Below are 134,350 nucleotides of genomic sequence, written 5' to 3'. Positions count from 1 at the left end.
GAGATGAGGTAGTCATTCAAAAAATCATGTTATTGCACACAGAGTGAGTCCATGCAACTTATTATGTGACTTGTTAAGCACATTTTTACTCCTGAACTTATTTATGCTTGCCATAACAAAGGGGTTGAATACTTATTGAATCAAGACATATATAAGCTTTTCATTTTTAATTAATCTGTATAAATTAATACAACATTCATTCCACTTTGACAGTATGGGGTATTGTGTGTACGGTAGGCCAGTTGCAATTCTTTAAAATGTAATTAATACAAAATTTAGGCTGTAACACAACAAAATGTGGAAAAAGTCAAGGGGTGTGACTACTCTGAAAGCACTTTACGTGTGAGACACATCTGATATCCTGTACACCTCAATTTTCTTAATCCCGCCTCTACATTGATGTCACTCTCTATCTCTGTATATATATATATATATATTTTTTTTTTTCTCTCTGGCTCTCTCGCTCTCTCTCTGCCTGCTTACCTTTCTTTATCCCTCCATCCCATCCCTGTGTTAAATCCGAAGGCCCGGTAAAAACACCTCTCCACATCATTGCCTGCACCAACCAACCCAGGCCATTGACTGACAATCCTCTCTTAGAAGAAGCATTCAAAGCTTCTCCGGCATCCAGTGATTTTCTTCCAAGTTACTTTTCAACTGTTCATCGATCCCGATGCAACCAGCTCCCCTTGACGACTGGGCTTTAAACAAAAAGCTTGAAGTTCTCTGTGGCTATACCACCTCCTCCATCTTCTCCAACATAAACCTGGAGTTTCACCCTTTTATGTTCACAAAGCAGCCTACCTACATTAGAGTGCACTCATTGAAGAGGCATTGAGGTCAGACTGCTTTATTCTACCAATAGACACTCAATTAGCCTGACGTTTTGGCCCCGATGCAGTCAGCACCTTCCTTTGTTACCGCAGGCATCTAATGATTTCCCTCTCCCGTGCTGGAGCCTGTGTGTTAGTGTCTCCTACTGTTGTTTTCTGGCTCAACTCTATGTCACTGGTGTGGTGAGTCTGTCGGTCTCAGGGCTAGCACTAGATGGCAGTGCTCCTACCCTTACTGCCCACACAACCCTCACTGCATAAGCCCTCTAATTTATCTGAATTCCAAATCGAGAACTAGATTTTGTACCCGCAAGGCAGTTGCGTAGATGTTAGACAGGGTTACAGTAGGTGGTAGAGGATCAATTCGGAATTCATTGTATGTTGTCTAGTAGCGTTTCTCATAACCAAAAATTAGCTGACCCTGTGTCAGTGCTTAGGTACAACTCCTTCCCACTCATTGCCACTCATGGGCAATTGTGTGCTACGAGCTAGCATATGCCATACCATGGTGGCATGGAACTGGGCTGAGCTGAACTAGGGGGACTAGGGGAACAGGGGTGGGTAGCTGAGCTAGGGGGGCTCTGGTGATGCCCATCAGGGCTCTGATGACAGCTTGGCGCCACAGATTTAAACCTTCTCATTCCGAGCCCAGCTCCTCAGCTCCCTGGCAGTTATTCACCAAAGACAAGAAGGTGGCTCACAGGAGGCTGACAGCCTCTTCCTCAGACTCTTTTTTCTATTGCTAAATCTCTTCTTCAGATGGAAAAGTAGAATTATTGGCAAGTCTGCAACAAGGATGTGGAGGAGAAAGACTGAGGTTTTTGGGAAGAAGCCTGATTGCATTGTTAGAGATTAAAAAAGGTGAAAGATTAATAAAGAGGGAAAGAGAGAGGGGTACACTACCGGTCAAAGGTTTTAGAACACATACTCATTCAAGGGTTTTTCTTTATTTTTACTATTTTCTACATTGTAGAATAATAGTAAAGACATCAAAACTATGAAATAACACATGTGGAATCATGTAGTAACCAAAAAAGTGTTAAATAAATCACAATATATTTTATATTTGAGATTCTTCAAAGTAGCGACCCTTTGCCTTGATGACAGCTTTGCACACTCTTGGCATTCTCTCAACCAGCTTCACCTGGAATGCTTTTACAACAGTCTTGAAGGAGTTCCCACATACAATGAGCACAGGTCATCTGATGCAACACTCCATCACTCTCCTTCTTGGTCAAATAGCCCTTACACAGCCTGTAGGTGTGTTCGGTCATTGTCCTGTTGAAAAACAAATGATAGTCCCGCTAAGCCCAAACCAGATGGGATGCTGTATTGCTGCAGAATGCTGTGGAAGCCATGCTGGTTAAGTGTGCCTTGAATTCTAAAGAAATCACAGACAGTGTCACCAGCAAAGCACCCCCACACCATAACATCTCTTCCTCCATGCTTTACGGTGGGAAATACACATGCGGAGATCATCCGCTCACCCTCACCACGAAAGACACGGCGGTTGGAACCAAAAATCTCAAATTTGGACTCCAGACCAAAGGACATATTTCCACTGGTCTAATGTCCATTGCTTGTGTTTCTTGGCCCAAGCAAGTCTCTTCTTCTTGTTGGTGTCCTTTAGTAGTGGTTTCTTTGAAGTAATTCGACCATGGAGGCCTGATTCACGCAGTCTCCTCTGAACAGTTGATGTTGAGATGTGTCTGTTACTTGAACTCTGTGAAGCATTTATTTGGGCTGTAATTTCTGAGGCTGGTAACTCTAATGAACGTATCCTATGCAGCAAAGGTAACTCTGGGTCTTCTATTCCTATGGCGGTCCTCATGAGGTGCCAGTTTCATCATAGCGCTTGATGGTTTTTGTGACTGCACTTGAAGGAACTTTCAGTTCTTGAAATTTTTCAAATTGACTGACCTTTGTGTCTTAAAGTAATGATAGACTGTTGTTTCGCTTTTCTTATTTGAGCTGTTCTCACGCTATATACACTCTAAAAATGAACAATAGGTTAGACAGCATCTTCTACTGGAGAGTTGATCTACAGTCATTTTGATCTCCAATCCAGCCCTGCTTAGTTTTTATCTCTGTCTCTGACTACTACCAATGTGCTATTGTGAGAATAATTATTGAGAGACCTCTTAATAACTAAATATATTATTCACTGTTGCTATTGAAGTCATTCCAAAGGATAGTTTTAACAGAGCAAATGAAATGTAACCATACTTTATGAGTCATCAATGATACTATTTAGGCTTATATAGTACTTGCGAAGTCATCAACAAATATTTTTTCAATTCAACCCAGGGTTCAACAAAGAATAGACAATACATATAGGCGTAGGGTTTCATGCTTTGGTTTCATTTCATAGGTACTCTTCAAGTTAATCACTGGTTGTAATGCAGCCTGGAATCGAACCAGGGTCTGCAGTGACGCCTCTAGCACTGAGATGCAGTGCGTTTCACTGCTGCGCCACTCAGGAGAAAATTTGAGAGATTAGATTTCGTTATATTGTTAAACTTAGTGCACCAGTGGCTCAGATGAAACTTTCTAAGCATTAGATATCTTTTAAATGTTGATATTTGGTTGCGTTGTCAACCAAACACAATTCAATAATATTTTTGCAATAAAGTAAATAGCCTAAAGTTAAGGCTATTGTACAAACTAATGTAGCAGTAGTTATTCAACATTAATATTAGTAACACATCCATGGCCAAATGTTGAGGTTAGCCTTTCGTAACTATGAATGTATTCTGATGTAATCATCGAAAATGTGCATGTTCAAGATAGCATGCAAAGGTCACATGTCTGTGGAGATATTTACAATTGCTATAATAATCTGCACAGGAACTTGAACAGCATTGATCACTTGCAGTATATACTTTTAATGTAATCTCATCTGCAATGCTGATCATTTGGTTGTGCTGTTAGATGAACAACAGTGATAACACATTAAGTTGTATACATATAAAATATCTGATATTGTTTTTCCATTGGAATTTGGTTGTGCTTTTAAATGGTTGAAAGCATAGCGATAATAAACAAAAATGTATATGAAAAGAAGACGGAATGTGACTGACCTGCACAGATAGGAAAGTGTCCAGATGACTGTGTGGTGACTGACCAGTAGGCTAGGTGTGGATGTTCTGAAAGATGAATTCTGATCAATCATCTGAACACTTTAAGAGCCCCCATCGACACCAGATTGGCTATCAGCGGGACAATTAGTCAATATCGCTAAATTGATGTTGGTCATCTGCTATTGTCTGCTTGATTTAAAGCAGTGTGTAGGAAGATTTAACAGAAAAAGCAAGGATATTTTGAACGTGATTCATTTTTCCAAACTGCCCCCTGTAGGGTAACATGGGGTAAGACACCCCCCCCCCCCCCCCCCCCCCCCCCCAAAGATCAACATCTAATTTGTCACGGCCCCTCTGCAGTGCAGGGGTGGTTCCTCCTGCATGCAGAGGAGGGTCGTTAGTGATTGGAGCTGGCGTGATTGGAGCCACCTGGGCTCAGGGTATTAAACTGCTTCACTAATCACTCTTCTCTCTCTCTCTCCCTGCTCCTCCAGGTATGATCCTGTTTTGTTTGTTTGTTCCTTTGTAGGTTTACTTAGTTTCCACTCAGTCATGTTCACACATACAGATTCATGCATCCATGCACTTAACATACACCCTACATTATGACATTTCCACACCTCATTCCTTTTTCTTTGTTTAAAGTTAATAGTTTTTTGGTTTATAATAAAAAACCTTTTGATTGGCCTATACCTGTTGTTCATTGTCCCCTCATTTTTGCCACAGGCTATGAGCCAGCCTGTGACAAATTGCTGAAAAAAAAGCATTGTAGGTGGATGATGGCATACTTAGTGTAACAAACTATAAAGGAAAATACATGGCTACATTTGACAGATTTTTTAGTTATTTAATCAAATGTATTTTTTGGGAAAATATTGCCCCCAACATACTAACCTAGCATATTACTACTCCAAAAGCATCAACATTTTCCTCTCTAAACAAGTGGATTATTTATTTTAAGGCTTCCCTACATGTATATAAAAACAAAATGATGTATCTAACTTTATTGGATTATATCTACCACTTTTTCTAAATGACAAAAAAATATGATCAATTTACCTCAATTGTTCTGGTGGAATTACTTCAAAAGTGTTGATGAAACAGAGGAAATTTGTAGTTGATCAAAACTAGCGTCTCGCACCCTAGTACCCTTATTTTTCTTTCTTTCAATTGAATCTCATGACGGAAGCATGGAGGTTTTTATTCTAGGCATGAAGATATTTCAACATCATGTCTAGACAATATCTGTCTACACTGATATCTCGTCCTTGGTTGCCAAATGTATAGGTTTTCACATAATATTTAAATTGAGGAGGTGCACCATAATCATTATTTTAGCGATCCACGGTAGACGTCCAATGATGTCACGCATATGGTAATATGGTCAAACATTTGCTAGCTAGCTAACCAACAACTGTAACAATGTAGGTGAGAGACAGCAAGCGCTCATTGTGCAACTTTATATTTTCAATAAACATTGGAGAGAAAATCTAGTTTACATGTTGTCAACAATCTAAGGCAACCCTATCTATTTTGCCCATTGTTGCGCACACGTCGGTTTCATTGCTAAACAACCACCCCGTGTATTGAAGTTGAAATTTTAAATGGTTAAGGTAAGCGTTAAGGTAAACATTAAGGTAAGCCTTAAGGTAAGCCTTAAGGTAAGGGTTATGGTGTGGGGGGAGATTCTTATGACATTACCAGCAGTAAGATTTGAGTTTGATTTCCAAAAAGACAAGGACTGTAGCTTTCAAATGATTTGTCACTTTCTATTTTCTTTCAACTATATTTTTTGGTGGGGCACCCCCAAAACTCGCCAGGCCTGGTACCGGGTCCAAATCAACCACTCAGAGTTTAAAAGGCTAACCATGTTGTAAATTTGTAAGTCGCTCTGGATAAGAGCGTCTGCTAAATGACGTAAATGTAAATTAGGTCCGTGTTGTTCTCCCTCTCTGAATTACTGTATACCAAGTTTTCTTTTATAGTCCAACTGGGATTTTTTTTGCGGCGCAGTATAGTGTCCATTTTATCAGGTTGTTTTTGCTAGCTAGATAGCTTCATTCAGTTTAAGGGATGCGCGCGCCAAATGATGTAGACCCCCAAATGTGCAGAGCTCACCCACACAACATTTTTAGGCTATACGCATTCACAAAATATTTAATCCGGTCATTGAAACAAATGTCAGCTAGGAAAAGCAGTGAGGCCTATGCTGACTCTGTCCATTAACAGTCATTGGAGTCAGGAACGACATCAACAAATTGAATGGATGGGGACATTGAGGAGAAAGGCATGCATACCCTGCCACTTTTCCTGAGGTTCTGATGCAGTTTGTTGAGCAAATGTTGAGACCTTGAGCATAAAAACAACCAGAATCATTTAGAAAAAACATTAGATAAGAAAAAAAATATTTGTATGTAATTGTATTTTTACTAGGCTTTTCATAACTGCTTATTTTATTAGATTATCACAGGGTAAGCACTGCGTACCCTGACTGCACATCGCTGCATCTCATAGCCTCCAAAGTACAGTCACCAGATTGTGAGGACAGACACTGGGAGACGAGATGCAAGTACAGAGAGTGAAGATTTAATGGATAAACGGACATATAACAAAACAAGACCAGCGTCTGGACAGGGGGAACAAAACGACATTAAGACATTAATGCAGACACGGGGAAGAAACTCAGGAAGTGACAGATATAGGGGAGACAATCAATAAGGTAATAGAGTCCAGGTGAGTACCATGAAGCACTGATGTGCGTAACGATGGTGACAGGTGTGCGTAATGATGGGCCGTCTGGCACCCTCGAGCGCTAGAGAGGGGGAGCTGGAGCAGGCGTGACACAGATTTTTTTCTTCATAAATTTAAATGAGCAGATTGAGCTTTTAAAGAAAAAACTAATACAGCAGCAAATCCTCCACCAGACAGACTGACATAAAAATTCTAAAGTAAAATTGGTGGAACATTGTGTGTCATTCCAGGACCCTCTATTGAAAGATTTTTTGATTCTACTACCATGTCCATCCACTCCCCCAGACACCATCTAGGGATGAGGAAATCTGTTTTTCTGCCTGTCAATCTGGGGGGCTAGTACCCTTCCCTTTCTGTCATATCTGCCCCTGAACCAATCATTTTCTCCATTCAGACCGTGTTGCTGGCAGTAAAGAGCGAGCTGCAGAGCAGGCGGGAAACTACATGGAGTGAATAACGGCCCACATTGCATCCTATTCAGCTGCAGACGGATTAGGTCATAATTTTCCATATATATATATATATATATATATATATATATATATACACGGCCCATCATTACGCACACCTGTCACCATCGTTACGCACATCAGTGCTTCATGGTACTCACCTGGACTCTATTACCTTATTGATTGTCTCCCCTATATCTGTCACTTCCTGAGTTTCTTCCCCGTGTCTGCATTAATGTCTTAATGTCGTTTTGTTCCCCCTGTCCAGACGCTGGTCTTGTTTTGTTATATGTCCGTTTATCCATTAAATCTTCACTCTCTGTACTTGCTTCTCGTCTCCCAGTGTCTGTCCTCACAATCTGGTGACTGTACTTTGGAGGCTATGAGATGCAGCGATGTGCAGTCAGGGTACGCAGTGCTTAGGGAATAGGGTGCCATTTAGGGAATAGGGTGCCATTTAGGACATTTAAACTGCAGACTGGAGCCACAGGGACCTGCGGGCTGAAAAACAAGGAAGTGGGAGAGGGAAAAGGGTGATTTCTCTGTATTTGGGACTGAAGGACACAGACGTTATGGTCATTGGGATAAAGCGCAATACACAAATGCATCTTCATGACCGGCTAGCCACTTCAGCATATTGCTTGGGGAAAATTGGATTAGTCTAGTTTTGTTTAGTGATGTATGTTTGTGTAAGCACTGATGTTGTGTGATGCAGTACTCAGACTCAGACCCAGACAGAGCTTTGTTCCAATTGAACGTCCCATTTCAAACATTCCCATTTGGTAAGCAGTGGCACAGCCAGCCCTGGTTCCGATTCTCTTTAACTCTCATACCCACTGTGTGTGCATGCTCACTGTAGCCATTTCTGGGTTTTGGTTGAGTTACAGTTAAATCTGAAGTCCATAAAGAATCAAGAGAGCTGCCAGGGAAAGAGGAGCAGAACTGAGCTGATTTGTTCTCTCTGAATGCTGCAGCAGCAGAAATAGCATATACTACATTAATCAGAAAGGGTTGATTCAGTGATATGGTTTCCAACTCTCTGAGATTGAGAACTCTTTTTTTTCTCTGGCCTTCTGTTGTAGCCACATTCAACCAGCCTGATCTTGCGAGTTCACACTGTTTTACTTGGCTTGCAAGATCAGACTGGTTGAGCAAGGCTACTTATATGGTTGTGCTGGCATTCATAGCCCCGTTTGGCTCAGTTGGTAGAGTATGGAACTTGCAATGCCAGGGTTGTGGGTTGATTCCCATGGTGGACCTGTATGGAAATGTATGCACTCATACTGTAAGTTGCTCTGGATATGATTGTCTGTTAAAATGTAATTCATATTCTCTTCCTGGGACTTTGTGCTTATCTCCAATTGTTCCTCTCATCTCCCCTATGCCTCCACGGGTGGACCATGCTGAAGATTTTTGGACGACGCGCCAGCTCCTGTTTGAAGTTCCGTTCCATTATTTGGGAAGCTTCCGCCTTGGATGAGGAAGGGGGGAGAAAATAGGGGTAGAGGTTGGGGGTATAGACTTGGATGTGTGGAAAAGGAGCTGAGCAAAACGTTTCTTTTAAAAAAGAAAAGAAAAATCCTGGTGACAGATCAAGAGTGCTACACTCTTGATCTGATGCCTCTAAACAAACTAAGGCCTTGCAGGAGTTCTCAAACACTATGAAGATATTCAAGGCAATACTGTAAGTAGAAGAGAGCTCCGCATAGTGTGCATTTGCAGAGACATAGAGGTGTGTGTTTGCTTTTGATCGTCTGAGTGGGGTAATTTAATGGATAGAGGTGTAGGCCCTGCCACAAACCTACGTGCTCTCTGTCACCTGGGGCTGCATGGTGAATTGCCCCAAAACGCAAAGGACAATGATTTAAGGGCCAGTACACCCTTCCCCCCTCTGAGGGGCCAAAATGTATCTCTCTATTACGGTATCCAGATAATTGACTACTTAAATGTGTGTTAGAATAACACTGTTGCATCCATGCCTGGTATCTACAGTGGGTTCGGAAAGCATTCAGACCCTTTGACTTTTTCCACATTTTGTTACGTTACATCCGTATTCTAAAACAGATAAACATTTTAAAAATCCTCATCAATCTATACAGAATACAACATAATGACAAAGCGAAAACAGGTTTTTAGACATTTTTGCAAATGTATCAAATAAAAAAAAATCAGAAATACCTTATTTACATAAGTATTCAAACCCTTTGCTATGACACTCAAAATTGAGCTCAGGTGCAAGGACATTCTTGAGATGTTTCTACAACTTTATTGGAGTACACCTATGGTAAATTCAATTGATTGGACATGATTTGGAAAAGCACACGCCTGTCTATTTAAGGTCCCACAGTTGACAGTGCATGTCAGAGCAAAAACCAAGACATGAGGTCGAAGGAATTATCCGTAGAGCTCCGAGACAGGATTGAGTCGAGGCACAAATGAGAAACAAGATTTTCTGGTCTGATGAAACCAAGATTGAACTCTTTAGCTTGAATGCCAAGTGCCACGTCTGGAGGAAACCTGGCACCATCCCTACGATGAAGCATGGTGGTGGCAGCATCATGTTGTGGGGATGTTTTTCAGCTGCAGGGACTGGGAGACTAGTCAGGATCGATACATTATGGCACAATACATTATTTACCATTCATTTCTTTTGCACACAAAATTATCTGAAACACAACCAAAACAAAGAGCAAAGGTATCCCAGGTTTTTAAAGTCACAAGCTTGATGTAATCATTGCGTGCTAGGAATATGGGACTAAATACTAAAACTTTGACTACATTAAAACACATATTAAGTGAATTTGTCCCAATACTTTTGGTCCCTTAAAATATGGGGACTATGTTCAAAAACGACTGTAATTTCTAAATGGTTCACCCTGTCGTGACATTGCTACAATTAATGTGATGATGGCTATTCATCGAAGGATTACATACCACATTCAATTATTATGCGATTAAATTAATCATATAACAATCAATTAAGTAGTAATCTGGGGCACCATGGGAAAAGTTTATTTAACGAGTTACTGTTTCCCGATTGAACTCAATATCAGAATATCTCAATATACTATCCGTTATCCATCAATCATTTGCTCCTATTTCAGTCTCATTCTGAACGTCATAATATCCTATAAATCTGCACATACCCTAGTCTCCATGATGAATCTAAATTATTTATTTACTAAGTAATGAAATAATCACACAGAAATACATTAACACACACACAGGATAGATTATGCGTTGATTACTAACAATTCAATGAAAAGTCCCTAGTGGACTAACCCGATATGACGGCTTGGTACACAATGAAAAGTGGTGGGGAAAGAAAGAGCGGGAGAGATAAAGGAATTCAACTATCGTACATACAGTTGAATAATGTGCTCATCGTAAATGAGGATATTTAGCACCCTAACAACCGCTCATTCAGATTTAGAAATGCAAATTACATATTTACGCTTGTATGTCTCTGTCGCCTCTCTCTGGTGAAATCGCTCGATCAGTCTGTGGAGAGTAGTTCATCAGAAAGTCTCTGGTTGTGTAAGTCTCTGGTTGTCCACCAGAGGTCACCATGTCCTTAGTAGTCGCAGCTTCTTGGTCTCGGAGTGTCTGTTAGCAGGGGCGGTTCTGTTAGCAGGGGCGGTTCTGAGGGGGGGCCAGTGCCCCTGTGACAACAATTTTGGACCCCCATGTGGCCCCCCTAAATGTGGAGTATGAAATAATTTTTTGGACTGTAGTCTGGGAGCTCCGGACTGTAGGACGACTCTGGGAGCTCCGGACTGTAGGACGACTCTGGGAGCTCCGGACAGTGGGCTGTCTCTCTTGGTTCAGGACAGTGGGTCGTCTCTCTTGGTTCCGGACAGTGGGCCGTCTCTCTTGGTTCCGGACAGTGGGCCGTCTCTCTTGTTTCCGGAGAGTGGGCCGTCTCTCTTGGTTCCGGAGAGTGGGCCGTCTCTCTTGGTTCTGGACAGTCTGGACGAGGCACTGTTGCCGGACACTCTGGAAGAGGCACTGTTACCGGACACTCTGGACGAGGCACTGTCGTCGGAAGCTCGGGACTGGGCTGACGCAATGGAAGCCTGATGCGTGGGGCCTGTAGTGGAGGTACCAGACTGGGGACACGCACCTCAGGGCTAGTGCAGGGAACAGGAACAGGACGTACTGGACTGGGCTGATGCACTGGAAGCCTAGTGCGTGGGGTTGGTACTGGAGGTATCAGACTAGGGACACGCACCTCAAGGCTAGTGCGAGGAGCGGGAACAGGACATACTGGACTGGGCTGATGCACTGGAAGCCTGGTGCGTGGTGCTGGCTTGGAATGTGCCAGACTGGAGACACGCACCTCACGGCTAGTGCGGGGACCGTGAAGACGCACTGCCGGTCTCGAGCGCAGCACTGGCTCCACACTTAATGGCTGGATGCCCACTTCCCCCTGGCAAATGCGGGGCGCTGGCATTGCGCACACCGGCCTGAAAATACTTGGCCTCGCCACAGTACGCATTACCCCGAAGCACGGGACCTGTCCAGTCATAGGTTGCCTCAAAAAAGAACGGGGATTTGGCTTGGGGCTTAATGCTTGCCCAGCCAAACTGCCCGTGTGCCCTCCCAAAAAAAAATCTTGGGGTTGCCTCTCAGGTTTGAACGCCAACCGTGTACCCCTGTAACATTCCTGGTCCTCTTTCACCTTCCTCCATGGGCCCACTCCGGCTTTAATTTCCTCCCAGGTCCACAACTCCCAATAGTCCACCTGTTGCTCCTTCCTACGCTGCTTGGTCCGTGGTTGGTGGGAGATTCTGTCACGGTCGTCGTAATGGATGGACCAAGGCGCAGCAGGTACGTGAATGCTCATTTTTATTAATCCAAAACAAACACGGAAAAAAGATAAACGGACGACAAACCAGTCTTGTAGGCAACACACAGCAATACAAGAAACAATCTCCCACAAACCCCCAAAACAAACATACTCCTAATTATAGGACCTTCAATCAGAGGCAACGATAGACAGCTGCCTCCAACTGAAGGCCCCAACACCAATTAGCAAAACATAGAAATACAAACGACTAGACAGAACATAGAAATAATCTAACATAGAACAATAACCAAAAACCCGGGAATACATAAATCTAACACCCCTCTACATACACAACCACCCCGAACCATATAAAACAAATACCCCCTGCCACGTTCTGACCAAACTCAAATAACAAATAACCCCTTTACTGGCCAGGACGTGACAGGGTGTCATTGGACTGATTGTGAACACTCTAAGAGACTCTGGGTTGAGGTCAGTGATAAAGTAGTCTACAGTACTACTGCCAAGAGATGAGCTATATGTGTACCTACCATAGGAGTCCCCTCAAAGCCTACTATTGACTATGTATATACATACCCAGCGTCCGACAGAGCAGCATGAGTTGTGATCCGTTTTTGTTGTCGTAGTTGTGTCGAGGGGGGCATATGAGGGAGGGAATGCTATCAGGTAGATGTTTGTCCCCCTGTGTGCTGAGGGTGTCAGGTCCAGTTCTGGCATTTGGGTCACCACAGACTAGTACATGTCCTTGGGCCTGGAAATTGTTGATCTCCCCCTCTAGGATGGAGAAGCTGTCACCATTAATTAAAGTATGGGGATTCTATTGGGGGGATATAGGTAGCACACATGAGGAAATGTTTCTCTGTTGATATAATTTCCTTATTAATTTCTAGCCAGATGTAAAATGTTCCTGTTTTGACTAATTTAATAGAGTGGGTTAGGTCTGCTCTATATCAAATTAGCATACCCCCTGAGTCTCTTCCCTGTTTCACACCTGGTAGTTTGGTGGATGGGACTACCAGCTCTCTGTAACCTAGAGGGCAACCAGTGGGTCCGTCTTTTTTCTATCATGTTTCTTGTAGGATGACTATGTCTGTATTTCCAAATTCTTTGATGAAGTCTGGGTTCCTGCTCTTTAGGCCAAAGGCAGATGACCTCAGACCTTGTATATTCCAGGATGAGATAGTAAAGCTAGTCTAGTGTTGTTTATGTGTGATTTAGGCCTGGACCATTACAGTAAGTGTGAGCAGTAGGTGTGAGCAGAGCATGTTGAGCATCTGATACATCTCTCTCTCTCTCTCTCTCTCTCTCTCTCTCTCTCGTGTTTGCGTGCGCAATGAAGACATTATGCACCTGCTATAATCGGTTTCCTATTGAACATACTTCTTTCCCGAAATAAATATTATAGTTTGATTACATTTTAGGGTATCTGAGGAGTCAATAAAAACATATTTTGACTCGTTGAAACAAAGTTTAGGGGTAGATTTTCGGATTCCTTTCTCTGCAAGTTGAACGAGTGGATTACTCAAACCAATGGCGCCAACTAAACTGACTTTTTGGGATATAAAGAAGGATTTTATCTAACAAAATGACACTACATGTTATAGCTGGGACCCTTTGGATGACAAATAAGAGGAAGATTTTCAAAAAGTAAGTGAATATTTAATCGTTATATGTGAATGTTTGAAACCTGTGCCGGTGCCGGTATTTTGATGTGGTGCGCCATCCTCAAACAATCGCATGGCATGTTTTCGCTGTAATAGCTACTGTAAATCAGACAGTGCAGTTAGATTAACAAGAATTTAAGATTTCAGACGATATAAGACACTTATATGTACCTAAATGTTTAAAATCCATCATATTAATGATTATTTATTTGAATTGCGCACCCTCCAGTTTCACCGGAAGTTGCGGGACACCGATCCTCAAGAAGTTTTTAAGATTGTGATTTTGGGCATTGTAAGAAAGGCAAAAGAACCACCCACTGGGCAAAAACTGGTTGAATCAACATTGTTTTCACATCATTTCATAAAAATCTATGTGATGAAGTTGAATCAATGTGGATAACTGATATATAAAACTAGACGTTGACATATGTGCCCAGTAGGTAGACACAGACTCCAAATACCTAAATAGACCTCAGGATTCGAGGCCAGAGAAATGTTTTCCTGATGGAGCTTATTTACCCTTAATCTCTGCAGAGTTGTTGGGCATGTTGTGGAAATTCTTACACAGGGACACTCAAAGTCAATCTTATATGAATCATTCTTTATTGACCGCAAGCTGGAGAGGTCACAATCAAACTTATATGCATGAAGTACCGGTCTGAAGTGAGCTCTAACGGGGCAGTCCCGTTAGTTCCCTTATATACTGAAAAGTTACATTTGCATGATTTAGCTTATTCATAATTAATGTTTGCTTCATTCATGTGACAACCAATACTGGGTCATGCATGTGACAGACCAATACCTCATGAGGCTTCTTCTCTCTAAGACCTTGAAATCGAGATATCCCTTTCTCTAAACAAGGTTCTGGGCATACTGCCAAATTGCAGATACTGATAGTGACGATTCGTTCAATCAGTCACTTGCATGAACACAGAAATTGGTTTATAGAAAAGCACAAACAGAACACAAAAATTGGTATCAAAAGGCATCTTAAAAAGGAGTACTCGGCAAGACTCCTTCCAGAATTTGCATTGTTTCTATCAGTCTGACTTCAAAGTTCTGGAAACCAGGGCAAGATGGCTCTGTCATCTTTCCCCTTCCATCAGTGAACTGCAGTTTGTTTACACACACCTTTAGAGGGGAGCCATGACACATCAGAACATCTGAGTCTGCAGGCTGTGAGGCCCAGAAATGCAACAGTGAGGAGATATCAATGGGGACACTATCCCTTTTGAAAAGTTCAGCAAAACTCGAAGTTCAGCAAGACATGTGATGTGAGTTTAAATCAAGCCACAACTATACTGAAATTCACTCTTTGCCCGCTTTGGTCGTCATTGAGACAATTCAACACTTTTCCATTGTCTTGCTTTCACTGTCAATATAAAAATGTCAATATAAAAATGATCTTCACGTAAAATTGACTTTCCAGAACTTTTCCAAAGTGTCACAGCCTCTTACACATTATTGGTGAGTCAAGCCCTCACTATGTACTTGTACTGTACACTGAGTGTATAAAACATTAGGAACACCTGCTCTTTCCATGACATAGACTGACTAGGTGAATCCAGGTGAAAGCTATGATTGATGTCAACTGTTAAATACATTTCAATCAGTATAGATGAAGGGGAGGAGACAATTTAGACATGGATTGTATATGTGTGCCATTCAGAGGGTGCACAGTAAAAAAGGGTGTAAAAATTAGTGTTGACTTATTTTAACCCAGGATGAGTATTTCAACATTATGAGGAGTCAATGAGCTCTAGTGTCGGAATTAAATCAGAGTGTAAAATTATGCAGTCACTGCAGTGTAAATTCAACTCAATTCAGTGGAATAAAAAAACATATGTGTGAATTTTAACACCATTTTGAGTCAAATTAACTCTGAAAATGTGACACCACCTGAGAGTAACTTTCACATTATGTAGACTGGGACCAAATGTTATCTGAAACAGTGTTGAATTCAACTCTATAGGAGTTATATGAACACTTTTATTTTTACTGTGTGAATGGGCAAGACAAAATATTGAAGTGCCCTTTGAATGGGGTATGGTAGTAGGTGCCAGGAGTGCCGGTTTGAGTGTGTCATGAACTGCAACAGTGCTAGGTTTTTCACGATCAACAGTTTCCCATGTGTAACAAGAATGGTCCACCACCCAAAGGATATCCAGCCAACTTGACCCAACTGTGGCAAGCATTGGAGTCAGCATGAGCCAGCATCTCTGTGGAACACTTTCGACACCTTGTAGAGTCCATACCCAGACAAATTGAGGCTGTTCTGAGGGTGAAAAGGTGTGCAACTCAATATTAGGAAGATGTTCCTAATGTTTTGTAAACTCGGTATATATGGAAATAGCTGAAAATCCACATTTCCCCTGTCTGAAATCAATTTAACCCAGCTGTCTTGAGATCTTGAGATCTGGCAGTTCCCTGAGTGGATTTTACATACTGAACGCTTAGTGACGCTACTGGATCGATCTGTATCTACGCCTTCCACCGGTGCCTCCCCTACCAGTCTCCCCTCCACTCATGTCTCCTATGACTGTACTCCGCTGGGGAAATATGGTTCTCTGAGAAGTCTGGAACAGCAGATATGAGAATCCCACAAGTTTCTCTCACAGAGAAGTGTAGTAATGGCAAGGACTAGCTGACCCACCACGGTTTAATGACAGCTTCTGAAGGGAGGTGTGCATATAACAGTATGCACAATACACAGAGGGGCAACTTCTTAGAATGAGTGTGTGTGTGCATGTATGTGTCTGTGTGCACATTCATTTGTGTGTGTGAGCACAAGTGTGTGTTTGTGAGAGTGTGTGTGTGCATGCTTGTGTGTGTGTTTGTGTATGCACAGAAAAAAAAAAGTATGAAATTGTATGAAATTGTATGCATTCACTACTGTAAGTCGCTCTGGATAAGAGCGTCTGCTAAATGACGTAAATGTAAATGTAAAATGTAAATGTATTCGTTTGCCTCCATTTGGGTGTGTCTGTGCATGCATTCTTGCATGTCCATCTGTACTACACCATCCTCTTTTCTCCTACCTTGGCGCTTGCTTTCATGCTTCTTCTTGGCATAGAACTTGTCCACTACTTTTAAACTATTTGCATACCCCTAATCTCCTGCCAGTGGTGAAAATAAAAAGTTGAAGGCCACATTAAGGTGGATAATCCTGAATGAATCGTGAGTAACGAGTGAGAAAGTTAAAGACGCGCAAATACCTTTTTTTGGGGGGGGGGGTGGTCATATTTGTGAGAAAAAAAATTAGTGCCCATTTTAAACGGCCTACTACTCAAACTCAGAAGCTAGGATATGCATATAATTAACACTTGTGGATAGAAAACACCCTAAAGTTTCTAAAACTGTTTGAATGGTGTCTGTGAGTATAACAGAACTCATATGGCAGTCAAAACCCCGAGACAGATCGAAACAGGAAGTGGAATTCTGAATTGCGGACTCAACTTCATCACGTTGCCTATTAATCACACCGTGAGCTATGGTTCATTGAGCACTTCCTATTGCTTCCACTAGATGTCCCCAGTCTTTACAAAGTGATTTGAGCCTTTACTGTGAAAACTGACAGAATGACACGCTGTGGAACGTGTTCACACGGAGAGGGCCATCACCATTATGACGCCGGCGCCCCTAGCTACCCTCCCCTTTCGAAACGTTTTGAAACACAGTGCAATCGTCCCCCTCGAATCTTATTGGAGCTCTAGTTGAAAAACGCCCTAAAGATTTATGTTATACAACGTTTGACATGTTTGAACGAACCTAAATAAGAAAAAAATGCATTTTCTTGAAAGAGTAGCCCCTCGCACGTCGGAACTTTTGGTGCAGCCTTCAGAACGCGCTAACAACAACAAGCTAATGGAACATAAAAGATGAACTTTTTCGAACAAAAATACATTTGTTGTGGACCTGGGATTCCTGGAAGTGCCTAAGGATGAAGATAATCAAAGGTAAGGGATTATTGACAATAGTATACAAGACTAGATTTGATATGCGATTGTTCCAAGATGGCGCTGACCAGTATTGCTAGCCTATTGTTCTGAGTATCGCATCCCCTTTTATCGCAAAGTGTGATTACCCAGTAAAGTTATTTCTAAATCTGGCATTACAGGTGCTTTCAAGAGATATTCATCTATAAATCTTAGAATGACAATATTACATTTTAAAAATGTTTTCGAATAGTAATTTAGTAAATTGTAGCGCTGTTTCATTGGATGCATTTGAGGGAAAATAGTTAGTCAACGTTACGCACCGATGTAAAATGCTGTTTTTATATATAAATATGAACTTTATCAAACAAAAGAATGCATGTATTGTGTAACATGATGTCCTAGGTGTGTCATCTGATGAAGATTGTCAAAGGTTAGTGCTGCATTTAGCTGTTTTTTGGTTATTTGTGATGTATGTGGTTGGTCGGAAAATGGCTATGTGGCTACTTTTACGATATACTCCTCTAACATAATCTAATGTTTTGCTTTTGCTGTAAAGCCTTTTTGAAATCGGACAACGTGGTTCGATTCGATTCTGTGACTTAATGCTACATTAGCATGTAAAGTGACCTAGAAATGTATGTGGAAGCCCAGGAAGCTGTTAGAAGCTGGTGGTTCTGGCAGCTCATCTCTGAATGAAGTCTCCCTGAGTCATACACCTGCTGCTACAACGGCACTCATCTAGTTAGGTAGCACCTATTGATCACAATAGAGTTATAGACTGTATAATTTAACTTCATTAGATTATCCTACAGACTGCAGGGAACTTTTAATTCGATTCAACAATTTGTCAGTAGTTTTTGGTTTCTTGGGGTACTGCAATAAATAGGGAGACATATTCATTGTCTGAGCTTGTCCTGCTCATAATGAGACACACAGTGACATAATCCGATGTAGCAAAGTGTCAGAGCTGATCTTTAAAGTGACTAACCCACTCATGTATGAATTTACTGCAATTACACATTTTGCATAGTAATGACAAGGGCAACCACTACTACTACTAATTGCTATAAATGGTCTAATTTTGTATTCCCAACGTATTCAAGCCTGAAGCTTGCATTTTTTTATTATATTCTCCCTCTCTCTCCCACACACAAAACAACCCTCTTAAACAAAGGAAAGTGAAAGCCCTCTGATTTCAAAGACGCCCTATGCATTCATCCCAGCAGGGAGAGGCTGTCTGAGGTGTATTCAGGGGAAGAGTGGGCGCCAGTCTGGTTTATCTAATACCCGTGAAGGGTACCCAGGTGCCCTTGTTTGTGAGCGGAATCACTGGCTAAGGGCAGGCTGGAGGCGATACCAGCAGGTGGACCAGACAGACAGATGAGAGTGGTGTTCATTCGCTTGCTCATTTGTTTCTTCGGCACCCTCTCAGTCCTGCACCCTTGGTATTTTTCCGGGGCTCACAGCGAGGCGCCCACCAATAATAAGCACCCTGATGAATCTTCATTTGTCTGTCTACTGTTGTTCATTTTCTACACTGGGTGTCCACTTTGTCCTCTAAAGCTTCTTCTTAGTAGATTTCTTAGAAATACCTTGAGCTTTTGATTGAGTCTATCACTGTAAACTCCAAAGCATTTTTAACTCAAATACTTCTGGTAGTTTAACTCAAAGTCAATGAAAAGGCATTATTACTTAAAATGTTTGTGTGGTAATGACTCAAAACTAAAGGAAAAGTCACATCAACTCTTTTTTTAAGTTATGATAGAAAATAACAAGCAAAACCTTTTACCCAAAATGCAGGTAGGTTTTTTGGAATTGTTTTTAATATCTCTGTTTTTGCATGTACATTGAGAGATTGATTGATAAATCTTATGCTACACAAAGATAATAAACATACATTTTCCTAAACTAATCCAATCACTTAGTTAGATTTTTTGCACCCGTTACGGAAATGGTTGTTTCCGTTTAAAACGCTTAGGTAGTCTCCTCATGCTGTTCCTAACCCTGACTGAGGTGTGATGATAAGGTCGACGAAATCAGGGAGAGAGTTGATTTCCAAAGAGATATCCGGGATTGTAACATACTCCGTTTCACTAAAACATGACTAGCTGGAGACACGCTGTCGGAGTACGTACAGCCAACGGGATTGTCAGTGCATCGCGCCGACAGGAATAAACATCTCTCAGGTAAGAAGAAGGGCAGGGGTGTATGTTTCATGATTAAACAACTCATGGTGTAAATGTAACAACATACAAGAACTCAAGTCCTTTTGTTCACCTGACCTAGAATTCCTCACAATGAAATGCCAACCATAATATCTCCCAAGAGAACTGTCCTCGGTTAACGTCACAGCCGTGTATATCCCCCCGCAAGCGTATACCAAGACAGCCATCAAGGAACTTCCCTGGACTTTATGCAAACTGGAAACCATATATCTGAAACTAACTGCAGCTCTTTGTTGAGTGTTGCAATCATTTCAGTCACTGTAGTAGCTGAAGTGTATAGTGCTGAGTCATCTGCATACATAGAAACTCTGGCTTTACTCAAAGTCAGTGGCATGTCGTTAGTAAAAATTGAAAAAAGCAAGGGGCCTAAACAGCTGCCCTGGGGAATTCCTGATTCTAACTGGATTATATTTGATAGGCTTCCATTAAAGAACACCCTCTGTGTTCTGTTAGACAAGTAACTCTTTATCCACATTATATTAGGGGGTGTAAAGCCATAACACATACATTTTTCCACCAGCAGACTATGATCAGTAATGTCAAAAGCTGCACTGAAGTCTAACAAGACAGCCCCCACAATCATTGTATCATCAATTTCTCTCAGCCAATCATCAGTCATTTGTGTAAGTGCTGTGCTTATTGAGTGTCCTTCCCTATAAGCATGCTGAAATTCTGTTGTCAATTTGTTTACTGTAAAATAGCATTGTATCTGGTTCGTTATTTGAGCCAGTAAAGGGGGCTTTACTATTCTTGGGTAGCGGAATGACTTTAGCTTCCCTCCAGGCCTGAGATCACACACTCTCTAGCAGGCTTAAATTGAAGATGGAGCAAACAGGAGTGGCAATATCGTCTGCTATTATCCTCAGTAATTTTCCATCTAGATTGTCAGGCCCTGGTGGCTTGTCATTGTTGATAGACAACAATAATTCTTTCACCTCTTCCACACTGACTTTACGGAATTCAAAAGTACAATTCTTGTCTTTCATAATTTGGTCCGATATAGTTCGATGTTTAGTGTCAGTGTTTGTTGCTGGCATGTCATCCCTAAGTTTGCTTATCTTGCCAATGAAAAAGTCATTAAATTAGTTTGCAATATCAGTGGGCATTGTGATGAATGAGCCATCTAATTCAATAAATGAAGGAGCCGAGTTGGCTTTTTTTCCCAACATTTCATTTAAGGTGCCCCAAAACTTTTTACTATCATTCTTTATATAATTTATCTTTGTTTCATAGTGTAGATTATTTTTATTTTTATTTAAATTAGTCACATGATTTTTTAATTTGCAGTACGTTTGCCAATCAGTTGGACTGCCAGACTTAATTGCCATACCTTTTGCCTCATCCCTCTCAACCATTCCACTTTTTCAATTCCTCATCAATCCAAGGGGATTTACAGTGGGGGGGGGGAGTATTTGATCCCCTGCTGATTTTGTACGTTTGCCCACTGACAAAGAAAGGAGCAGTCTAATTTTAATGGTAGGTTTATTTGAACAGTGAGAGACAGAATAACAACAAAAATATCCAGAAAAACGCATGTCAGAAATGTATAAATTGATTTGCATTTTAAGGAGGGAAATAAGTATTTGACCCCCTCTCAATCAGAAAGATTTCTGGCTCCCAGGTGTCTTTTATACAGGTAACGAGCTGAGATTAGGAGCTTAGGAGCTGGAATGGGCTACAAGACCATCGCCAAGCAGCTTGGTGAGAAGGTGACAACATTTGGTGTGATTATTCGCAAATGAAAGAAACACAAAAGAACTGTCAATATCCCTCGGCCTGGGGCTCCATGCAAGATCTCACCTCGTGGAGTTGCAATGATCATGAGAACGGTGAGGAATCAGCCCAGAACTACACGGGGGGATCTTGTCAATGATCTCAAGGCATCTGGGACCATAGTCACCAAGAAAACAATTGGTAACACACTACGCCGTGAAGGACTGAAATCCTGCAGCGCCTGCAAGGTCCCCCTGCTCAAGAATACATATACATGCCCGTCTGAAGTTTTCCAATGAACATCTGAATGACTCAGAGGACAACTGGTGAAAGTGTTGTGGTCAGATGAGACTAAAATGGAGCTCTTTGACATCAACTCAACTCGCCGTGTTTGGAGGAGGAGGAATGCTGCCTATGACCCCAAGAACACCATCTCCACCGTCAAACATGGAGGTGGAAACATTATGCTTTGGGGGTGTTTTTCTGCTAAGGGGACAGGACAACTTCACCGCATCAAAGGGACGATGGACGGGGCCATGTACCGTCAAATCTTGGGTGAGAACCTCCTTCCCTCAGCCAGGGCATTGAAAATGGGTCGTGGATGGATATTCCAGCATGACAATGACCCAAAACACACAGCCAAGGCAACAAAGGAGTGGCTCAAGAAGAAGCACATTAAGGTCCTGGAGTGGCCTAGCCAGTCTCCAGACCTTAATCCCATAGAAAATCTGTGGAGGGAGCTGAAGGTTCGAGTTGCCAAACGTCAGCCTCGAAACCTTAATGACTTGGAGAAGATCTGCAAAGAGGAGTGGGACAAAATCCCTCCTGAGATGTGTGCAAACCTGGTGGCCAACTACAAGAAACGTCTGACCTCTGTGATTGCCAACAAGGGTTTTGCCACCAAGTACTAAGTCATGTTTTGCAGAGGGGTCAAATACTTATTTCCCTCATTAAAATGCAAATCATTTTATAACATTTTTGACATGCGTTTTTCTGGATTTTTTTGTTGTTATTCTGTCTCTCACAGTTCAAATAAACCTACCATTAAAATTATAGACTGATCATTTCTTTGTCAGTGGGCAAATGTACAAAATCAGCAGGGGATCAAATACTTTTTCCCCCCACTGTAACAGTTTTTTACATTTTTTTAATCGGTGCGTGCTTATTAGTAACTGGAATATGTAGTTTCATAAATGCGCCAAGTGCAGCGTCTGGTTGCTCCTCATTACACACCACAGACCAGCAAATATTCTTTACATCATCAACATATGAATCACCACAAAACTTCTTGTGTGACCTCTAAAACATTGTATTAGGCCCTGCCTTTGGAACTCTGGTTTTCCTAGATATGGCTATTATATTGTGATCACTACATCCTATGGATATGGATATTGCTTTAAAGCAAGTACAGTTGAAGTCAGAAGTTTACATACACTTAGTTTGGAGTCATGAAAACTTGTTTTTCAACCACTCCACAAATTTCTTGTTAACAAACTATAGTTTTGGCAAGTCGGTTAAGACATCTACTTTGTGCATGACACAAGTAATATTTCCAACAATTGTTTACAGACAGATTATTTCACTTATAATTCACTGTATCACAATTCCAGTGGGTCACATACACGAAGTTGACTGTGCCTTTAAACAGCTTGGAAAATTCCAGAAAATGATTTCATGGCTTTAGAAGCTTATGATAGGCTTATTGACATCATTTGAGTCAATTGGAGTTGTACGAATGCTGTTATTTTATCTAAAACATCAGGTGTACGCCGACCCCAGCTAAGTAACTCATGCAAAGATTTAAAGCGCAATTATGTGTTTTATCTCCAGTACTTTGCCATGATTGTCAGTTATGTAGCTGCTCTACTGATAATCTCAGTGCGTCCTTGCTGGGATGACACAAATCTACTGCCAGAGAATATCAACACCAAACACATTGGATCACCGTTCCACGGGAGCGGTCAGTACACAGCATACCATAATGTTCTGAATAATGGCCAAGTCTACCTCGCTCCCTATTCCACTGAACCGCTTAGGCGTAACAAACACAAGTCCAACATTTATCGGAAACTGTTAAACTACCTGTTCACTACCCTCCTGCTCTCTGGGAATGTGCAACTCAATCATGGGCCTAACATCACCGAGCCAGCGATACTCCCCGCAGTGGAAAGCAGTGGATGGCCTCGTCCACTGATCGTCGCCGCTGTGGAAGTGGGTGAGTGCTATGGTCCCATGGTTTCTCTCGACTCACCCGGCTCAACGATAGATTTTGACTCTTCAAGCATACCCAAGCCGTTATATGCGATCCCTGACTTTGCTTCTGGTACGCAATCTGTTTTAATTAGTTCTCCGCATCCAGTGCAAGAGGGAATGTGATTTTAGGGAATGTGATTTTGGAAAAGAGGTCATCTTAATAGGAGATTTTAATATTAATTATGAGGACAAGTCTTGTAGGAAAACCCTCAAATGGATCACTAATACCTTTGACCTTACACAGCTAGAACCTCTATGGGCTATGTGGGACGCAAGCGTCCCACCCCTGGTACACCCTATCAACAACAGGTGAAATATCAAGAGCGCCAAATTTGAAAACAATTAAATGTCATAATTCAAATTTCTCAAACATACAACTATCTTACACCCTTTGAAAGATAAACATCTCCTTAATCTAACCACGTTGTCCGATTTCAAAAAGGCTTTACGGCGAAAGCATAAAGTTAGATTATGTTAGGACAGTACATTGAAAATAGCTGTGTGTAATGTTTTGTCAATGCAAAGACACGCGTCACCAAAAGCAGAAAACCAGCTAAAATTATGCACTAACCTTTGACAATCTCCATCAGATGACACTCCTAGGACATTATGTTAGACAATACATGCATTTTTTGTTCTATCAAGTTCATATTTATATCCAAAAACAGCATTTTACTATGGCGTTGATGTTGAGGAAATCTTTTCCCTCCAATACCGCCAGTCAAATCAGCACAACAAATTAAATAATTACTATTCGAAAACATTGGTAAAATATTATATTGTCATTCAAAGAATTATAGATTTACATCTCTTGAACGCAACCGGATTGCCAGATTTAAAAATAACCTTACTGGGAAATCACACTTTGCAATAATCTGAGCACTGCGCCCAGAAAAATACGCTTTGCGATACAGACTAACCGCCATGTTGGAGAGATCTAAAATCGAAAATACTATGTAAATAATCCATTACCTTTGATTCTCTTCATCAGATGTCACTTCCAGGAATCCCAGGTCCATAACAAATGTAGTTTTGTTCGAAAAAGCTCATAATTTATGTCCAAAAAGCTCCGTGTTGTTAGCACATGATCTAAGCCTGCCGGACCTCTCTTCATAAAAGAGGGGAGAAAAAATATTTACGTTCATTCAAACATGTCAAACGTTGTATAGCATAAATCATTAGGGCCTTTTTCAACCAGAACATGAATAATATTCAAGGCGGACGATTGCATTCTCTTTTAAAACGTATTGGAACGAGAGTACCCAACATGAACTCGCGCGCCAGAGTCTTGTCGGCCACCACCGTTCCAAGGCTCTTGTTCGTACAGTATTCACAGTAGAAGACTCAAACAACTTTGTAAAGACTGGTGACATCTAGTGGAAGCCATAGGAAGTGCTCAACGATTAATAAGCCCCTGTGTGTTTCAATGGCATAGGCTTAAAGGTAATTCAACACATCAGGTATCCACTTCCTGTCAGAATTTGTCTCAGGGTTTTGACTGACATATGAGTTCTGTTATACTTACAGACACCATTCAAACAGTTTTAGAAAATTCAGAGTGTTTTCTATCCACACCTGAACAATAATATGCATATTCTAGCTTCTGAGTTGGTGTAGGAGGCAGTTAAAAATGGGCACATATTTTTTTCAAAATTCTCAATACTGCCCCCTATCCCCAACAGGTTTTAAAGGGCCAACCAGGGTGACTTGTTGCTCTAAAACACAGATTGATTTGGTGTTCAGTAATAAACCAGAGAGAGTGACTAAATCATTCAATATGGTTACTGGGCTATCTGATCATAATCTGACACTTATAGCCAGAAAGCTCTCTAAGAGCAGGTTTAACCTCTCTACTGTTAGAAAGCCGGATCAACTAAGAATACCTAAGAGTGAATTAAACTATTTTGAAAACGAATTAACTGGAATGATCTCTTGTCCTATACAGACGTGGAAGCTGATAGTCAGGTTTTTCTATTCACAATCCAGACTACAATAAATGGTTTCCTAAAGAAAATCAAATCCAAACCTGGCCAAAAGAGCACTCTTCCCTGGCTAAATGGAGAAATCTGGAAATTGATGAAAGAACGAGATTATGCTCTAAAAACAGCCCTAAAATCCAAATTAGAGCATGACAGACGTAGGTTTACCATGTTGAGAAAAAAGGCGATGAAAGAAATCAGACAGGCCAAGGCAAACTTTTTTATTAACATAATTGGTGAGGCAAAGGGAAATTCTAAATTAATCTGGGAGAATCTAAAAAAGTTAACAGGGAAAGACCATAGTAACATTGCAAAAAGACTAGAAATCTTGGTGAATAACAATCTAACACAGGATGCAGTCAAAATAGCAATAGCCTTCAATTCCTACTTTATTGACTCTGTCAGGGTACTAACATACATTTACACAGAACCCCTCCACTGGTTTCTTGGGCTCAGTGCTAGTGAATGACGCTCAACCTGTCTTCATCATAAGGGAGATTTCTGAGTCAAAGGTGAACAAGGTGATTAGCTCACTAAAGAACTCTAAATCCAAAGATGTGTTTGGGCTGGACTCTACCTTTCTTAAAAACTACAAAGAGTCACTCACTGGCCCCATTACTAAGGTCACCAACACATCTATTTGTCTGGGGGTGTTTCCAAGGGTATGGAAGTTGGCCATAATAACGGCCCTCTTTAAATCGGGCGACCCTGCTGACGTGAGTAACTACAGGCCCATTAGTATACTACCTGTGATGTCGAAAGTTGTTGAAAAGTGTGTAGCAGAACAACTGATTGCCCACCTCAATAACAGCCCCTTCACATTACACTCCATGCAGTTTGGCTTCAGAGCGAAACACTCCACAGAAACGGCCAACTGCTTTCTTCTGGAAAATGTGAAGTCCAAGATGGACAAAGGGGGCGTTGTTGGGGCTGTGTTTCTGGACCTAAGGAAGGCTTTTGATACTGTTAACCATGAGATTCTCATCACAAAATTGTCCAAGTTAAACTTTTCCCCCGATGCCTTGAGATGGATGAAATCATACCTTGAAGGCAGAACTCAGTGTTTCAGAGTGAGCAATGAGCTGTCGCCCACTCTTAGCTATGATGTGGGCGTGCCCCAAGGGTCAATACTGGGGCCCCTCCTGTTTAGCCTGTACATTAATGATCTGCCCTCTGCCTGTACTGGGTCTGAAGTTCAAATGTATGCAGATGATACAGTGATATATGTGCATGCAAAGAGCAAACAACAAGCTGCACAAGAACTCACTACTGTAATGGTCCAGGTTACAAAGTGGCTCAGTGATTCGTGTTTGCATCTCAATGTGAAAAAAAATGTTTGCATGTTCTTCACAAAGAGGGCAACAGATGCTACTGAACCAGATGTCTATGTGTCAGCGGAGAAGCTCCAGTTGGTATCTGATTTTAAGTACCTTGGCATCATACTTGATTCCAACCTCTCTTTTAAAAAGCATGCGAAAAAGGCAATTCAAATAACCAAATTCAACCTAGCTAATTTCCGATTTATACGAAATTGTTTGACTACAGAGGTAGCAAAACTGTACTTCAAATCTATGATACTCCCCCACTTAACATACTGCTTGACTAGTTGGGCCCAAGCTTGCTGTACAAGATTAAAACCTATTCAGTCTGTCTACAAACAGGCTCTCAAAGTGCTTGATAGGAAGCCCAATAGCCATCATCACTGTTACATCCACAGAAAGCATGAGCTCCTGAGTTGGGAAAATCTTGTGCAATACACCGACGCATGTCTTGTATTCAAGATCCTAAATGGCCTGGCTCCCCCTCCACTCTGTATTTTTGTTAAACAGAAAACCCAAACATATGGCAGCAGATCCAGAAGGTCTGCCATGAGAGGTGACTGTATAGTTCCCTTAAGGAAAAGCACCTTTAGTAAATCTGCTTTCTCTGTGAGAGCTTCCCATGTCTGGAATACACTGCCATCAGACACACATAACTGCACCACATATCACACTTTCACAAAATGCATGAAGACATGGCTAAAGGTCAATCAGATTTGTGAACATAATCCCTAGCTGTGTATTGCCGCTTTCCATGTTGTCTGTTTTCTGTAGCTTGTGAGGTGTGGAAACACTTTGTTGCTTTTATGGATTATGTCTTGTTGCTTTTTGTTCTATGTTGCTCTGTCTGTGTGCTACATCTTGCTTGTCCTATGTTGCTCTGTTTGTATGCTATGTCTTGCTTGTCCTATGTTGCTCTGCGTGTGCTCACTGCTCAATGATTGTCTAAATTGTAATTGTTTTTAATAACCTGCTCAGGGACTGCGGTTGAAAATTAGCCGGCTGGCTAAAACCGGCACTTTTACTGAAACGTTGATTAATGTGCACTGTCCCTGTAAAAAATAAAATAAACTCAAACCTGTGGATGCATTTCAAGGCCTACCTTCAAACTCAGTGCCTCCTTGCTTGACATCATGGGAAAATCAAAAGAAATCAGCCAAGACCTCAGAAAAAAATTGTAGATTTAAAGGCAATGCTACCAATACTAATTGAGTGTATATAAACTTCTGACCCACTGGGAATGTAATGAAAAAAATTATAGCTGAAATAAATCATTCTCTCTACTATTATTCTGACATTTCACATTCTTAAAATAAAATGGTGATCCTAACTGACCTAATACAGTGAATTTTTACTAGGATTAAATGTCAGGAATTGTGAAAAACTGACTTTAAATGTATTTGGCTAAGGTGTATGTAAACTTCCGATTTGAACTGTACATTATCAAGCTTTTCACACATATTATCCAGATACTGACTGTTGGCACTTGATGTTCTATAGCAGCTTCCCACACGAATGTGCTTTAGGTGAGGCAGATGAACCTGTAGCCATATTACTTCAACAGTATTTAACATTAGATCGTCTCTAAGCTTTACAGGAATGTGGTTCTGAATATAGACTGCAACACCGCCTCCGTTGGCATTTCTGTCTTTTCGGTAGATGTTATAACCATGTATTGCTACCACTGTATCATCAAAGGTATTATCTAAGTGAGTTTTAGAGATAGTCAGCATATGAATGTCATCTGTTACAAGCAAGTTATTGACTTCATGGACCTTGTTTCTTAGGCTACATATGTTAATATGGGCTATTTTTAGCACTTTTCTGGGATGCTTGATTGTTTTTAATGCTTTACTGGGAAGCTTATCAGAGGTAGACTTACTCATGTTATTTACATTGGCGATGATAGCGCAGGGTGAGCTGCATAAAGTGGTCTTCCTACTATTGCACACCGCCTCAGTGTTAACAGTGTAACTCTGGTTAATAGGCTCATGATTACTGCTTACAATAGCTGTAGGATAAACAGATGTATTCAGTGCAATTAGGGGTACATACATTAAATTACTTACATTACATGTTTGTCAATGACCCTAAGATCATGTACATTTGATGCAGCATTATAATGACTCATTGTCACAATGGTAGGGATTAACTGAGCTGGTCTTGGATCATTTACCAGTCATTGTGCCAACGCACCCATGAAATGCGTGGACAGAGTCCAGGAGCCAAGATGATTTGGATGGACACCGTCATTCCTGTAGAGTATCTTCTGTTTCCAGAAGCGGTCAAAGTTATCAATAAAAGTGACTCCAGCAGAGATACAGTAGTCTTTTAGCCAGATGTGTAATGCCAGCAGTCTGTATACCACCTGTTAGGTTCTAAATATCAGAGTAAGAAATCGACGGACACTATAAAAGCTTGAACCAGGTTTATTCACCCCAAAGGATTGAACAGCTGAACAGACAAAAGTTTCACCAGTGGTAGTAGTATATATATCCCACTTTGGGGTGGAATCTCCACCTTCACTCTAAACATTACATATCTGTTGCTAGGCAGGAAGTTAAGTGACGTGGGCAATAAACTGTTCCTTCTCGCTTAACGTGACCTGACCTGACCTCGGCCCCATTCCTCACTAATCCACAGCTCTCCACCCTTATCAGTGCCTGCCAAGATATGATTTAGTGTTAGTGTGTCCAAACTTTTGACTGGTACTGTATATATGGATATTGTGTAGTTCCAAGCATAAGGGGTTAAATACATGTAAAAATATAGATATTTTTTCCTGATCTTTCTTATATCTCTCAGATATTGGACGGAACAAACTTCTTTTAGATTGTTTTTGGCGGGGACTATATGTTGTTCAATGTAGTGAATCTGTTATTCAATGCCTTTGTATGGGCTAATAGCAGTAAAGTTAAATACACATGTTCATCAAATAATTGTTTAAAAAATATATATATATACTCAAATCAAATTGAATCAAATGTTATTTGTCACATGCGCTGAATACAACCTTACAAGCCCTTAACCAACAATGCAGTTTTAAGAAAATACCTACAAAAAAGTAAGAGATAAGAATAACAAATAATTAAAGAGCAGCAGTAAATAACAATAGCGGGGCTATATACAGGGGGTACTGGTACAGAGTCAATGTGCGGGGGCATTCGGTGTTGAGGTATTCGAGGTAATATGTACACGTAGGTAGAGTTATTAAAGTGACTATGCATAAATAATAACAGAGAGCAGCAGTAGCATAGAAGGAGGGTGGGGGGCAATGCAAATAGTCTGGGTAGCCATTAGATTAGCAGTTCAGGAGTTTTGGACCTAGACTTGGCGCTCCGGTACAGCTTGCCATACGATAGCAGAGAGAACAGTCTATGACTAGGGTGGTTGGAGTCTTTGACAATTTTTAGGGCCTTCCTCTGACACCGCCTGGTATAGAGGTCCTGGATGGCAGGAAGCTTGGCCCTGGTGATGTACTGGGCCGTACGCACTACCCTCTTTAGTGCCTTGCGGTCGGAGGCCGAGCAGTTGCCATACCAGGCAGCGATGCAACCCGTCAGGATGCTCTCGATGGTGTAGCTGTAAAACCTTTTGAGGATCTGAGCACACATGGCAAATCTTTTCAGTCTCCTGAGGGAAAATATGTTTTGTCGTAGCCTCTTCACGACTGTCTTGGTGTGCTTGGACCATGTTAGCTTGTTGGTGGATGCCAAGGAACTTGAAGCTCTCAACCTGCTCCATTACAGCCCTGTCGATGAGAATAGGGGCGTGCACCACATGGCCAGGTCTCTGACCTCCTCCCTATAGGCTGTCTCATCATTGTTGGTGATTAGGCCTACCACTGTTGTGTCATCAGAACACTTAATGATGGTGTTGGAGTCGTGCCTGGCCATGCAGTCATGAGTGAACAGGGAGTACAGGAGGGGACTGAGCACGTACCCCTGAGGGGCCCTGTGTTGAGGATCAGCGTGGCAGATGTGTTGTTACCTACCCTTACCACCTGGGGATGGCCCGTCAGGAAGTCCAGGATCCAGTTGCAGATGGAGGTGTTTAGTCCCAGGGTCCGTAGCTTAGTGATGAGCTTTGCGGGCACTATGGTGTTGAACGCTGAGCTGTATTCAATGAATAACATTTTCACATAGGTGTTCCTTTTGTCCAGGTGTGAAAGGGCAGTGTGGAGTGCAATAGAGATTGCATCATCTGTGGATCTGTTGTGCGGGAAACAAATTGGAGTGGGTCTAGGGCTTCTGGGATAATGGTGTTGATGTGAGCCATGACCAGCCTTTCAAAGCACTTCATGGCTACAGATGTGAGTGCTACGGGTGGGTAGTCATTTAGGCAGGTTACCTTAGTGTTCTTGGGCACAGTGACTATGGTGGTCTGCTTGAAACATGTTGGTATTACAGACTCAGACAGGGAGAGGTTGAAAATGTCAGTGAAGACACTTGCCAGTTGGTCAGCGCATGCTCGCAGAACACGTCCTGGTAATGTTTCAGTGTTGCTTGCCTCGAAGCGAGCATAGAAGTGATTTAGCTTGTCTGGTAGGCTCGTGTCACTGGGCAGCTCTCGGCTGTGCTTCCTTTTGTAGTCTGTAGTAGTTTGCACCTGCCACATCCGACGAGTGTCTGAGCCGGTGTAGTATGATCCAATCTTAGTCCTGTATTGATGCTTTGCCTGTTTGATGGTTCGTCGGATGGCATAGCGGGAGTTCTTATAAGCTTCTGGGTTAGAGTCCTGCTCCTTGAAAGCGGCAGCTCTACCCTTTAGCTCAGTGCAAATGCTGCCTGTAATCCATGGCTTCTGGTTGGGGTATGTACATATACACTGCTCAAAAAAATAAACGGAACACTTAAACAACACAATGTAACTCCAAGTCAATTACACTTCTGTGAAATCAAACTGTCCACTTAGGAAGCAACACTGATTGACAATAAATTTCACATGCTGTTGTGCAAATGGAATAGACAACAGGTGGAAATTATAGGCAATTAGCAAGACACCCCCAATAAAGGAGTGGTTCTGCAGGTGGGGACCACAGACCACTTCTCAGTTTCTATGCTTCCTGGCTGATGTTTTGGTCACTTTTGAATGCTGGCGGTGCTTTCACTCTAGTGGTAGCATGAGACGGAGTCTACAACCCACACAAGTGGCTCAGGTAGTGCAGCTCATCCAGGATGGCACATCAATGCGAGCTGTGGCCAGAAGGTTTGCTGTGTCTGTCAGCGTAGTGTCCAGAGCATGGAGGTGCTACCAGGAGACAGGCCAGTACATCAGAAGACGTGGAGGAGGCCGTAGGAGGGCAACAACCCAGCAGCAGGACCGCTACCTCCGCCTTTGTGCAAGGAGGAGCAGGAGAAGCACTGCCAGAGCCCTGAAAAATGACCAGCAGGCCACAAATGTGCATGTGTCTGCTCAAACGGTCAGAAACAGACTCCATGAGGGTGGTATGAGGGCCCGACGTCCACAGGTGGGGGTTGTGCTTACAGCCCAACACCGTGCAGGACGTTTGGCATTTGCCAGAGAACACCAAGATTGGCAAATTCGCCACTGGCGCCCTGTGCTCTTCACAGATGAAAGCAGGTTCACACTGAGCACATGTGACAGACGTGACAGAGTCTGGAGACGCCGTAGAGAACGTTCTGCTGCCTGCAACATCCTCCAGCATGACCGGTTTGGCGGTGGGTCAGTCATGGTGTGGGGTGGCATTTCTTTGGGGGGCCGCACAGCCCTCCATGTGCTCGCCAGAGGTAGCCTGACTGCCATTAGGTACCGAGATGAGATCCTCAGACCCCTTGTGAGACCATATGCTGGTGCGGTTTGCCCTGGGTTCCTCCTAATGCAAGACAATGCTAGACCTCATGTGGCTGGAGTGTGTCAGCAGTTCCTGCAAGAGGAAGGCATTGATGCTATGGACTGGCCCGCCCGTTCCCCAGACCTGAATCCAATTGAGTACATCTGGGACATCATGTCTCGCTCCATCCACCAATGCCACGTTGCACCACAGACTGTCCAGGAGTTGGCGGATGCTTTAGTCCAGGTCTGGGAGGAGATCCCTCAGGAGACCATCCGCCACCTCATCAGGAGCATGCCCAGGCATTATAGGGAGGTCATACAGGCACGTGGAGGCCACACACACTACTGAGCCTCATTTTGACTTGTTTTAAGGACATTACATCAAAGTTGGATCAGCCTGTAGTGTGGTTTTCCACTTTAATTTTGCGTGTGACTCCAAATCCAGACCTCCATGGGTTGATAAACTGGATTTCCATTGATTATTTTTGTGTGATTTTGTTGTCAGCACATTCAACTATGTAAAGAAAAAAGTATTTAATAAGATTATTTCTTCCATTCAGATCTAGGATGTGTTGTTTAAGTGTTCCCTTTATTTTTTTGAGCAGTATATTTGGATGCGCATGTGAAATGAGCACATTTAAAAATAATAGCCTTGGTCTAGTACGCGGTCTAGTATAATTTCAATTGTATGAGAATATCTTCACATTATATTTTTATCCCAATACAAAGAAGCTGCAATGACTCAGCTAACAACTGTCTGTTGTTTTACCATAGCATGCAACATGGTAACAAATACACAAATACAGTACACAAAATTGTCCATCAAGCTGAAAATAACTCAGCTCCAAGTGAAAAAACTGTATTCATGCTCTGTTTATCATTTCTCATCCACAGGATCCCCACACCAGTAAGAGAGTGTGTGGGTTAGAGGTTGTTTTCACCCTTGTGGTTCTATAAAGTGCAGTGCTGTATGAGTCAGAGCTCTGTTTTCTCTCACAGTGAAAGGAGAGGGAATGGGCTACATACAACGGGCTACCCTACATACAACGGGCTACCCTGAGTGTGAGCTGAATAGCTGAAAGGAAAGGGTCTCCACTGCATCAGAATCATCACTAAAACAATCATACTTATGCTTTTATTAGAACCAATCAGGCAGAAACACACAATATGTCAGCATTTAAGATGTTGTATTTAATGGGAAAGCATCATATCGGTGCATGTCATTTACATTTCCTTAACATTTCTTTAAATAAAATGACAAAAAAAGGTTCAGTTAAAACTTGATAGGTGTTTCTCTTCACTTCTTGCTGTGGTTGTATTCACTCTGTTTCCATGCTCATATAGGAACGATTTGTATGTAGAAAAACATTTGTATATAGGAAAAGACAAGTTAATAAATTGTCAAAGAAACGCAAGGCTTTCGGATAGAGCAAGAGGAAATCAAGTCAAACTGTCTGCAGGGAAACTCCATCTCCTTGAGGCTTTGTCTGGTTGTGCTGCTTTGTGCAATGGGAAACAGAGGGACAGTCAGAGGCTAGAATATCTCTGCCTGTCAGGGGATATCACGCTGCTGCCTCTTCATTAAAATGAAATTGCACCCCCTGCCTGTGTCTCAAAGTGGAAATGGCTTCCCCTGTTCCCCTGTCCAACTCAGAGGAGATTAGGAAGGCCCCACAGCCTCCCCGTGCTACCACCATGAGTTTTACATCAAGAACTACTGACCCAACGTCTCTCTCTCTCTCTCTCTCTCAGTGCATGCTGGTAGTGTTTGGTAGTTGAGAGGTCGTGTGTAGTTGAGAGGCCATTTTCTTGTTTTTTTTTCTTGGTGTTTTCTTTCAATTTTTATTTTCTATGGTGGAGGGTTAAACACACTGTTAGTTTCGCGGTACCCTATGTGTTTTTTTTTCAAAGTTAGGGTGGAAGAGGACAGAGTAAGTTTCCTGGGGTTCAGAAGGTGTGGTGTGCGCGATGGCTTTGCAACCTAGCACGGAGGAGACGCTGTCATTACGGCGTGGATTCAGGTGTGTTCCTGAGACTGGAGTTAAGCTGGAAGAGGTTCTGCTCGTGGTCGGTGAACAGGTAGAAGCTGAATTTATACATTCTGCATCTATAATTAACAAAGCTGTGGTTGTGTTCATGAAAAGGGTGAATTTGGTGGGTAGGCTGATTGCTGGTGGAATATTTGAAATATTTGTGTTGGTGCTGATTTCTCCCCTGTCGAGTAAATTTGCCTCCGTTTATTACAGATGATCAAATCCGGAAAGAACTGAGTCATTTTGGTAAGTTTGCTAGCGGTTTTCGTGTACTGTCGGCAGGTTTTCAGGCAGATGCCGTTAAGCATGTTGTTTCATTCCGGAGGCAAGTGTTCATGTTTATGAATAACAATGAGCAACAGTTAAATGTGCATTTTAAAGTGAGGCATGGGGAGGGGCTCTACGTGGAGTTTGCCAGTTCAGATCGTCTACGGTGTTTTGAGTGTGGAGATTTGGGGCATAAGAGCTTTGCATGCCCACATAAAGACGATAGACTAGGTGAGGGTAGAAGCGCCAGGGGGGAAATAGAGGTCAACATGCAGGGGTCCATGAGACCCAGGCAGCAGAGGCTGGGCCTAGTCATGCTATGTATGGTGGTGTAGATGAGGCTGGGTCTTGTCAGGATACAGATGGTGGTATAGATGAGGCTGGGCCAAGTCAGGTTATGCTAGTGGATGAGGAGAGTATTGTGGGGAAGGGTAAGCAACGGGGGGGGTGGAGGAGGGTGTCAGGCGGAAGAGGAAAAAGGGGAGAAGAAAGGAGGTGGGAGGGGAGATGATGGTGTGGTCAAAGGCACCAAGGAATCTTTGCCTGGTGCTGGGTGGGAGGCCCCGACTAGGGGAAATGGGCAGGTGGTCAGGATGGGAGATGGAGATGAGAGGGAAGAAGGTGAGTCTGAGGAAGAGGATGATGAGGAAGCCTTTTTTTCAGAATCCTCCTCAATGGGTCCAGAGCTGACAGCCAGTCAAGCAGAGGGCTCAAAGTACACGGTGAGGGAAAGGTTCCTGAATGAGACTAAGGGGGAAAAAGTTCATCTTGAGGCTTTTTTTTGCAATCTGGGAAAGTGTAAGATCAGTATAACAGGCTATGAAAAATGAGGGGCATGGTGTCCTCTCACCCAGGAAATGGTTAAGGTTGAGGAAGTGGGTCACAACTGTGTGTAAAGGTCTACCTTCAGATGCTATTTAGATTAAACATTTTTTTCTGGCACTGGGGCATTTTTAACTTTTCTCCCACTTCTTATGGAGGCTCTTCGGGTACGCTCGCTTAATACAAATGGTGCCAGAAATGCATGAAAGAGGAGTGTATTGGGTGAATATGTAAAACAAAAAAAAGTACAGGTGTTATTTCTGCAGGAGACGCATAGTGATGTGGTGAATGAAGTCGATTGGGGGCTCTGGTGGAAAGGGGCAAGTGTGCTGAGCCATGGGACAAATTTATGTGCAGGGGTGGCATCTATTTGGGTGTCTTCGCATCTATTTGGGTGTCTTAGACAGGAACTCTCACAGGTAGCGCCTGGAGCTGTACAATGGATTTTATGAAAGACAGAAATGGGGGGGAACCTCATTCAGGCACAGGGTGGGTGTTAAGGGACATCATTACCTAGTGGATGTTTGGAGAACTAGACATCCCAACACAAGACAGCATACATGGGTGAGGGTTTTTGGGGCTAGGGTGAGTGCAGCCCACCTTTATACATTTTACATGTCCAGGAATCAGAGTAATAGGGTGTTGGACGCGACCATTCTCCCTGTGATCACAACATAACCATGGCTCGGCTGTCTATTTCACCAGGGCCTCGGCAGGCATCCTATTAGAAGTTTAATGTAAAGCTCTTACAAGCTGTCACTTTTTCCTCAGGTTTCCAGACTTTTTGGGAAAGGTGGGGCAGCAAAGAGAGGAGTATGAGTCTCTGAGTCAATGGTGGGATGTGGGGAAAGTCCAAATTCGACTTTTCTGTCAACAGTACACAGCTCTGTCGTCCTCAGAGGCTAGGAGAGTATTGGGGGAACTTGAGTGTAGTATTAGTGAGATGTAGGTAGAGATGGTGGGGCAAGGCAATGTAGGCCTCCAGGCTAATTTAGCTGAATTACGTAGGGACCTGGGCAGTTTTTTCCAGGTTAAAGCAATGGGAGCACTTGTAAGAGCTAGGTTCTCCATGCTCAAGGAGATGGATGCACCCAGCTCCTTCTTCTTTGGTTTGGAAAGACACAGCGGTGAAGCCAAGGGTCTGCATTATTTACGGCTGTCTGATGGGTGGGTGACCTCTGTGGTGGGGGAGATGCGTTGTATAGGGCAGAACTGTGTGATCCTATGTGTGCTCAGGTTTTGCTTGCAGAACTCCCTAATCTCTCTCTGGCACAGAGGGATGAAATGGACATTCTCCTGTTGTCCCATGAACTGGCAGAGGCCGTAACCCAGATGTCCCCCGGCCGTGCACAGGGGGTCGATGGACTCCCAGTGGAGTTTTATAAAAAATTCTGGGGAATAATTGGACTGGACTTCTTCTGCGTGTTGTGTGAGTGTGTCGGGGTAGGAGAGTTGCCGATAAGCTGCCGTCGGGCGGCTCTGACTCTCCTGCCCAAAAAAGGGGACTTGTGTAAACTTAAGAAGTGGAGGCCTGTGGCATTGCTCTGTGCAGACTATAAGATATTTGCCAAGGTCCTCGCTAACAGACTGAAGTCCCATCTGGACTCAATAGTACACAAGGACCAGACATATTGTGTACCGGGACGCTCTATCGCAGACAACTTGTTTTTATTCAGGGACATGTTGGACTTGTCGAGAGGATCTAATGTGAACTTTGGACTGGTTTCTTTAGATCAAGAAAAGGCTTTTGATAGAGTGGACCATGAGTATCTGTTTAATGTGATGTCTGTGTTTGGGTTTGGGGAAAGGATTTTGACCTATGTGATGATGTTGTATGCTGGGGTGTCATGTATGGTCAAGGTGGGAGGGGGGGCTCAGTAGACCAGTCTGGGTGAGGCGGGGTATTAGACAAGGATGCTCTCTATTGGGGCAGTTATATACACTAGCCATTGAGCCTTTTTTGGGCCTGCTACGCAGGAGACTGCAGGGAGTGTGCTGGACAGGCATTGGTGTGTTGACAGGCATAGCAGTGTCGGTGTATGCAGATGACGTTTCTGTGATGGTCAGGGATGGGCAGGATATGCAGGCACTAGAAAATAGTCTGAAGGTGTAAGAGTGAGCTTCGTCAGTTAAGGTGAACTGGGACAAAAGCAAAGCTTTGTTGTGTGGGACATGGAAGGATTGGGCCCCCCCAGTGGGGTTGTGAAGGGCGTGTACCTGGGCTCAGAGAGGTGGGTCAGGAAGAACTGGGAGGGGCTGTCTCAGGAAGAAGTGGGAGGGGCTGTCACAGGCAGTGGTGTCAAGACTGGCCAGGTGGAGGTGGCTCCTGTCCCAAGTGTCATATAGAGGGAGGGTGCTGATAATCAACAACCTGGTGGCATCTTCCCTGTGGCAATCACTGGCTGAGGGCGGCAGTGTTGTATATGTCCGTAAACGAAGGAGGACAAGGCCTGGTGGAACTGGAGAGCAGGATGGCTGCTTTCCGATTAAAGGTGGCACAGAGACTGCTGTACCATACTGATGTCGGCTGGGGGGAACCAGCATGCGCGCTGCTGAGGAGAGCTGGCGGATTAGGATTGGACCGGCAGCTATTCCTCGTGAGGCTGGACGGGCTAAGTATAGCATGTCTCTCTGATTTTTACTCTGCGGTGCTGAGGGCCTGGCAGCCGCTAAGGCCCACACAAGAAAGAGGTGTGGAGCCTGGGCTATGACATGAGCCTATCTTTCACAACCCAGCCATCCTTTTGAGATCTGTTCAGTCGGCCACCCTGCAGAGGCGACTGATGACAGCGGATTTAGTAAGGCTGGGTAACCTGCAACTGCTGGGAGAGGAGGGGTGGAAAACCCCGGAAGTCCTGGCACAACAAACACGACTAACATAACTTAGGCTGCTGGAGAGATTCCTGGATGGCACTGTCTGAGCCGGTAAGGGGGGGTGTTTGAGCGGCCAAAGGGGGAGGGGCCACCAATTTCCACCACTGCAGGTGACGGCAAAGACTGGGGACTGGCAAGGGGGTCTGGAGGACTTGTAAAGATTTTAACACTCCGAGCCTGGGGGAGTTTGAGGGGGTGGGAGGTAAAGGCCTCTACAACCTCTGTACTGAGGTAAAGAACATTAGGAGCCTAACAGGAGGGAGGAGAGTATTAGATTTTAGATGGAGGGGGCTCTACAAACTCCTAGTACCAAAGAGGTCAGGGGACATCCAGTGGAGGGTTCTACAACAGCTGGTTGGCACAAGTCGACCCGGGAGTCGGACGGGGGTGTCCTTTCTGTGTCATAAATCTGTGTATACCAGGTTTAAATGCCTTTAATGTCTATGTTGGAAAGTCTGTGTGAGAGGTTGGGGGTGGGTTTTACTGTCGGGATGTTTATAATGGGGTACAGGTATTCAAATACGGAGAAGGCCAAATGTGTGTTGTTGAATTTTCTGTTTGCTCAGGGAAAGTTGGCTATTTGGCTAACAAGGAGGAACAGGGTCAAAGGTGGGGGGGATAACAGACCATTTACTATTATTTAATGGGTTAGTCTCTGCGTGCCTTAGGGTGGAATTTGAGTTCTATAAAATTATAAAAAGTGTGGAGATGTTTCAGGAAATATGGTGTGTCGGGGGGCTGTCTGTACAGCTGGGGAAGATGGGTTGGATATACGGTTGTAGAGGTGGTGAGGTTTTTGGTTATTGTGATGGGTGTTGTTGTTGTATCGTGTGGTAGAGGGCAAGGTGAATATGCATTAACATTAACAGTTTAAGGATCTATATGGAAGCATACGGCTTATGGTTCCTTCGGGGTATAGAAATGAGTTAACGCGCATCTAAATATCCATTTGTCACCATGGGGAAAGGCAAGAACTTGGTGTTTGATCACCTTTCAGAACCATTTACACACTAAGGGCTCATTCAATCAGATCTGCATTAGCCAATATCCGCACAGCAGTTGTTTTGATGGTGTCAGAGGTACAACTGCATTAGAACTGTATAATCTACAAGTGGCTCCTAGAATTTATACCTAAAGCGGATATTGCCATTAGCTGCATGGAGTCGCGTTAATATAAACCCTATGCAGCCTTGTTTACAAGTTCTGTCACCTCGATTAGGATGACAGAAATTCTCATTATTTAGTTTAATGTTTTTTCAATTGGAGTGTAATTATTTCTGTATAGCCTACACTTTCTCGTTATGAACATATAATACTAGTACGGGGGAGAGTGTGGCTTTGTGACAATGGTCGCAAGAGCAGCTGCTCACCGATTTGACCGCTCCAACTCAGTTCCAGCAGTTGCTCACCGATTTGATGCTCTAATGCAATTCCACCTCCAAAACATTCGCTTTGCAGGTGTCTGCTATCACCGGTTATCACTTGATCTGATTGAATATAGGCCATACTGTATAATTTCAGCAGCCAGGTCACGCGTGATACAAGTCAGTATTCGACGTCCATCCATGTCTGAGGACGTCGGGAGATGATGTGGAAAACGGCCACGAGGGGCAACGGTGAGCGCTGTTGCCTTCAAGTGGGTTTCGGTTTCCAAGGGCATTGTGGATGGGGATAGCGAATGGGCATAAGCATCTGCCTCTGATTTCAGACATTCCAAGTTTGAATCCAGCAATATAAAGTTGTTTTTTATATTTTTATTTTAAGCCTATCCCAAACCTTAACCCTTACCTTAACCATTCAGAGTTAATGCCTAACCTTAAGAATTTGGAGTTCATGTCTGAACTCAACCCTAACCTTAAAAATTTGGCGTTAATGCCTAAATTTATCCTTAAACACTTTGAAATTTGATGTTTTGAACAACTTCCAAATTTGACATTTGAGAAACAAGGATGAACGTTTAATTCTGACGTGAGTCTGTGAGCATTAGTAGCATTTCAGAGTGTAGTGAGGTGAATGAGTGAGACACTCAAATGCACATGCACGCACATGTATAAGCACACAAACAGACACCATATGATTTGACAGCTGTTGTCATGGAACCACCCCAGAATCAACAATCACTGCTTGCCTTGGACACTCACTGACAGATGTTGCAGGATAGTGAACTTGGATTGAGTCAGCTTCTGCCATAGATGCAAGTATTATTCCAACACTGCATGTAGTTAACTAGACTGTTTCAGTTGCAATTACAGTACATAGTTCAAGCTATGTATATATTTAGCTAATTAGAGTTTGAATACGTTTTTTTTATTTTATCGCCAAGTTCTGTCTATTACTGTTTTATTGTGAATAATGCATCACTGGAACACATTGTTTAACCGATTGCTAATTAAAGTTTGGCTCAGGTTAGCTTGCATTATATTCCATCTTTTATTTTCTCATAGTAGTGTTGGTATCCCGTGGCCAAACTGTTTATAATAGTAGTATTGGTATACTGAGCCCTGACTGACTCATCTATTATCTGACTCCCTGGTTTCTTCCTGTTCATTAAGGAATTCTGATAGAGTCTGCTCTAGTCTGTTTCTGGTCTGTGAGCTCACTAACAGGCAGTAGAGGGATGAGAGAGACAAGAGGGAGAGCTGCTGGAGTTTCTGCCTAGCAGCTGTTCACTACCTCTGACTGGCTTCTATCCAAACTTCACCAGGCCTTGCTTTGACCAGCCCAGCATCAAAACAGCACAGCCCAGCTCAGACCAGCCAAGGCTTATGGTGCAGATGCCACATCCTGACTAGTAGACATTGAGGGGGGGAAAGGGGGCTGGCTATTGAGGCAGACAGCCAGCCATGTCTGGTGTCTCTGAAGTGGTGATGATGAAGAGAGTAAAGTATGAAAGTGGAAAGAGAAGGTGTGTGTGTGTGTGTGTGTGTGTGTGTGTGTGTGTGTGTGTGTGTGTGTGTGTGTGTGTGTGTGTGTGTGTGTGTGTGTGCACAGCTGTCTCTGTGTGTGTGTGTGTCATCCCCTTCAGAGCAGAAACTCACTTAGAGAGTCTTACAGCTCAACAGGTGTCATCCCCCACCCCCCTCCTCCCATCCATCGCCATGGCTGACACATCTCATTCATCCCAGTCAGTCACTAATTGCCCTTTCCTTCAGGTAAACAACCTAACCTGTCATTTGCTAATGTCTACTTATGGATGTGTTTGTCCAACAACACTGTATGTCACAAGCTCACAAATCAACACTGTCAACGAGAAAATGTCAGGAAATTCATTATCATGTATTTATAAGTGCTAGGATGCTAAAGCTATTTCACAAGATGCAGCAGAACTGTCAGTGTCAACATTTGACATTTCCCATCGTTGTGATAAGGGTATGACAGTATTTCACCCCCTAGAGATTAAACTTGATTTATTTATTTATTTCACCCCTTGTCCCAAGCAGACCAAGATGATAAATCTCATTTTAATGTTTTTCAGCTGTATGGCATACGCACACGAACGCACGTGCATATGCATATATGCATACACACCCACACACACTCCAATGCTCAACTTCAGTTTCAGCCCCTTTGATAATGGAAAACCCAAATTAAAATGATATCTGGGTAGAAATGGATTACATGAAAGACTGAATATCATTCAAACAGAGTTAATCACCTCTCTAAGGGTAATTTGCAACTGAATGGAACACAGACAACATGAAAGACCTTCATTAACCTTGAATATGCACCAGCAAAATGCACATCAGTTTATTACTTTCAATCCTCATTATAACATCAGGTATTACAATGATTTTGGTCAAAATCTGGATTATTTATACTGTGATTATGTATAAGGGGTAATTAAAAGATCAACATAGATGGTAAACTGGAGCCACTGACAAAATGTCTCAAAGACTCCAAATAATGAAGCATCTTTCACATAAGATGTCCCTGGCTCCATCTCAATTATTCTTTCCACAATTCCTTGCGTCCTCTTTCCACACCTCCTTCTCAAACCAGAGTAGAAGATCGAAAGTCACTTTCTTCTACCTTCTTCTTCAATGTGTTTTCTGAGAAGGAGGCAAGGAGAGAGGCTGCGAGGAATCAAGGAAAGAAGCATTGGGAAAGAGCCAATTTGTCAGCCCTGCCTGCTAAATGTGTGGCTTATGGAGATAGAGGTGCCCTAAAACACGCCTATCTCATATGAATTCCGCCTGCAGATATACAACAACACCTCAGCCTTGTCCCCAATCTCTTGCTTTAATTGCCATAAACAGTGAAGGTGCAAGAAACGCCACTCACTCCCTGTTTGTTTTGCCTATAGTCTACCTGTCACGTAAACACACACACCTACGCACACAAACACACACATACACATACCTATTTTGCGTTTGTGTGTGTGTTTGTCAGCCAGTAAGTCTGTGTACACCCACTGTACCACTTTCTGTCAGCAAATATTTGAATTGTGCATCTGAAAACGACTGTTTGGATTGTGTCTACAAGAGGCGTGGGTGTCCATATATGCATACATGGTGACTCATTCACAAATTAGTACCCTGAGTGGGCTACTGTATAATAAACTCTGTAATTAAACATATTTCTGGTACTAACTGATATTGTTGTCTACAGAAGTTGTGGCACAAATATGATAGAAAGAAAATTAACTATCAAAAAAAGATAATAGGCTATCTATTGATAAAATGGCTCTAGTCATCATATTTTCTTCCATCAGTCGACTCCAAATATCCACTCAAATCACGGGTAAACAGGAGTGCAGATCCCTCTCTCTCTCTGAGGAGTTCTGTGGAAAATCCCCATATCTGACTGCTGAGTCATTAAGATTCTGAACACCACCTCAGCTGAGAATTCACTCTCTCGCTCCCTTCTCGCTCTGTGTCTCTTTGTTGTTTGTAGGTCATTCTTTCTATCCCTTTCTCACTTTTTCTGCTCCCCCTCTTACTTCCCTTTCTCACTCACTTTCCTTCTGTCTCTTTCTTTCCCTCTCTTTCTCTGCACTTTACTGAGGCTCTGGTGGGAGTTACTGCAGTCGTAAAGCAGCAGCAGTCACACCTTAGGGATTATCAGCTCCTGTCTCTCTGTGATGTCCAGGCACATTCTTTTAAAAAATCTATCTAGAAACTAAAAGGGTTCTTCGGTTGTCGCAATAGGAGAACCCTATGAAGAACCCTTTAGGGTTACAAGTAGAACCCTTTTCGTTCCCGGTAGAACTATTTTGGGTTCCATGTAGACCCTTCCCACTGAGGGTTTTACATGGAAACCAAAAGGGTTCCACCTGGAACCAAAAAGGGTTCTACCTCAAACCTAAAAGTGTTCTATGGGGAGAGTCGAAGAACCCTTTTGGAACCCTTTTTTATAAGACTGCACGATAAGTAAGGTCATGATTGACCACGAGAATCCAAATAGGTCAGATCAGGTTTGCAATGAATGACTTCAATCAGACGCCCTTTCACCCTTAGAGGGAGGATGAAAGAACTCGTGGGGATTGAGACTCAAATCCTGTTGTAAATCAAGTGAGAAGATTCAGACCTGTGCTCTCCAAATTCACCAACAGACCTTTTCCCGCTGAAACTCTAACACGTTCAAAAGCAAATACTGGAACAATATTTATAATGTAGAATGTAAGGAATGGTCAGAGGTGATCTATAGAACACAATAGATCGATGTGATGTCAATGAAAATGTTAGAAAGGGAAACTGTAACTTGGAAAGTATACCCACTACATAGATGAAGTGTCCATACTATGGGTTGTGCATGTAATCTGAAAAAGTATGAAAGTGTTTTTGTCAAGAGAGGGATGTGATTTGAGAAGTTATATAATATAACTGTTTTCCATAACTTTGCACAGTGAGTAATCACCGCCCCAAAGTGAGGCCACCCCTTTCGAGCAAAAGGTATACAGGATGGGTTAAGAAATTAACACATTAGACCAGAAAAGTGTGTTTAAAATGGTTTGAAATTTGAATCTCAACACGAGGTGGAGACGATAAACTCACTTCCCGGGCAATCACTGGTACTGCTGATTATCTGTCCTAAGTAAAGTACCTTCAAAAGCGAATTTAAGTAGACCATCCTGTTACTCTGCTCAAACCATCATATTACGCTACTCTCATCACCCCACTGGGCTGGCTAGCCTATCTTCAAAGAAGTATCTTCAAGACCGAATGAAAGGAAAATCAACTCTGTAGTGCTGTTCAGGACTACACGACAAGTCACCAGCTACCGGACAACTACGAAGAAGGACAACAGAAGAAGAGTTGTTGGAACCATTTCAGACCATCAGCCCCTTACAAGCGTGCTGCGAAAAGGCCCAACCCCTTTTCCAAGGCTGCCCCGTTCACCAAGAGATCCCCGGCGAACCCAGGCATTTCAGGTAAATACATTCATGATTTCTTACTCAAAGTGGGCGGCGGTTCGTGTGCAAGGTATATGGTTATTGTAGATGAGAGTAGTTTCTGAATGTGGCAATGTTAAGTGTCTCTGTCCTTCTCTCTCTCTCCCTCTCCATATCTTCTCTAACAAGCATCCATGATGTTGTATTCCGCTAGGGACCTGTTTTCAGCATATTACGTCTCCAATCAATAACAGGTGCAGAGTGTGTGTGTGTTTATCTTATGTTTACATTTAATTAGCTTGTAAATAAATAATTAAACCAATCTGTGTAGTACTGAATTTTGCAGATGCAAGGAGGTTACAACTGTTCAGAATGGTGATATGATATGAGGTTGTGATTAGTAAAATGACTGTTTATAGATGTGATAGGTAAAGAACTTTTAGAGTTTAATTCAGGAGATGGTAAAGAACTGCTCTAGTGGTGCCCCAGATCTTAATGAGTTAATTGTTACATGATTAATTTAATCGGGTAACAATTAAACATAGTTAATTAGATAAATAAGTCTTCAGATTAATGTTAAAGTAAAGTCACGACTGTAATCTACCTGTAAAGGGTGAGCAATAAGCTCACAGTGAAAACACAACTGTCACGTCCTGACCAGTGAAAAGGGTCATTTGCCATAATAGAATGGTCAGGGCGTGGCAGGGGGGTTGTTTTGTGTGTTTTGGGGTTTTTTGGTTCAAGGGGAATTTGTTCTAGTTTTCATTTTCTATGCTTCGTTATCAATGTTTGGCCGAGTATGGTTTCCAATCAGAGGCAGGTGTCTTTCGTTGTCTCTGATTGGAAGCCATACTTAGGCAGCCTGTTTTCCTTTGGGTTTTGTGGGTGGTTATTTTCCGTTTAGTTGTTTTACCTGACGGAACTGTTGGTCGTTGTTATTTTGCTGTTTAAGTGTTCTCATAAAATAAATTAAGAATGAGCACTATCCACGCGGCGCCTTGGTCTAATCACTACGACGCTTGTGACAGAACCACCCCCCATAAGAAGACCAAGCAGCGTGGGAGGAGGTACGTGGAGTCTTGGACCTGGGAGGAAATCCTGGATGGGGCAGGACCGTGGACAAGGCCGGGAGAGTATCGCCGCCCGCCGAAGGAGATAGTTACTGGGAGGAACGGCTGGAACGGCAAGAGGAGGCTGAGAGGTAGCCCCATAAACAATTTGGGGGGGGGCATACAGGTAGTTTGGCTAGGTCAGGGGGAGCCCTGACCTAACTTCCCGGGCGTATAGGAGAGAGCCGTGGAGCAAACCGGAGCCAGTTAAAGAGTCAAGCGCTGAGTGCGACGCGAGATTCCGGGAAATGGTGCTGGCGGAAAGGGCACTGCGGAGGGGCGCGAAATGCATTACGGTGTGATGCGCACTATCTACAAAAACTCACACTCATTCTTATGTTTAATAAATGTATCGTATAGTATGTGTGTGGCAGGCTTACAATGATGGCAAAAAACAACATTTAAGAGTGCGCTGACCCTGGTGCTTGAGGGAGTACGCATCTGGAGGTTGAATGTTTGAAGGGGTACAGGACTATAAAAAGTTTTGGAACCACTGATCTAGTTGGTTAACAGACACAGATTAATATGTTATATAATATTTGGAGGTGTGTAGTGTAATATATCTACAGGCTGAAAAGTATTTACGAGACATTAATAGGTTGTCCCTTGGCATCCTCACCTGCTTAGCACTGTTAGTAATGTCTCTATGACTCTATAAGCCAGTTATCCACTAGAGATACCTTACAAACTGAGCCACTAAAGAGAGATAACGTTATTCTTATGAAGGCTGTTCGTTTCACTCAGGCTAACCTTTGTAGAGAAAACACAGGCTCTCAATTCATTTCTCCCAATCTAAAGAGCATGAGGCTGAGGCTAAGGGAGACCAACTGTGTGTGTGTGTGTGTGTGTGTGTGTGTGTGTGTGTGTGTGTGTGTGTGTGTGTGTGTGTGTGAGTGAGACAGAGAGAGAGAGAGAGAAAGAGATAGAAACAGCAGATTAGATTTCTAGGGAGACGCACATTTATACATCACCACAGCATCAGTAAATGGGCCAATCAGCTACCACCTAGATATTCCTTCTGTTGTTGAATCTTAATTAATAGGCGAACACACCCAAGGCCACATCTATCTGGTTAAAGTGGTGTAGCGGTCTACGTTACTGCATCTCAGTGCAAGAGGCATCACCACTGTCCCTGGTTAGAACCAGGCTGTATCACATCCGGCCGTGATTGGGTGTCCCATAGGGCGGCACACAATTGGCCCAGCGTCGTCCGGGTTTGGCTGGGGTAGGCCGTCATTGTAAATAAGAATTTGTTCTTAACTGACTTGTTTAGTTAAATAAATGTTAAATAAATACATTTAAAAAATGAAAAGTTACCCCTGTATAGTTCCAATTAGATCATCCATGCTATGTTGTATATAAAAAGTGCCCCTCCCATCTGATATTTTTTAGGGATGGAAATGAAGCTAGCCTGCGGCTAGTACTTTTAAGTCTGGGTCAGTAGAAAATATGCCCAACTAGCCCGCTGACTTGTGACATTTTGTATTTTCAAATATAGCATGGCACAGGTTTTGGACCTGAACTAGTAAAAAACTGTAAACTCAAACACTGTAAACTTATTTAAGTGTGGTGCCAGGTTGGAAAACATATCAAAACCAATCTCAAATACCATCCTCGCCTTCCCTTATTTCAGAACCATGCTCTCCACCTGGGTGGATGTCCCATCTCTTTTCCTCAACGGTCTGAAAGAGGGATTTATATTATCTCAGACATTAATGTGCCCTCAGGGGGCTCCTGGCACATTTTTTCATATGGTTTGGGAATGGAGGTGTATTTTTCCTGTCTCTGATATAATTTGTAGAAATTTACCATGTTCACAATTGTTCGGTCTTGTCACTTGTTTCTTTGTCCATGTGTACCTTTTACCAATAACAATAAAAACATTTGAGACATTTAAATCCACTAAGTACAGTAGACCGTCAACCTCAGTTACTTTGGATTTTGTGTTTGTAAAACTTTCCGTGATATATTACTTTTTGCCACAAAGCACCTGAGTTGTATACGATAGGGAGTGTGAGTATATCCCCTTGCTATGAGGAAAACAGAACCAGCATGTTGTCAATTTAACAAAAACAACAGAGGGAAAATAGTAGTGTGATGAGTGTTGCATGAAAATTAAGATAATAAAGCCTCATTAATTGTGTTAAAGTAATTATATTCAGCTCTCTACAAGACAGACTGCTGTAGTGTGTAATAGACACATAGATTCATAAATTACCTGTGGTCTAGCTGTAGAGTTTCTCTCTCCCTTTCCCATGACACTATTGTCATCCTATACAATACGTTTTTGTGAAAGTAGCTACACTCACACACAGTACCTAAAAAGAGTAAGCTCAATTTCTCAGAGCCTCAAAATATACTATATTCGATTCACGTTTTTTTTTACACTGTTTCATACATAGTGCATTGGGTCCTAGTCAAAAGTAGTGCACTATAGGGAATAGGACGGATATTTAGTTGAGGCTTTAATGGCCGGCTCCCATTGTTATCAGCAGGGTTGGGTAGGTTACCTTCTAAATGTAATCCGTTACAGTAACTTTTGGATTACCCAAACTCAGTAACGTAATCTGATTACTTTCAGTTACTTTTAGATTAATTTCCCCTTAAGAGGCACTAGAAGAAGACATCAATGTATATTACCAATTAAAAGACATCTATTGCAGGATAAATCAATATTAGAGTTTATATAGCTGGCCATAAATGGATGTTGCATTTTACTTTATGGGTTGGTTATCTTCTATTAACTCATTGCTTTCCACTACATACCATTAGGCTATATCTTTACATTAACAACCAAAGTCTGTCAAATTTCCAGTCATTCCAATTCATTTAATCTTCAAGAATAGGACTTGGAAATATAGACTAGCTAAAAGTACTTATTAGCCTACTTTATTGTAAATGATTTTGGAGTTGAAAAAGAAATGCTGCTCTCATGGAATGGCATGCTTTGAGTTCCCCCGAAAAGTGCTATTTGCATGTGAGAAATGTATGACATATGCTGCGTTTGCTATAGGCCTATTGTTTACGTGTATGTTGGTGACGCTTTGATATCCCGATAATTTTCAGCTGTTGAAGTCTATAAAAAGTGCGCTAGTTTGAGCATGTGTTCCTTAGACCCATGGAATTTTGGGGGGAATCATCACAAATTAGATTGAGCAATAAAAGCTCAACTCGTGGTCTTCTTAAATTACACTAGTTTTTGACAGTATGGAGCACAATACACGGAGGAGTTTAGAAAGGAGGAACGCCCTCAAACTTGGAATTCAATAGGCTGGGATCCACACTATGTAGCTGTTGCAAGAGCGCATTTTTTTCACTGGCTGTCCACTGGTCGCAAAAATAATGATTGATAGGCAGCTTAAACTTCTTCAATTCAACCATTATTGGGTTAAAATACACATATACATTTGTGAACAGCCATCCACAACAACCACAATCCCTAAGGTGCAAATAGCTAAATGAGAGAGCAGCAGTGTGATTCACATCAATGCGGAAGATATCAATAATAAGTGATATCCGTAGGCTACACCACTGCTGTTGTTCTTACCTACAAGCTTTTTTTATTCAAGTTGCATAATATTTGGATGCCGACAGCAGTCGCACCATTGGAAGACATAGGATGGACTACAAAAGCCTATTCCTGATATTTTCCCGTGATCCATCAAACGTATTTAGTGTGTCATCATTGTGATCGTTGACTTGTGGTCAGACTCGCTCAGGCAGAACAAACTGAAACTTGTGCTTTTTGACAATGCTGATTTGAATGTCATTGAGAAAACAGAAAGGTGTCAAATATATTTTTCCCAAACATCCTTTCTGAATTTAAAAGTAATCCTAGAAGTAATCATCTAGTTTTTCAAAAGTATCTGTACTTACAAAATAAAAATATTGTTGCTGGTAACGTAACAGATTACAGTAAATCAGTTACATGTAACGGACTCCCCAGCCCTAGTATGAGACGGAGAGGCTGAAGAGAGAAACGTATATAAGTCTCCCCAGATGGTGTGATGGTGGAGGATACTGACTACATTTGTTCAACGACAGTAAGAGCACAATCTGCAGGGGGTCTCATCTATACAGAATAATATTCTGTTTTCTGGTGTATGTTTTTCACCAAAGAAAAATATGTATTGTGGATTTTAGAAGTGGATATACAGTACTATATTCAAGTGTTTGATTTGTCTATTTTCTATTGTATCACTTTAAGTTTGTAGCATTTGAGAATCCACAGCTTTATTTATTCCTTACCCTGAGGTCAGAACATGCACACAATTATATACAACATACATACACACAAACTCTATTTGCCTTGATCCTGAACTACACCAAACATATTACTGTTTCTTAACATAGTTGATCTAGTCGTATTCAAACCCAGGAAATGTCCCTAACACCAATTCACTGTTCTTTTTTAATTATTTTTTTACCCCCTTTTTCTTTTTGTCAATCTTTTCTGGTTTATTCTCCACAGGTCTATTGATTCTAATTGAAACAGGCAGAGGATGCAATTGCAGAGCAGACCATCCCAATGAAATGTACCCAGCAGAACAAGCTAGTTTGCATCCCAAATATAATCCTATCCCCTATATAGTGCATAACGTTTGACCAGGGCCCATAGGGCTCTACTCAAAAGTAGTGCACTCCAAAGGCAATAGGGTGCCATTTGGGAAGCACATATGGACTCTGGGATCCGGCTCTCTCTCAGGCGGCTGACTAGTCCTGGTATTGATAGGCTCCAATGAAACAGCTGACCAATTAAACTCACTCATGTGTTAAAAACAAATGTGCGCTAATGCCTTCCCTTTAGTCACCCACACCGGCAAGGGGAGGCTGCAAAGGGAAATGTCAATTTCACCCATTTTTCCTCGTTTTCTACCCAAAAGGCAAGTAGGGCTAATTTACTTTTCTGCGGCTTCTGCCTTGCCCCTGACGAGTTGGCAGAGCCATCCATAATAATTAGTTTCCTTGCAATAGCCTACCAAAGTAGAGGAAGGGCAGAACCTGTCTTACAGGCAAAGGGTTTGTTGCTTCTGTGTAAACAGTAATTAACATTTCTGTTAGTCAAATATAACAGTATATTTTCATGTTTGAGCTTGGTAAAACAGTAAAAACAGACATGAGTCCCTTTAGGATCTTAGACCTATGCTCAGTACACGTGTTTCTCACTAAACAAATTTGCCTCCTCAAAAGTGTTGAAGTCCTTGCTGCAACCGCTGCTCCTGTTTAAACAAGACAAGAAAGTCTGAGCTGTCAATCATTCTGGAACTATTATTTGACACAGAACTTTACTGTAAAGATTATTGTTGTGTATTGGGGTTGTGCCGCAGAGCATCATGGGAATTGTATGTGTTGAGACCGAGCACATTCCAGATAAATGGTTGAACCTGATTCCCGCCTCCTGTCTCTTCATCAATGACTCGTTATACAGACGTGGTTATGAAACCCACATCACATAGTAAGTCTAAACCTACAGTGACTATTCTGTCCGGAAGAAGTCAGTTTTTACAAGTTTAAAACTGTTATTTTTGGTGGTACAGTCTAGGCCAGGGATCATCAACTAGATTCAGCCATGGGCAGATTTTCTCTTGAGCAGATCGTCAGGGGGCCGGAACATAATTACAAATAATTTGTAGACGAAAAATTATTTCAAACCTTAATTACAGTGCCTTCAGAAAGTATTCACACCACTTAAATGTTTCCACATTTTGTTGTGTTACAGCCTGAATTTAAAATGGATTAAAATAGAATCACTGCCAAAGGTGATTGTACCATGTATTGAATCAGGGGTGTAAATACATATGTACATGTTCAATAAATGTGCAAAGAATTCTACAAACACGTTTTTACTTTGTCATTATGGTGTAAAACAAAAAATATATTTCATCCATTTTAAATTCAGGCCTTATGTAACACGTGGAATCATTGAGTGTACAAAACATTAGGAACACCTTCCTACTATTGAGTTGCACCCTCTTTTGCGGAGCATGTACTCTACAAGGTGTCAAACGCATTCCGGAGGGATGCTGGCCCATGTTGACTCAAATGCTTCCCACAGTTGTGTCAAGTTGGTTGGATGTCCTTTGGGTGGTGGACCATTCTTGGTACACACGGGAAACTGTTGAGGATGAAAAACCCAGCAGCGTTGCAGTTCTTGACAGACTCAAACCGGCGCACCTGGCACCTACTACCATACCCCGTTCAAAAGACACTTAAATTTTTTGTCTTGCCCATTCACCCTCTGTGTGGCACAATCCATGTGGAAAATGATTGCACTCAAGTCACTCTGGATAAGAGCATCTGCTGACTAAAATGTAAACGTCTCAATTGTCTCAAGGCTTAAAAATCCTTCTTTAAACTGTCTCCTCCCCTTCATCTAGACCGGAGGTACTCAACTACTATTTGAAAAGGTCCAGTGACACAAATTTCCTAGGTGGCAAAGGTCCGGATGGATATCGTCCTTTATCGGCGCTGTGGTACAACGTAGTAACAAACATAGCCGTCTCGATGTTTTTATATAAAATGTACATTAAATACATTAAATGAGACTAAGAATTTGAATTAATTACAACTTCTTTCAAATGTAAACATGTGCAACATTGCATCAACATTGCTGAAGAACAAAAGTGGTTGCATAATTGTCTATGCAAAAAGTGCACTGTGAACCATTGTACATGGGCCTTGAACTAAAAAATATATATTTAAATAAAATAAAGTGCATGTTTTCGGAGAATAGGAGAGTCGAACAAAAATAACAATCTGAATCCACAGAACGTCACTGTTGGCCATGCAATATTAATTTATTAGTCACTCTGGGCCTTGCCTTGCATTAATGAGATAAATTACACTTTCTGTCTCCTGCCAATGGTTGAACTTTGACTCAAATGGTGTGAGAGAAACTCTGGGATACTGGTGCAGGTGTTCATTGGTGAGCCTGGTGCGGTATTTGTTTTGAATTAAGTTCATTGTTGAGAAGGCTGATTCACAGCTGTTTGTGGAGCCAAACATGGTCAGGATGTATAGTGCCAGTTTCTTGAGAACAGGGACATCACCTGCATCACCTGCATCTTTCCCCAGAAAGTGACAGGGTCACAATCGCCAGCCTGCTCCTTCAAAGCCACATTTTCAACCCTGAGTTCATCTTTTGGTTTACCTTCAAGCAGGGTGTCAGAAACTACAGACATGCATTCTTTTACCATTTCAGCATTTGAAAATGTATTTTTGTGTTTTCCCAAAACCCAAGCTATCCTCAGTGAACACTCTATTGCACGTTGTTGGGCTGTCAGGGAATTGACATGTACTTTAATGGACCTCTCATATTGGGATTTGAGTTGGATAATCTTGTTTGTTCTCACCTCCGTGTTCAGGGGATATATCTGATCTAATTTATTATGCCTGGTGTCATAATGGTGGTTAACATTGAAAACAGTACATTCAAAGATGAGTGGACAGAACAGTATTTATTCATTCTCCCTGCAGCTAGCACAAAACCAATTTGCCTGATATGCAGTGAGTCCGCAGCTCTCGTGAAAAGTGCCAGAGTAAACGTTTATTTGTTTTGTTATTTAAACAAGCCATATTAATAAAGATACTGGTAAGTAAGCTCCTTCTATCTGTGATATTTACAGTTGAACCGTGGTGAAATCTTTCCGTTTCTTTCTGCCTGCTTGTCCCAATTTTCAGTGGAGGATTTGTAGAAGATGAAAATAAAAGAGGAAGGGAAGCACTGCTAAGGTACACAATAGTAGATTTTGTTAGACAGAAGGTGCTCTTTGGTAAAGGGATACATTGGTTATCAAAAAGAAAGGAGGATGAAGGCACTCTTCACATAATTAATAAAAATGCCTTTATTTGTATGGCATGTTCAAAGGAAACAAAGTTTTAAAAATCTGACGCGTTTCGGCTGCATTTTCTTTATCAGAGAGTACCAAGAAATGATAAGACAATTTGAACAGCTTTTTCCAATCAACCCTAATTTGAAGAGGGAGTGGTTACAACATTGATTGGACAACACCTAGTAAGCAAAACTATACACATTAAAAAGTGAAATACTGTAGATATGTTATCAAAAAATTAAACTCCAAGCTAGAAGCATCAGAACGCCTAGAAAGGTAGTTCTAACCTTAAATATGACTGGGCAAAGTGCCAAGAATAGGAAAGCAATCTATTCCATAGTACACTAGAACACAGCAAACATGGACAACAACAGTCTAAACATAGCTGAGGGCAATAGAGCAAAATGTCCACTAGATGACAGCAAATGGACCTATCATGAAAGGTGAGAAATCCATATCTTCATTTAAACCAGGGTACTTAGTTGCCTGTAGTTTGTAAATCCCAAAACTTTGCCTTTGGTTTAGCTGTTTAAGACGGCCCCCTTTTCTAATTGAGGATGGAACATGATCAATACCCATAGCTTGTAGGGAGGCAGGGTTGCCATGGTGTAAGGACTTGTAGTGCCTTGCCATGGGGTAGTCTTCATTGCCTACCCATATGGCGTACTTGTGTTCCGCTAAGCGGTCTTGAAGGCGTCACTTTTTCCATCCAATGTAGAACACCTTGCACTGTGGACATTCCAATCTGTAGATTTTGCAGTTAATTAAACGCTTGACTTGATACTCCATCTTAGAAGCTGTGTCAACAAAATACTTTTTCTGTGCAATATTTCTGCAATGGTTGCACTGGTTGCATTTAAAAGAGCCCTTGGGTTTGTGGTCTAGCCAAGTTTTTTGAGAGTCACCAGGAATATAGCTGTGGACTAATTTGTCATTTAGGGTAGGACATCTCTTAAAGCTTATGACTGGTGGCTCTGGGAAGATTTGGCGTAGTAGTGTATCGCATTGATGGTTTCCCAATTATTTTTAATGATTCTTTTAACCTTTCTGGGAAGGGGGTTCCGCTAGCGGAACACCTGGCCTACAGCCAGTGAAATTGCAGTGCACCAAATTCAAACAACAGAAATCTCATAATTAAAATTCCTCAAACATACAAGTATTATACACCAGTTTAAACATAAACTTCTCGTTAATCCAACCACAGTGTCCGATTTCAAAAAGGCTTTACGGTGAAAGCACACCATGTGATTATGTTAGGTCAGCGCCTAGCCACAAAAAACCATACAGCCATTTTCCAAAGAAGGAGAGGTGTCACAAAAGTCAGAAATAGCATTAAAATGAATCACTAACCTTTGATAATCTTCATCTGGTGGCACTCCCAGGACTCTATGTTAGACAATAAATGTTTGTTTTGTTTGATAAAGTTAATCTTTATGTCCAAAAACCTCATTTGAAATTGCCGTGTTATGTTCAGAAATGCATGGTCTCAAACAAACATCCAGTGAAAATGCAGAGAGCCACATCAAATTACAGAAATACTCATCATAAACATTGATATAAGATACAAGTGTTATACATACGATTAAAGATACACTTCTTGTTAATCCAGCCACTGTGTCCAATTTTAAAAAGGCTTTACGGTGAAAGCACACCATGCGATTATGTTAGGTCAGCGCCTAGCCACAAAAACCATACAGCCATTTTCCAACCAAGGAGAAGTGTCACAAAAGTCAGAAATAGCATTAAAATTAATCACTTATGATCTTCATCTGATGGCACTCCCAGGTCTCCATGTTAGACAAATGTTTGTTTTGTTCGATAAAGTTCATCTTTATGTCCAAATACCTCCTTTTTGTTTGCGCGTTTAGTCCAGTAATCCAAATGCACAAAGCGCGGGCACAAAGTCTAGACGAAAAGTCAAAAAAGTTCAATTTGAGTTTGCAGAAGCATGTCAAACGATGTTTCTAATCGATCCTTAGGGTGTTTTTATCATTGATATTCAATAATGTTTCAACCGGACAATACTGTTTTCATTAGAAAGGAAAGGGAACGGAGCTCGCGCTCATGGCTTCAGTGCTGTATTTTGTAACAAAGTAAACTCTCTTTGATGTATCACAAGGCACTCCCCTTCACAAAACAAGTTCTCTCTGTCAAGTCATCCGGCCCTTATACCTGCATCTTTCAGGACCAGAGCGCTGTAGCCCCGATTCAAGAAGCGATTCTCCAATTCAGCAGATTTGACACTGTAGTTTCCCGAACGCAAATTCTGCAGACTCTTTGGAATTGGCCATATGGAATGTTCTCTTTTAGCCTTTTGGGGTGAAAGCTGTCTGCCCTCAGAATGGTTTTCCCGTCGGTAGGCTTCCTAAAGATTGATGTGTGCAAACAACCTTTATCATTTTTACTGATGTCCAAAAAATGAATGCTAAAAAAGGTCCAAAAAATGAATGTTATCCTTGCTGTACTCCATAGTTAGTTTGATGTTAGGGTTAATGCTGTTAAGGTATTGGTGGAAGTAAATTAGTTCATCTTCTGAGCAAGACCACAACAGGCAAACATCATCAATATAGCGTCCCCACCATATAATCCGGTCAAAGAACTGGTTATTAGAAGGATCCAAAATGGAGTCATTTTCCCATTTACTCAAGTACAAACCAGCGTATGAAGGGCTGTAGCAAGCTCCCATGTAAAAATACGATCCTGAAAGACAAAGATGTTGTTATTATTAAGAGTCCATTCAGTCAGTAAGACAATTAATTATGTAGGAGGCATCTCAGTCTCAGGCCGGGTACTCAAGAAATGGAGAGTCGCAATTCCCCTCTAGGTGATCCTTTGTTGGTTTCCTTAACAAGTGCATTGTCCGTTGGTGGCTGTGGAGTACCTGTGTCCTGTGGTAACTCCTCGCCTGCTAGACTGAGCTCTGTGTTGCATGTCACTGGCTCTGCGTAGTCCTGTTCCTGTCTGCTGTCCTCGTCTCTGTTGTCTGTCACTGGCTCTGCAAAATCTATTTCCTATCTGATCAACGTGCCTACGTACTCCTCTACCATCCCCCATTAACACAGTGTACAACACGGGCCCTGTGATTTCTTGAACCAGCCCAGGTATCCATTTAGGTTCATACCCAAAGTTATTGGTATACACTGAGTCTCTGACTACAAAACTGCGAGTTTTGCATGTTTGTCATGGTAAGTTTTCTGTCCTGCTTGCTTAGCCTGCACCTTACTCTTTAGGTCTGGGTGAATCAAGTCTAATGTGCACCTCAACTTCCTCCCCATCATCATCTCAGCCGGTGAAAGTCCGGTGGTTGACTGTGGCATGACACAATAGCTAAACAACACTCTACTCAGTTTTGTCTCCAACAAGTTGCCTGCACCCTTTTTCATTAGCTCTTTGAACGTCTGAATGGCTCTCTCTGCCAAATCATTCGGTGCAGGATGGTGTGGTGCCGAAGTGACATGTGTGATTCCATTCTTTGTCATGAACTCCTTACTGTTCTCACACACAAAACACTGAGCATTGTCTAAAACAATCATCTCTGGAATGCCATGAATACTGAAACTGTTCATGAGGCACTCCATGGTAGCTGCAGATGTAGCTGAGCTCACTGGATATACATCCAGTCATTTTGAGTGAGCGTTTACTATCACCAAAAACATCTTCCCCATGAAAGGACCTGCATAGTCTATGTGTAGCCTTCTCCAGGGCTTGACTCTGATGTAGCTGCTCCATCATCGCTGTGTGTCCTCTCTCTGGAACGATGACACAGGCTCCCCACAGCACACAGCCGTCCTGGACACTGAGCTTGTTCTGTCTCTGTTTGTATGGAGCAAACTCGGGTCCCACATTGTGATCTGGCCACCTTCTCAGCGTGTAGTCACGGACCCTCGACAGGACTGGATCTTTCACTGTCCAGGTAGGCTGCAGCATAGGATTGATGTGTGCACAGAATGCGTCCATCAGCCTTTGAAACATGGGGGTGAACCAGGTCAAACATCTGTGACCTGGGTGCCTTCTCATGCCTTCTCATGCCTTCTCATGTTGAGAAATCCAAGTATGGAACCGCTGGGCCCTCAAAGAGACAATGACTCCCAATCGTACAAATATTTCCTTCTTCAGTGTTTCATAGTCATTTGCTTCTGTTGCCTCCAGATCAGACCACACCTGTTGTGCATCCCCACAAAGAAATGGAGCCAGTATTTCTGCCCATTTTATCTGTGGCCATGCCTCACGTTCTGCCGTGCGCTCAAATGTCTTTAGGAAAGCCTCAACATCATCATTCGGCGTCATTTTCTGCAGATACAGAGTGGCCACAATAGGTAGACCAGCGGTCTGTTGAGCAATTTTCACTGCAATTATTTCAGCAGTTAACTTTTGCACGTCCATATTCACCTGCAGTTGACACTTCCTTTGTTCCTCTACTAAGAAGCAATTGGTTTCCGCTTGCTGACGATTGGCTTCTTGTTGCATGTTATTGGAAGTCACTAATTGCTTCAACAGTTCTTCCATGGTTGTCCGTCCTTAAAACAACCTCCCCCCCAAAATTGTGTATGTGTATCCTGACTGCCTTGCCCACATTCTCCACCTATGTGGTGGTTTCGGCCCCAAGATCTTTGTAAGGCAGCATTTACACATACAAAACACCCATGACCAGTCCATGTGAAGGGTTAAACCGGTTTATTACTATCAGGTTTCAGCAGCGTTCCTGATATACAAAACTCAAATCAAACACTTCATCACCAGTGGAAGGTCCTCCAATCTTGGTCTTTGGGGGTCCAATCCTTGTTGAAATCATAAGTTCCTTTCTTCCGTTAAACCTCCTTCTCCACCATATGCTCGGTCTCCCCAATAACCTCATACTTCAAAGAAAAGACAAAGAAAGAAAACCCGCTCCTGGGTTAAGTAAAGGCCCTGATTGGTTTCACCTGTCTGCAGTTTGGCTCTGATTACAACTGGAGACAGGTGTGGCTGTTCTGCTGCAGTCTAGATGTTTTTCCCTGAGCTGTCCATGGTCCTGCCTCTGGGGAATACGTCACATTGTTGTCCGTGGTGCTGGCAGCCAGAACAAAGAAACCTTGCAGGCACATACCGTCCATCCACCATACAACCCCTGAAACCACTATACAATGGTTATAGCCAACACTGGTGTCTGATATTTAAACAGTACAGCATGATGCTCAAAAGACCCAAAGTCGTCAAAATAAATGTCCTTACAGCTGAGAGCGCTAGTAAAAATAGAGGCTGTCCCCACACCCTTTTTCCCTTTGCTTATAGAGTATGAAAAGCTGTAGTCCGGGGGGTAGCTTCAATAAGAGCGACACTACAGACTGAAGACAGCCATGTTTCAGTGAGAAACATGCAATCAACTTTGTGCCCAGTAATGAGGTCATTTACGAGAAAGATTTTACGAGAGATTGCTCTAACATTTAAAAGCGCCATATTCAATGAGTGTGGGCCACTCTGCCCCTGGGGCATCTGCCTTCAGGTAAACAATGGAATAACAACCAAGTTATTAACGTTACAACCTCGTTTTCTCACATTCTCCAATCTATCAGAATGGTAGGGTATGACAGTTTGTATGAACTCACTTGAAGGTGGAGTTAGAGGAAAATAAATTAGGTTACTCACAATAACCATAGTGCCATTTCCACAGGAGTTGATATGCTTTCCAAGTCCTCTGTTGCTTATTCTGACAGGGAGAACTGGAGCACTACCAGCTGGTCCCTATCCGTCAGTTTCTAAAATAGTTCACGATGTTCTGGAAACAATCCTTGAACCCTTGTGGTTAGGGTGAAGCCTGTCTCCTTTAAAAAGTGCTGGTTGCTCCCACAGCAAATCAAAGGTGTCACAAAAGGGAGATGGCATTCTGACCGTTCTTCGATCTTGAGATTTGTTCTGCTTTCACCTAACACATCTGATGTCAAATGACAATTAGGATTATCGGCTGTCGCACAACAACAGATAAATCTTCCCTAACAGCAAAATGGTTGTTAGTAAAAAGTGAACTGAACTATAGCACAACTAAATGAAATAATACGACTTGATCTAATACTATTTGAATCCAGGTCTGGTAGATACAAAAATCTGAATGTCCATAATCACCCTAATGCATAGTAACAGAGATATACACATCATACACTGATACACACACATCAAAGCAGTGGGTGGAGATGACTGTGTATTGGAATTCAGTGTTTTACTCCAGAGTGTGTTGCTGTGTTTTGTGACGCTTTGACCGGGCTGCAGATACACACACACACACACACACACACACACACACACACACACACACACACACACACACACACACACACACACACACAATAAATAAACACTCACAAACAGGCAAACAGGTTATTACAGGCCTTGGAGGGAGCCAGTGACCTGAGACATGAGAGGACTAACAAAAACATAGTAGTCAATGCAAACACACAAGCAACATGAGATCTATAGTCCATGCACAAACTAGACTAACAAACTGTCCTCAACCAACAAACTAAAACCAACCAAACAACCACACTACCAACTAAGTTTGAATTGTATAAACAGCCAAACATGTAGTCCATGGTTACTTTCATACAGTTTGTTTCACTGCACGATGCTACACCCCTCCATATCTAGCTGGGTTATTTCAGTCTCATTGGTCTTTCATGTGTGTATGTAATACTCCACAATGACAGGGTTTGTGATTAATAAAAGAAACCCAGCACTGTCCCAGACACATGCATAACACTCTCTATCACTTGCTATTCAACTCTGCCTAAGCACAATAAAAGACTGGACTCTGCAAGGCAGAAAGACTGACACTCAGACAGAAAGAGAGACAGTTGATAATGAAGTGGCTACATTGACTCAGCAGCGGGGACGAGCCAGCGTATGACATCAGCAGAGAAAAGAAAGAAGAAGAAAGCAGTGTGACGAGGCATAGAAAGTTAGAGCCTCGAATGATAAATAGGTCACTAATCCACAACACAGACTGGGAGAGAGAAAAGAAGAGGGAACAAGAGCAAAAAATTGAGAGGTGGTAGGAGAATTGAGAGGGGGAATGAGAGCGAGGCAGTGACATTTTAAGAGTGAGAGTGGGTGAGGGAGTGAGTGAGGGAGAAAGAGTAGTTGGAGAAATAGTCCAGGCTTGAAAATATGGATTTTTGGACAGGAAGAAACTGCATGGAAATTAAGCAAAAAGTAGCTTTTTTGCTGGGATGTGTGTTGCACAGAACTTGAGGATGTGGTTCCCTATTTCTTGAGGATTGACCATGTCTGTCACCATATCCAAACGGACAAGCCATGTCTTTTGGGATCCAATCAATAGAAAAGAAAGCAGAGCAAAGAGAGCATCTGGCGTGTCTCACAGCTCTGGTGTACAGAATACAAACAACAGAGGTACCAATTACTTCCCTGTCCTGCTCCTCCTACCTCTCCGGTACTACCTCTGCTCCCTTGTGTACCACTTTACAGCTGCTGGGTCCCGGTCCTGACTCACCAACAGAGCCAAGGTCCAGAGAGCTCAACTATGGGCCTCCTCGTCTTTTGGGTGCATCTCAACATGTTTTTTTTTATTGTATACTGAGTATATCATGTATACTGAACAACAATATATACACAACATGTAACAATATCAAAGATGTTGTTGAGTTGAATGAAATCAGTCAATTGAATTAAATGTATTAGGCCCTAATCTATGGATTTCACATGACTGGGCAGGGGCGCAGTCATGGATGGGCATTGGGGCTCTGTTTAACTGAATGAACAAACTTTTTTGTACTTATATTTGTATATTTTCCAACCTCACTTGCACACCATTTTTACCAGTTTATCTATACTGTTTTGTCTTGTTTACTTTGGTGTGAATCAGTGGAGGTCAGTGCCGTTTAAGATGGGGACACTTTTTTTCATGAGCATGGCCTTATTTCTATTACAGCATATTAAATGACTCTCATTCATATTCTATCCACACAGTTCAATGTAACAGTGATAGGTTTAGACTACTACATGATACTAAAATTTTCCCTCTACCCATCACAAGTTTGCTACAACCTAGCCCATGAATGAAAGTTTACAGCGTAGGTGCACACAGGTCAAGAGACAAATTTGAGGCGACGGTCAATGACACATGGACAGACAGTGACATTCAATACGGCCTTGCACACTTTTGCCTGCATCTAGCTGATAGTGGGTGTAATCATTAGTCCAACAGTTGCAAACAAGAGTTTCTATTGGACAAATTCAGGTATGTTTATCCCCATTTTGTTCCGTTTGCTTCCGTTTAAGAAATGTTTTTCAACAGAATCAACAGAATGAATACACCCCTGATCACACGTAAACACAGTTCACTTTCCTAGCAGCCACGCTGTATTCCTTCTATGCACTCTACTCATCTCACCTTGTCCCTTCGCTTGTGAACTTCAATGAACGACACATTAGCTGTATGTGACCGGGCAACAAAAAAACGTTCCAAGCCAAACCGCAACACACAGCCTACATTGTTGTCACCATATTAGCTAAAGTAACATCATAGTCAGCATAGCTAATATAACTAACGTGATAGTAAACCCGCTACAATAATACAGTAATGTTAGTGTACAGTCAGTAAGCAGTTACACCGGCGGGCCCCGGTGGCAAAAAAATTGTAATACCAAAAGCTTACCTTGACTTGGAAGAGTTCCAGTGTTGTGTTGGATAGTCATAGTCAGCTAGATAACATAGCATCCCTCTGTTTGAGCAGGATGTTTCAGTAGGCTAAACTAGCTAGCTGCATTTGTTAGCTAAGTAAGTGAAACTGAAAAAATGACAAAATCTCTCGCTCTTTATTTCTCTCTTGCTTCTCCTTCATTTGGAAGAAATTAATTTGTTGAAAACTGTTCAACTATTGTCTTTCTCTTTGAGTCAACTACTCACCACATGTTATAACCTGCAGTGCTAGCTAGCTGTAGCTTATGCTTTCAGTACTAGATGAATTCTCTGATCCTTTGATTGGGTGGACATGTCAGTTCATGCTGCAAGAGCTCTGATAGGCTGGAGGACGTCCTACTGTGTAAGTTGTTGGGTGGTCCTTTGCATGGGGTGATGTAAGTTTCCTTAAACAATCAGTCTTCTAGATAGATGACATAGGCACAGGAACCTTGGTATAAAACTCTTTAGTAATAAAACTAAAACTCTTTAGTAGGGACTCCTGTGGCGGGCCAGGCGCAGTGCACGCTGACACAGTCGCCAGGTGTACGGTGTTTCATCCAATACATTAGTGCGGCTGGCTTCCGGGTTGGATGGGCATTGTGTCAAGAAGCAGTGCGGCTTGGTTGGCTTGTGTTTTGAGGACACATAGCTCTCAACCTTCGCCTCTCCCGAGTCCGTACGGGAGTTGCAGTGATGAGACAAGACTGTAACTACTACCAATTGGATACCACGAAATTGGGGACAAAATAGGGAAAAAAATTAAAATTAAATACATTTAAAAAAAATATCTAAGATGAGAAAAACATGTCTAGACTGTGGTTTCTCACTCTACTATCTCGGCCTTGAGGCTGCGTGACTATCAGCAGGTGCAGGCAGTTCTCAGCCTGAGAACTAAAGCAGTACATCTCCATTACCCAGTACTTTTCCAGGTTATCACATATATACAGTAATCATGGCATTGGTGTACACCATGGTGCTACCCTACATAGTGTTGTTGAGGCTACTGTAGACCTTTGCAAAATAGTGTGTTTTAATTGTTTGGTGACGTGATTACATTTAGTATAGTTATATTTTTTTATGTTTTACAATGTTTTACAATTTTTATGAAATTCACTGAGGATGGTCTTCCCCTTCCCCCTCTGAGGAACCTCCACTGGTGTGAATAAATAAAACCTGAAAACCTAAAACCTAGTCTAAAGTGTGTCCCTCTCCTCATCTTCATCTGCACTGATCTGTAAACACAAGCTAGGTTAATTAAATGAGGATGACTACCAGGACATGTCTTTCACCTGTCCAGTCAGTGCAGAATCAGATGGAGGAGAAGAGACGAGAAAGACCCTGATACTATTTAGATGCACCCCAGGAGAGGGGGAGGCTTCTGGCAGATAAACTATGCAAATCTCCCTCCTCCATGTCCCTTCACAGTCTCTCAATTGCAACTCAACACAACAGACTAGTAAGCCTAAAACTGGGTCAGTAAAACAGGGCAAGAGTAGAAAATAAAAAGATTTGTCTTGCCATCTAATTAATGCCCTCCAGGCATGCAGTTCGTTCTGAGGTACTTTTTTATCCTACTATTATTTGGGTTTAAAAACAGACTGAAATCCCACTGGGGCCCACTGGACGACTTCGTTAGTCTGACTAATAGACGACATTCAGGCAACAGCAATCTGTCACGACACTGTGAGATGGAGGAGATTACTACAGAGAGAGGAGGATATCTAAAGAAAAGGAACTAATCTGCAGGTAACAAACAAGAAATGCATCAGTACATGGGCAGAGCCCAAAGATCTGTATAGATAATGATTTATTATGATGGGATAAAGAATTCTAAGAGCATCATTATGTCCAGCCTCCCACACGCACCCTGTCCCAAATAATAATCTCATCGTTAATAATTTATTATTGGCTTCTCGTTAGTGACTCTCAACGTCGAGCACTCATTAGCATTCTAACACAGTGGAAACCCATAAACAGCTTTCTGGCAACAGCTGCACATTTTATGGGGCTGGGGGGAGAGAAGATGACAGGGATAGAGAGAGGGAGAGGGGGATGACGGCTGATAGATAATGATAATGATGAGTTTGCTCACTACACAGCACAGCTGCAACAGCCGTCTGTAATTGCAAACAGAGAGAGAGAGAAAGAGGAACAGAAAGTAAGACAGAGAAAGAGAGGCATTAAATAGACACAGTGCCTTCGGAAAGTATTCAGACCCCTTGACTTTTTCCAAATGTTGTTACATTACAGGCTTATTCAAAAATGGATTAAAAAAAAATCCTCAGCTATCTACACACAATACCCCATAATGACAAAGCACATTTTTTGCAAATGTAAAAAAAAAAGAAGTATTTATAGTACCAGTCAAAAGTTTGGACACACCTACTCATTCAAGGATTTTTCTTTATTTTTACTATTTTCTACATTGTAGAATAACAGTGAAGGCATAAAACTATGAAATAACACATATGGAATCATGTAGTAACCAAAAAAGTGTCAAACAAATATGAGATTCTTCAAACTGTAATGAGGAAAAGGGAATTCTCTCAACCAGCTTCACCTGGAATGCTTTTCTAACAGTCTTGAAGGAGTTCCCACTTTTGCTGAGCACTTGTTGGCTGCGTTTCGTTCACTCTGCGGTCCAACTTATCCCAAACCATCTCAATTGGGTTGAGGTCGGGTGATTTTGGAGGCCAGGTCATCTGATGTAGAACTCCATCACTCTTCTTCTTGGTCAAATAGCCATTACACAGCCTGGAGGTGTTGGGTCATTGTCCTGTTGAAAAACAAATGATAGTGCTACTAAGCGCAAACCAGATAGGATGGCGTATCGCTGCAGAATTCTGTGGTAGCCATGCTGGTTAAGTTTGCCTAGAATTCGAAATGAATCATTGACAGTGTCACCAGCAGAGCACCCCCACACCATCACACCTCCTCTTCCATGCTTCACAGTGGGAACCACACATGCAGAGATCATTCGTTCATTTACTCTGCGTCTCACAAATACACGGCGGCTGGAACCCAAAATGTCCAAATAGGACTCATCAGACCAAAGGCCAGATTTCCACGGGTCTAATGTTCATTGCTCGTGTTTCTTGGCCCAAGCAAGTCTCTTATTATTATTTCTATCCTTTAGTAGTGGTTTCTTTGCAGCAATTTGACCATGAAGGCCTGATTCACGCAGTCTCCTCTGAACAGTTGATGTTGAGATGTGTCTGTTACTTAAACTCTGTGAAGCATTTATTTGGGCTGCAATTTCTGAGGCTGGTAACTCTAACAAACTTATCCTCTGCAGCAGAAGTAACTCTAGGTCTTCCTTTCCTGTGGCGGTCCTCATGATAGCCAGTTTCATCATAGCGCTTGACGGTTTTTGTGAATGCAATTGAAGAAACTTTCAAAGTTCTTGAACTTTTCTGTATTGACTGACCTTCATGTCTTAAAGTAATGATGGACTGTCGTTTCTCTTTGCTTATTGAGCTGTTCTTGCCATTATATGGACTTGGTCTTCTACCAAATAGGGCTATCTTCTGTATACCACCCCTACCATGTCACAACAAATGATTTGGCTCAAACACATTAAGGAATGAAATTCCACAAATTAACTTTAAAAAAGGCACTCCTGTTAATTGTAATGCATTCCAGGAGACTATCTCAAGAATCTGGTTGAGAGAATGCCAACCGTATGCAAAGCTGTCATCAAGGCAAAGGGTGGCTACTTTGAAGAATCTTAAATATAAAATATCTTTTGATTTTTTTAACACTTTTTTGGTTACTACATGATTCCATATATGTTATTTCATAGTTTTGATGTCTTCAAAATTATTCTACAAAGTGTCCAAACTTTTCACTGGTACTGTATGTACGTACGTACGTAGGTTGGAGTCAATATAACTCGTTTTCAACCACTCCACAAATGTCTTGTTAACAAACTATAGTTTTAGCAAGTCGGTTAGGACATCTTTGTGCATGACACAAGTAATTCTTGTCCAACAATTGTTTACAGATAATTTCACTTATAAATTCACTGGGGGTGGCAGCATCATGTTGTGGGGGTGCTTTGCTGCAGGAAGGACTGGTGCACTTCACAAAATAGATGGCATCATGAGGTAGGAAAATTATGTGGATATATATTGAAGCAACATCTCAAGACATCAGTCAGGAAGTTAAAGCTTGGGTCTTCCAAATGGACAATGACACCAAGCATACTTCCAAAGTTGTGGCAAAATGGCTTAAGGACAACAAAGTCAAGGTATTGGAGCGGCCATCACAAAGCCCTGACCTCAATCCTATAGAACATTTGTGGGCAGAACTGAAAAAGCGTGTGTGAACAAGGAGGCCTACAAACCTATCTCAGTTACACCAGCTCTGTCAGGAGGAATGGGCCAAAATTCACCCAACTTAATGTGGGAAGCTTGTGGAAGGCTACCTGAAACGTTTGACCCAAGTTAAACATTTTAAAGGCAATGCTACCAAATACTAATTGAGTGTATGTAAATTTCTGACCCACTGGAAATGTGATGAAAGAAATAAAAGCTGAAATAAATCATTCTACTATTATTCTGGCATTTCACATTCTTAAAATAAAGTGATCCCAACTGATCTAAGACAGGGAATTTTTATTTGGATTAAATGTCAGGAATTATGAAAACTTGAGTTTAAATGTATTTGGCTAAGGTGTATGTAAACTTCCGACTTGAACTGTATATGTGAGTGAGAGATATAAAACAACTCTACACCTCGACGACTTCACACCCTCCAGAGAACGCACATCTGACAACTTCACACCTGTTGTGCACATCACCTTCTTTCCAACTGCCTTGAACTCCTTCAATTCTGGGGTCTTGAATGACAACAGCAGCCCCTACCCTCCTGCACCTCGCCCGCAGCAGTGACATTCAGGGTGGGGAGGATGTATTCTTGGCCCTCAGTCCACTGGTGAGAATGTGTGCTGTTGGACCCAAAAGCTTGATAGTTTGCTGGCAAGGAAAGTCCTCTGTTACTATCTGCTTCAGCAGGCGGGATGACTGGATCCCTCGCCCCAGATCTTCAACTGATCTGCTTGTGCTCTGCATCAGGTGGCCCAACTTTGCACACCCTGCAGTCAGCAGGCTTGAACACAGGCTGGCTGAAGACATAGTTTGTGACAGTAGGATGGAATTATGGAACAGTAACAGGACATCACACTCACCCTCAGTGTGCGTTCACCACACTCGCTCGCACACGTGCGTGGAGGGAGACACACACACACACACACACACACACAGATGCGCAAACACATGCGTACATACACAAAAACCTACATCCACAGGCATGTGCACACCAGTGGTGTAAAGTAACTAAGTAAAAATACTTAAGTCTTTACTTTAACATAATTATTTTGGACAACTTTTACTCCACTACATTTCAAAAGAAAATATATACTTTTTACTCCCATACATTTTCCCTGACAGCCAAAAGCACTGCTAAATTTTGAATGCTCAGGCAGGACAGCAGTACGGTACAATTCATGGGCCTATCAATATATCAGCAAATGATGTAGCGGAGTCACTAAACACAAACACTGCGTTTGTTAATTACATCGGAGTGTGCCCCTGGCAAAAAGTTGTCTTGTTTGCTTAATACAAGGCATTTGATGTATAGCAATTACTTGAACTTTTTACTTAAGTATGACAACAGAGTACTTTTTCCACCACTGTACTTAAGTAAAACCTGATACTTTTACTCAAGTAGTATTTTACTGGGTAACTTTTACTTGAGTCATTTCTACTAAGGTATGACAATTTAGTAGTTCTTCCACCACTGGTGCAAACACACACACACTTCAGACCTTGTCCTCATTATGTGATCTGAGCTGACTGCTACTAACTACATATTTGGAGAATTGGTTTCTTTTTTAAATATGTCTAACTGGATGTGTGGGAGGTTGTTACATAACATTTTATTCATTCCAAAAGTATAATGTTATTTTCAGAGTGATGTGAATAACATTTTCTCTGTTGTGTGCAGAGGGGAAGAAGACAGTTTTAGCAGGCTATGGTTGTTAGTCATTGACAAAATCAGGCTTCATACAACCTTGGTCATTCTTGAAAAAAATGTTCGCTTACATTTTAATTCTTTTTCACAGATGATCAGTTCAAACATACAGTATTTCTATAAAATAGTATAGTGTTTAAAAAGGCAACTTACAACACATGTAAAATAATAGTATTTCAAAAATAAAAACACTTCACTGTCCTCATTTAATGCCAACAAGAAAATAAACCGTTTTCACAGATAAGACACATACAATGCATTCAGAAAGTATTCTGATCCCTTGACTTTTCCACATTTTGTTATGTTACAGCCTTATTCTAAAATAGCTGAAATTGTTCAGGGGGAAAAAACTATCGACTCACAATACCCCATGCTGACAAACTTTTATTAATTTAATTTTGAAAACTCAATTAAGTATTCAGACCCTTTACTCTGTACTTTGTTGAAGCACCTTTGGCGGTGATTACAACCTCAAGTATTCTTGGGTATGACGCTACAAGCTTGGCACAGCTGTATTTGGGGAGTTTCTCCCATTCTTCTATGCAGATCCTCTCAAGCTCGGTCAGGTTGGATGGGGAGCGTCGCTGCACAGCTATTTTCAGGTCTCTCCAGAGATGTTCGATGGGTTCAATTCCGGGCTCTGGCTGGGCCACTCAAGGACATTCAGAGACTTGTCCTGAAGCCACTCCTGCGTAGTCTGGGCTGTGTTCTTAGGGTCATTGTCCTGTTGGAAGGTGAACCGTCACCCCAGTCTGAGTTCCTGAGCACTCTGGAGTAGGTTCTCATCAAGGATCTCTGTACTTTGCTCCGTTCATGTTTCCCCTCGATCCTGACTAGTCTCCCAGTCCCTGAACCCCACAGCATGATGCTGCCACCACCATGCTTCACCGTAGGGATCGTACCAGGTTTCCTGCAGACGAGACGCTTGGCATTCGGGCCAAAGAGTTTAATCTTAGTTTCACCAGAGATGGTTGTCCTTCTGGAAGGTTTTACCATCACCACTGAGGAACTCTAGAGCGCTGTCAGAGTGACCATCAGGTTCTTGGTCACCTCCCTGACCAAGGCCCTTCTCTCCTGATTGCTCAGTTTGGCCGGGTGGCCAGCTCTAGGAAGTCTTGGTGGTTCCAAACTTCTTCCATTTAAGAATGATGGAGGGCACTGTGTTCTGTGGGACTTTAAATGCTGCAGACATTTTTTGGGAGCCTTCCCCAGATCGGTGCCTCGACACAATCGTGTCTGAGCGCTACGGACAATTCCTTCAACCTCTGACATGCACTGTCAACTGAGCCTTTCCAAATCATGTCCAATCAATTGAATTTACCACAGGTAGACTCCAATCAAGTTGTAGAAACATCTCAAGGATGATCAACGGAAACAGGATGCACCTGAGCTCAATTTCAAGTCAGGCTGAATACTTTTACAAATAAAAACACTGAAATACCTTATTTACATTCGCAAACATTTATACAAACCTGTTTTCTCTGTCATTATGGGGTATTGCGTGTAGACTGATGAGGCACAAAATGTATTTAATATATTTTAGAATAAGTCTGTAATGTAACAAAATATGCAAACTGTTTCAGAGTGCACTGTATTCGAGCAATACAATAGAATAGAATGCAAACTCAAGTTTGTTCAAAGAGCTAAAAAAGAAACATAACCCTGACATTTTTCCCAAAAGTACCAACGATAGGCTAGATCAGTGTTTCCCAATCCTGGTCATGGGGATTCAAAATGTTCACCCCACACATTTTAGTTTTTGCCCCAGCCCAACTGAATAAATTAATCAAAGCATTGATGAGGAGCTGATTAGTTGAATGAAGTGTGTTAATGCTAGGGCAAAACAACAAAAATGTGCATCGCTGTGGGTCCCCAGGATCAGGATTCAGGAAAACTGTGCTAAATGTACACTGGATTATAGTAATACTCTTACCATTCCTTCATCTTCACCCAGTCTGAGTTCAAAGGCTATTCCACGCTGCTTTTAAAGGGTAGAACAGAATATAGTGCACTTGGTACCTTCGTATTAGAGAACACCTATACAGAAATTCACTTACGGCAGCCAGAGACTTGAGGTGACGTGATACATGAGTTGATAATATTTTACTGTAATTTTTCAGTGGTATTTACCTGTTAATATTCATTATGCACTTATTTGAGTGGTAAGGATTCTGATACATAATTAAACATACTTTACCTACCTGCTAGTGAATGGTGAATAGTATGTTTGTTTCAATTTTACACAAATAACACAAACTGTAGTTATTGTAAGTATTGTTTGGTTATTTTAAGGTAAATATCAGGTAAGAAGTAGTGGAATGTAAATTAAAGTGTAACTGATGATTTGTCTCTCTTGGCCTATACAGTATGTAAACTTCAGTTCTTAAATTAGTTTTGACCTAGGCAGTGGTCCATCGTTTGACCGCAGTTGTGGTTTTCCCAGCAAATGGAGCCAAAGGCCACATAGTATGGAATGTACTGTAGTGATAAAGTTTCTCCAGAGACGTGTCCACAAAGACACGCGTGCACGCACACAGATGTGCGCGTCACACAAACAGACACACGCACACACAGTCAAGCACACACACACACACAGTCAAGCACACACACACACACACACACACAGTCAAGCACACACACAGTCAAGCACACACACAGTCAAGCACACACACACACACACACAGTCAAGCACGCACACACACAGTCAAGCACGCACACACACAGTCAAGCACGCACACACAGTCAAGCACGCACACACACACACAGTCAAGCACGCGCACACACACGTCCCTGGTGACATCTATAGTTCTTCAAAGTAAGCCACTCTGGTCTTGGTGCTCTGTAGAGTTAGCTGTAAGAGAAAAATACATGAATTAGATCTCCAAAACACCATACACATCTGACCAGGATCAGTTCTACTGCTGTACAACAGTGCTATTTCACACATGAAATAGCAGCTGGAGTTAGTTTTAAAGTGGCAAAGACTAAGGTGCCATATCCACTGACAAAAACAGACTTGGACAGGTTTTTCTATACTAGAAGTGACTTGTTTGCTGGCAATGTGGCTGTTTGTGAGGTGACATTATCCACCTAGGACAATGCTTTTGCATGTACCACCTCACCTCTTGACAGTCTGTATTTACATTCAGTATTCTGACGGAACACGTTGATGTTGAAGCCATTGTTTGTTATTTTGATTGAATCCTGACAATAATCTTATGGAACGCTGACACTTATAGAATCCTGACTTAAGCTAGACACTTGTTTCCTGTCAAATACACAGCTCTGACTGTGATCTAAGGGAGTCACGATGACTGACATGTCTTTCTAGTCTTCCTCTGCTATATATTTTAAAACCGCCTCAGAAGTTTGGGAGAGTACCGCACGGCACAACGCCTCTCCCCCACGTGACCTACTTTGTGTGTGTATGTACTGTAAATTGTAAAGTATTTTGTCTGTAATGTCTTTTTCGCTATGTGTCGGACCACAGTAAGACTAGCTGTCGCCATTGGAGTCGGCTAATGGGGATCCTAATAAAAATGTAAATAAAAAAAATCAAGTGGTGGAGGTTTGAAGCACTACGGGATGAATCCAAAGTTGAGATTTGTGCATGTACTTTAACTCAAATCTGTGAACAAATATCCCATTGATATCAATGCGTGATTATAAGTTATATCACCTTATCTTAAGTTTGTCAGAATTCTTGTCCATCAAGAATCCTAACAACCCCCCCCCCCCCTAAAACCTCTACAAACTAAAACCTAATTCAGTCAGGTAAAAGAGAGACTGTTATTTTCTCCTGTCTCCCATCAACCTAATGTAGCAGGTGTAAAATAAACACTTGAAAGGATGCCCCGCATTCTGGTCATGGCGAGAGGGAGAAACGGTCGGGGGAGGTTCTCTTCTGGGGACTGTAGGCACACATCCAAAAGTGGAAGTTGCATCACAGGCTCTCTTCTTTTCCCCCTGAAAACTGGATGTTTCCAGCTTATCAGGGGGACTGCCAGCTTAAATACTAGAGTGGGGGGATTGGAAAAAATTATTGGTGCTAAACTGTTAGCTAAATTTGTAGACACGGGTGTTCAAGCTCACCAAAATATACAATATGAGGGAGAGAAATGGATGTGCACAGTCTCTGTTTACCATCTTCTTATTTTACACCAGGCAGGTAGCCAAGCTTATAGACTAGCTGGCCACAGGCCTGACAGGGTAGGGAGTGTGTGTGTGTGTGTGTGTGTGTGTGTGTGTGTGTGTGGGGGGGGGTTCTTCTATCTTTGCGAGGACCTAAAATCCCCAAATGTCCCCACAAGGATAGTAAAACAAGGAAAATTATCCCTCGTGGGGACGTCCCCATGAGGACAAATGCTATTTTAAGCTTAGGTTAGGGTTAAGGTAAGGGAAAACAGAATTTTGAATGGACATTCATTTTAGGTCCCCACGAGGATAGAAGAACATAACGCGCGTGTGTGTGTCCCCATATTGTATTTTCCATTTCCTCTGTTTAGTCATCATGCTGATATTAATACAGATACTTACAATGGGCCATTTCGCAAAAAGATAATATTAGTTTTAAGAGTGTTGAAGAGTAAGTAAGCCTTGTCGAGCCAGTTAATATTCTCTAAAGGTTATTCAATTAACAATCAATAAAGACTTTCTATCTATTCAATCACGACAAAGTCCATAGCTGTGTACCAGCCTAAGGAAATCAACCTAATCTTTACCTCCTAGCTACTCTTCCCAAACCCACCATGTGAAGTTCATCATAACTTATTTAATTTGTAGCCAAATAAACTGCATGGTTTACAGAGTCGTAGTGGGAGGAACACACACAATATCATTGCGTGACTCCAAGTTTACTTCAATATGTGTTATTATATGAATATTTGCGCATAAAGGTGTTTCCACCACCATTTCTCGCATTATTAATTTTACCGGCACAAAAAGATCCCACCATGTCGAACGAAAAAAGTGTCTGCCGGCATTTATAAAATTGTTTCCATCACAGCTGTCGAGATTTTTTTGTTGTTGTGGACTTAGAACATTCAATTGAGTTGTTTTTCTATTAAATAAGTGTGATTTTGAGAGTGAAAATTATCAAAAAAACTGGGGGAAAGTGAAACCTGGAAAAACAAAATGGAGAAAACAGAATTTGGGAAAAAACTTAATCAGGCAAAAAATTATTGATTTTTGTTGACTCCGGGCCTCCCTCCCTTTACTCCATTACCCTCTCTGCCTCCTTCCCTATCTCCTCCCACCTCTCCCCTCCTCCATTCTCTCAACCCCTCTGCACCCTTTCTTCTCTTCTCCTCACCCCTTCACAGCCTCCCCCTCTTTTTCTCAGGGTAAACACACAGATAGACATACCACAGAGCCACACTGCAATGGCAGTGCAGTCTCAGTCCCCAACACAAAGAGTATTGCTCACTGGCCCCAGTTCAATTAAACAAGCAGTGACTAAGCCCAGCTAAAGCTCAGAACACCCAAGGTGTTCCCATCCATTCCAATGACTGATCGCAGGGCTAAAATCAATTAGTGCTACTCAAACAAGTTTATTTTACACACGGAGACAGAAGGGGTGGCAGGGGGAGGGAGAGGCACTTTGTATGGATGTGCCAAAGCTCACATTTCACCTCAATGGTTTTACAGATTTAGCGAAGAATCTGAGGGTTGTAGATAACGGTTCAGGTTGTGAGCTTAATTTGTTAATTCCTCTTGATGATAGCAGAATAAATCTCTATGTGAAAGTAGTTAGACGGTTATCTAACGGTTATGTGTGATATGCAAGTCTGTGGTGTTTGAGTGGTAGGCTATATGAGGTGTGTGGGAGCAGTGTGTAAGGAGTGATGTGAGAAGTCTGTATGACAATTGTTTGTGTGAGATACACATTTACATTTACGTCATTTAGCAGACGCTCTTATCCAGAGCGACGTACAAATTGGCGCATTCACCTTATGATATCCAGTGGAACAACCACTTTACAATAGTACATCTATATATTTTTTTGGGGGGGGTAGAAGGATTACTTTATCCTATCCCAGGTATTCCCTAAAGAGGTGGTGTTTCAGGTGTCTCCGGAAGGTGGTGATTGACTCCGCTGTCCTGGCGTCGTGAGGGAGCTTGTTCCACCATTGGGGTGCCAGAGCAGCGAACAGTTTTGACTGGGCTGAGCGGGAACTGTGCTTCCGCAGAGGTAGGGAGGCGAGCAGGCCAGAGGTGGATGAACGCAGTGCCCTTCTTTGGGTGTAGGGACTGATCAGAGCCTGAAGGTACGGAGGTGCCATTCCCCTCACAGCTCCGTAGGCAAGCACCATGGTCTTGTAGCAGAGCACCATGGTCTTGTACACCAATGCATGTGTCATTGACACTGGATAAGTTAGCGACAGACATCACTATAAGGTGTACCTTTTTGAAGTTGCTGTGCTAGCTGGTGCCTCTCTAAGTGTTAGGTGTTTATGACGATTGTGTAAAACGTAATCCTATGTATGTATGTATGTATGTATGTGTGTGTGTGTGTGTGTGTGTGTGTGTGTGTGTGTGTGTGTGTGTGTGTGTGTGTGTGTGTGTGTGTGTGTGTGTGTGTGTGTGTGTGTGTGTGTGTGTGTCTGTCTGAGGAGTTATAGGGCTTACCTTTTTGAAGTTGCTGTGCTTGCTGGTGCCCTTCTCAGTGTTCTCGTTGTGGAGTATATCCAGAGGCGTTTCTCGCTCCTTCAGCTTCAGAGACTCTATCTCTGTCTTCAGCTCATTCAGCTGCTCTTGAAGGTGCTTACTCTTCTCCATGTACTCCACCCTGAGAGGACCACAGAAATAAGAATGACAATCCTCCACCTGGGTCATACAGGCCGAAACAAGAAAGTATTATCCAAACTTAAGAATAAGAAACATTTTCTTTTTGTTTTCTGTTCCACAATGTTTTGAATTAGTTCTGCTACAGTGTGCCCTAATGAATAGAATCCTGACCAAGACCTCCACAGATGAAAATTGTTGAGTTATTAGTCTTCCCATGTGACAATCTGTCATTTTGATTCATGAATATGACATAAAAACGGTTGTAAAATCTTGAATAGCTGATTGAATTTCATTGATTAAAAAAGTTATAGATATACAAACAAGATGATAGTTATAAAACAACATGTCTACATCATTATTTTCATAACTTAAACATCATGAACAAGTACAATTTGTGCCACATCTTTACAAACAAATATCAATGTATTGTGGCATTTCCGTACACTATAATATCCATTAATTATGAAATGAGTGCTTCTGACTGGAATGCGTCAACATTGTACCACCACGAGTCACGGTCCATGACATTTCCGTGCTCAACGCCTGATAGAGCACACGGGACATGTCTCCTTCTGTGGTGTACTGTACATGTGTACAATCAATCAGTATCTAACTGGATGAAGTCAGGTGGCAGGACAGAGAGAGTGGCCAGTGAGTGACTCACTTTTCCGTCTTGAGAGATGGGAGAAGAGAGATTAAAAGATGGAGAGAATTAGACAGGGAGTAGGAGACAGCGACAGAGCAAGAGCAGGAGATGCGGTTGACAAAGACGAAGACAGGCAGTCCGAGAAGGAGGGGGAGAAAGAGTGAGAGCGAGAGATATGGAGAAAGATGAGGGACAGAGAGAAGAAAATGACAGGTGAATACAGGACAGAGAGGGAAGGTTACTGTAGAGTAAGTACATCTGATTGGATGAAGTCAGGTAGAAAGAAAGGCAGTAATGAAGTCAGGTAGAAAGAGAGCCAGCTCCTCGAGATAGAGAGCGAGAGAGAGACGGGGACGAACAGAACAGAGACGGAATGAGGGACAAGTCTGTAATAGTGGTGTATATCAAATTGTTAATGCTGCAGGATGGAGCGAGGTGGGCAGTCACTCACTTCTCCTTCTCGAAAGAGGAGAGAAGAGAGAGAGAGCAATAGAGAGAGAAAGAGAAGGATGAGAAGACAGACAGAGAGAGCGAAGTGGTCAGTCACGCACTTCTCCTTCTCGATCTCCATGGAGAGGCGCTTCATGTCTGTGTCTTTGAAGTCGAAGCTCAGGTTCTCTCTGCTGAAGCTCAGGTCTGGAGGCATCACATCACCTGGGACGGCCGAGGGCTGGGAGGAGGAGAGAAAGAGAGGTAGAGGGGTGGGGAGGGAAATGAGTGTGAGGAGACGGGAGAAGATAGATGGAAGAACAGGATGACAGAGAGAGGGATGGAGTGAAAGATTCGGATGAATACTTTGATATGAGCGCAGACACACCGTAACACACTTCGGAATGGTGACAGAGGCAAAATACCCTAGAATGCATTAGCCACGTGTGTACATCCAGTCCCTGTGGATCAGAGCTGCAGTACTGTACAATATAAATCCATTGGTCATCGCTGTTGAATTATTGATTTTATTAGGATCCCCATTAGCCAACACTAATGGTGACAGCTAGTCTTACTGGGGTCCAACACATAATAAAAAAAGCAGTAGACAAAACACTTTACAATTTGCATACATAAAGAAACTATGTAGTGTAGGGCTGTCCCAGACTAAAAAAATCTGTTCATTCGACAAATCGATTGGTGGAAATGTTAAAACATATTTTTCCATATATAGACACATCCTATGTGTTTTAGTCAAATCAACTATATGCCCTGAGCTTGTCTGATGCTTTAAGAGAAATGTTTGATGAAATAATTAAGACATAAATTACTAGAGCGGGTCCGACAGCAATTGATTTGATTGTGCCGGGCCTGGCTCAGACTTGCTGCGCTGTGTTAAAAAAAAAAAAACACAGCGAGTGACTGTGACTAGCACCCTTTGTCGCCCTCTACTCCCTGCTGCAGCACCAAAGAACATCAACAGTGTGTATCACGCTGTCCATGTTGCTGAAGCTGCAACATAATTACAGCCATTTCTGACTGAAAAGTTACTGTTAAGTATTCAAATATAGTATTAAGACTAAACAGGATGTGCTCTTAGGCCTGCAGCTCGATAGTGGTTATATCAGGCTGCTATACTAAGCCTAATAATGAGAATGACATTTATTATAATGATCATAATAATAATAACAATAAGAAGGATATCAAGGGAAAAAAATAGGGTTATTATTATTATAATAAATATAATTTCTGACTATTTGGAAGTGTAAACAGCAATAACTAAATTCTAAATGATAAAAGACAGGCTGATCTAACAAAAGTGTAAAGCCTTTATTACAACATAGCAAAGAATAAAAACAGCAGAATTTGTTAATCCGACATGTGTGAGGCTTGGTGCTCACGGAGTCAGTAAGATATTAAACAAACACCCAAACAGGCAACAGAATCTGTCTTATTTTCTTAGATATATATATGGATGATTTATAAAGCCAGGCACATAACAGTTATGCTATTGATTATAAACCTAATAAAGTTGGGGTTTCCTCTCTCCTCACTTTTCTATAGGCAATTAAAGCAAGGGCTGTTTTCTCGTCTCCTAACTCTGCTGCTACCTCTGCCGCATTGTTCTCAATACCAATATGCTGGTTAACTTTGCTATTATGCACACAGCAACATGGTCTAGGAAAAGTTCCCAATTCAACCCCGCACTGATGTCTTTCAGAGCCATGGACAGAGACCACTATCCAACGCGGGAGAAAGTGCATGTTATAAAATAATATTTTTTTGTTATTACATAACCATATAACCATATGCAATTTCAGTAGCACATGTCTTAGACTTATGACTGTGCCATCCCCACAGCCTCTACAATGGAGAAGTCCACTCAGACAGGCGCGACTCAGACAGGTGTTTTGTACATGGTTTTTTACTTATTTCTGCTACTTGCTCGACTAAAGAAATCTTGGTCGAGCATCAGCCTATCGACCAAACATGAGGTCAGCCTAGTACACACCAGTAGGTCACATTGGGGAGAGGGGTTGTGATGTGAGGTGTTGCTTTATTTGTTTTTTAAACCAGGTTTGCTGATTCACTTGCGCTATATGAGATGGAAGGGAGTTCCACACAATCATGGCTCTGTATAATACTGTACGTCTTCTTGAATTTGTTCTGGGACTGTGAAAAGACCCCAGGTGGCTTGTCTAGTGGTAAGTGTGTGTGTCAGTGCTGTGTGTAAGTTGACTATGCAAACAATTTGGAATTTCCAACACAATGATTCTTATAAAAACAAGAAGTGATGCATCAGTCTTTCCTCTACTCTTACCCAAGAGAGACTGGCATGCATACTATTGATAAAAGACCTGTGATTACAATGAAGAGCAAAATGTGCTGCTCAGTTCTGGGCCAGTTGCAGCTTAACTAGGTCCTTCTTTGTAGCACTTGGCCATATGACTGGACAATTTATTTAGCCATCTTACATATAAAACCTTATTTGTTCATCCAAAATTGTGAATAACTCACCCCAGGTTAATGAGAATGGTGTGCTTGAAAGGATGCACACAACTCTGCAATGTTGGGTTGTATTGAGAGAGTCTGTCTTAAATCATTTTTCACAAACAGTCTGTGCTTGTATTTAGTTTTCATGCAAGTGAGGGCCGAAAATCCACTCTCACATAGGTACAAGGTTGCAAAGGGCATCAGTGTCTTAACAGCCCAATTTGCCAAGGCAAGAAACTCTGAGCGCAGCCCTATCCAGAAATATGGCAGTGGCTTCTGATTAAATTACATTTTCACAGAACTGCTCGTTGCAATTTCGACGAGGCGCTCTTGTTTAGATATTGGTAAGTGGACTGGAGGCATGGCATGAAAGGGATAACGAACCCAGCTCACCCAGGTGCTTTGCTATATCACATTTGACATTGTCTGTAAGCTTGAGTTCATTTGCACACAAAAAAAACATTCAATGACGGAAAGACCTGTGTGTTGTCCTTGTTAATGCAGACAGAAAAGAGCTCCAACTTCTTAATCCTAGCCTCAATTTTGTCCCGCACATTGAATATAGTTGCAGAGAGTCCCTGTAATCCTAGATTCAGATCATTCAGGTGAGAAAAAACATCACCTAGATTGGCCAGTCGTGTGAGAAACTCGTCATCATGCATGCGGTCAGACAAGTGAAAATGATGGTCAGTAAAGTAAACTTTAAGCTCGTCTCTCAATTCAAAAAAACGTGTCAATACTTTGCCCCTTGATAACCAGGGCACTTCTGTATGTTGTAAAAGCGTTACATGGTCGCTGCCCATATCAGTGCATAGTGCAGAAAATACACAAGAGTTCAGGGGCCTTGCTTTAACTTCTTATGGCTGGGTGGCAGTATTGAGTAGCTTGGATGAATAAGGTGCCCAGAGTAAACTGCCTGCTACTCAGGCCCAGAAGCTAAGATATGCATATTATTAGATTTGGATAGAAAACACTCTGAAGTTTCTAAAACTATTTGAATGATGTCTGTAAGTATAACAGAACTCATATGGCAGGCAAAAACCTGAGAAAAAATCCAACCAGGAAGTGGGAAATCTGAGGTTTGTAGTTTTTCAAGTCTTGGCCTATCCAATATACAGTGTCTGTAGGGTCATATTGTACTTCCTAAGGCTTCCACTAGATGTCAACAGTCTTTAGAACCTTGTTTGAGGCTTCTACTGTGAAGTGGGGCTGAATAAGAGCTGATTGAGTGAGAGGTCTGCCAGCTTCAGTCATGGGCACGCCGTGAGAGGTAGCTGAGTTCCATTGCATTTCTAAAGACAAAGGAATTCTCCGGTTGAAACCTTATTGAATATTTATGATAAAAACATCCTAAAGATTGATTCAACACATCGTTTGACATGTTTCTACGAACTGTAATGGAATTTGAGTTTTCGTTTGGCCTGCGCGTCGTGAATTTGGATTTGTGAACTGAAGGCACGAACAAAAAGGAGGTATTTGGACATAAAGATGAACTTTATCGAACAAAACAAACATTTATTGTGGAACTGGGATGCCTGGGAGTGCATTCTGATGAAGATCATCAAAGGTAAGTGAATATTTATAATGCTATTTCTGACTTCTGTTGATTCCAACATGGCGGATATATGTATGGCTTGTTTTTGTGACTGAGCGCCGTACTCAGATTATTGCATGGCATGCTTTTTCGGTAAAGCTTTTTTCAAATCTGACAAAGCGGATGCATTAAGGAGAAGTTTATCTAAAGTTTCATGCATAACACTTGTATTTTCATCAACATTTATGAGTATTTCTGTAAATTGATGTGGCTCTCTGCAAAATCACCGGATGTTTTGGAAGCAAAACATTACTGAACATAACGTGCCAATGTAAACTGAGATTTTTGGATATAAATATGAACTTTATTGAACAAAACATACATGTATTGTGTAACATGAAGTCCTATGAGTGTCATCTGATGAAGATCATCAAAGGTTAGTGATTCATTTTTTCTCTATTTCTGCTTTTTGTGACTCCTCTCTTTGGCTGGAAAAATGGCTGTGTTTTTCTGTGACTAGTTGCTGACCTAACATAATCGTTTGGTGTGCTTTCGTAGTAAAGCCTTTTTGAAACCGGACACTGTGGTGGGATTAACAACAAGTTTATCTTTAAAATGGTGTAAAATACTTGTATGTTTGAAGAATTTTAATTGTGAGATTTCTGTTGTTTGGCGCCCTGCACTTTCACTGGCTGTTACCGGGATTCCAGCCATAAGCAGTTTTAACAAAGTCAACCATTTTCACTGTAGTGTCCAAAACGTCTTTCAAGCTATCAGGCATTCCCTTGGCAGCAAGAGCCTCTCGGTGGATGCTGCAGCATACCCAAGAGGTCGTTGGAAGCAACTTCTTGCACGTGCGTTACCACTCCACTAGGTCTCCCTGTCATGGCTTTTGCACCACAGATACTAACACATCTTGACCACCAAAGTCCTTTTGATGTCACAAAGATGTCCAGTACTTTAAAAATATTCTCTCATGTTGTACTGGTTACCAGTGGTTTGCAGAAGAGGATGTCTTCCTTAACTGACCCCCCATAAACGTAACAGACATATACCAGGCCCGCCACGTCTGTTGACTCTGCTGTAACGCATAGAATTCACAGGCTTGTACGCAAAGCAGTAATTGTTTCAAAACATTTCCTGCCATGTCATTGATGCGTCGTGAAACAGTGTTGTTTGATTAAGTAATTGTCTGTATAGTTTTTTGGGCCTTTTCCCCTAGCATTGTGCCAGCCATATCCGCGGCAGCAGGAAGAATTAAGTCCTCTACAATAGTATGGGGATTGCCTGTCCTAGCCACTCGATAGCTCACCATATAAGATGCTTCAAGCCCCTTCTTATTAATGGTGTCTGTTGCTTTTATACATGTCTTACTACTCGACAGTCGTCTTTATTCTCGCTCAATGTCATGACTTCCGCCGAAGTCGGTCCCTCTCCTTGTTCGGGCGGCGTTTGACGTCACCGACCTTCTAGCCATCGCCAATCCACTTTTCATTTTCCATTGGTTTTGTCTTGTCTTCCATCACACCTGGTTCCAATTCCATCAATTACATGTTGTGTATTTAACCCTCTGTTCCCCCCCATGTCCTTGTCAGTAATTGTTTGTTGTCAGTGCTTGTGCACGTTATGTTCTGGTGTGCGTCGGGTTATGTACCCATTTATTTTATTGTTCTGTATCCGGTTGGTTTTGATGATTGAACTTAGCCGTTGGAAACATAGTTTTGCTCTCTTGCGTCTGACTTCTCTGCCGCCAGTACGCAACCGACACTCAAAATACTCCTGTGGCTTATTTTTCAAATTGTCATGTTTGGTTTCTAATGTTTGGTTTCTAAATGTCTGCGCAAGAGTGAAGGTTTCCCGTGTGAGAGTATCGGTTAATGTGATTGGATGTTAATTAATCGTGTTACATAAAACACTACCTATCTTTCCTTACATTTATGATACTGTTTGTCGTTATATCATATTCCAAGCATTTAAACATTTTATTACACATTGAACTTGATCCTGTAAAATTACTGGATATTGCTGTCGGACACTTTTTGTATGGAGATCTCGGAAGTGCACTGTAACCATTTCGTATATTCCTATGTTACGGTGTAAAAACAGTTTTCATGGGCACACATATCCAAAATAATGTTGGAGATTGCAAAATCTAATGCTTCTAACAGAAAGAGCAACTTTAAGATGATTAACAAAAATGAAATCCATTCTGTCATTAACAGGGTTCTTCAATAATTATCCATAATAGTTGTATGACGCGCATTTGAGGTCTAGCTGTTTAGTTACGAGAGAACATTCTCACACTACATCAGCTGATTCAGGAAAGATTTTTCTGTCAATCAAGTGATAAAGAGCTTGTGTGATACCGCACGCGATTGAACAAGATCCAAAGTGTGGGAATTAATGTTGATCTCAAGGATTGACAACATTTGTGTGTCTGTTGTTACGGGGTCAAGATAAATAGACTGTCTATTCCTGAGGATTCTTGAGGTAAGATTACAATGACGGCTGTAGCCTAGTTGTCTGTTTGACTTATGGCAGATGTTACATTGAGCAGATAGTGTCAAGTTCATGAGAGAAAGTGATGGGCGATGGAACGCTAGCTGACTTGTGATGGGACAGTGAGTCTGTGTGGTATAGCCATCGTCATGCGCAACGAGTGCAATGTGCATACAAAACATTCACTTCTAAAGGCTTTCCCAAAAAACGTTCCCAATTAAATGTTGACTACAATTAAAAAGTAACTGGCAGAATGGTATCAATTGGGTGGGCGTTAATTTTGCAAACTCCCATCACATGTCTAGTAGCCAACAAACACCCTAGCGAAACAGTCAATTGCAAGGTGTGCAGTTGAATTAAAGGGGAACTGCAGCATTTTTTGCAAGGCGCACAATTCAATTCAAGGGGAACTACACTAACTATATACATTTGTTTTACTCAAAGTGGGTCTACTGATCTAGTTTAAGCGTTTGTTGTTTTTCTATAAAAAGTGATTTTGAGAGGGAAAATCTGATTTTTTGGGAAACATTTCCTAAAGTAGTCCATAGGCCGACTTGTTGTCCTTTATTTATGATTAATATACAGTATATGATATTATTATAATGTTACATAGCCTGCCAGAATACATTGTTAGACAGTTTTAAAATACACTTTAATGCATTTGATTGGATTGTGTGTGTCGTATTTACAATAAAATGCTACAAGTTCAAAGTTACATAATGGCCTAAGCATAGTTGCAGGAAGTAGGGGTGATGCAGGACCTCCTGATAAATCAGTATAAAAATAAAAATGTATATTTATACTCCTGTATGAGCGGAGAAAAATACTCAGCAGAGCGGGGAGAAAAATTGAGGACATATTAAACAAAGGACAAAACTACAATAAAACAGACATGAGATGTCCCTTGCTTGTTGTCACGTCCTGACCAGTAGAGGGTGTAGTTGGGTCAGGACGTGGCAGAAGAGAAGTGTGTGTTTTGATTGTTTCGTTTATTTTGGCCGTGTGACTTCCAATCAGGCACAGCTGTAGAGGGTTGTGGCTGATTGGGAGTCACACATAAGTAGCCTACTTTTCATTTGTGGGTTGTGGGGAATTGTTCTTGTTACAGTGGTTGCACCTGACAGGACTGTGTTGGCTGTCAGTTTATTGTTTTTGTAAGTGTATAGTGTTCCGTTTCTCAATGAAATATATCATGAACACTAACTCCGCTGCGTTTTGGTCCACTATCTCTAAAGGCAGCCGTTACACTTGTAGTATACTAAAAGAGGAACATTTCAAGCAAAGACTGTGAGAAGGCAAAACAGCTACAGCAGTGGAAAAAAATGTATAACGCCAGAGCTTCCCAGCAAGAAAATCCTATTTAAATGTATATCAATCCATTTGGAAAATTTGACCCTGATGTCACACTGGTCGCTTTATTAATAGAAAGACCCATTTACAGTGCCTGCAAAAGTATTCACCCCCTTTGGCGTTTTTCCTATTTTGTTGCATTACAACCTGTAATTTAAAAGGATTTTTATTTGGATTTCATGTAATGGACATACACAAAATAGTCCAAATTGGTGATGTGAAAAAAATAGCTTCTTTAAAAAAAAGTGTGTGAATATGTATTCCCCACCTTTGCTATGAAGCCCCTAAATAAGATCTGGTGCAACCAATTACCTTCAGAAGTCACATAATTAGTTAGATTGCACACAGGTGGACTTTATTTAAGTGTCTCATGATCTCAGTATATATACACACACACACTTGTTCTGAAAGGCCCCAGAGTCTGCAACACCACCAATCAAGCGGCACCGCCAATCAAGCGGCACCACCAAGCAAGCGGCACCATGAAGACCAAATAGCTCTCCAAACAGGTCAGTGACAAAGTTGTGGAGAAGTACAGATCAGGGTTGGGTTATAAAAAAATATCCAAAACGTATTTGAAAAAATTTGAAAGAATATGGCACCACAACAAACCTGCCAAAACTCACAGACCAGACAAGAAGGGCATTAATCAGAGAGGCAACAAAAATACCAAAGATAACCCTGAAGAAGCTGCAAAGCTCCACAGCGGAGATTGGAGTATCTGTCCATAGAACCACTTGAAGCCGTACACGCCAAAGAGCTGGGCTTTACAGAAGAGTGGGCAGAAAAAAGCCATTGCTTAAAGATTTGGTGTTTGCCAAAAGGCATGTGTGAGACTCCCCAAACATATGGAAGGTACTCTGGTCAGATGAGACTAAATGTAGCTTTTTGGCCATCAAGGAAAACGCTAAGTCTGGCACAAACCCAACACCTCTCATCACCCTGAGATCACCTTTCAATGCAGAATCATGGGATGGTGAAACTGGTCAGATTTGAAGGAATGATGGATGGCGCTAAATACAGGGAAATTCTTGATGGAAACCTGTTTCAGTCTTCCAGAGATTTGAGACTGGGACGGAGGTTCACCTTCCAGCAGGACAATGACCCTAAGCATACTGCTAAAGCAGCACTCTAATGGTTTAAGGGGAAACATTTAAATGTCTTGGAATGGCCTAATCAAAGCCCAGACCTCAATCCAATTGAGAATCTGTGGTATGACTTAAAGATTGCTGAACACCAGTGGAACCCATCCAACTTGAAGGAGCTAGAGCAGTTTTGCCTTGAAGAATGGGCAAAAATCCCAGTGGCTAGATGTGCCAAGTTCATAGAGACATACCAAGAGACTTGCAGCTGTAATTGCTGCAAAAGGTGGCACTACAAAGTATTGACATTGGGGGGGTGAATAGTTATGCACACTCAAGTTCAGTTTTTTTGTCTTATTTCTTTTTTGTTTCACAATAAAAATATTTAGCATCTTCAAAGTGGTAGGTATGTTACATAAATCAAATGATACAAATCCCCAAATAATCAATTTTAAATCCAGGTTGTAAGGCAACAAAATAGGAAAAATGCCAAAGGGGGTGAATACTTTCGCAAGCCACTGTATAAAGTGTCTCAGAGTAAGAGTGATGAGTAACCTTTAGATTATAATAAGAGGGAAGACCTGAACCTAGATCAGCACTCCTACTCTGAGACACTCTTTGAATACAGGCCCTGTACTGTATGTTATGTACTGTACTCTGTAATACTGAGAAGTGATGTAATATGAACATAATTCTCTTGTGGGCGGGCAGGCAGGCAGAGTGTAAAGGCTACTGTGCTGGAGGTGGACTAGCTACTGTACATCTAAGTGGTGGAAGGGTGATGAGTTCATTTACACGAGTCAGTCATTTAATGTAAACAGATTTGGATGTGAATGCCGCTGCATCAATGAGAGAATTTGCTGTATAGCACACTGTATTACTTATACAACTAATATACTGTAAGTACAGGACATGAGTAAAAACTAACGTGGGCATTGTTTAATGCGTTTCACAAGACAAAACATTCCAAGCATTCCAATGTACGTAAGCAGGTTGGCGTTACAGGTGGAATAAAGGGACAAACTAGAATATCAATACACAACATATTCCTCTCCCTTTACTTTTGATGCCTCATAAGGAAAAAGTGAATTTCACTGTTTTGCATATTATTTTCTTTTTAACATAACAGTTCTCTTAATGTAAATAAAGGAACTTTTCAGAATAACCTTTTCTGAACTAGTCAAAGAAGATAGATGGCCTCAGTTCCCAGACTTAACTCTGGGGTGTATTCTGCCCCAATGTCGGAGGTTAGTCTGAACTAAATGTTCAATCTTTCAGGGGGTCGTCTTTCTCTCTCGTAACGACAACGTACAGGTGAGTCGACAGTCGCATTGTCACTGAGTCAGAGAGATGATGGTGTATGCCCAGACTGGGGTGCAACAGTACCCTGAGCAGGCACTCTGGCTGGTTCAGTTGAGTTTGGAGCACTTTTCAAATTTGTAGGTTGCTGCAGTGGATGTTCAGGTGATGGCTCGTAATCATGGTAGGTCTCCAGTAGCTGATCTTGGTTTGTCACTTGACATGAGTCATCTCTGAGGTTGGTTCCTGGCAACAGTTGATCCACGTGTCTCCTGCAGATTATGTTCTCCGGTGTGTGAACTGTGTAGGACACAGGGCCTGTTTGTGCGACCACTGTTGCTGATAGGGCTGACCCCAATTAGTCGACTGGTCGATTGTTAGGCTGTTGGTCGACCGAGAATGTTTTAGTCAAGCAGTAACAAATATACACTGCCGTTCAAAAGTTTTTTGGCCCATTATCAGCAACCATCACTCCTGTGTTCCAATGGCACGTTGTGTTAGCTAATCCAAGTTTAGAATTTTAAAAGGCTAATTGATCATTAGAAAACCCTTTTGCAATTATGTTAGCACAGCCGAAAACTACTGTACTGATTAAAGAAGCAATAAAACTGTCCTTCTTTAGACTAGTTGTGTATCTGGAGTATCAGCATTTGTGGGTTTGATTACAGGCTCAAAATGGCCAGAAACAACAAATTGCCAAGAAACTGAAGATCTCATACAACGCTGTGCACTACTCCCTTTACAGGACAGCACAAACTGACTCTAACCAGAATAGAGTGGGAGGCCCCGGTGCACAACTGAGCAAGAGGACAAGTACATTAGAGTGTCTAGTTTGAGAAACAGACACCTCACAGTACCAGCACAGGGTAAAAGGGATCTTGAAGGAGGAAGGCTATCACTCCATTTTGGAATGCCATGCCCTGTGGACGGCGCTTAATTGGAGCCAATTTCCTCCTACAACAGGACAATGACCCAAAGCACAGCACCAAACTATGCAAGAACTATTTAGGGAAGAAGCAGTCAGCTGGTATTCTGTCTATAATGGAGTGGCCAGCACAGTCACCGGATCTCAACCCTATTGAGCTGTTGTGGGAGCAGCTTGACCATATGGTACGTAAAAAATGCCCATCAAGCCAATCCAACTTGTGGTAGGTGCTTCAGGAAGCATGGGGTGAAATCTCTTTAGATTAACTCAACAAATTGACAACTAGAATACCAAAGGTCTGCAAGGCTGTAATTGCTGCAAATGGAGGATTGTTTGACATATAATTATTATTTAAATTAAATATCTTTATAACCTTAGACGTCTTGACTATATTTCCTATTCATTTTGCAACTCATTTCATGTATGTTTTCATGGAAAACAAGGACATTTCGAAGTGACCCCAAACTTTTGAACGGTAGTATATATATTTGCACTCATCTCAGTGAACTAGTCCATTGGAGGCCTAGACTAAAAGTAATTTATACTTGATCCAAAAATGTGGTCCAAGGCTCCATATGGATGGTGTAACACAATTGTAGAGCCTCCAGAGGCCAAATCGAGCTCCATACAGCATCACCATGCTCCTCCCAAATTGTGTAGGGCTCTGTATAGCTCCACATTGACATGATTGGTTGACGGTTTTCTACAGCCTGTAAAAAACAAACTCACTTCCTTGACAACAGCTCTGCTCTGCACTGCTCCGCGAATCGCAAAAAGTACCAATGCCCTGACTTCTGCTGAGGCCATATCACCGTAAATGCTGCATGGGCAATGCAGACGTCGGATTGACCATGCACCCAGATGCACAACTTACTTCTTTCTCCAGAATGCGCTCTCTCCTGCCAATTTGTGCACATTTATTGTATCATAACTTCATTCTGTTAATTGTTTGCGCTAGATTTTTAGCATATATCAATTCCCCATTACATATTTCACCAGTAATTTCTAATCTCTGTAATTTCTGTTAATGCATACAATATTATTATTCCCGTTATCATTGTCGGAGTGGACACATTATTTGCAGAGTACACAACGTATGCTACACTTGTGAGAAACACGTTTTGGTTAATTTCATTCCATTTACTAGTTGTGTCAATTTAGTCATTGTCTTTTTGTTTGGAGAGCTCCTGTCAATGTTGACAATGTTGTTAAGTAGGGTGATAGGCTTCCTGGCCTGCGTGCAAATGTAGGCATATAAATGTGTCCATTTGGGAATCTGATAGTATTTCTGATTGGCTTAACACACAACTACTAATGACCTGTGGAGCTTCTCAAAGTAATGTTTTCTTCAACTCAAATAGCAAGCAAACAAAGTCTGTTTTTACATCCATTGAGAATTACAATAGTTCCTCAATGTATTTGAAAAACCTTTCTAGCTCTCTCCGTTTCGATAATCTCAGTGTGAAAGGGAAAAATGTCATGCTCTGTTCTAGTGGAAACGTCATAAAATAAGCCTACCTGATTACTTATCAGTGCTTGACTTGGACTGAAATAAGTTACGGTACTCATTTTGAGTGCTGGTACTGTTTATATTTAGGTGCAGGAGCTCCACAATATGTGAGCTAATATTCTATAAAAAGGAACAGGAACTCAAGCAGCAGAACATTTTAGGTGCCGGTACTCAGCCCCGGTGAGCTCCTGCCAAGTCAAGCAATGCTTCTTATCCCTTGCGCAAATAGCCTACAGCTGTGTCTGTCCCAAGCTCACTGGCACGGGAAACTCTGAGGGCCCAGAATATTTTATACGCAAGCTTCAAGCAGGACCCAAGTTAATAGTTAATGTTTCAAGTTCCTTGCAGATTGGCTACATTACACATGGCCTATGTGATTTATAGGATATTTATTTTTAAAATCAGGATATTTTCTACCTGCAGGCTGCAATGTTTTTATTTGTTGGCTTTATGTAGGCTATTTTTACATAGTTGGCAATGGGAGTTACTTTTTAGGTTTGTATCATTTTCATTTAGATATAATTTAGATTAACCACATGACAATGATTTAGATATGAAGAAATTATAAATTAAAACAAACTTTTTCACAAAAACCAAAACTGGCACCCAGATAGCTAGAAATGGTAAGATAAATTGGCATTCCACATTCGTGTAGCCTATTACCGGCAACTTCAGGAGAGTAATGGCAGAATCTGCGAAAGCCAGCAGGAGCAGGAGGAGAAGAGTTGGGTCAGGTTGGGTCAGGTTAAGTTTCTCTTCTGGTTATCTAGAGCTCTGGCGCACTCGAGGCATTTGTCTTATTTCATAAAACCGTAAGCACAATATACACTGCTCAAAAAAATAAAGGGAACACTTAAACAACACAATGTAACTCCAAGTCAATCACACTTCTGTGAAATCAAACTGTCCACTTAGGAAGCAACACTGATTGACAATAAATGTCACATGCTGTTGTGCAAATGGAATAGACAACAGGTGGAAATTATAGGCAAATAGCAAATAGCAATAAAGGAGTGGTTCTGCAGGTGGGGACCACAGACCACTTCTCAGTTCCAATGCTTCCTGGCTGATGTTTTGGTCACTTTTGAATGCTGGCGGTGCTTTCACTCTAGTGGTAGCATGAGGCGGAGTCTACAACCCACACAAGTGGCCCAGGTAGTGCAGCTCATCCAGGATGGCACATCAATGCGAGCTGTGGCAAGAAGGTTTGCTGTGTCTGTCAGCGTAGTGTCCAGAGCATGGAGGCGCTACTAGGAGACAGGCCAGTACATCAGGAGACGTGGAGGAGGCCGTAGGAGGGCAACAACCCAGCAGCAGGACCGCTACCTCCGCCTTTGTGCAAGGAGGAGCAGGAGGAGCACTGCCAGAGCCCTGCAAAATGACCTCCAGCAGGCCACAAATGTGCATGTGTCTGCTCAAACGGTCAGAAACAGACTCCATGAGGGTGGTATGAGGGCCCGACGTCCACAGGTGGGGGTTGTGCTTACAGCCCAACACCGTGCAGGACGTTTGGCATTTGCCAGAGAACACCAAGATTGGCAAATTCGCCACTGGCACCCTATGCTCTTCACAGATGAAAACAGGTTCACACTGAGCACATGACAGACGTGACAGAGTCTGGAGACACCGTGGAGAACGTTCTGCTGCCTGCAACATCCTCCAGCATGACCGGTTTGGCGGTGGGTCAGTCATGGTGTGGGGTGGCATTTCTTTGGGGGGGCCACACAGCCCTCCATGTGCTCGCCAGAGGTAGCCTGACTGCCATTAGGTACCGAGATGAGATCCTCAGACCCCTTGTGAGACCATATGCTGGTGCGGTTGGCCCTGGGTTCCTCCTAATGCAAGACAATGCTAGACCTCATGTGGCTGGAGTGTGTCAGCAGTTCCTGCAAGAGGAAGGCATTGATGCTATGGACTGGCCCGTCCGTTCCCCAGACCTGAATCCAATTGAGCACATCTGGGACATCATGTCTCGCTCCATCCACCAACGCCAAAAGTAGCTGTGTGCAATCTCCTTCATTCGCACCATGCCACAGTGCCCTGAATGGAGTTCAAGCACCTGCCTTCTCAGAGCAGTGGTATGATGACTTGAAAGCCCCATAGCAAGCATCCAGACTGAACTGTGAGCTCGTTTCTCCACACCAGGTAAGGCTTTAGGCTGTCTGACAGCTCTCCTACTTTCCCACGAGTGACAATGTACACAACCTCAGACATCACTGGATTAGTGTGGGTGAACCTTTTCACTTGGACAGATGTAACTGGGGTGTGCGTCACTTCCTTGAAGTAGAAGATTTCAGCCTGGGAGTGCTCAGTGTCTGTGACAGGTAAGGGAAGCCTTGAGAGGCCGTCTGCTGATATCGTACTGGTGAGCAGATAACAGTAATGCCCATCGCTGCATGCGGCTGGCTGCGAGCAATGGAATGCCGGTGTGGGGACCAAAGATGGAGGTGAGGGGTCTATGGTCCGTCAGCAGTGTAAATTGTCGGCTAAACAGAAACTGATTACATTTCTTAACTCCAAACACGATGGCGAGTGCTTCACGCTCCATCTGTGCATAATTGCTCTTGGCTTTATTTAAGGTCCGTGATGCGAAAGCTCCCGTTCTGTGGGGATGGAGGTTCTGCGACGGCCTTCACCTTTGATGGCACTTTGTGGAGCGCTGAACTGTTGATGACGTGGCCCAGGTACTCAACAGAAGGCCGGAAAAACGTGAATTTGTCCTTCTAGACCCTCCGACCATACTCCTCTAGTCTCTGTAGTGTAGCATCCAGGTTTCTCAGGTGCCCATGCTCGTCTTTGCCTGGTGATGAGTAGATCAAGGTAACATTAGACCCCGGTGAGCATGCTCAGTATCTGGTCCATAGCTCTCTGAAACAAGGCCAGAGCTGAGGTGATTCCAAAAAGAAGCCTCCGGTACCTGTACAGTCCTTTGTGAGTCACTATGGTCTACAGTTCTTGTGACTCTTAATCCACATGGATCTGTAGATAGACCTTTCTTACTGAATTTCTGTCCTCCAGGTAAACCAGAAAAGAGGTACTCAATGAGGGGTAGTGGTTATGTTTCAGCAGTCAAATCAAATAAAATGTTATTGGTCACATACACATGGTTTGCAGATGTTAATGCGAGTGTAGCGATATGCTTGTGTTTCTAGTTCCAACCATGCAGTAATATCTAACAAGTAATCTAACAATTTCACAACTACCTTATACACACAAGTGTAAAGGAATTAATAAGAATATGTACATATAAATATATGGATGAGCGATGGCCGAACGGCATAGGCAAGATGCAGTAGATGGTATAGAGTACAGTATATACATATGAGATGAGTAATGTAGGGTATGTAAACATTATATAAAGTTGAATTGTTTAAAGTGACTAATACATTTATTACATCCAATTTTTTATTATTAAGTGGCTAGAGATTTGAGTCAGTATGTTGGCAGCAGCCACTCAATGTTAGTGTTGGCTGTTTAACAGTCTGATGGCCTTGAGATGGAAACTGTTTTTCAGTCTCTCGGTCCCCGCTTTGATGCACCTGTACTGACCTCGCCTTCTGGATGGTAGCGGGGTGAACAGGCAGTGGCTCGGGTGGTTGTTGTCCTTGATGATCTTTATGGCCTTCCTGTGACATCGGGTGGTGTAGGTGTCCACGGTGATGTGTTGTGCAGACCTCACTACTCTCTGGAGAGCCTTACGGTTGTGGGCGGAGCAGTTGCCGTACCAGGCGGTGATACAGCCCGACAGGATGCTCTCGATTGTGCATCTGTAAAAGTTTTAGTGTTTTTGGTGACAAGCCAAATTTCTTCAGCCTCCTGAGGTGTTGCGCCTTCTGTTGCGCCTTCTTCACCACGCTGTCTGTGTGGGTGGACCATTTCAGTTTGTCCGTGACGTGTACGCCGAGGAACTTAAAACGTTCCACCTTCTCCACTACTGTCCTGTCGATATGGGGGTGATCAGTCTGCTGTTTCCTGAAGTCCACAATCATCTCCTTTGTTTTGTTGACATTGAGTGTGAGGTTATTTTCCTGACACCACACTCCGAGGGCCCTCACCTCCTCCCTGTAGGCCGTCTCGTCGTTGTTGGTAATCAAGCCTACCACTGTAGTGTCGTCTGCAAACTTGATGATTGAGTTGGAGGCGTGCATGGCCACGCAGTCATGGGTGAATAGGGAGTACATGAGAGGGCTGAGAACGTACCCTTGTGGGGCCCCAGTGTTGAGGATCAGCGGGGTGGAGATGTTTCCTACCCTCACCACCTGGGGGCGTCCCGTCAGAAAGTCCAGGACCCAGTTGCACAGGGCGGGGTCGAGACCCAGGGTCATTCTTACATAGGTATTCCTCTTATCCAGATGGGTTAGGGCAGTGTGATTGCGTCGTCTGTGTACCTATTTGGGCGGTAAGCAAATTGGAGTGGGTCTAGGGTGTCAGGTAGGGTGGAGGTGATATGATCCTTGACTAGTCTCTTAAAGCACTTATGAAGGAAGTGAGTGCTACGGGGCGATAGTTGTTTAGCTCAGTTACCTTAGCTTTCTTGGGAACAGGAACAATGGTGGCCCTTTTGAAGCATGTGGGAACAGCAGACTGGGATAGGGATTGATTGAATATGTCCCTAAACACACCAGCCAACTGGTCTGCGCATGCTCTGAGGACGCGGCTAGGGATGCCGTCTGGGCCGGTAGCCTTGCGAGGGTTAACACGTTTAAATGTTTTACTCACGTTGGCTGTGGTGAAGGAGAGCCCGCAGGTTTTGGTAGCGGGCCGTGTCAGTGGCACTGTATTGTCCTCAAAGCGAGCAAAGAAGTTGTTTAGTTTGTCTGAGAGCAAGACTTCGGGGTCTGCGACGGGGCTGGTTTTCTTTTTGTAGTCCGTGATTGACTGTAGACCCTGCCACATACCTCTCGTGTCTGAGCCGTTGAATTGCGACTCTACTTTGTCTCTATACTGACGCTTAGCTTGTTTGATTGACTTGCGGAGGGAATAACTACACTGTTTGTATTTGGTCATGTTTCCGGTCGCCTGCCCTGATTAAAAGCAGTGCTTTGCGCTTTCAGTTTTGCACAAATGCTGCCATCAATCCACAGTCTCTGGTTGGGGAAGGTTTTAATAGTCGCTGTGGGTACAACATCACCGACGCACTTGCTAATAAACTCACTCACCGGATCAGCGTATACATTAATGTCGTTCGACGCTATCCGGAAAATATCCCAGTCCATGTGATCGAAGCAATCTTGATGCGTGGAATCAGATTGGTCGGACCAGCGTTTAACAGACCTGAGCACGGGCGTTTCCTGTTTTAGTTTCTGTCTATAGGATGGGAGCAACAAAATGGAGTCGTGGTCAGATTTGCCAAAGATGGGGTTAACTGTGACTTTGAAATCGCCACAGTGTCTGAGTGGTCCATCTTTTATGACTGGAATGACAGGTATAGCCCATTCACTAGATCCTTTCAGCTAAGTTTCAACTTTTGGTTTTATGGTGTATGGGACAGGTCTTGCTTTGAAGCATTTTGGCTTGCTGTCTGGTTACACGGTCAGTTTAACTTATGTCCTTCACACTGCCAAGTTCTCCATTGAACATATCCGCGTTTCCTTAATTTCGGTTTGAGAGAGTAATGTCCTTTTATGTTAGCCACAATTTCATCATATGATTTATCACCACCAGGTTTTTTTTTAGGGCAAGTAGGCTGCGCAGAAGATTTAATGTTTTTCCTCCCATCAGAGTCAAATGTTGGCACAATTACTTCTGCTTTAATTCCATTTGCCAACAACGTACTCAAAACTTTGTAAGAACTCCATTGTTCCACAGATTCATTAAACATTCCAATATATCCAACCAGTGCAGTTTATTCAGTTTATTAATTTTCTTTTACACTTTTTAGACGTTCCCTTACTCCTAGACCCCTTTTTTTCCACTCACAGTAATTCCACTTTCACCCTCTCGAGGCTTTCGTTGCTGTGACATCGGAAGTTAGCTAGCATCACTCGACTGGCTAGCTCCACATTTTCTTTGCATCTTTCTACAGCAAGAAAACTAATTAAACTGATTTTTTTGCCAAAAAAAATGAACGCAAATGTGAGAACATTTCTTCCTTGTCGCCAGTTTTGTTGTATAGCACACTGTATTACTTATATAGCTAACATAAGGACAGGTCACTGCAGTAGAAACTATAGTGGGCATTGTTTAATGCATTTCATAGGACAAAACTTTCCAAGCATTCCTAAGTACGTAAGCAGGGGAGCGTTACAGGTGCCCTAAAGGGACAAACTAGAATATCAATACACAACAATTGTTTTATGCTTTTACATGTAGGCTAACATGAAGATAAAAGCTGGAGCATGTGTCAAGGATATTGTACATGTCAGTCTTATTCTAATGCATACATGTATGTGGCTCAGTTGGTAGAGCATGGTGTTTGCAACGCCAGAGTTGTGTGTTCGATTCCCACGGGGGACCAGTACGGGAATTTTTTTTAATGAAATGTATGCATTCCCTACTGTAAGTCGCTCTGGATAAGAGCGTCTGCTAAATATATATGTATATATGTATGTGTGTGTGTGAGAGAGAGTAGACTTGTGTAGGCGGGTTTGTAAGTGTATGTTGGCTGTTGTGTAAGCGAGTGTGTGGGTTGCATCCTTTCGTGGATGGATTTCTGAGTGTAAGAGCTGTTCTTGTGTAGGAGGATATGTGTGTATTGCCTGCTCTTATGCAATCACATTTTTGTGAATGTGTGAGAGTGTGTGTGTGTGTGTGTGTGTGTGTGTGTGTGTGTGTGTGTGTGTGTGTGTGTGTGTGTGTGCCTGTTTGTATCCAGGCTGTTACCGAGTAGGTAGACTTGCTGGTGATCTCTAGCAGCTTGTGTTTGGCCCTCCTTTCAGAGTCCCTGGCTTCCTGCAAGTCCTGCTTCAGCTGGTCAGCCTCCATTGCCCTGAAAGGAGGCAGGGAGGGAGAGAAAGAAAGAGAGAGGGGAAGAGAGGGGGTCAGCGAGAGGCTGAAATAAATAGACGATTTGTATAGAGGCATTGCATGTACACTTTTTTTTTTACCATGTAATTACCATTTCTTCATTAAATACAGAGTAAATAGAATGTGTTTATGTTAGTAATGCACGGGTTGAATCATAACCCACAGTACCTGTGGGGCAGACGGGTTTAGGGTCATGAAATACTGTGTGGGTGAAGGGCGGGTGGGTTGAATAAAGAGAAAATCAAAAAAATTTAAATCCATAAATCACTCTAGTGCAATTTATTTCTATAGGCTACATTGAGGTTCTTTCATTATTTTAAGGCTATCTGGCATTAGTACGTAAGTCTATGCTTCAGGGCCTAACTTTTCCTACACCAAATAGCCTACACGCCAATCACTTTTGAGAACAGGCAGAAAGTTCAAGTCGATCCACTGAGGCAAAAAGGAAGTCAGAGTTTAATTTAATGAGAGAAAAGCTGCGAAATGGAGAGTTAAAAATAAAGAGAATGGAGAGAGAAAAGTTCGAGAAAATTTGGTGAAGTGGAAAAGGAGGATGATATCAGTGTTGTGTAATTTGTGAGACGCTATACACATTTGACCGTCACAAGACGGGAACTTCAAAATAGGCCTATTTGTAATGACGATGCAGGGAGTAAGGAAGCAGGTGCAGATGGTGAGTTTAATAATAACGAAGAGAGTTACATGAAAACAGAACTAATACTGCCTGATGACTGAGGTTGGTGAGGGCTATATGAATGGAGAGTAATCAGGGTGGTGATGAAGCCCAGGTGTGCTTAACGATGGGGAGCAGGTGTGAGCAATGATTGCCAGGTATGCAATGTGGGTTGCCAGGACCGGTGGTTAGTAGAGTGGTGACATCAAGCCCCGGAGGGAGCAGGAGTGACACCTATTACATGTCAAGGGAACAGCAGCATACTGTTCAGATGGCTTAAATGGAAACTGAAATCTGGAAACCAACTGTAGGTCGATAAACTCCGTCTTTGTCATGTAGAGTAGGCCAGAAGGCTAAACTGAAAAATCAAACCTCTATCAAATTAAAACGATTGCAGAGCCGCAAGGGTGTTTCTTTACATAGTGATTCCGGAAGAAAAAAACTGTACTGCCACCAAAAGTATACATTATGGGACAGCTTAAAAACAATGTTGCCCCATCAACAGCTCAATCAAAATGGTCCCCCCTTTGAACTGAGAGGCTACTTTTGTAGGGGAAGCCCCTCCCATAAGAACATACGAAACACTTTAATTAATTAAGCAATTACTAACATCCAAGCCTACATTTTTTTCACTCAGCTAAACATATCATGAATTATATACATTGTACCTTTGAAATCTGTTTATCATGATACAATATAACACATTTACAAAATCCCATCACTACTGACACTGTGTCTTCCAATACGCCCATTCCCATAAACGAGCCATTTGGGACAGGCCCTACAAAGCCAACCCGATTGCCATAGCTCTGGTCCTACTCCCAGCATACCCGGAAGCTACAGAGACGGAGAGAAACAAACAGCGTGCTCATCATATCATTGATAAGTACAATAAACATTGCTTAAATGAAACATGAACGCTTGTCTGTATATTGTTTATACTATAACAAACTGTTACTTGAGGTAAGAAGAAAGTGTGTAATATATGTACTAAGATAGAAGTTAACTTCGCTGTGTCGACCCACATTGCTAACGTAGCTGATAACTGAGCAGGTAGGGGGCGATGAGTGTGTGTGTTAGTGTACCAAACGCTGCCTGCGGCCAGTGACGGACTTTTCTGTCACAGTCTTAATATTAACTCTTGCAGTAAAATTATACACAATGTGAATTGACTCAGGAGCGGAAAAATAGGATTTATTATTTCGGCATCTAGCGAGAATGCGGAGTTAAGTACTGTCTGAAGAGGTGCCATCGTTAAAGTTGATAGTATTTAAAGCACAAAATATCTGTAGGTATTTTATTTTTTTTACCTTTATTTAACTAAGCAAGTCAGTTAAGAACAAATTCTTATTTACAATGACGGCCTACCCCGGCCAAACCCTAACCCGGACGACACTGGGCCAATTGTGCGTCGCCCTATGGGACTCCCAATCACGGCCAGTTGTGATACAGCCTAGAATCGAACCAGGGTCTGTAATGACACCTCAAGCTCAGATGCAGTGCCTTAGACCCTTGCGCCACTCGGGAGCCCCAAATATGCATCCAAACTGATCTGAAATCTTAGCAGAAACATGTTACGTTGTTTTCACAGCTTTCTATTTATTTATAACCGGTCCAACTGATGCCATTTGGACATTTTGCACAGAAAATCTTTCCCATATTTTTTGTTGTTGGGTTATTGCATTTTCTCCCCGGTCCCTAAATGTCTTTGCGCTGCAAAAGGAGAGCTGACAGAACTTTATCGATGTATGCTTCAATCTAGTTGACATTTGATCATTTATTACCTTCCGGTGAGCAACGGTTTATTTAGTCTTCTAGGGCAACATACACTGAGTGTACAAAACATTAAGAATGCATTCTTAATATTGAGTTGCACTCCCCTTATTCCCTAAGAATAGCCGCAATTTGTCAGGACATGGACTCCACAAGGTCTCAAAAGCATACCAAAAGAATGCTGGCCCATGTTGACTACAATGCTTCCCACAGTTGTGTCACGTTGGCTAGATGTCCTTTGGGTGGTGGACCATTCTTGATACACATGGGAAGCTGTTGTGTGAATACCCGGCAGCATTGCGGTTCTTGACACAAACCGATGCGCCTGGCACCTACTACCATAGCCCGTTCAAAGTCACTTAAATATTTTGTCTTGCCCACTCACACTCTGAATGGTACACAATCCATTTCTCAATAGTCTCAAAGCTTAAAAATCCTTATTTAATCCTCTCCTTCAGCTAAACTGTTTGAAGTGGATTTAACAAGTGAAATCAATAAGAGACCATAGCTTTCACCTGGTCAGTCTCATGGAAAGAGCAGGTGTTCTTAATGTTTTTTACATTAGGTGTACAATGACAGAAGAGAAGCTGCATTTATCTAATTATAGACAAGTTAACTAACAGTCTACCAAAATGATAAGCATGAACATATCTAAATTAGGCAACAACAAAAAAATGTAATAATAATGTCATCACATACAGTATAGCCGGGAGGTTACGGATGGGTTATTAGCAATTGTGGGAGGGTGTGGGTGAACAAACATCTGGCCCATGCACCACTAGCGTGCATGTGTCCAGGGGCGGAACTTCAATGGGTGTGCCGCACCTATGGCAGCCAATGCAAAGAGCCCCCCAAAAATGGTCACAAGCAGAATAGAAGGTGGGGTATTACAACAACAAAAAAGCAATACTCTGTAAATCAGGTAGCGATTGCCCATACTGAATAAGATTTTACACAGGAGGGGGGCCCCTGGCTATGCCTTGCACCCATGAGAGTGAAAGCTAAGCTCCGCCCTGCACGTGTCCAGCTGCATCACAACAAAACACAAAAATGTTAACTTAATCTAACTTCACAACAAAAGTCTGGCAAAACTTTAAACTGTTTTACCATTGAGCACCACATTGAAAGCACGTGTTCAACTTTATTGGTCATTATCCAATTAGATAATGACCAATATTCGGTCGGGACGATATTTATGGCAGTATTAGCCTATCGGCCCTTGAGTATTGGCGCAGCTGATCTCCCCTTTATAGTGCCAGCGCACTTGCCTCGTGTGAAACTCCTGCAAGCTGGAGCAACTCATTGCTAGTTAGCCTGTCCTCGAGGAACCTCTGGGCTGCTTGCCCAGCTACCCACTCATGCTGAATATAAATGTAGCACACTTTAATAACTCCCCATGGAATGTAGAAAGTATTAATTAATTTACTGTTAGGCAGTGTTGTACTCGAGTCCAGTCTCGAGACCACATATTGAGTGTCTCAGTCTTGTCTGTTTCGGATACATTTGCACTCGATCTTGACTCCGTCTCGGACAGTGAGGACTAGGTAATTTTTTCCTGAGACCAGCGGAGTAAAAATCTCAATCAGCTTCCATTTAATCAGAGCATAAAACCGCTTAGCCAGGCCAAATATATACTCTCCTTTCCTGAAACATTATCTTAACAGCCTTTATATCTATTATAGACACGTTAGCGCAGTGCCGAACCTACAGTGAAAGGAAAAAAGTATTTGATCCCCTGCTGATTTTGTACATTTGCCCACTGACAAAGAAATGATCAGTCTATAATTTTAATGGTAGGTTTATTTGAACAGTGAGAGACAGAATAACAACAAAAAAATCAAGAAAAACGCATGTGAAAAATGTTATAAATTGATTTGCATTTTAAGGAGGGAAATAAGTATTTGACCCCTCTCAATCAGAAAGATTTCTGGCTCCCAGGTGTCTTTTATACAGGTAACGAGCTGAGATTAGGAGCACACTCTTAAAGGGAGTGCTCCTAATCTCAGTTTGTTACCTGTATAAAAGACACCTGTCCACAGAAGCAATCAATCAATCAGATTCCAAACTCTCCACCATGGCCAAGACCAAAGGATGTCAAGGACAAGATTGTAGACCTACACAAGGCTGGAATGGGCTACAAGACCATCGACAACCAGCTTGGTGAGAAGGTTACAACAGTTGGTGCGATTATTCACAAATGGAAGAAACACAAAATAACTGTCAATCTCCCTCGGCCTGGGGCTCCATGCAAAATCTCACCTCGTGGAGTTGCAATGATCATGAGAACGGTGAGGAATCAGCCCAGAACTACACGGGAGGATCTTGTCAATGATCTCAAGGCAGCTGGGACCATAGTCACCAAGAAAACAATTGGTAACACACTACGCCGCAAAGGACTGAAATCCTGTAGCGCCCGCAAGATCCCCCTGCTCAAGAAAGCAGATATACATGCCCGTCTGAAGTTTGCCAATGAACATCTGAATGATTCAGAGGACAACTGGGTGAAAGTGTTGTGCTCAGATGAGACCAAAATGGAGCTCTTTGGCATCAACTCAACTCACCGTGTTTGGAGGAGGAGGAATGCTGCCTATGACCCCAAAAACACCATCCCCACCGTCAAACATGGAGGTGGAAACATTATGCGTTGGGGATGTTTTTCTGCTAAGGGGACAGGACAACTTCACCGCATCAAAGGGACGATGGACGGGGCCATGTACCATCAAATCTTGGGTGAGAACCTCCTTCCCTCAGCCAGGGCATTGAAAATGGGTCGTGGATGGGTATTCCAGCATGACAATGACCCAAAACACACGGCCAAAGCAACAAAGGAGTGGCTCAAGAAGAAGCACATTAAGGTCCTGGAGTGGCCTAGACAGTCTCCAGACCTTAATCCCATAGAAAATCTGTGGAGGGAGCTGAAGGTTCAAGTTGCCAAACGTCAGACCTCTGAAACCTCTGACTTGGAGAAGATCTGCAAAGAGGAGTGGGACAAAATCCCTCCTGAGATGTGTGCAAACCTGGTGGCCAACTACAAGAAACGTCTGACCTCTGTGATTGCCAACAAGGGTTTTGCCACCAAGTACTAAGTCATGTTTTGCAGAGGGGTCAAATACTTATTTCCCTCATTAAAATGCAAATAATTTTATAACATTTTTGACATGCGTTTTTCTGGATTCTTTTGTTGTTATTCTGTCTCTCACTGTTCAAATAAACCTACCATTAAAATTATAGACTGATCATTTCTTTGTCAGTGGGCAAACGTACAAAATCAGCAGGGGATCAAATACTTTTTTTCCCTCACTGTATAGGCCTTCAGTGTGTGACATGTTCTTGATTCTGAAGACAGCAACTAATACCAGCACACTCATGTAGGAGTGCACTTTTTGTAAAACGCAAAGGGCCAGTGGTGTAGTTGAGTCTAAACGCAGGTATAAGCCGTATATACCCACTTTTTTTTCAGTGGTTTTGAGTGACAATTGGAAAAATCTATAGGATTTTTTTGTTTTTTAAAATAGGAAATCACTGAAATCCTTCGCTGGGAACTTTTGTCAATTTGAGTATACCCACTTCTCCAGGCACCACTACATATGGGCGATGGAAAGACGGCAGTCACACACAACATGATGATAAAGGACAAGCAGTCCATAAACTCTGACATAATAAGCCAGTAGCTCCCAATCGTAATACAACCAATACAAAAACATTTCTGAAATATGAACACAGAAATACTATACATTTTGAACTCTTATGGTGATTTGACTAAATTGCAAGCACAGTCTTGAATTGGACGCATTTTTCTGGTCACGGACCCCTTGTCCCCCTCCGGTCTTCACTCGGACTCGATTTGCTCTGGTCTTGAATCAGTCTCGCTTTAGGTGATCTCGAACACAACACTGCTGTTAGGCAAAACAATGTCCATACAGGCTGCAGCACTTCAAAGCAACATACCGGTAGCTTGCTTGCCAACTAGCTAGGTTAACAAAATTCCGCATTCATAAAGCTTACTTTGCTAGTTATGACGCTAACATCAGTTCACTACCCTAAAACTGATAGCTAATAATACTAAATATACTCATTTCAAAGCTGATTATCCATGACTTTCCCTTGCTGAGCCAAAATGCCTGGCTACAAGATTAACAAGTGGTTTCTTTTCTCTTTCACAGAAGTGACTTAGTTTTCTTTTAAAGTGTTGATCAGTAGGCTTAACATGGTCCCAAATTAAAAGGAACACCCATTGTTTGTCATCTGTAGCCCCATAGACTGAAATAAGCCAAAACGACCTCAATAACTGCATGCACACAGTCCTATTGAATATGAATTCACCTGTATTGTGAGTACGCCTATGCCATCTTGATTTACCCAGTTTATCATTATGTTGTTACATTGTTAAAAACAAAGTTTACCCAGTTTACCATTATGTTGTTACATTGTTAAAAACAAAGTCAAATTGGTTGTATTATTGATTTGTTAATGCATACATGGCTGTCTCTGGGAAAAATGTACCATCAAAATGTTTACATTTAATTATATTTATTATCATCATAAAATATCTGCCATTGGCCTCCTTGTCCCCAAAAATCAGTAACTGCCCTTAAAAACCCATATTGGTCGTTCTCTACATCCAATGCACATCTTGTTGTGCTATTTTTCACCCAAAGAAAATAAATTGAAGTTAAGCAACATTTTTTTACTTTACAATTTTGTAATTTAGCAGACGCTCGTATCCAGAGTAGTGAGTGCATACATTTTCATACTGGTCCCCTGTGGGAATCGAACCCACAACTCTGGCATTGCAAGGGCCATTCTCTACCAACTGAGGCACACGGGACCATCCATTTGACTCACCTCCTCTCTGACTCATCAGCCATCTTGAGGGCCATCATCTCCGCCTCCAGCATCTTCTGCTCCATCATTCTCCTCTCCTCCTCTGAGCGGATGGCTGTCACCTTGATACGCTGCATTTCGGCCTCGGCCTCACTAGCCTTCTGGGACAGCAGCTTCGCTTCCTCCTCAGCTATCTGGGCCTTCTCAGCCAGGAGATCTGCTGTCTCCTCAGAACGAAGCTAGAGAGGGGGACAGAAACAGACATAACATGTTCATAGAAGTTAATAAACATTCATAAAGCAGTTTAGCCTCCTCAGCTGGTCTGCTGTCTCCCCACTATGCAGCTACATAGAGGGATGGAAAGAGACAAGGCCTTCATAAGCATTTCATATGCAGTTCACAAACATTCATAAAGCAGCTACGTGGGCCTGCTGTCTCATCTGAAAGCAGTAAGAGGGAGGGAGGGGAGGGTAAGAGAGTAAGACACACAAATCATTAACCACATATTGTGCCTTAGCAGAACGATTACAAAAACTAAATTATTTTGATTAACAATCTTTAAGCATCAGGACCCAAAATCCCTGGTTAAACCATCCCTTTTCCAAGTGAAAAATCTATTTATATATAAGATGTGTCTGGGTCTAGGAACACCCCACTGGGTTTAAAAAAAGGAACACCCCACTGTTCTTACCAGAGCGTCATTGGCCATGTGGGCTTCATCCTGTAGCTGTATCAGTCTCCTTTCCAGATCGTCCCTGGCTCTTTCTGCCACCTCCCTCAGGTGCTTCTCCCTCTCTAACCGCTGCCTCTCCACCTAGACACAGACAGAGAGAGGCGGGGGCGTGAGCAGGTTACAGGTTTGACCGAGAGCGACATAGTCAGGATCACAAAGAGACAGAGGACAAAGGTAACGAGGAACAAGGGGGACAAGAGCTGCAGCTGTAAGGGCAGAAAGAGGAGCACAGAGACCGTAGGGGTGGTAAACCACCATGTCTCTTCCAACGACTCAGCCTCCATTGCTCATACCCGTTTCCTGGCCCTCTCCTCTCGGGCCTGGGCCTTCATCTGTTGCACCTCTAGAGAGTCCACCCTCCTCCTCCGCATGAACAGGTCATGGTTCCCCATGCACAACTGCAGGATCTAGAGAGGAACAATTAGGTGAGTTTAAAGGTCCAATGCAGCCATTTTCATCTCAATATCAAATCATTTCTGGGTAACAACAAAGTACCTTACTGTGATTGTTTAGATTTTTGTTATTAAAAAATTAAATGCTTCTTAGCAAAAAGCAATTTCTCAAGCAAGAGAGGGGCAAGGGTTGGGATGGGAAAACTGAAAACTGGCTGTTATTGGCAGAGAGGTTTGGAACTCTTTCGTATTGGTCTATTAACTAATTTGAGGTCATCAGGCAGGCCAAAGCTCCATCCCAACAAAACAGGCTGATATTTCAGGCGGTCTTTTCAAACAGCTCTCACACTAAAAGGGCAGTATCAACATTTTCAGAATTTCATAGTATTATTCCAACCCTTATAGTGTGGAAATATAAACTGAGTGTACAAAGCATTATGAACACCTTCCTAATATTGAGTTGCACCCTGCCTTTTGCCCTCAGAACAGCCTCAATTCATCGGGGCATGGACTCTACAAGGTGTGAGAAGCGTTTAACAGGGATGCTGGCCCATATTGACTCCAACGCCTCCCACAAGTTGGCTGGATATCAAGTTGGCTGGATATCCTTTGGGTGGTGGATCATTCTTGATACACACAAGAAACTGTTGAGCGTGAAACTCAGCAGCGTTGCAGTTCTTGACACGAACCAGTGCACCTCACACCAACTACCATACCCTGTTCAAAGTCACTTAAATATTTTGGCTTGCCCAATCACCCTCAATGGCACAAATACACAATCCATGTCTCAAGGCTTAAAAATCCTCCCCTTCATCTACACTGATTGAAGTGGATTTAACATGTGACATCAAAAAGGGATAGACTGACCAGGTGAATCCAGGTGAAAGCTATGTCATGGAAAGAGTTTTGTACATTCAGTGTATAAAAGACAGGAAATCAAGTTTCAAAATCAAGCACTGGGCCTTTAAAAGCAAGAATCTAGCTCTCACATAATACAGTCAACAACAAAAAAAGCATGTTTAGTTTTCATCACTGTACTCACCAACTTGTTAACCCTCAACTTGGAGGAGTTGAACTTGAACACGTCTGTTTTCTTGTCCAGAGGCTTTATGGCAAACTTGATCAGAAAGACGACAAGACACATTAAAACCTCAAAGTAAGAAGTTACACAAACTGTAAAAACAGACTTGTTCGATTCAGGGTTGGGGTCAATTCCATTTAAATTCAATCAACTCAGAAAGTAACCTGCATTAAATTAGAATTTCTGTTTAATTCCCGAGTTGACTGGATTGAAATGGAACTGACCCCAATCCTGGTCCAATTTCAGAGGCTGTAGTAGTAACGATCCAGTACCTCTCTGTCGCTGTAGGAGATGTTGCGAATCTCATTCCAGGGGAAGGAACATTTGGGGGTTAACTTGTTGTCTGGATCGTAGATATGTAGACCCAAGGCATCCACTCCCAGCAGGAGATCTGTTCCCTTCTTGTTCTGGGGGAAATAAAAGAACAGTGACAAATGAAGAAAGTGAGGATGAAACAAAGAAAGTTAACCACACACCCTATTTGTATGTGTCCTTTTATTTAACTAGGCAAGTCAGTTACGAACAAATTATTATTTACAATGACCCTAATGAAGAACATATATCACGCAATCAGCTTTTCCGGAAGGAATAACCTCACCCACAAGGGTGCGTTCTCAGCCCTCTCCTGTAGTCCCTGTTCACCCACGACTGCGTGGCCATGCACGCCTCCAACTCAATCATCAAGTTTGCAGACGACACTACAGTGGTAGGCTTGATTACCAACAACGACGAGACGGCCTACCGGGAGGAGGTGAGGGCCCTCGGAGTGTGGTGTCAGGAAAATAACCTCACACTCAATGTTAACAAAACAAAGGAGATGATCGTGGACTTCAGGAAACAGCAGAGGGAGCAGCCCCCTATCCACATCGACAGGACAGTAGTGGAGAGAGTGGAAAGTTTTAAGTTACTTGGCGTACACATCACGGACAAACTGAAATGGTACACCCACACAGACAGCGTGGTGAAGAAGGCGCAGCAGCACCTCGTCAACCTCAGGAGGCGGAAGAAATTCGGCTTGTCACCAAAAACACTCACAAACTTTTATAGATGCACTATCAAGAGCATCCTGTCGGGCTGTATCCCCGCCTGGTACGGCAACTGCTCCGCCCATAACCGTAAGGCTCTCCAGAGGGTAGTGAGGTCTGCACAACGCATCACCGGGGGCAAACTACCTGCCCTCCAGGACACCTACACCACCCGATGTCACAGGAAGGCCAAAAAGATCATCAAGGACAACAACCACCCGAGCCACTGCCTCTTCACCCCGCTATCATCCAGAAGGCAAGGTCAGTACAGGTGCATCAAAGCGGGGACCGAGAGACTGAAAAACAGCTTCTATCTCAAGGCCAAACAGCCATCACTAACATTGAGTGGCTGCTGCCAACATACTGACTCAACTCTAGCCACTTTAATAATGGAAAAATGTATGTAATAAATGTATTACTAGCCACTTTAAACAATGCCACTTTATATAATGTTTACATACCCTACATTACTCATCTCATATGTATATACTGTACTCTATACCATCTACTGCATCTTGCCTACGCCGTTTGGCCATCACTCATTCATATATTTTTATGTACATATTCTTATTAATTCCTTTACACTTGTGTGTGTATAAGGTAGTTGTTGTGAAATTGTTAGGTTAGATTACTTGTTAGATATTACTGCATGGTCAGAACTAGAAGCACAAGCATTTCGCTACACTCGCATTAACATTTGCTAACCATGTGTATGTGCCAAATAAATTTGATTTGATCTCCACCCGTCACAGCCAGAAGAGGACTGGCCACCCCTCAGAGCCTGGTTCCTCTCTAGGTTTCTTCCTAGGTTCCTGCCTTTCTAGGGAGTTTTTCCTAGCCACCGTGCTTCAACATCTGCATTGTTTGGGGTTTTAGACTGGGTTTCAGTACGGAACTGTGACATCGGCTCATGTAAAAAGGGCTTTAAATACATTTGACTGAGTTTTCAATTTAGTCATTGTCTTTTGTTTGGAGCACTCCTGTCAATGTTGAATAATAACCTGCAGGTTGCAATGGTTTTATTTGTTGGCTTTATGTAGGCTATTTTTACATAGTTGGCAAAGGCAATACAATTTACTTTGTAGGTTGGTATCGTTTTCATTTAGATAGAATTTTAATTAACCACATGACAATGGTAGATACAAAGACGTTACTATGAATTAAATTAAACTGTTTCACGAAAATGTGCATATGAAAACCACAATTGGCACACAGATCGGTAGAAATGGTAAGATAAATTGGCATTCCACATAAATTGGCATTCCACATGAGTAGCCTATTACCGGCAACTTCAAGAGAATAGTTAAGTCAAGTTAAGGTTTTTTCCTTCTGGTCTAGATCTCTGGCGCCCTCGAGGCATTTCTTATTTCATCAAACCTGATGACTTTTAGTCGGGGAAAACCCTAATAAGTTTAAAGGATAATAATTGTAAAAAATTATAAACTACTACTAGTTTGATGGTTGTAGCCATCAAATTGTCCCATTTAACAATCACTCATATTAGCAAACTTATTTAATTTCAAAGGCTACTTATCATAATGAACAATATCAGCAAAATTCCTGCAATAGGTGTCGATAATTCCCAGCTCTAATTCATTACTCTGATAGATACAAGGTACCGTTCATCTTAACCTACATTAATTACTCATGTTGAGAAAGTTTGATGTGGTACTTAGAATGCCCCGGTCTTTTAGAGTAGACATTGATCACTGCAGTAGGCTATATTATCTCACTTCAAGAGAGAAATTGATTCCATGAGACATGATATATTAAAAGGGATAATCGACCCCCAGAAATAAAAATGATGATACTCCTGTCAATTTGATGAAAGCCTATGTACTATCAGTGGGTAAAATACAAAAGATCGCCAAATCAACCAATAAATGGTATGGTCATACTTGTCTGGAACACATCCATCAGTTTATCGTCATGACAAAGTATATATTTCGCTTAGATGTGCTCAATCTAAACAGTGTATGAATTTATTCAACTTAGTTTCTCCTTCAAGTACCATCTAGCAATGCACCCTGTGTATCTGTGGGAAAGGGCCCTTCTCGCCATAGCAACATACTGCAATCGCTCTGGTCAGAGCAAACTGCAAGTTGAACTCTGATAGACTCCTAAATTGATAGTGCGGTTTGTTTAAGCAATTTTATAGCTAGCTAGTAACACTGAACAAAAACATAAATGCGACATGTAAAGTGTTGGTCCCGTGTTTCAGTAAAATCTTTGAAATTGTTTGCATGTTACGTTTCTACACTGAACAAAAATATAAAACGCAACAATTTCAAAGATTTTACTGAGTTACAGTTCATATAAGGAAATCAGTCAATTGAAATAAATTCATTAGGCCCTAATCTATGGATTTCACATGAATGGGAACACAGATATACGTGCTTCTACATCTGCATTGCTCGCTGTTTGGGGTTTTAGGCTGGGTTTCTGTATAGCACTTTCTGGCATCGGCTGATGTAAAAAGGGCTTTATAAATACATTTGATTGATTGATCTGTTGGTCACATACCTTAAAAAAAATAAGTAGGGGCGTGGATCAGAAACCTAATCAGAATCTGGTGTGACTACCATCTGCCTCATGCATCTCCTTCACAGAGTTGATCAGTCTGTTGATTGTGGCCTGTGGATTGTTGTCCCACTCCTCTTCAATGGCTGCGAAGTTACTGGATATTGGCAGGAACTGGAACACACTGTCGTACGCATCGATCCAAACATGCTCAATGAGTGACATGTCTGGTGAGTATGCAGGCCATGAAAGAACTGAGACATTTTCAGCTTCCAAGAATTGTGTACAGATCCTCGCAACATGGTGCCGTGCGTTATCATGGTGAAACACGAGGTGATGGCGGCGGATGAATGGCACGACAATAGGCCTCAGTATCTCATCACAGAATCTCTGTAGTCAGGTCAAGACTTTGGTGACTACAAGCACGTAGATGAGCTTCCCTGAGACAGTTTCTGACAGTTTGTGCAGACATTCTTCAGTTTCATCAAGTGGCTGTTTTCAGACATTCCGGCAGGTGAAGAAACCGGATGTGGAGGTCCTGGGCTGGTATGATTACATGTGGTCTGCGATTGTGAGACCGGTTGGATGTAATTCTCTAAAAACGATGTTGGAGGTGGCTTACGGTAGAGAAATTCCCATTAAGTCTCTGGCAACGGCTCTGGTGGACATTCCTGCAGTCAGCATGCCAACTGCATGTTCCCTCAGAACTTGTGGCATTGTGTGTGTGACAAAATGCACATTTTAGAGTGGCGTTTTATTGTCCCCAGCACAAGGTGCACCTGTGTAAAGATCATGTTTAATCAGCTTCTTGATATGCCACACCTGATGGATTATCTTGGCAAAGGAGAAATGCTCACTAACTGGGATGTAAACAAATTTGTGCAAAAAAATGTAAGGCACATTTTAAAAATTTCTGGCTTTTATTTTAACTCATGACATTTATATTTTTGTTCCGTGTACTTCATATACTGATATTGACTGGTATTATTGTGTGTAACTACGTTTGCTAGCTAGCCCAGATAGAGCATTGCATTGTGGGTTTTGTAGTAGACTTGAGCTACAACAGATGTCCACATGTTGCTACCAACCTTGTTATAATGAGAAAAATTAAACATCCCCACATTTTTTCCCCCACAGTGTAATTTAACACTGTTAATCATAGGAATGAGTGGTTTGGGGTGGATTATCCCTTTAAAGAACATCATGATGAAGTAGTAATACTGCAGTAAACCATGGTCACTTTTCATATTAGTCACTCATGACAGAGTGTTAGATTTGGTTCTCGGTGCTGAGATTACTTTTATAAAGCTAAAATCAATCTCACTATATTAGGATCCAGATATTTTATACTACAACCTCCTGAAGTTCAAATGAATATAGGATTCAACTTTCACCTTATTTCTTCATTTGAGGATAATAGCTTTTTATTGGCTTACTGATGGATGAATCATCCAGGATGATGTTTATCATACCTTTCCATGAGCTTAACGCTTCTAACGTTTCTATGGGCTTATTGTACGGGCTTAACACCTCTCTCTTTGATTGGAAACAAGCAGAAAAGGTTCAGGCTCACCCTGATGGGAAAGTAACTGATGCCGTACATCTCCAGGTCCTGAGCTATTTTTAAGTACTCCATCTCAGCATCTTCCCTGTGTCAGGAGAAGAGAAGACGAGATCAGAACATCATGTGTCAATGAGAGAGACCTCTTTCTAACTCATGCGTCATCACGTGTAATAGAGCAGTGGTTCCCAACCCTAGTCCTCGAGTACCCCCAACAGTACACATTTTTACTGTAGCCCCGCACAAGCACACCTGATTCAACATCAGCAGGGGGTTTCACACTAATGTAGAGTGTAATTCCCTGAATGCACTTGAAGTCACACTATGTGGTTTAGGCAGATAAACAAATTCTGCTGCAACTTCAAACAGCCAGTTACGTTGTAATGTCGTGATGAAAGTAAATTTAAATATTTTTTCTCCTTCTAGGTTGTCAGATCTGACTCTTCTTCTGGGTCATCTCCAGTAAGAAACAACATTTGCATACTTTGACAAAAAACACAACGTTGACACTCGTTTCACTTTTATCTGATGTTCTTTTGATCTGGCTGGCAAATACAAGCAAGAGGATAGATCCACAAGTGCATTTTCATGTGTGCCTTCTTTGGTGTTAGCCCGAGTACATAAGCCTAATTCTAAGCAAGGGAGTAAAAAACTCCTAAGCACTGAAAACTGTCATAGAGAATCAGTGAAGACAGACACTTTATCCCTAGACTGGTATATGACATTGCAGCTTTACCTTGTCCTCCCTCTATGCTCAGCATAACAAGAAGTGATTCTCTCCTCCCACATCTCTGCTGTCATTTGGTAAAGGTTGATCACCTAAGAAACAGAGGATAGGTAGTCACAACAATCACTCAAACCTTTATGCAAAATATATGCAGTACAATAACAAAAACATGTCTTTGTACATGTGTTCAAGGAAAACTTTATTACCGTCATTGATAATGTCCTTACCATTTCTGGCAGAAATTAAAACTACTAGGTTACTACGGTGGTGCTTATGTATTACAGCTAAAAGACTAATGGCAGTCACTCACCCTCTTTGGTAAGAGTTCCTCTTGAGCCAGAAAGCCTAGTTTGTGGACATTGGGGTCATAGTCTCCATACTGCAAAGTCAAGAGCAAAAGCAGTTAAAAGATAATGGTCAGGCCAGGATAACAGCCAATAGAGATAATATGATAGTATATCCCTATCCTTTTATGAAGTTTATGATGTGATAAAGTCACAGTATTAAGATGAGAGATTAATCGGTCAAAATGAACAGGGTCAGGTCTTCCATCAACACACAGACTAATTTACTTGCAGCACACACATACCCCTTCCTGGTCGTCAGGAAATGGTGACATTACATAATGTCATTAAGATATGGTTCACAAATGATAGAGAGGAATAACAATGGACGAGAGAAGGGAATGTCAAATACCTTCAGTGGTGACACGAAAATTACCACCCCCGGGCCAGAGAAAACTGTGGTAGTTCCTTTATAATGCAGTGTTTATTTGTGTGTGTGTGTGCGCGTGTGTCAGGAACACAGTTTCAGGACTGGTACAAAAAGGCCAAAGAAAATGGGTCTAAAATGTATGTACGGACCAAAAACTTATGGGACCTGATGATAACGGCAGGTAGCCTAGTGGTTAGAGCATTGGGCCAGTAACCGAAAGGTTGCTGGATAGAATCCCCGAGCTGACAAGGTAAAAATCTGTCATTCTGCCCCTGAACAGTTCCCCGGTAGGCCATCATTGTAAATAAGAATTTGTTCTTAACTGACTTGCCTAGTTAAATAAAGGTTCAATTTAAATAACAGCTGCTGACCATTTAGCTTTCATCAGTTGGAACTGAATGTGAGTTTCTACCTGGTAACTAGGGAATCATGGTTAATGGCAAATTCATCATCATCAAGAAAAAGGACACAGTAGTAATTTTGGAAGTTTGTTGGATACTGTTGGTTGTTGTAGTTGTGTTGTTACTGTATTTCAATTCTAAACCTTGAATTACATTAACCTAATCAAGACATTCAATCGACAAGAATCCCTTTTATATGACAATTCGCCAATTAATCAAATCATCAATGTCAGCTGCCAGAGCAGCAATGCAGACTAGTAATAACTAGTCGATCGTATCTCAGACCAATTCTGTGTATTGTATTCTATTCACACAGTGGGGTTACAATGCAGGCTGCCTGGTGTGTCACACACTCTCTCCACTCGCTACCCCACTCCCTCTATTCTTCTTCTGCTACCCCTGCTCTACCTAGAGCCAGTGAGTGAATGCCTGGCCAGGCAACTTCCTGCGTTTTTTTGAAGCAGCAGTTGCTTGAAATTACCTGTAAACATGTCTCTGGAGCGAGGTGCCCCGCAGAATACCAAACACAGAATACCAAACACGAGTCTATCCTGCACTGCCTAGCAGAATGATACTTTAGCCTACACACACACACACACACACACACACGTGCATGCACATACACACAAACAAATACACAAACCTTTCTGCTTCCTATAAACCCTTTTTCAGTCTACACTCCTTCAATCTCTCTCCATCTCATGCATGTCAATTAAGCTTTCCACTGCTTATGATGTTCAGTGGTATCTGCTGTCATTGAAATCAGACTACAGATCTTAAATCTAAGTCTGTACGATTGCCCTTAACGCAACCTGCCTATGGGTTAAATCCTGCCAGTTAGAATCACTTGTCTTTCCCCCACTCACTTCGCCTTCATTTTCTTCATAGAGAACATCCCATTCCACACACACACACACACACACACACACACACACACACACACACACACACACACACGGGGGGTGGGGGGGAAATCGATGTAGTTACATATCACAATATTATTTTGACTCCAAGTATCGATTTGTAAATAATAATAAACAATTTCAGGGATGCAAACTGCTGAGGGCCCAAAAAGGTGACACTTTAGTTTTTTGCACTGAAACATGCAAAAAAAATCCCTGCTAGGGGGAAATGCATGTTTTAACTAATTAGACAACAAAGAATATTATCTACATGATCAGTCTCTGTGTGTAAAATAAAAAGTGGTTAATGTGAACCTAACTCACAGCTAAAAAAAAAAAATTCAAGAAATGTTATTTGTTGCCTAGACCTACTGCAAATGACACTTAGGTCTTGAGAAAAAAAACAATACACTAATTTGCAATTAGCCATGACAGCCTTTATAATAGAACGCTTGTGACCACACACATAAATATTGCTCTTGGGGGGGAAAAAAACATCTTAAAGTAGAAATAGAATGAAACAAACAGGCATTCTATTTTTGCTCTATTATAGTGGCCACTATAGTTGACATTGATCAAGTGCACAAGGCTACATGTGTGCAAACATAATGTTCACTGAGTAAAAAAAAGTATAATCCCCCTCACACACGTTACTGTCAAGTTCAACAAAAACAATATCTTTGGGCTACACTGCACATTATTACATTGTACACGTTCTGCATGTGGTTCTACAATGTGCCAACAAAAGTGAGAAAGAGGGAAAGTGTGTGATGTTCCTTTCACCTCTATAGTGGCATCCAGCTTAAGCCAGGCCCAGCTCCAGGCAGCTACACTTGATCCCTGAATCCACTTGTTTAACATGCAACGCCTCATTTTCACCTAATTATCTCATCCTGAAAATTAACCACATACTGTAGAGGGAAAACATTAGTTAACAGATAGTGGTTGGTTCGTTAGCTAATTAACATTTCACAGATTGCCAGGGTCCAGTAAGCAACTAACACGTTATAACTTAAGGAACGGCAAGGAGTCTACACCGAGGTATACACCGAGGTAAAGACAGTTTCAGGTTGGATATTCAACAAATATTCGCCTGTAGTCTTCCTTTCGTCCAACAACAACAGTTAGGGACCGTCAACATAGTGACAAATGAAATTTGTCAAATTTCAATAGCTCTTTAACCATTACTCCTAAAACGTTCAAAACTGGTTGTAGCTAACCCGATGGCATAGACACACATTGCACACACTTTTTTTGGTCGATTTACATCTCGCACTATTTTAAATTATTTATTTACATTTTTTAATTTAATTTCAATAGCTCCTTGGTCATGTGACCTACTGACTTCAAACAAGGTTCAGAATGTACACTCAGTGGGCCTACACATTGCATACCCGTTAGTTTGTCTATTTTCATCTCACACGTTTTTACATTAAATTTGTAAACATTCAAATTTCAATAGCTCCTTGGTCATGTCAACACTTTGGATCCTATTCTTGGACAGTTAGACGACACAATGCATCAATAAAAAAATACTAATTACTGTCCATGAGTAACCTCAACATTGTGAGTCTGTGGGTGTTTGGGCAAATAAAATGCCAACTCAATAAAGTGGCAATTCTACCACTGACTAGTCTCTCATGCCCTTATGAACAGGGACGCAGGGCAATAGTTTTTAATCTAAACCAGACCTTTTTTTACTGGAGTACACTAACCCCTAATTGGGGCTCTTTTCTTGACACACAGTAGCAGTTTAGCAGATAAGAAGTCAAGAAGATCAAAAAGTAAATTGTTGTAAGGGTGTATTAATTCCTGTGCTGGCCCCATTGTCATATCCATTCTGGATTCTGAGTGGTAAAATCATAGCTGAAAAATGACTCTATGTATGTGTATACTGTATGTGGGAATGTCTTATGTCCGTCCTACATGTAGTGTTGATACATGGAATATTCCTCAACTGCATATATCATAATACTTCTATTTGCAATAGCAATTTATGTTCAACAACTGACATTTTCAGATATTATTTTGACAAAGACACTAACACACTTTGGTGCTCACAATTCATTGGCAATTGTGATAGACTTGATGGGCACTGTCATCTGTGATCTTTGTGATATGACTTTCTTTAAGCACGTACTGATGAAACCGTCACTTAATATTTTTTTTTAAAGTCTACAAACGCTCTACATTTATTCACTCTGTGATAGGGTTGGATCCTATATGCTACTTTTATTATTCTCCTGTAAATGGTTCAGTACCTATAATTTAGGCTGTGTGTAGAATGGGGCATAAAGGAAATTACCTCTACTAGATTATTGTGATAAGGAAATCAGCATAAAGTTTTGGCCTGTGTATTCATTTGCCTATAACTAATCAGAACTCCATTGTTTCCATAAAAAAAGAGAATACTTCCAAAATGAGAAGATCCTGCCATGGAAAAGACGACTGGGTGGACATAAAGTGGAAAGGAAGGGAAATAACTCACACCATCAGCTGCGGGGTCTTTAATGCAGGTTTGATAGTTATATTTTCAATAATGAATGGTTAGCTGTTATGTGACAATTAGGTCAAAAACTCTATTTCATTTTTTGGTGTAGATGGCCAAGGAAGTTGCACAGAACTTCCCCAACATCCCCTCCCAAATTGATGTAGAACCTTCACAAAAACACATGGAGCAACTGCGAAAAGAAATGGCTGAGGATATACTAAAAATGTCTGGTATGTAATGACATTTAATTCAAAGTAAATTTTATTTATTTTTATGTAGTTGTGTGGGACAACCATATGTTCAGTTTATGCCTATGATCTCAGAGTTCAACAAAGCCAACAACTGCTTCTTGTGTGCCACTGATAAAGAACCTGGATGTGGCCCAAGGACTGACTGGGTTAGTAACTTTATTTAACATGTTTATAATCTTTTGACAACAGTGACGGCATGTAAGACATTTTATGATATAACACAATGGATGGCTAATTCGTCATACTGAATTGATATTTGATATTATTTATAACGTTTTATGCTTTGTTTTGTTTTAGATTGAATGTTTTACATGCCAACGGTGGTTCCATGTGTTCTGCCTAGGAATGAAAACAAAAGAATTCAGAGTGAAGAACACAAACTAAGTGCAGTGAAAATGTATGCTATACCATGTCCACACTGAAGATGATCTGAAATGTACATCAACCAGGGATAAAGAGAAAGTTTACACTAAAATGTTTTATACTTATTTGAAGTAAAGTGTCTGACATGTTGGAAAAGATTAAAGGTCTACAATCTGTTTAATTTGTCAATATTACATTTTTATTAATTGACTTTCTGGCCACATGTTCAGTATATGTATTGACCTGCAAACCCACTGCAGCCTACCTCACTCTCCATCCCTCCTTTGGACAATTAATAACATGACTCTCGTACTTTGCCCTTTTCCTTTATGGTTGATATTAACGATGAAAGGAGATATCTGTCTCTCTCCTATTGTGTACCGCTGTTAAATACTGTGACAAAATAAAAAAAAACTGGGAAAATAAGTACTTAGAACTACTAATTATTATAGATAAATATTAAAGAAAATGGTTAACACTGGACTGAACCCCCTAATTGTCAAACTAATATTAATGTACAACAACATAGAAGATACATGACTAGATGTTATGCAATATGGGTGTATATCCACTGCACGCTTAGGTGTGTAATTGACATGACCAAGGAGCTATTGAAATTCAAAACTGTGAAAAATGTACATTACACTGAGTGATTTTACAGTACACAAACAAGAGTGTGCAATATATAAGGTTAGTCCGTGGGCATTCTGAAGTTCGTTTGAGTCCAGTAAGTCACATGACCAAGGAGCTATTGAAGTTTAAACTCTGAAAAATGTATGTAAAATCGAGTGAGACGAAAATTGACAAACTAAAGGGTGTACAATATATAAGGGTAGTCAGTGTACATTCTGAACCTTATTTGAAGTAATTAGGTCACATAACCAAGGAGCTATTGAATTTCGAATGTACAGAAAAAGTTTGTACTTTGTACCAATTCAACTAGGAATACAAAATGCATTTCCCACATGTGTATTAGCTTTGGAAAGCGAATTCATGTCCAAATCGTTAAAATAAGACCTGTGCAATGTTGTGCGCAATTTTTCCAACATCATGACACTTATTTGGAGTCTGTGGCTCAAGTGGTTTGAAAGCGCGAATATCCAACTTGAAAGTGTCTTTACCTCGTTGTAGTATACCAGTTAATACTACAGCGAATTTGTTAGGTTACTAATGTTAGCTGTCTGACTTTATTAGCAAGCTAATTTTCGCACCATAAACTCAATTATTTGATCAGATAAGTTGCTAATGTTGCTCAACATTTCTCTGGCTAGCTAATGGGGAATTCGATCCAGCTAGCAATATTCTTAAACTGTGCTAATACTTGTTCCACCACACTTTCTCCCCCACCTCAAACTTTCCAAATGCCAGTAGTTTTTCGGTTGCAGCTCATGAAGTACGCTTCATCAACTTCTCACCCCCGTCTCCGTGGTCAGGTTTCTCACCTAACGTTACCTCTTCGTTATCGTCCAGGGGACTCGCTGCTGTGACGAGCAAGCTGACTTTCCAGAGCACGCGCTGATGCTACAACTAGTAAATTTGTTGGCTCTTCAGTCGCCTGCTTCTCAGAATTATGTTAAGTAAATGATTGGCTGAGCCCTGGATACAGCCAGTATTGCGCCAAACGCGCGTCACTCGTTCGCTTACAGCCAGTAGTGATGTAACACCCCCCCCCAAAAAAAAACTTCTCATCGGAGCTAAACAAATCACGTAGATCAACTACTTTGGATTCAAACGAAAGGTGACTAGTTTGCATCCCTGAACAATGTTTCTTTTTGCTAGGTAGCGTTAGCTAGCGCTAGTCAGCTATACCTGTGCCAAAACCCATGTATTTTTCATTCAGTGGTATCTTGTCCTACATGGCATATCAATAAACTGATTAAACTGCATGATCATTACACATTGCACCTTGTGCTGGGGACAATACAAGACCACACTAAAATGTGAATTTGTTACACAACACCCACATGTATGTGGAGTAAGAAAGTTAAGCAGATAAACTAAAAGACAATCAACGTGGACTGCTGATACACTGAGAGAATGTTACCGTTTCTGCCATGTCCAGTTCAAATGATCTGACAGGAGAGCTGGCCTGATGTGATTTGCGGATAAGAGATGGGATGTGTCCCAAATGACACCCTATATAGTGTACTACTTTTGACCAGAGACATATGGCCTTGGTCAAAAGTACAGCACTATAAAGGGAATCTGGTGCAATTTTGGACACAGGCTTGATCAACGGTCATCCTCTTTCACCCCCAGGCTTCTAAATTGGCATTAGGTGGTGAGGCGTGGGTACTCAGCCAACAAGCCCTTTGAGATGAATCTGTGGTTTCTCTGGAGGACCTCTGTCAAAACCTGCAACTTGTTGTTTCAGAGAATCCCTTTTGGGGGAATCTGGAGACAGACAGGTTTGGAGTGATGCAATCTTTCAGCTGAATGGTGTGGGGAAGTTCATTTGGAGAGTCTTTCTTTGCAAATGACTCCCAAGGCTTGCTGTCAGGAGGGTCATTGAGCTTGGCCCTGTATTGTTCATCTGGGCATTCAATTAATTATAGACGGATAAATGGATGGATAGACTGACGGACCGACGAGGGCTTGGAATGGACAGATGGATGTGTGGACAGACAGGTTTATTGATTGTAAGAGGAAAAAACAGAGTTAGTGATACAGACCTTGGCCTGGACGGCATAGGAGGCCAGCAGCACCGAGGCTTCAGGAGGGCAGTAGATCTCCTCTTCCAGGATCTTATTCTTCACCTGAATGGAAACAAAAGAGTGACAAAATCTGACCTACAATGTAAAAAAAGTTACTCTTCGGATCAACCAAAAAAATTATTACCAGTAAATTAGTTGAAATCGAAAAAACATTCAATTTCCTCAATCTACTACACACAATACCCCATAATGACAAAGCAAAAAAGGTTTATAGACATTTTTGCAAATGTATAAAAAAAATAAAAAAATCACTTTTATGAAATATCACATTTATATAAGTATTCAGACCCTTTAACTCAGTACTTTGTTGAAGCACTTTTGGCAGCAATTACAGCCTTGTGTCTTCTTGGGGTATGACGCTACAAGCTTGGTACACCTTTATTTGGGGAGTTTCTCCCATTATTCTCTGCAGATCCACTCAAGCTCGGTCAGGTTGGATGGGGAGCGTCACTGCACAACTATTTTCAAGTCTTTCCAGAGATGTTCGATCGGGTTCAAGTCTGGGCTCTGGCAGGGCCCCTCAAGGATATTCAGAGACTTGTCCCGAAGTCACTTCTGCGTTGTCTTGGCTGTGTGCTTAGGTTTGTTGTCCTGTTGGAAGGTGAACCTTCGCCACAGTCTGAGGTCCTGAGCGCTCTGGGGCAGGTTTTCAACAAGGATCTCTTCGTTCCTCTTTCCCTCAATCCTGAATAGTCTCCCATTCCATGCCGCTGAAAAACCTCCCCACAGCATGATGCTGCCACCACCATGCTTCACAGTAGGGATCGTACCAGGTTTCATCCAGACGTCTGGCCACTCTACCATAAAGGCCTGATTGGTGGAGTGCTGCAGAGATGGTTGTCCTTCTGGAAGGTTCTTCCATGGTTCCAAACTTCTTCCATTTAAGAATGATGGAGGCCAATTTGTTCTTGGGGACCTTCAATGATGCAGAATTGTTTTTGATAGCCTGTGCCACAACACAATCCTGTCTAGGAGCTCTAGGGACAATTCATTTGACCTCATGGCTTGGTTTTCGCTCTGACATCCACTGTCAACTGTGGGACCCTATATAGACGGGTGTGTGCCTTTCTAAATCATGTCCAATCAATTGAATTTACCACAGGTGGGACTCCAATCAAGGATGATCAATGGAAACAGGATGCACCTGAGCTCAATTTCGAGTCTCATAGCAAAGGTTCTGGATACTTATGTAAATAAGTTATTTCAGTTTTACATTTTCATACATTTGCAAACATTTCTAAAAACCTGTTTTCACTTTGTCATTATGGGGTATTGTGTGTAGATTGATGAGGAAAATGTTTCATTAAATCCATTTTAGAATAAGGCTGTAACATAACAAAATGTGGAAAAAGTCAAGGGGTCTGAATACTTTCCGAATGCACTGTACAACCCAACTCACTTTTTAATTTAGAAATACTTATGAAAATATACAGTATTCAATCTTGTTACAAGCAATTCAATAACTTCACTGTTAACCAAGACATTTAATTGGTTCAATAACTTGAGATAATGTTTCAAAATATTTTCTTTACACAAGACTTTCGCATGTAGAAGCCACAATATTACAACCAAGGATTGGCTACTTTAACATAGGAAGCTTATCAGGCTCTTTTGTAACACTACAGATGCTGGCAGTGAACAAGTTTAAGTTTGACTATACCACAGCATTATTGAATACTCATTTCAAATTGGCTAGAAGGCCATTCTAGAATGGACATTAAACGAACGAGTGGGTCTGTAAATATCAATCTATTCGAATGAAGGACTGGGTCGCATCTCCAGCAACCAAAAGATGAGAAAGTATTTATTTGCTTATAAAAAATGTAATATCAACGGGGGGGAAGTATTTCTACCTGTAAATGTGTGCTTTCCTATTGTTTTCTTTGGCAACTGTGGTATAAGCAGAATAAACTCCTCCATTCTGTACATTAACTTAGAAATCATCCATTATTTCCAAGGTAATGTAGAAAGTCTGCATTTATCCCGTACATTAAGGAATACAATAGACCACATAAACTGGAATGACATTCACTCTCACGGGTGGCCAAAACGAACAAACTGAAAGCCACGTCCCCAATAAGCTACACCCCCAACTCTTCATATAGGCTGCTATCGCTACATTGCCCCACCGCTATTCAATGCGCATGAGGTGTTGAAAGCAATTTAGAAGCTTTCATTCAATTCCAAATATCACACTGATCTGTCGAATTTGTTATTCGATTCCAAATCGGCTTGGGCGGTATACCGGGGTATTTGGAAAAAGCCACGGGATAGTTTTTCAATACCGTCAAAAATATTTTTTTATTAGCATTCTGGTAATATTGGCCTAATAAAGCCCCACAGTGGAGGTGTCATAAACCCCATAAAACCTAGCGGTCAAACAGGAAAATGGTTCCAATCATTTTCCACCTTTCATTTTTCCCATATAGGATTTCAGACAGGGTGACTTTTGTAAATATTGTAGCACGCTCAAGGGTGTGGGGTTTCCACGCCACCAAGTTCAATAACAAAACATGCACCAGTAGTACAAATAGAAGGCAAATGTGGAGTTTATTAGGGATATTGGTACACTGAGGAAGAGGGGGGAATTCACCAATCACCTCACTGTCCACAAGCCGCTCTCGGTGTCCGTTCCGTTTTCCAGGAGTAATCCTCACACTTGGGTCCTCAGCCAATCCGGTCCGGTACACAAGGGGGTTGGGTCCGACAGTCCAGGTCACAAAAGGTACTCACACAGATATAGTTCTCTCACTCTTCATAACACACTTGGCTCTCTCCTACTCTGCCCCTTTGTGCAGGCTGCTTCCTCCTTTATCCCCAAGCACTCCCTGGCTTAACGACCTACAGCCTCGCCTCGTTGGGGCAAAAAGTCCATATAAGGCTCGGGGGTGGAGCCAGCGACCTGCAAGATATCTCCCCTCAATTACCACTCCCCTCACCTCTCCCTACCGTCTGCCACACATCCCCCCCTCAGCTCCGACCGGGAGGGAGGGGCGGTCCAGCTCCCTAGAGCATCCCTCCTGGAGAGGGCATCGGCATTTCCATGGGCTGCACCTGATCTGTGGACAACAGAGAAAGCAAAGGGCTGTAAGGATAGGAACCAGCGCGTGACCCGGGCGTTACTGTCCTTATTCCGTGACATCCAAACCAGTGGTGCATGGTTCGTTACGAGGGTGAAGTGCCGTCCCAATAAGTAACACTTCAGCGTGTCTAGCACCTACTTGATCGCTAGACATTCTTTCTCCACTGTGGAATATCTTTGTTCCCGCGGCAACAGCTTCCGGCTAATGTACATGACTGGGTGTTCCTCACCTTCTTGGAGCTGTGATAGGATGGTACCCACCCGTTTCGGATGCATCGGTCTGAACCACCAGTGGTTTGGAGAAGTCCGGTGTCACCAGCACGGGTTCAGAACACAGTGCTCCCTTTAGGTCCTGGAAGGCTTTCTCTGTCTCCTCAGTCCACTTCACCTGGGCGGGCAGACGGCTCCTAGTCTGATCGGTCAGGCTGGCTAGGGAGGCAAAGTGGGGAATAAATCTCCGGTAGTAACTACTCAACCCCACAAACGTGCGTACCTGCTTCTTGGTGAGGGGGCGGGGCCAGTCCTGAATCGCCTCCACTTTCTTCACCTGGGGTTTGACACATCCCCTCCCGATCGTGTACCCCAGGTACTCAGCCTCCCACAGGCCGAGCCGACATTTCTTTGGGTTTGCTGTTAGCCCCGCCTTCCGTATGGCCTGCACTACCGCGCTCACCTGGTTTAGATGGGTCTCCCACTCACTCCCATGGATCACAATATCATCGATGTATGCCGGCGCGTACTTCCAATGGGATCGGAGAACCCGGTCCATCAACCTCCATCAACCTGCCAAAGGGCAGCTTCTTATAATGGAACAGTCCGTCCGGGGTGGCGAAAGCAGTTTTCTTCCGTGCCTCGGGAGCTAAGGGCATTTGCCAATAATCCTTTGTCAGGTCGAGCGTGCTGATAAATCGGGCTTTCCCTAGCCGTTCGATTAATTCATCAATTCGTGGCATGGGGTAGGCGTCAAACTTTGAGATTTCATTTACTTCTAAAATCATTACAGAACCGAATGGTGTCGTCTGGTTTCGGCACCAACACTACGGGGCTGCGCCACTCACTATTCGACTCTTCGATTATATCAGCTTCCAACATCGTTTTTACCTCGGTCCTGACAGCCTCTCTCCTTGCTTCCGGTATGCGGTAGGGTCTCAACTTCACCTTTTTCCTGGGTTCGGTGATGATGCTGTGCCAGATCGGTGTGTCCTGGTTCACTGGAGAACACATCCTGGTTTCGGCCGACCAACTCCCTCAGCTCCTGCTTCTGGACTTGACTTAGCTGCTCCTCCATTGTCACCTCTGCCGGCTCGGCCTCTGTGGTAGCCTTCTTCGGGGAAATAGAGTAGAGTACATCACGTGCATTCCATTTCTTTAGCAGGTTCACATGGTAAATCTGGGTCAGATGCCTACGTCCCGGCTGTCCTGACCTTATAGTTGACTTCACCCACCTTCTCAATGACTTCATATGGCCCGTTCCATCGGGCCAAAAACCTATATTCTGAGGTAGGGACCAACACCAACACTTGTACACCCTTGCTTGGGCCTCCTGGGCCTCCAGCATGTGTTCCTGTACCAGGAGCCACAGGGTTGCCATCCGATCTCTCATTTCTCCCATGTGCGCCACCAAGGTTCGGTGGGGCTACCAAAACTCCATCCCACCAAAACAGGCTAAACTTTTCAAACAGGGCATTATGATAATTTTCACAATTTCACCCGTATTATTCCAAACACATAGTGTGGAAATATATATAAAACACAGGAAAACCAATGTTTTTGAGTGCACTTGGCCTTTAAAACCTAATTGGTAATTGATAAATGCGATTAGTTGAATTGGATAGCAGGGAGACCATTCTAACAAATCTCATCTCGCATGAAGGGATAAGGGAATTGGGGCTATGTTCCAAATGGCATCCTATTCCCTATGTAGGGCCCTACTTTTGACAGGGCCCATAGTACTCTGGTCAAAAGTAGTGCACTACATAGGGAATAGGGTGCCAGTGTGTCAGTACTGGGAAGGAATTCCCTTCAAAGTATTAGGGCAGGGGAGAAAGGGCACTGTTAAAATGCAGTACATTGATTCCACATGGCTGAATACAATCAGAGAGGGACAATGGGAAAGTGTATTACTGAGAGTGCTCTGGACTGAGAGGGCTTTGGCTCTGGTGCTCACTAACCATAGCAGTCAAAGGAACTAGATGTGAAAGTTTGCCCTCTATTGGCAGTCTGCCTGAAGAGACCCGTGATATAACTTCAGAGAACAGTAATGTAGCTGCAGGTGTATTATATTGCCCATTTCAATGGGATCACTGGTCAAGTAAGTACATGAGCGCACAAGTATTAGTATTACATTGATGTACTAAGTGCCTAAAGAGATAAATGTCTGTGCATAGTGTTTCAAGATCTGTAATATGTATGATTCTCACAGAAACATTTGAGAGCTTTCTATAAATTAACTGACTAAAATTCACCTAGGTATTTCTGAGATGATGAAAAACAATTTAAAACATTCTTAAAAGCTGCTAGCGAGGTGAGGCAAGCCACTGGAAAGATTGCCAACACATAAATCCATCTGTAATCCATCAGCATGTTCTGAGAGGCATGTCAGTTGGATTTGAAGTGTACATGCAGGACTTGGAAGAAGAATTGTCTGTCCCAAATGGCACCGTATTCCTTATTTAGTGCACTACTTTATAGCACTGTCTTGATATGTATCAATTGAGAATCCAAACCAGATTTTCTTAAGAGGCGGCCCAAAAGGGAAAAATGCATGCTTGTTCAAAGATCCTAGATGGAAAGTTTTGAAAATGAGAGGCTTTCATAATGTATCTCCAAAACGATTAATGATAAGATCAGTGAAAATTACACTGACAAGAGCTACTTTCTTGGTGGCCAACTCCCATTTAAAAAATAGCCTAGAGTTTTTACAGTGAAACATATGGATTGAGTTGATGAGAAAGAATGAGTGTGCCATGCATAGTCACCTGTAGGAAGAAGAGATGCTGAGTGATGTCCTGAACCAACTCCTCCTCTGCGTTCTCAGGGTAAAACTTGGCCAGGAAATTAAGGGTGATTGGTTCCTCCTTGGACACATCGTGGTCCAAAACCTGCAACAGAGACCAAAACAACATGGACAACTCAATTAGTCAGACAGTTTCTTGCCAGGCTCCTGACATCCCTAGAAGATGTATGGCTGGTGAAGAAGACTACATCTAGATTCAACTCACAGTGTTCACAAACAATGTAAGGGACACTGAGTACCAACCAGCACATCAATCTACTTCAGCAAGTCCGTCTGTTGCTGAGATTTACCTTCTTGTCCATCTTGATCCAGGCTACAGTGTCTTTGACATCATACTGGAACCCGAAGAACCACGTCTCTCTCAGTCCCAGAGCCCGGCACACCAGATCAAAAAGATCTTTTCCCTTCCATTTGACCTGAAAAACAAGATAGCAGCATGAATTGATATTAGGATAAATATGGGAATAGTCTCATGATGTGGGTGGAGTGAATGATTGACAGAGCAAATAGCATCTACAGAGGGCAGTATGAAATAAAGCAGAGGGTAAGATAAGTCATAATAGTCATGATGAGAGTCATGAGAGGCGACAAATGCCTTTGCTCAGGCTGGACATAGACAGTCCATCTTTCATAAGCAGGGAGCCGCTAAAAGTATTTCTATATCCAGTCAACTCAAAGCTCAGAGAGGCATATCAGATGCACATTCATTCTCAATTAAAAAAGCTTTAATCTCAGATTGTTTAACTTTAAAATGCACCAATAGAACTTTAACAGTACGCCAATTCAGGCTGAGCTAGAGAGAAAGAAAAGTGCATAGGATATCAGCTCAATATGAGAAAGAAATTAAGGACAACTGAAGTACAGTCACGGTCAATTTAATAATGTTCTTCAAAGACTCTGCACCTAAAAATGCAAACACTCAATAATTACTATTTATCAAGCATATCATTTATAAAATTGTCATCCAGACACAGACAGTAATCTGAGCAAACCTGCAATTGATGTTCTGCAGGTCTATGTTATTACCAATTTCCAACCGTGGTAGCGTTCAGGCTCCCTCACTTGTTAAGTACTAATGGCCTTTCCAAGTTATTATTATGATGCATTCTTTACATAGACTAAGGCCCAAGGCAATGTTAAGTTGACTGTTATGTTAGTCAATTGCACTACAGTGGCTGAAAGGCAAAGGACTAAAAGTAATCTAGGCCTATTCTATACATCTGCATAGGTATTATCCTAAAGCCTATAATTTCTTCTTTAGTTGGATTCGAGAACAACATCTACATTTCATTACCCTCTTTTGGTTAATGAATTGTATTGAAGTGACCTTAAAAAGAGCAACACAGAGGTAATCTCTCTGCATACTGTTGTTTCCTCTTGAGCCTAATATGAAGAAAATATCTTGCAGATTTTACACTGTGAATGATTCTTGCATTACATGGTTATTGTTTTTCAATTACATAGCCTACTAAGTTATTACTATTACACAGATAGTTTCAAATGATGTAGTTACTGTAGCCCAGTGTTTCCCAACTCCCGTCCTCGAGTACCCACAACAGCACACATTTTTGTTGTAGCCCAAGACAAACTCACCTGATTCAACTCAATGAGGGCTTGATTATTAGTTTACAAGTTGAATCAGGTGTGCTTGTCCAGAATTGAGAAACAATGCTGTAGCCTATAGGGTCAAAGTAAAACAGAAGTGTCAGCTGTGTTTGAATAAGAAACAGATTAAACTGACTGACACCTGTAGATTCTGTCTGTATCCCAAATGGCACCCTATTTCTTATGAAGTGTGCTACTTTTGATCAGGACCCATCTGATCAAAAAGAATGCACTGCATAAGGAATAGAGTGCCATTGGGACACAGTCTGAGTGATAGCCAAGAAGGTCAGGGTGATGTCATAGGTGTCATCCTGTTGAGTGAATAGAAGAAGGAAAAAAATGTATTTAACCTTTATTTAACTAGGCAAGTCAGTTAATAACACATTCTTATTTACAATGACGGCCTACACCGGCCAAACCCAGACGACACTGGGCCAATTGTGCACCGCCCTATAGGACTCCCAATTACGGCCGGTTGTGATACAGCCTTGATTCGAACCAGGGTGTCTGTAGTGATGCCTCAAACACTGAGACACAGTGCCTTAGACCGCTGCTCCACTTGGGAGTCCCCAAGCAAGAGCTGGACAACTACATTATTCATGTCCGTAACAACTAGGCTACAAGCTACACATTGACACATACAGAAAGGGAGCACACACCTCACAACTGAATTCCATGTCTGCATCCATTGTGGTGATCCTGACATTGAAGTTCTTGGCTTGTTTTCTTCTCAATGAGTTGAGTCCCATTTTAGCTGCTAAGGCACTTGCCATGTTGACAAACCCTCAATTTGTTTAGCTAGACTATAACGTTAGTTATAGCTAGTGTATAGGTATAATGTGACGACGTCAACAGGTGCACACAATGGCGTCATAACAAGAATATCATGTGTTTTCCCATTCGTAGTCTTTTTAGAGACTATTTATATCATTTACATACTTTATCTTCTTCAGCGTAATCACAGTTGTGCGCGTGGGGAACCTTAGGGTTGCACCAAAACATTCGCAAGCTAACTTAGCTAATTTAGCTTTTTAGCTATAACTTCAGCTACAACTAAAGTAATTTACTGTACCCAGAACTGTACATCTAGATTGGTAAAATGAATTTACTATAGCATTACCCAACACATTTTACTTCCAGCTGTGCTATTTGGATAGCTTATTGGCTTAATATAGCTAGCTAGATCGCCTAGCTAACTTTCGGATGGGGAGCTTCACCTGTTTTGTAAACATACCCACGCGCTAACTCATAAATTCGGTTGTTTCATACTCGGAAAACGGCTTCCCCGTTGAAACAGTAATTCCGTCCAAAAGTAAAGTATCCTCGCACTAATGGAAAGGTGATGTATGCCTTCTGAAACCTTTAATTACAACAACAGAAAAATAGGAAATCCATTAGCATACTATGCTAGCAGCTAACTAACTTCCTCATTCATCGAGAGGGCGGTCCTAACATATCTAGCTGTAATCAGAGATAGAAGTGGAGGCGAGACACCCCACTCGCAATAGTTTTTTGGGGGGGGTCAATGAACTAAGTAGACCAGACCCAGCTGCTATTGCGTTGGTGTCTACGGGAGATCCCCCTAGTTAAGTAGCCCGGAACTTACTATTTTTTTCAATGGTTAATGGCCTGAGTGACCAATCTTCATTTACCCACCATCTTTACTGTAATGTGAATATTCTTCTTTGGGTTGTAACTTGTGCATCCAGCGCCATCCTTTGGTTAGAAAATACCAACAGATGAGAATGACATTGATCACACTGGTATTTTGAGTGGCCAACAGTGGGCAATATATGGCCAGTAACAGAGTCATGGGTTCACTTCAGTCAGTTTGCAAAACATTTTTATTAGTAGTAACTTAAGTGTATGTAAAACGGTAAAGACAAAAGCACTTAACCTTAAATGTTGAATGTACAGTACACTGGACCCAATTCTACATGAATTGGAGATGTATCTGTCTTAAAAATCGAATTTATATATGCAACATTATGTTATGCAAAGGATTATGCTGAATAAATGAGTTAATAAAAGCGAAAACATAAATTTTTATGTACATGACAATGTTTCTCCCAATCAGCCTGTCTGCTCTCACAGGGAATGATCGTTCATTTTCAAGCATCTGCTTACTCTTCCTGTCTTTCCTCTGCTTACTCTTCCTGTCTTCCTCTGTGTGTGTGTGTGTGTGTGTGTGTGTGTGTGTGTGTGTGTGTGTGTGTGTGTGTGTGTGTGTGTGTGTGTGTGTGTGTGTGTGTGTGTGTGTGTGTGTGTGTGTGTGTGTGTGCGTGTGTGTGTGTTACCTGGTAATTGTATCTGGAGAGTGATGAGGATTACCAATGCTCAAAGCTTCAGACTCTTCACAAGTAATAATGTGCTCAACAACTCACATAATAAGTTGCATAGACTCACTGTGTGCAATAATAGTGTAACATGATTTTTTAATGACTATCTCATCTCTGTACCCCACACATACATTTATCTATAAAGTCCCTCACTCGAGCATTACATTTCAAACACATATTCAACCACAAAGACCAGCGCGCACCTATTGGTAGATTGACTAAAGACACTTTGGATGGTCTATCAATACAAAGATACAGGCATCCTTCCTAACTCAGTTACCGGAGAGGAAGGAAACCACTCAGGGATTTCACCATGAGGCCAATTGTGACTTCAAAACAGTTACAGAGTTTAAAGACTGTCATAGGAGAAATCTGAGGATAGATCAACAACATTGCAGTTACTCCACAATACTAACCGAATTGACAGAGTGAAAAGAAGGAAGTTTGTACAGAATAAAATATTCAAAAACATGTATCATGTTTGCAACAAGGCACTAAAGTAATACTGCAAAACATTTGGCAAAGCAATTAACTTTTTGTCCTGAAAACAAAGTGTCATGTTTGGGGCAAATCCAATACAACACATTACTGAGTACCACTCTCCATATTTTCAAGCATAGTAGTGGCTGGGGAGTTTTTCAAAATAAGTAATAAACAGAATGGAGCCCAGGCAAACTCTTGGAGGAAAACCTGGTTCAATCTGCTTTCCAACAGACACTAGTAGATTAATTCACCTTTCAGCAGGCCAAATCTACACTGGAGTTGATTACCAAGAAGACGGTGAATGTTCCTGAGTGGCCAAGTTACCGTTTTAACTTAAATCTGCTTGAACATCTATGGCAATCCTTGAAAAGGGTTGTCTAGCAATGATCAACAACCAATTTGACAGAGCTTGAACAATTTTGAAAAGAATAATGAGCAAATATTGTACAATCTTAGAACCTTACCCAGAAAGACTCAAAGCTGTAATCGCTGCCAAAGGTGATTCTCAGGGGTGTGAATACTTATGTAAATTAGATATTTCTGTATCTAATTTTCAAGAAATGTGTAAACATTTGTAAAAACATGTTTTCACTTTGTGATTATGGGGTATAGTGTGTCGATGGATGAGAAAAAAAATAGATCTAATCAATTTTGAATTCAGGCAGTAACACATCAAAATACGGAATAAGTCAAGTGGTATGAATACTTTATGAAAACACTGTAAGTGTGTGAATTGGACCATTTTTCTGTCTTGTTATTAATGTAGCACATGAGCACATGGGGTGTGTGAAACGTACTCCTCAGCCTGAAGTGTTGCTACTTGCACCGCCGAATTGTTAACCTACCGTTGGCGCCGACTTTTAAGATGCTTCGGGAGGGCAGTCACCTTCAGGCCAACGATGGTCTTTTGAATGTCAACATTCTCACAATAAATACATTTAATATATTCTATCAAAAAAATATATAATTTGGTTGTGTTTATGAAGGTCTTAGGTAACAGAATGAAATAAAATGTATTTCAAAGAACACAATAACATTTTCCTTAGTTTATATAACTGTAGGCTATTTGGAAAAGATGGTGCCGACAGAGATGGCAGCTTCGCTTCTAGTCCTTAGGAAAATGTGCAGTATTTTCTTTTTTATGTATTATTTCTTACATTGTTAGCCCAGAAAACCTTACGTTTTATTACATACAGCCGGGAAGAACTATTGGAAATCAGAGAGACGTCAACTTACCAGCACAACCAGCATTACGACCAGGAATACGACTTTCCCAAAGCGGATTATTTGCCTGCACCTCCCAAGGCATTTAAACTGTTTCCAGAGGATGACCCAAAACAACACTGCCGGAGGAGAGGGTGCCGGAGAAGTCTTATAGTAAGGCTTCGGATGCGCGCACACTCCCCCACCGCTTCTGAGTATATTACACGCTAATGGCCAGTTGCTAGTTAACAAAGTTGACAAAATCAGGGCAAGAGTTGCTTTCCGAAGCGATATCCGGGATTATAACATACTCTGTTTCACTGAAACATGGCTAGCTTGGGACATGCTGTCAGAGTCAGTACAGCCAACGGGATTTTCAGTGCATTGCGCCGACAGGAATAAACATCTCTCCGGTAAAAATTGTTTCATGATTAACGACTCGTGGTGTAATTGTAACAACATACAGTACTGGAACTCAAGTCCTTTTGTTCACCTGACCTAAAATTCCTCACAGTCAAATGGACCATATTATCTCCCAAGAGAACTCTCCTCGGTTATCGTCACAGCCGTGCATATCCCCCCGCAAGTGGATACCAAGACGGCCATCAAGGAACTTCACTGGACTTTATGCAAACTGGAAATATTCTATTATTTTGGGCCGGCAGCCAAATGCAACATGGCGCCGACAAAGATGGTCGCCTCACTTCGCGTTCTTCGGAAACTATGCAGTATTTTGTTTTTTTATGTATTATTTCTTACACTGATACCCCAGGAAATCTTAAGTCTTATAACATACAGCCGGGAAGAACTATTAGATATAAGTGCAACGTCAACTTACCAACATTACGAGCAGGAATACGGCTTTCCCGAAGCGAATCCTCTGTTTGGATCACCCAGGACAATGGATCGGATCCCAGTAGGCGACCCAAAAACAACGGCGCCGCAGAAGCGGCAGACGAAGCGATCTTCTGGTCAGGCTCCGTAGACGGGCACATCTCTTACCGCTCCCGAGTATACTCGAAATTTGGCTTGTCACCGAAAACACTCACAAACCTTTAGAGATGCACAATCGAGAGCATCCTGTTGGGCTGTATCACCGCCTGGTATGACAACTGCTCCGCCCACAACCGTAAGGCTCTCCAGAGAGTAGTGAGGTCTGCACAACGCATCACTGGGAGCAGACTACCTACACTCCAGGACACCTACACCACCCGATGTCACAGGAAGGCCAAAAAGATCATCAAGGACAACAATCACTCGAGCCACTGCCTGTTCACCCCGCTATCATCCAGAAGGCGAGGACAGTACAGGTGCATCAAAGCTGGGACCGAGAGACTGAAAAACAGCTTCTATCTCAAGGCCATCAGACTGTTAACCAGCCGTCACTAACATTGAGTGGCTGCTGTCAACTCAAATTTCTAGCCACTTTAATAATAAAAAATTGGATGTAATAAATGTATCACTAGTCACTTTAAACAATGCCACTTTATAACATGTTTACATACCCTACATTACTCATCTCATATGTATATATTGTACTCTATACCATCTACTGCATGTTGCCTATGCCGCACGGCCATCGCACACCCATATATTTATATATTTATATTTGTACATATTCTTATTCATTCCTTTACACTTGTGTGTATATGGTAGTTGTTGTGAAATTGTTAGATTACTTGTTAGATATTACTGCACGGTCAGAACTAGAAGCACAAGCATTTCGCTACACTCGCATTAACATCTGCTAACCATGTGTATGTGACCAATAAAATTTGATTTGATTTGATTTACCATTCATTTTTATTGGGCACAAAATAATCTGGAACACAACCTAAACAAACAGCAAACACATCGAACAAATTTGTAAAGTTACAAGCCTGATGTTATCATTGCATCCTATGAATATGAGACCAAATACTTAAGATTTTGCTACTTTAATACAGGACTAAGATCGATTCGTACTACACCGGTGCCGATGCTCGTCGGATGTGGCATGGCTTGGAAACTATTACAGACTACAAATGGAAGCACAGCCGTGAGCTGCCCAGTGACAAGAGAATTCCAGATGAGCTAAATTACTTCTATGCTCGCTTTGAGGCAAGAAACATGCATGAGAGCATCAGCTGTTCCGAACGACTATGTGATCACGCTCTCCGTAGCCGATGTGAGTAAGACCTTTAAACAGGTCAACATTCACAAGGCCGCAGGGCAAGACGGATTGCCAGGACGTGTACTCCAAGCATGCGCTGACCAACTGGCAAGTGTCTAAACGGACATTTTCAACCTCTCCCTGTCTGAGTCTGTAATACCAACATGTTTCAAGCAGACCACCATAGTTCCTGTGCCCAAGAACACTAAGGTAACCTGCCTAAATGACTACTGACCCGTAGCACTCACATCTGTAGCCATGAAGTGCTTTGAAAGGCTGGTCATGGCTCACATAAACACCATTATCCCAGAAGCCCTAGACCCACTCCAATTTGCATACCGCCCAAACAGATCCACAGATGATGCAATCTCTATTGCACTCCACACTGCCCTTTCACACCTGGACAAAAGGAACACTTATGTGAGAATGTTATTCATTGACTACAGCTCAGCGTTCAAAACCATAGTGCCCACAAAGCTCATCACTAAGCTAAGGACCCTGGGACTAAACACCTCCATCTGCAACTGGATCCTGGACTTCCTGACAGGCCACCCCCAGGTGGTAAGGGTAGGTAACAACACATCTGCCACGCTGATCCTCAACATGGGGGCCCCTAAGGGTTGGGTGCTCAGTCCCCTCCTGTACTCCTTGTTGACTCATGACTGCATGGCCAGGCACAACTCCAACATCATCATTAACTTTCTGATGACACAACAGTGGTAGGCCTGATCACCGACAACGACGAGACAGCCTATAGGGAGGCGGTCAGAGACCTGGCCGTGTGGTGCCAGGACAAATAAAATAAAATCAAAGTGTATTTGTCACGTGCGCAGAATACAACAGGTGTAGACCTTAGAGTCTAATGCTTACTTACAGGCCCTAACCAACAATGCAATTTTTAAGTAAAAAATATGTATTAGGTGAACAATAGATAAGTAAAGAAATAAAAAACAACAGTAAAAAGACTGAAAAATAACATTAGCGAGGCTATATACAGTAGCGAGGCTGTGACAGTAGCGACGCTA

The 134,350-nt window shown here is 42.1% G+C and overlaps 1 protein-coding gene and 1 long non-coding RNA gene across 2 annotated transcripts; one reads left to right on the top strand and one right to left on the bottom strand.

Annotated features, from left to right (window-relative positions):
- Positions 1-71,479: 71,479 nt before the first annotated feature.
- Positions 71,480-128,633, bottom strand: nf2a (NF2, moesin-ezrin-radixin like (MERLIN) tumor suppressor a). Its single transcript, XM_029716336.1, has 16 exons — positions 127,808-128,633; positions 125,834-125,959; positions 125,506-125,628; positions 119,404-119,487; positions 111,920-111,988; positions 111,619-111,701; positions 110,895-110,970; positions 106,049-106,183; positions 105,738-105,812; positions 104,597-104,710; positions 104,262-104,384; positions 103,592-103,809; positions 96,157-96,262; positions 76,765-76,883; positions 75,409-75,568; positions 71,480-71,632 (listed from the first exon to the last, which is right to left on the bottom strand). The coding sequence occupies exons 1-16, from the start codon at positions 127,919-127,921 to the stop codon at positions 71,582-71,584; spliced, it is 1,776 nt and encodes a 591-aa protein (XP_029572196.1). The 5' UTR covers positions 127,922-128,633; the 3' UTR covers positions 71,480-71,581.
- LOC115164143 (uncharacterized) lies at positions 115,857-116,542 on the top strand. Its single transcript, XR_003869881.1, has 3 exons — positions 115,857-116,142; positions 116,227-116,347; positions 116,441-116,542. It is a non-coding gene; the product is annotated as an uncharacterized LOC115164143 (long non-coding RNA).
- Positions 128,634-134,350: the final 5,717 nt, after the last annotated feature.

Source organism: Salmo trutta, chromosome 27 (genome assembly GCF_901001165.1).
Source record: "Salmo trutta chromosome 27, fSalTru1.1, whole genome shotgun sequence".
Lineage (NCBI taxonomy): Eukaryota > Metazoa > Chordata > Actinopteri > Salmoniformes > Salmonidae > Salmo > Salmo trutta.
The sequence above is the reverse complement of the archived record's forward strand: the minus strand, read 5'-3'. Positions and strand labels throughout refer to the sequence as shown.

Coding starts and splice junctions, on each gene's coding strand:
- nf2a (XM_029716336.1), bottom strand. CDS start 127,921: ATGGCAAGTGCCTTAGCAGCTAAAATGGGACTCAACTCATTGAGAAGA. Junction 125,960..127,807: donor ACATGGAATTCAGTTGTGAG/GTGTGTGCTCCC, acceptor CTTGTTTTTCAG/GTCAAATGGAAGGGAAAAGA. Junction 111,989..119,403: donor CCTATGCCGTCCAGGCCAAG/GTCTGTATCACT, acceptor TTGACTTTGCAG/TATGGAGACTATGACCCCAA.